The 141,196-nt window shown below is 45.5% G+C and overlaps 12 protein-coding genes across 14 annotated transcripts; 7 read left to right on the top strand and 5 right to left on the bottom strand.

Annotated features, from left to right (window-relative positions):
- Positions 1-5,566: 5,566 nt before the first annotated feature.
- Positions 5,567-27,532, top strand: LOC117834189 (putative callose synthase 8). Of its 3 annotated transcripts, XM_034713817.2 has the most exons (42): positions 5,570-6,066; positions 7,129-7,229; positions 7,502-7,572; positions 7,691-7,775; positions 7,855-7,962; positions 8,465-8,581; positions 8,714-8,806; positions 8,877-8,968; positions 9,068-9,194; positions 10,197-10,334; positions 10,421-10,497; positions 10,566-10,650; positions 11,796-11,975; positions 12,383-12,505; positions 12,606-12,723; positions 12,869-13,197; positions 13,422-13,474; positions 13,554-13,614; positions 13,731-13,812; positions 13,930-13,979; positions 14,076-14,162; positions 14,242-14,376; positions 17,615-17,712; positions 17,786-17,870; positions 18,588-18,748; positions 18,873-18,996; positions 19,963-20,057; positions 20,130-20,274; positions 20,356-20,507; positions 21,267-21,373; positions 21,523-21,621; positions 21,712-21,780; positions 22,013-22,199; positions 22,282-22,393; positions 22,612-22,731; positions 22,813-22,928; positions 23,007-23,090; positions 24,496-24,608; positions 24,693-24,922; positions 25,750-26,598; positions 26,722-26,907; positions 26,992-27,532. In XM_034713817.2, the coding sequence occupies exons 1-42, from the start codon at positions 5,778-5,780 to the stop codon at positions 27,217-27,219; spliced, it is 5,961 nt and encodes a 1,986-aa protein (XP_034569708.1). In that variant the 5' UTR covers positions 5,570-5,777; the 3' UTR covers positions 27,220-27,532. The 3 variants fall into 3 exon arrangements, with proteins under 3 accessions (XP_034569716.1, XP_034569708.1, XP_034569721.1); XM_034713825.2 differs by lacking the exon at positions 23,007-23,090 and having other exon boundaries at positions 5,567-6,066; XM_034713830.2 differs by lacking the exons at positions 5,570-6,066; positions 7,129-7,229; positions 7,502-7,572; positions 7,691-7,775 and having other exon boundaries at positions 8,881-8,968.
- A 7,462-nt stretch (positions 27,533-34,994) lies between these two features.
- On the top strand, positions 34,995-36,948 carry LOC117836013 (basic leucine zipper 19). Its single transcript, XM_034715394.2, has 4 exons — positions 34,995-35,547; positions 36,014-36,104; positions 36,301-36,427; positions 36,513-36,948. The coding sequence occupies exons 1-4, from the start codon at positions 35,165-35,167 to the stop codon at positions 36,668-36,670; spliced, it is 759 nt and encodes a 252-aa protein (XP_034571285.1). The 5' UTR covers positions 34,995-35,164; the 3' UTR covers positions 36,671-36,948.
- A 1,554-nt stretch (positions 36,949-38,502) lies between these two features.
- On the top strand, positions 38,503-42,842 carry LOC117841596 (sodium/calcium exchanger NCL2). Its single transcript, XM_034722019.2, has 7 exons — positions 38,503-39,041; positions 39,640-39,828; positions 40,616-40,797; positions 41,290-41,435; positions 41,516-41,783; positions 41,865-42,167; positions 42,330-42,842. Exons 1-7 carry the CDS (start codon positions 38,660-38,662, stop codon positions 42,576-42,578), a joined length of 1,719 nt encoding a protein of 572 aa, XP_034577910.1. The 5' UTR covers positions 38,503-38,659; the 3' UTR covers positions 42,579-42,842.
- A 12,245-nt stretch (positions 42,843-55,087) lies between these two features.
- Positions 55,088-57,532, top strand: LOC117845200 (cytochrome P450 93G1). The gene is made up of 2 exons (XM_034726159.2): positions 55,088-56,594; positions 56,680-57,532. The coding sequence occupies exons 1-2, from the start codon at positions 55,611-55,613 to the stop codon at positions 57,325-57,327; spliced, it is 1,632 nt and encodes a 543-aa protein (XP_034582050.1). The 5' UTR covers positions 55,088-55,610; the 3' UTR covers positions 57,328-57,532.
- A 16,518-nt stretch (positions 57,533-74,050) lies between these two features.
- LOC140221291 (uncharacterized) lies at positions 74,051-75,071 on the bottom strand. The gene is made up of 2 exons (XM_072290708.1): positions 74,659-75,071; positions 74,051-74,578 (listed from the first exon to the last, which is right to left on the bottom strand). The coding sequence occupies exons 1-2, from the start codon at positions 74,992-74,994 to the stop codon at positions 74,051-74,053; spliced, it is 864 nt and encodes a 287-aa protein (XP_072146809.1). The 5' UTR covers positions 74,995-75,071.
- Positions 75,072-75,346: 275 nt separating this feature from the next.
- LOC140221317 (protein ALP1-like) lies at positions 75,347-76,695 on the bottom strand. The gene is made up of 3 exons (XM_072290792.1): positions 76,186-76,695; positions 75,874-76,099; positions 75,347-75,792 (listed from the first exon to the last, which is right to left on the bottom strand). The coding sequence occupies exons 1-3, from the start codon at positions 76,693-76,695 to the stop codon at positions 75,347-75,349; spliced, it is 1,182 nt and encodes a 393-aa protein (XP_072146893.1).
- An 8,891-nt stretch (positions 76,696-85,586) lies between these two features.
- Positions 85,587-89,566, top strand: LOC117867093 (DEAD-box ATP-dependent RNA helicase 58, chloroplastic). Its single transcript, XM_034751431.2, has 10 exons — positions 85,587-86,185; positions 86,283-86,376; positions 86,484-86,597; positions 86,689-86,784; positions 87,076-87,180; positions 87,294-87,452; positions 87,551-87,619; positions 88,033-88,122; positions 88,861-89,001; positions 89,088-89,566. The coding sequence occupies exons 1-10, from the start codon at positions 85,971-85,973 to the stop codon at positions 89,373-89,375; spliced, it is 1,371 nt and encodes a 456-aa protein (XP_034607322.1). The 5' UTR covers positions 85,587-85,970; the 3' UTR covers positions 89,376-89,566.
- LOC117867099 (transcription initiation factor IIA subunit 2) lies at positions 89,535-93,686 on the bottom strand. The gene is made up of 4 exons (XM_034751443.2): positions 93,371-93,686; positions 92,852-92,983; positions 92,710-92,760; positions 89,535-89,968 (listed from the first exon to the last, which is right to left on the bottom strand). The coding sequence occupies exons 2-4, from the start codon at positions 92,978-92,980 to the stop codon at positions 89,819-89,821; spliced, it is 330 nt and encodes a 109-aa protein (XP_034607334.1). The 5' UTR covers positions 92,981-92,983; positions 93,371-93,686; the 3' UTR covers positions 89,535-89,818.
- Positions 93,687-96,209: 2,523 nt separating this feature from the next.
- On the top strand, positions 96,210-98,906 carry LOC117864354 (uncharacterized). Its single transcript, XM_034748429.2, has 3 exons — positions 96,210-96,616; positions 96,848-96,923; positions 97,054-98,906. The coding sequence occupies exons 1-3, from the start codon at positions 96,587-96,589 to the stop codon at positions 98,463-98,465; spliced, it is 1,518 nt and encodes a 505-aa protein (XP_034604320.1). The 5' UTR covers positions 96,210-96,586; the 3' UTR covers positions 98,466-98,906.
- A 19,061-nt stretch (positions 98,907-117,967) lies between these two features.
- On the top strand, positions 117,968-118,763 carry LOC117846403 (uncharacterized). The gene has a single exon (XM_034727565.2). It carries the CDS (start codon positions 118,083-118,085, stop codon positions 118,761-118,763), a length of 681 nt encoding a protein of 226 aa, XP_034583456.1. The 5' UTR covers positions 117,968-118,082.
- Positions 118,764-123,724: 4,961 nt separating this feature from the next.
- Positions 123,725-126,654, bottom strand: LOC117847097 (uncharacterized). The gene has a single exon (XM_034728259.2). The coding sequence runs from the start codon at positions 126,130-126,132 to the stop codon at positions 123,784-123,786; it is 2,349 nt and encodes a 782-aa protein (XP_034584150.2). The 5' UTR covers positions 126,133-126,654; the 3' UTR covers positions 123,725-123,783.
- Positions 126,655-134,948: 8,294 nt separating this feature from the next.
- LOC117867014 (RING-H2 finger protein ATL34) lies at positions 134,949-136,046 on the bottom strand. Its single transcript, XM_034751327.2, has one exon. The coding sequence runs from the start codon at positions 135,848-135,850 to the stop codon at positions 135,134-135,136; it is 717 nt and encodes a 238-aa protein (XP_034607218.1). The 5' UTR covers positions 135,851-136,046; the 3' UTR covers positions 134,949-135,133.
- Between the last annotated feature and the right edge of the window lie 5,150 nt (positions 136,047-141,196).

Here is a 141,196-nt window from a genome sequence, read left to right as displayed (position 1 = left end):
AAAGCAAATCATGTTCGAGGAAAGCAGCAAGGGCCCGATCTGTCTGGATTGCTTCTTATTGGGCTTCAAACAGCATGGGAGCCCGATAATTGTAACGTCCGTGGCCCGGAGACGAAGTGTTGTTGCCGGCTTGCCGCGCATCTCATGCATCATCTTGCTGACCATGCGTGGCACCATTTGATTTTCCGAAGGTCTAAGATCGTCCATAAACTTTGCACTGAAGGTCAAATTCGTAATGGCCAATCTACTCCTTCAACTTTTATTTTCGATCAAACATATCCTTGTGCTGATCGGAGGCTCCATATTAGCATAAAACTAATGCGAAAAGTTATTTTTGTCCTTGGCTCATTCTTCCCCTCCTCAATTTCCGCTGTTATGAGCATATATATGTTTATCGAGAGTATAAATACATACATAGAGCATGTATACCATACCACGAGTATATGAGCACATGTCAATTTTAGAGCATGTGTACATATAATAAGTTGTGTATATCATGAAAAAGTACGAATATATACATTTTGCATATCAAAATTTAATTCGTATGAGCACATGCATGATTTTAAAGAGCATGAGTGCATACATTTTTTAGAAACTGTATTTTATTTTATATCATTTAAAAAAAATATATTGTTATGCGTATGTATCAAGGGAGTTTGAGCATATACATGTTTGACCTACATGAGCTAAGGGTAAAATTGACCATTAGTCTCGTACTAAAATATAGCACCACATCAACATAAGGATGAGTTTGACAAAAACAAAAATTGATGGACTAAATTAACCTATCTGAAAGTTGAGGAACGAACTTGACCCATGGTGTAAAGTACTGGGACCAAAATATCTATTTTACCTTGATTAAAGTTTACAACCCCGAAAACAAAAGATAAACATTCCGTTAGTTCAGTTTTCGAACCAATGCGTGTCTTAGTTACCGTCCAGCACAATACCTACCGCCGTTTATTACTGATTAGTTTGTTTAAAAACTGTTTATTACTAATTCAGCAAATACATGGAGAGATTCGTATTTGAAAAAGCAAACCAACCAAGCATGACTAGTCCTTTCAACAGTTTTACCACCACCAGGATTTTCCAAGAAGCTGCACATAGAAGTGATGGAACTGAGCTGAAAGCCGCATGCTACCGCGCTCTGCCAGCTGAAAATGACGAGGACGTCTCCTCCATGAATACAACCACACCTGCGGCACAACAAGGTTCGAGCTCGAGCATGATAACTTAATTATCAAGTAAAGTCATTCCTAGTTGTTCATACAAACTCATCTCAGAATTGAGTGCTACTAAATCATGGTGATGATTGTCTTATTCTTAAAAACGTGTGACATGAACAAGATAGGAGTAGGAGCAACCACAATAACCAAGAACGTCTGCAAGCACCCCGTTTGGAGATGTTCAGCCCTTCCAGCGTAAACGCCTCGAATCACTCTGTTTGGATGCGTTCGGACAACCAGGCAACACGAAATTGATTTGGCCATAATTCTTAGCTCCGGATGTTGTTTGAGGCCCATGAGCACTTGTTGGAAAACTCTTGATGCCTATTTTCATATGGGTTCAGAAACACTGCCAGATTCCTTCAGAGCCGCCCAAAAATTGCAGAATGACATTCAGATTTTCATCCTGCGTTTTGGTTCTTGTTTCCAGTTGAGCCCATTAGGGGAGCGTCTTGGCTAGGGTTTTCCACGCCTCCTACTATCTTCCATGTATAAAAGGCAACAGCAGCCGCCAGGAAGAACTAGGGTTTTGTTTTGTTGTAAGTTTAGCTTCTGCTACTTCCTTGTGAGTGCGTGTGTCGATTAGATCACCCGTTTGCTTGATTCAAGACCCCAACTTGAGATTCAGATTCACCTTTGTATCATCCATCCGTGAGTTATTTGCTTGTTCATCTTGTTCTTATTTGTTCTCGGTTGCTAGCAGGTTCTTGCTTGTTCTCGGTTGCTAGAAGGTTCAGAGGTGTTCTTGGCACGGTAAGGACATCCCAGTCGAAGACGGTGCACCTGTTGCTAAGGCACAACCTTTATGGTGTTGTAGTCGGGGCAACGTCGAATCCACCCTAAATTGAAGTTATCCCCAACTTTCACCCAAGCTATGGAAGAAACTCTAGTGGGTTCCATCCGAAAAGCTTCTCACTGCAGCAGCAGCAGCGCACAAGTGGCGCTCGTCTCCTGACCAGGCAGCTTTTTCGCCTTTCGCTAGTGGATCATCAGACCGTACATGTAGGCACGGACGTGATGACGAAAGTTACACGGCCCGGTCGGTCTAAAAGCAACGCACGCAGATCATCAGCCTGTGCTTTGTGTCGTTTAATTTAATTCTTCGGTGATATGTTAAACAACGAATTGTTTCGTTTTGTTGTATAGTAGTAGTACATACGTAGATATGGATCTGTATACAGTCTTAAAGCAGAGCAGACACAATGGGCAGATGCAGTGAGGTGTGCATGTACGTGGAGGTGACGTTTTCGCCTTGCACCTGACCTGTTTCACCCTGCATACACTTTTTTTTTTTGAAGGAGAAGTTCTCTGCTTTTATAGAAAGCAAAACCTGCATACACATTTCGGTCACACTCTGCACCTATACGGTGGCCAAAGCGAAGACAAATAGACAATGGAGGTGACTGTCGACTGAAGTAGAGCTCGCGAATTCAGTTGGCTTAATTAGGAAATGCGCCTAATAAAGCCATAAGATCAATTGACATAAATCTTTTCACACTTCATTTAATTTTTTGCGCTAGACAAAATGTGCAACAACTACATGTGGATGGGCGACTGAGATGTCTTCCTTTTTTTCCCCTTAAAAAATGACGATAAAAATCTGACGTGCTGGCCGGCGGTGTCAACCCCAACTGATTGAGCGCGTTTCTGATGCTTCCTCCCCTCGTTCCAAATTATTAGTTGTTTTGACTTTTCTAAACACTTAGATATAGTGATGCTTACTCTCTCCTCATTACAAATTGTAGGTCGTTCTGACTTTTCTAAGCACTTAGATACAGTGCAGGTCTAAATGCACAATAATATTAATGAATCTAGAAAAATCAAAATGACCTATAATTTGAAATAGAACTATTTAGAACTGATTGTTATGGAAAGCTACCTGCACGCACTCATCTAGGCTACAGGTAGCACTTTGCTCACGACTCGGGAAATTGTAAGGCAAGTTTGGAGGTTGGTCGACGACGACCTTGGCCTCGGATATGACTGGGCGCGCAATACTTGGGCGCTAAGTATTTCCACGTACTGCAATGCACAGTAATGCTCGCTCAATGATACGATTTGTCTGGTGCGACGGCAAGTGGCTTTACAAAGGTCGAGCTCCTTTTCGTTGCCTTTTTTTTTTCCACCGTGGTCCACTCACTCGAGTAACTCGATCGACGATCGTCGTCAAGTACAAAAAAATGTGGCCCATGGAGTGATAACACAATCATCCGCCCATTGTTACCATGCATCTAGCTCAGTAGCTCGCGTTTAAAAGTGCCTCGGAAGAGTTGAAAGGAAAACGCTGTGACAAGGAGGAAAAATAGCCCCCAGCACTTTTGGTCGTATTTTGTCCTTGTTTTATCTCGAATTTGTGTCCTGGGCACAAAAGGAATCAATATATGCAACTACGACAACGAGACCTTTCTACAACAAATAAACATGTAAATGCGTCGCAGTATATTCAACAATCATATGCAGAATTACCATGGCGCTTTTACCTGTAAAATCTCGTCAAGGTGTGCAGTGAAAACCCATGGAAGTAGTAGTAGACCAGTGCACTCTAGACACCATGACAGATCTAAGTTAGCTGGAGTGTGTGCTGATCTCCTCCTTTTTCCTTTGGAAACAAATTTAAAGCAACTGATGATCATCGGAAAACTCAGCATTCGTCCCGAAACTCAGTACCAGTTACGTTTTGGCCCGATACTAATGTGAGCATTAGTACCGGATCTAACGACTAATTCCCGAGAAGCCCCTCGTGGCCCCCTTTAGTAGCGGTGGAGGTTTCACCCAATACTAAAGGTCACAAATTAGTATCAGTTGAAGCCTCCAACCGGTACTAATGTGCCTGAGAGCCTTTAGTACCGGGTGGAGGCGTCACCCGATACTAAATCGCAACCTCCCCTCACGCGTCAGCCTCCCTTCTCTCTCACCCCACGCTCACCCCCTCCCCACACTTATCCGCTCGTCCCCTCATCCTCTCACCCGTGCCTCTCTCTTCTTCTCCCCGCTGAATCCCCTCCCTCCCCCCCCCCCACAGATCCCATCGCCACCCCTCTCCTGCCCCCTCCACTCTCCCCTCACCTTGGTGAGGAGCGGCAGCATGGCAAGGAGCGGTAGAGGCAAGAAGGGAGGGCGTGACGAGACGGTAGAGCGTCGGCAGGGCGTGGCGAAGCAAGGAGCGGCGGAGCTTCGGCTGGAGGGCGCGGTAGCGGAGCGTCGGCAGGGCGTGGCGGAGCAAGGAGCGTGTGGATCTTGGAGTAGCGGCCACCTCTCCCTCAGATCCGGTGGTGGCGGCAACTGGTGGCGGTGGCTGAGCAGCGTAAGTACGCCGCCTCCCTCCCTCCCTCCCTTTCTCTCTCTCCAGGGTTCCGGTGCTCGGGCGGATGGCGGCGGGGTGCGGCCGAGGCTCCGGTCGGTGGATTTTTTTTTATTTTTTATTTTTTAATACCCCTTTATTACCAATTATTTGACTTGGTACTAAAGGGGAACCTTTAGTACTGAAATAGCAATACCGGTTGCACAAACGGTACTAAGGGGGTTTGGACTCGGTACTGAAGGCGCATTCCCCAGCAGTGGATCTTGGTCAAGGTGAACAGCTCATATATAAGAACTAGGCTTCTTGTGTGCTGCTGCTATTCAGATTTTCCTTTTTATCACCTAGTAATAGTGCAGTTGTGTTTTAACCAATGTTATTAAATCGTATTATCGAACCTAGTCGCCGTGGCACCGATAAGTCCCTGATGGAGCGTTTAATTGTGACTAATCGGGACTAATCGAATGATAAGTCCGACTAATCGTGACTTGAAAACATTGGTTTTAACAAACACTAAACAATGCTTCTTATAGCAAAACAAATAAACAAAATAATGAAGTCACCCTACACCTACATTCCTCCAAAGCAATGATCACCCGCTTTATTACCACCCCTGTGATGAGAAAGTAGGCCAGTAATTCAAATGCAGCATTGCTTAGTGCTCCTAAAGTAAATTAAAGCACCCTACCCACCTAAAGCCGCAGCACACAGTCATGCATCATCACACCACCCAAGCAAGCAAGCACACAAGATAATAAAGAAAAGGAGAAAAGATGGCCATGCCATCTAAAGAGAGAAAGAGAAGGGAAGGCTAATCCCTAATCTCTGTTTCACTTGCCAGTTGCCAGTCACTCACACCCCACTCCACACAACAGTAAACCAAGCAAAGCGGCCGTTGCCAATCCCCCACCCCCGAACGTTCAAAAAGCCGCCTCCCTTCCCTTTTCCCGCACTCGCCTTGGCCTTGCTTCGCCTCCTCCCCTTCCTGGCTTCCTCCCCCCACCAATCCCCAGCACCCTCGAACGCCAAGTCGATCGATCGCCAAAAAGCAAAAGCTAGCCGCCCGCCGGCCCGCCTCGATCTGCGCCCGCCGCGGAAAAGCGGAAAAGCTTAGCGGCGAAGGCCAAAGCCAAAGCGAGAGCTCCCGATAAAAGCCGCGCGATCGCGATGGCGCTACTGGCTCTGCCGCCGCCGCAGCAGTGGCCTCGCTCCTCCTCCACCTCCACCTCCACCTTCCGCGGCGCGGGAGGATGGAGATCGAGATCGTCGAGGTGGGCCCGTCCAGCCGCCCGCTGCGCTACGTCCAGCCCCCGCTGGAGCAGTGGCACGCTCCTCCTCCTCCACCTCCACCTCCTCCTCCGCCTCCGCCTCCGCCTCATCATCATCAGCAGCAGGGGGGAGGGGCCGGGGACGCGGGGGAGCCCGTGGCGCAGCAGTTCGACAGCGAGAAGCTCCCGCAGACGCTCGTCTCCGAGATCCGCCCCTTCCTGCGCGCCGCCAACCAGGTCGAGGCCGAGAACCCGCGCGTCGCCTACCTATGTGAGTGCCCGCGCGCGCAATCGCGCCCCGCTTGCATACTTCCCGACCGTACCTTTTTCTTCTCCCGTTCTTACCGTGGGGTGGAGGAGGCGAGAGCTTCCGCGCCGCCGCGCGCCACCTGTTCGTGGAAATGCCCGGCGAGGAAGCTAGCAACCGACCCCCTGACCTTGGCGCGAGGTGGACGTCCAGGTCCTGCATGTGTATGCGCGATGGTTTGGATGCTTGCGTTGGTGGCACGTCTGTATGCATGCGCGCTTGTCTGATTCTGATTCTGATCCATACGGAGCTGGTGCCTCGACTATTGGATCACAGAGAAGATTCCTGGTGGTTTTGGACCTTTTGGTTCCATACCGATACTACTATCTGTCTCCGTTTCAGAATATTCTGCCTTGTACTGGATTCTCTGACGCTGGAAGATGCTCGTTGGTCACCGTGAGTTTCTCCTTGCTTAACTCAACAACCGCGGCCGCTTTGTGCTTGATGGTCCACCTTGCCTTCGGCGACAGAGATGCTGTTTCAGTCACAAGTAGTGCCCTGGTCCTTGAAGATTCTGCTAGGGGGAAGCGTGTGTTTGGAGGTTTGAGAGCACATCATCATCACCTGGGATATTCCGTGCTTTTGCGGTTGGGAATTAGATTTAAGATGCTATATTCGGAAGGCTGGATATTCTCTGAAGAGAATCATGTGCCAATTATCTACCTTCAGTGGCTCAACTGAAGTTTCACCTGCAGAGAATATTCCTCTGGTGGACTCTGCTCCATGTAAATCTCACTTGCTTAGCAGAGCAGTCTGAGGGAGGCCTTGAAAGTAGAGTTTGTTACATCAGCATGCAAGGCACAACTCCTCAATTTGTGCTGCAGTGGATCAATTATCCCCATCGGGTGGTGCAACGAGTTTGAAAAGATAACTGGGAACTCTTACCTCATGAAGTGCCAGTCACCTCTTTCTTCACTCTGTTGGAACACATAAACACAGTGGTCGACTGGAAACCAACTTGAGTGTCGCTTAGAATAGTTACGTTCATAATTGTATGGATCTTTAATGCAGGTTTTCTTTTGCCAGGTCGGTTCCACGCGTTTGAAAAGGCTCATACAATGGATCGACTTTCCACAGGGAGGGGTGTTCGGCAATTTAAAACTGCACTTCTTCAGAGACTTGAGCAGGTGCAGACATTATAGGGAGGGATGACAGTTTTATAATATAATTACATTCTCTTAGGTTTTGGATGGTGTACTTTGAAAACATCACATGTGTTTTTTTTCTCGAACACACAGGAGAACTGCGTATCATTATATTAAGAAGAATATGTATATAACATATTCGAGAACTTGTCTAGGCAAATTTCTTGTGCACTCAGAATCTCTGATATATGCTGTTAGTCAAAGAGCTTTGTTGAATAAGGATGCCCCTAATATTGGATGTGATTGTAAAACAGGATGAGAGAAGCACCAAATCGAAGATGACACAAAGAGGTGATGCCCGAGAAATGAAGTTATTCTATGAGAGGTAAGATTATTTCTCAAATAAACACCATCACTGTAGACCACTTTATCAATCACATTTTCAAACCCTATTCCCAATACTAAATATGTAACTCTCATTCTGTTTTTTGCATTTTTTATAGGAAAAGGAAAGCTAATGCACTTGATGAACTCTTACCTGTCCTGCAAGAAGTGCTGAAGGCTCTTCTCAGTGGGACCGGCTTGGAGGTTTTGATTTTTTTTTGGAAAAATGAGATTATTACTTATGATATACTGTTTCCTATTTATCACTTCCATAAAATTGCAGAACCTTGTTGCTGGTGAAGATTTTACAGACAAGTCAGGCTTATTAAGATATAATATTCTTCCACTCCATCCTAAATTCAGTCAAAGACCAATTATGCTTCTCCCTGAGGTTCGCCAGTTTTTCTACTCAAAATTCTCAAAAGTAATATTGTCCTGCACTCTACTATATGTGAAAGTGCAACTATAGTATTTTTTGATAATAGGGCTGTACATCTTCACTTTTTGGTATGACATGATGGCTCATGGCTCTGGATTCTTTTACATATTTTTTTGAGCAAAAACAATAGGGGAGACCTCTACTGTGATTCTTTTACACAGTGGGGAGGACATGATCTGATTGGTATTTGCAAAGGCAATGACCAATACGTTTTGCCTAATATCCTTGCTGTGCAATAATAGTGGTGACTGGGTTTTCTGTAATTCTAACAGCTCATGTTGTTCTCCTTCAGAAAAGGAATATACAACAGTAATCCTTCCTTTAAAAATAAATTCCCATTAATTTGTTTGTGAATTAGTAAGATTGCATTATGCATAGCAAGCGATACTTATATTTTTAACTATATAATGTAAATCAGTTTGCATAAAGTTAGCTATGATATTCTCTTATACAGATCAAAGTTGCGGTCTCTGCGGTGTTTAATGTTCGCAGTCTTCCATCAGCCAACATCAAAGATGACAAAACTCATACAGATATTTTTAGATGGCTGCAAAGTTGGTTTGGATTCCAGGTAATGGGTTATTTTTTATTTGCGAATCAGGTAATGGTTTATTTAGTTTCATGTGGAATGCTTCGGTTAGTATGGCTGGTATTTTCCCTTGTACTACAGCTAGATAATTTGGCTTGTTTTTTCTTTGATTAGACAGGAAATGTGGCCAACCAAAGGGAGCATCTAATTCTATTGCTTGCAAATATGCATGCTCGATTGAATCCCAAGTCATCCTCTGCTCAACTGGTACCCAAACATGACTAGTTTTCTTTATGTATCTTTAATGAGAATGCCATTTTCATATATCTCCTTTCAGCTAGATGACAGAGCAGTAGATGAATTGTTGGCAAAAACATTTGAGAACTATCTGACCTGGTGCAAGTTTTTGGGGCGAAAAAGCAACATATGGTAAATAAGTACCTTAGCTTGCACTTCTTAGACTTGGCTACAGATAATTGAAAATAAGTACCATCGCTTGCACTTCACCTGTTTGTGTTGCAACTTCAGGTTGCCCTCTGTGAAGCAGGAAATTCAGCAACATAAACTTCTATACATAGCTCTTTACCTCCTGATATGGGGAGAAGCGTCAAACTTACGACTGATGCCAGAATGCTTATGCTTCATTTTTCATCATGTAAGTAAAAATATTTATGCCACTGATACTTTTGTTGTGGTTCTACTGTGTTAAGGATTTAAACCGTTTATGTTTCTCTGTTTCTCTTGGTATCATTTTGGGAATTTATTATTTTACTATAGTTTTTCTGGTCACATAAATTTGCATTGCCGGGAAATAGAAGATACCCAATAAATGCTTCTTCCAGAATAATCTATTGCGGAATTGCTTCTTTTTTACCAGTATCCTTTCACATTAGTTAGTTTGATTTTTTTACAAGAATAAAACTTGTGTATTTCATTACAAGCGGTTTTCTGTTAGTTCAACAAAAAATGTTGATTCTTTTGCTTGAATCCTTACTATAAAAACTATTCAAAATCTTATGAAGCATTGACTCCAACGTAGGAAGGCATAGTTATAACAAGTTGTAGTTTGTGCTTGCTCTGTTTCTGGTACTGCAATAGAATCAATGTTCCATATGCATTTCCTCTTTTTTTTTTGGCCCCCGTTCGAAATAAATGAGATGGAAGGTTCTTTAATATTGTACTTCATTTTGAAACAAGTACAGACATGCAAGTTATCCCTAATCTCATTTCATGTTAACTCCCCATAGCTAGCTGCTTTAGTTACCAGGGAATAAAAATATTCTGAAGTGATTTGACATAAAGTCTAAAACAAGACAAAATAATGGGTCCAGAGGAGATATCGGAAGTCATCAGTGGATTGTGCTAAATTTAAGGTCCAAAACAAAATATGAACGGTATTGGAATGGATTGTGCTATAACAATCAAAATCTAAGTCAAAGGCTGGCAGATGCTGATGGGCAGGATTTCTGCATTTTTCCTAGTAAAATATGAATATTTGTTAAGTTTTGCATTTCTAAGTGATATTATCAAAACATGAAGTTGATTAACTTGTTTATATGTTTCTCCAAATAGCATATCCGGGTATGGCAATTTTTTTCTTTGCTAAATTCTTTGGCCCTAAGTAAAACCCACTCTGAGTATACTATTTTTGTTTCAGATGTCATATGAGCTATATGGAGTGCTCTCTGGAGCTGTAAGCTTAATTACTGGGGAAAAAGTTCGACCTGCATATGGAGGAGATGATGAATCATTTCTTAACGATGTAGTGAGGCCAATATACAACGTTGTATTTAAGGTCCACATTATCTTCTTTTGAACCTTTAATGCACAGAGCTTTAAAGTTTGTATGTACAAATGAATGCCTTTCCCTTTTTAATGAAGGAAGCACAAAAGAACAAGGATGGAGCAGCTGATCACTCAACATGGAGAAACTATGATGACCTCAATGAATTCTTCTGGTCAGATACCATGCTTCTTGTTGTATAACTTTTGATTAAAAACTGTACTTAATATTTTTCTGTTGCAGGTCTACTGATTGCTTTAAGCTTGGTTGGCCCATGCGCCCTAACAATGATTTCTTTTTCATATCAAGTGAATCTGATAACTCTCAGGTGTCCTTTGACAAACAGTTATTTTATTTGTGCCCTCATGCATGCTCTTGTTTTCTATTTTATCCTTTTATGGCCAGTTTGTATCTTCTATTTCTTTCTTGAAGTGTTACTTCATTTTGTTCAAATGATAAATAGATATTCTGATCAAAACGGAAGCCATCTGAAAAAAAAAAACGCTAAGAAATGAAGTTTGTCAGTGGCGGCAATAAAGCTTTCAGATCAGCTCATTTGGAATCAAGCAAGAATAAACCCAATACTAAAGATATCTCACTGTTAGATATGTGTTTGTGCTATGTGCGTGTAGGCCCTCAGGCGTATATGACGCTAGGGCTAGGGCCGGCTCTCTGCCGTGGCCTGTTGGTTAGGATAGGCATGATACCCCTGAGATTGGTTCTGATTCTATAAACCTCTCTCAGGGCTGCCTATATATACTTTTACCTTTGTATACCCTAATCAATCTATTATCCACGCAATCTCAATTGCTCTCAATCACGCCTCACTCTGTTTCTCTCTGCCAAAGCCTCCTTTGCTCTTCCTTTGATCCCATCTTCTGCTACTCCCCTTCCTACTCCAGCTACTTTCTTCCTAAGACCGATCCACAACTACTGAAATGTAAGCACATTTTTCAGCTTCAATCAAGGCCTCATAAAAATCCACAGCTAACCAGATCACATGGAAGAACCACAAATGTATAGTCAAACGGAAATGGAATTCTGAAGTATTTTTCAGATAACCTGATGCTTACCTTAGTTGGTTATTCAGCTAAAATCATTAATGCATAGATTATATTTCTCAAAGGCTTCTTGAAACTTGGCTCATATTGTGGATGCTCGAGTGGGCCATCTGTGCTGGTAGTCCATATTGTGATTTAAGTTGAGGCTGAGTAGTATATAAACCTAAGGGAGCCAAGTAGCAACTTCCATTTAACCCTTTCAAATGAAGCTTCGATTTAAAGCTTGAGTTGCAGGGACAGGTTGTAGCACACTTGCATGCTAGGGCATTATCTATAACATGAACCTGATTGAAACTTACAACTCAGATGTATAGCTATAATAATGCATGGATTTTAGAGACATTCAGCATTTCCCTTAGTGATGGAGTTCTTTCTCTTATCCGTGCTGTTGCTGACTTCTTATATTGTTTAGATTCTTTGTGGGTCAACATTATCAAGGGTGCCGCATGGCTTTGAAAATTGTGCTAGCTGTGTTCCGCTAGTGTCTGTTGACAAACCTCAGCAAACTGAGCAGCAAAATCCCCAAGTGCCTCATGAGTCCTCATCAACAGAAAACTGTCTTAATTCAGAAGCAGCTGAACAAAGACAACAGGTAACTCTTATTTCAAAAATGACCATCCTAAAAAAAATGTAATATTTGAAGAATATAACCAGGCTTATTACTTATTTATGTACAAATCAGTTTTATTCACTGAAATTGAGAAAAAAGGGCTTAGTAGTTATGTATACACCAATACTCCGTGATGCTGATTGCTTCACATGCCCACTGCATTGCTTGCATATTATCACACTGTATACAGCACTTATCTGAACTCTCAAGGTTCAAGGAGTCTGAGCAACTTGTTTCTTATGTGCTTTGACATAACTTACTGTGTTGTAATATCTATGATGCTTGGTTTTTCATGTACATGCATGACTAAGAGGATGCTTGGGTTAGGGTACATTTGTTCGATTTTGTGGCTTAGTTCTCTTCATTTTTTTTGGTGGTACCGCATATAGCAAACTACGAGTCCCAGTTCTGAACAGTGGTTGGGAAAGACTAATTTTGTTGAGGTCCGTTCCTTTTGGCATCTCTTCAGAAGCTTCGATAGGATGTGGACACTTCTTGTGCTTGGGCTTCAGGTTTAGTTTTCTATCATTAATTATTGAGTGGATGCATTTGGGATTATTTTCAGAATTCTGTCAGACCTTTTGACACATTTCTTGTTTATATTACCTTCAGGTTCTGATAATAATGGCATGGCATGGATTAGGGAGCCCTACTCAATTACTTGATCCAATCATTTTTGAGGATATTCTGAGTATTTTCATTACCAATGCAGTACTTCGAGTTATTCAAGGTTGACGTGAATCTTTGTATCGTGTAAATATACATTATCAGTTATTACATTATGACTAAATAATGCTGAATCTATTGAAATACCTACTTTTATTTCCTTTCTCTCTCCATATATCTTCATTCATGGTTGACGTACCTACTTGCAGTTATCCTTGACATTGCTTTCTCATGGAGAACCAAGCGAACAATGAGATTTGATCAGATACTACGATTTACTCTAAAACTTTCTCTTGCGGTGGCATGGGCGATCATTCTTCCTATATTTTATGCAAGTTCTCAAAATTATAAGGCCTGTTCAGCTAAACAATCTAAAACCTTTCTGGGAATGTTCTGCTTGTCAAAATATATGGTGGTTGTTGCATTGTACCTTGCAAGCAATGTGATTGGGATGGCACTATTTTTTGTCCCAGCTGTCACTAACTACATAGAAACATCTACTTGGCGAATTTGCAGTATGCTGTCATGGTGGTGTCAGGTATGTTCTTCTCGTTGCATTTTTTAAGTTTGTAATTTAATATAACAAATTATATTGTCATAAAACTAAATTAGATGTGTCGTCATGATATTTTATATCAAATAACTTCAGCACATGTAAAGTTCTAAAAGAATCTATTTTTTAACATACGTACTACCTCTTCGCACTTCACCTCATGGCTTGCATATCTTGTTATTATGCCCTAATGACAATTACTTGTGCAGCCACAATTGTATGTTGGACGGGGAATGCAAGAAGGACTAGTACCTTTACTGAAGTAATGCATTTGTTTACAATTGCGTTACTTTGTTTGGATCATTTATTATGAGCTAAATCATTCTTTGCATACCTCACAGGTACACAGCTTTTTGGATGATTCTCTTGTCAAGTAAATTTTTATTCAGCTACTACTTTGAGGTAAGGTTCTCTCTCAAACATTCACTGCACATGATCATAGTCACAACCGGAAAAGTTCTGTTTATTGTTCTTACACTGCCTCGTGATGCTTCGCTTTTTTACCAAAATATATACAGATTAAGCCTCTTGTGGGACCTACAAAAGAAATTATGAAGATCAATGTGAACAAATATGAGTGGCATGAGTTCTTCCCACAAGGTCCTCCATATGCTATCTTGGCTTTTAGTGTTTTTCCTTACTTTTTAATATTAGGTTTGCACTGTCAAATTACAGTCAAACAAAAATAATGATTCCATACGTCTGATTTTGCACCAGTCAAGAGTAATGCTGGCGCTATTCTTGCTGTATGGACCCCTATAATTCTTGTGAGGATTCTATATACTTACAGTAATTACAGTTTTAATTGTGCATATGCCTCTGGAACTGGGATTACCTAATACTTTTCTTTTAATTCTCAACAGGTCTATTTCATGGACACACAGATATGGTATTCTGTATTCTGTACTATTTTCGGTGGTATGTGTGGTATTATCCATCATCTTGGTGAGGTGAGATCAGGCATCACTTAACATGGGACTCATTTCAGATGTCTACCCTAGCAGATTCTTACCTCTGATACTCATCTAGATTCGGACAATGGGAATGGTGAGAAGTCGGTTTTCTACCTTACCAGAAGCCTTCAATATGTCTCTTGTTCCTCCTGCAATGCCAAAAGAGAAAAAGGGAGTGTTTTCTAGTTTCTTGGAGAAGAAAATATTCAAGGTGCGAAATGTTCATGCCATTTTTGAACTACCTGAAGGTGCCTTTTTGTTGTGGACAACTTCTTCGGCAAGAAGTTCCACCGCAGGAATAAGGGCCCGCCTCCTCCAGGAGAGGCTAATTAGTTTAGATTCAGATTAGAGATAGAGTCCTAGTTAGTTGGGATTTTGTAACCCGGCTCATTATATAAGAGCCATAGGCGCAATAGATTAGTTCAAGCAGAAGATAAACCTCAAAGCTCAGAGCCTCCTAGGGAGGGCGAGCAGGTTGTTTATCAATCTGCCCTTGTGTTCTTAGCCAATCAACTAGCCATATCATCTCTGGTATCAGCCTTCCACCGTTCCTGTTTCCTGTTCTCCCTGGCCATCACCCTTCCGCTGAAGTTTCTATCGCCAAACCCACCGCTCCACCGCAACCATGGGTGACCCCTTCGTCACCCAGTCTGTTTTCGAGGACGCCATCGCCAAGATGATTGCCAAGATGAACGACATCAGCCAGAAGTTGGATCGGGAGCTTGGCAGCGTCCGCCAGGAACAGGGCTGCCTCTCCTCGTCCATCAGCAACGTCCAGACACAAGTGCTGGAGAAGCACGGCCGCTTCGACGCCTCTGGTTCCTCATCACCCGGCGATGGCAAGCATGGGCTGCCGCCACAGCCCGTCCACAAGCTTCGCTTCCCCAAGTACGACGGCATCGAGGATCCCCTGGGCTAGCTTCACAAGTGCGAGCAGTTCTTTCGCTCGCAGGGCACGCCGGAGGACCAGAAGGTCTGGACGGCGACATTCTACTTGGAGGACGCCGCCGGCCAATGGTACTACCGCCTGGAGAAGAATCGCGGTGTCCCCACTTGGCCCGCTTTCGTCGAAGGCGTTAACAAGCGGTTTGGCCCCCTGGTGCGCAGCAATCCCCTCGGCGAGCTGACCCATCTACGTCGCACGGGCTCCGTCGACAGCTACCAGGAGCAATTCCTCAAGCTCCCAGCGCGATGCGAGGGCGTCACCGAGCAACAACAGATCGATATCTTCACCACCGGCCTCCTCCAACCAATGAGCATCGACGTGGAGCTGCATAAGCCCGAGACCCTAGAGGACGCCATGGCACTCGCCCGGGCCTACGAGCGCCGCACCCAGGTGGTTGATGACGGCTGTTGTTCCTTGGTGTGTTCGACGCGTTCATCATCACGCCACCCTGGCGCGGTCTCCATTGACACCGCCAGCATACAGTGCTTCGTCTACGACGCCAGGCGCGCCAGTCAAGCCGGCTGCTCCGCCAGGTGTGCGCTTCATGCGCCTCATGCCAGAGGAGATGGTGCAGCGCCGCCTCGCCGGCCTGTGTTTTAATTGCCCGGAGAAGTTCTCGCGCGAGCACTCCAAGCAATGTTCCATGAAGGGCATCTACTGGATGGAACTAGAGGGCAACGACGACTCTGATGGCGCGGCCAAGGACGAGCTGACAATATCTGTCAATGCCACCACTAGCATCCAAACGAGTTCCACCTTACAGCTTACCACCGTCGTCCACGCCGTCAGCCTCACCGCCTTGGTGGATTCAGAATCCACCCATTCGTTCATCGCCGCAGACACCGCCGCCCGGCTTGGGCTCACGCCCGAGGCACGACTGGGCCTCACCGTCGGTGTTGCCAATGGCGACCGCGTGCCATCCGCCGGCGTCTGCCGGAACGTTGTCGTCCACATCGGCCAGGAGGAGTTCTGCATCAACCTGTTCGTCATCCCACTCGACGGCTACGAGCTCGTTCTGGGTTGCGAGTGGCTACGCACCCTGCGACCCATCCTTTGGGACTTCAATCGGTTGTCCATGGCATTCTGGCACCAGGACCACCGCGTCAAGTGGTTCGGGGTCAACGCTCGACCTTCTCCACGGCTGGCCCTCACTTAGTCCACCAACCTGCTGGAGCTGCTCCTCCAGGATTTCGCCGATTTGTTTGCCACGCCGTCGGGCCTTCCCCCGCCGCGGGCTTTCAACCACCACATACACCTCCTGCCGGCGACTCCTCCAGTGGCGGTGCGGCCCTACCGCTACCCGCAGCTGCTGAAAGATGAGATTGAGGCCCAATGCCAGGCGATGTTGGAGCAAGGGATCATCGCGGGCGTCAAGTGGCGCCTCAGCTCCGCCTTTCGCCCGCAGACAGATGGTCAATCAGAGGTGACAAATCGCGTGCTGGGGGTGTATCTTCGCTGCTTGGTGGGCGACCGTCCTCGCAGCTGGCTGCGCTGGTTGCCTTGGGGGCAGAATACTGCTACAACACATCCTACCAGTCCGCCTTGTAGTGCACGCCATTTCGGGTGGTGTTTGGCCGGGATCCTCCCTCCCTGTTGTCCTACCAGCCGAGCCTGGCACGTGTGGTGGCGTTGGACAGGCAGCTTGTGCAGCGGGATGAGTTTCTGGCAGAAATCCGGAAACGTCTTCTTCAGGCGCAGGACTACATGAAGGCAACGCATGACAAAGCTCACCGAGCGCTGGAGTTTGTGGTGGGCGAATGGGCATGGCTGCGCCTGCATCAACACTCAGCCATGGCCATCACTGACAAGTCCAACGCCAAGCTTGCTCCCCGCTTCTATGGGCCTTTTCAAGTGGTCAAACGCATGGGTCGGTGGCATACCGTCTTTGCCTACCCCCAAAGGCTCAGATCCATGATGTCTTTCATGTGGTCTTTCTGAAGAAGCACCAGGGTCCTGTGCCTGAGCACATCGTCGCCTTGCCGCCTGTGGTTCATGGTCGCGCAGTGCCTACTCCGGCGAAGGTGGTGCGTGCCAAGCTGACAGCCACCTCCTGGGATCTTCTGGTGCAATGGGTAGGTCGTGGAGCTGCTGATGCTACTTGGGAGCCGCTTCACACTTTCAAAGAGAGCTACCCAGATTTCAAGCTCGAGGACGAGCTTTTCTGTCAGGTGGGCGGAAGTGTTGTGGACAACTTCTTCGGCAAGAAGTTTCACCGCAGGAACAAGGGCCCGCCTCCTCCAGGAGAGGCTAATTAGTTTAGGTTCAGATTAGAGATAGAGTCCTAGTTAGTTGGGATTTTGTAAGCCGGCTCATTATATAAGAGCCATAGGCGCAATAGATTAGTTCAAGCAGAAGATAAACCTCAAAGCTTAGAGCCTCCTAGGGAAGGCGAGCAGGTTGTTTATCAATCTGCCATTGTGTTCTTAGCCAATCAACTAGCCATATCACTTTTTCTCCTTATGCGAACTCTATTTTTTTTTTTCAAATGATTCCCTGTTTTCAGAAAGTAGGTAAAGCTGAAAGACTCGACCCGACGAAGTTTGCTTTGGTTTGGAACCAGATAATACTCAGCTTCCGTTCAGAGGACTTAATAAGCAATAGGTACACTTTGATTACTCTGCTCTGCTGCAACTTAGGTTTCATCAGCCCTGTAAAGAAAAACAATGTTTTCCAGAGAGATGGATTTGATGACGATGCCCATGTCACTAGAGCATAGTCCTGGTTCTATTCGTTGGCCATTGTTTCTACTTGCTAAAAAGGTAAGCTGATCTATTCTATGGTACATGACATCTTGTGGTTTCGTTAAAATGTACTCTATTTTGCAACACCTTCATAGTGCTGAAGTTGGTATAATCTATTTATTTTTATAAATTATTTTTCCTGTTTCCACAGACCTTTGACAGAATATAATGTGTCTCTCACAACTAGCACATTATTATGCAAATGCAGCTTTCTTAAATATAATATTATTTGGAATTATGCAGAATAAAGCCTGGTGATGATAGACCTTAATCACTTAAAAAGTTATTAATTTTAAAGTTAGAAAACATTACTTTATGAGGACACATGTTTTCAGTAACGCTAGCTGCATGCTTGTAAGAAGCATCACTAAAGTTTTCCTTTACCTTATATGGGGATATGTCTATTGCAAACTGTCATTTACACACACACACCACAAAATGAAAAAAAAGGAAACAGTCTACGGATCATAAACAAATCTTTACAATTTGAAGTTATAAACACAGAACAAGTTAGGGGAAACAAAAAAAAATCATCAAAAACTGACTTTCTTTTTGAGTCCTTGAATAGTATTAGAATAGTTATTCTTTCTTCTCCCTTTCCAAGACATTCTTTTAAGCTGTACTTCAGTAACGGATTTTTCGTGACTTCTGCAGTCTGGCATATGTCTGTACCCTTTCTATCTCTGCCAGCATATATTTATCTATATTCTCATATTTGTTTCTATTACATTCTAGTTTTCAGAAGCAGTAGATATGGTAGCAAATTTTACTGGAAAAAGTGCTCAACTATTCTGGAAAATTAAGAAGGATGGCTACATGTTTTGCTCTATCAACGATTTCTACCAATTGACAAAAACTATTTTCAAATTTCTCATCATTGGTGAGACAGAGAAGAGGTACTCCAATTTATTCCAAGATTACCTCCATAACTAGTTATGATTTCTCATCATAACTATGCTTGCAGTTTTTGTAGTATATGTTCCTGTGAATATTATTATGATGTCTACAGATTGTGTTCAGGGTGGTAGCTGCCATATTCGATGAAATAGAAAAGAGTATTCTGAAGTCAAGCCTTCTGACTGATTTTAAGATGGATCATTTGCCTTCACTGTTCAGCAAATTTGATCGGTTGGCTGAACTTCTGGTAATCACTGTGCTAGAACTATCTACGACCCCTCTTCTATTTCTTGTGGTCTACTTCGCTGTTTTGTTGCTATGTCCTTGTCATATGCATGGTGATTCTAGATTCTATTTTTGTAGAGCAATTCTATGCTCTGCTTTGACAATCTACCTGCTCAACAGTGTATCCTTTTTTACTGCAACCTAGGCATATCCTTCTTTCCTTGTTTTGCAATTGTTACATGTTAAGGTGAGGCTCCATTATATAAGAAGGAAGGCCATGTGACCTAGCATGCCGTGTAGGAGGGCAAGCAGCCAAACCATCCTCAGAAACTGCTCATGTCAACCAGCCCTAAGAAGCTGAGTTGTGAGGGGCTTGATAAGATAAAATCCTCAAGTGCTTGAAGATAATCATCTTCGATGCCCATGCTCCCCGACCCCCACCCCGCTCTCAACCCCACCTCGTTCTCCCTGTACTACAGGTGCACCCATCATTGGGCAGTTTGTCACCGAGGAGCTCACCTTCCCTCCGAAACCCAAACCATGACAGTAGGATTGTTGCTTACTCTGTATTCTCATATGTCATGCCAGTCACTGGCCAGGACTAAGGCAAAGATTTACATCAGAGAAAGTAAGGTTCTGTATTATTAGTTTAAGTGGAAGTGGATAGCTATAGTTGAATTATGGAGGATGTATATATAATGGAGTGTCAAGCTGTATTTAGACAGGTCAAACATGCAAGAGTTTTTTTTAAGTGTCACCTTGTATTTATTATTGCTAGATGTAATTAGAAATGCAGCATCAAATTTGGAGAACTTCAAAGCGAGGATAGATTATTTCCTCTTGAGCTCTTTATATTGATGGACTGCTGATACAGTCTTTTCTTATATCTTGAACTCTATTAAGATAGTGCAGACAGCCTTTCCTTCTCTTTTAAATCCTCAGCACGCACCAACCAATATAATGAAATTTTCTTGCATGTGTTACCTAGTTTATAAACAAACAAGAACATCGATATGAGGTGACAATTCTGCTTCAAGATATTGTTGATATTCTAATTCAAGATATGATTGTGGATTCTCAAAGGTAAGAATTTATTAATAAATTTTTTACTTCTTATTTATGTTGTACCAGTATAATAACCTCCTATTTGTACAGTATATTGGATGTGATTAATTCTTCCGAGAGACTGATCTCCGATGATGATGGCGCATTTGGGTACTATCAACCAGAGCTCTTTGCATCAGTCAGCTCAATTACAAACATCCGGTATCCATTTCTTGATGGTCAGCAAAAAGAACAGGTCTGAGCTAACATTTGATTACCTAAGGACAATCGAACAGATTATAACTCTTTGAGTGATGAAATGCTCTTGTATATTCAGGTTAAACGCCTTTACCTTTTGCTTAATACAAAAGAAAAGGTTGTAGAAATACCATCAAATTCAGAGGCTAGGCGACGCATTTCGTTCTTTGCCACATCTCTATTTATGGATATGCCTGCAGCTCCAAAAGTTCGCAGTATGTTATCATTTAGGTAATACTTGAATAACTCCAAATTTATTGAGTGCTTTATTTATTTTTTGTTCTGATCTGTGTGACTGTGTCTGACAAAGTGATCGTTGTCGATCTGCTGCCAGAAGAATATAGGATTATTTGAATATTGATGGAATGCACTGCCAAATAAAAGTAGCATAATTTGCACACATGATCTATCTCAGAGATTAACCAAATCCAGATTACCTGATGATGCTAAAAGTCTAAATAATTCACACTATATCCCTGAATAATCTCCATTGAATATATTCTTTCGCTTTTCATCTATTGGAGTAGCTACCTGTTGTAACATACTGTCTCCTAATAAGTCCATCTCAAGGTTCAGTTATAACCTATAGGAGTACCTTCAGTAACATTGATTACCAAGAACCCTCGAATACAACCATAAGCAACCAGTTTATGATCTTGGGCGTTTTCCTGCTAATCTCCTCAAGAAGATGATAACCAATAAGAGTTGCTATAAATAGAAGCAAGCTGTTATGTTGATTGTAGTTCTTTGTTCAATAATTCTGATATCTGCATCCATCTCAATGGAAAGCAACTGTGATTTACTCCCTCCGTCCCAAATTGTAGATCGTTTTGGCATTTCTAGGTGCATAGTTTTTGCTATACACCTAAATATAGTGTACGTCTAGATGCATACAAACATCTATGAACCTAGAAAAGCCAAAACGACCTACAATTTGAAACAGAGGGAGTATGTGTTACAGTGTATTCTGACATTACATACTTTATCCAGCATAGTAACTCCATATTTCATGGAAGAAGTGAAGTTTTCAGATGAAGAACTCCATTCAAATCAAGATGAAGCATCCATCCTTTCCTACATGCAAAAGATTTATCCAGGTCACCTATATAGCAAAACCTTCTTTTGACTTCTACTGCAACTGCTTGCATTGATTTATACGAAGACATACTGGATTACCATGTGTCACTAAGGTATATCAAGCTGAGACATCCATATTTACATTACTGAGGTATTCTTGTGATTTTAGATCAATGGAAAAACTTTTTGGAACGCCTTGGTTCAAAGGCTACAAATGAAGAAATTAGATACTGGGCTTCCTACCGTGGTCAAACACTGAGCCGAACTGGTAATCCAGAGTATCATTCTCATTTGCTGTATTATGATTTAAGCTCATGGCTCCCCCATCTCACTCCTATTTTTATTATAAACTATCTAGTGCGGGGAATGATGTACTACAGGAGGGCATTGAGACTACAGGCTTTCCTAGACAGGACAAGTGATCAAGGTGCGTATGGAAGTCTTGTCCTAACGAAATTCAGTAATGACTTCCTATTTCTGCATGAATGGAAATTTATAACCACTAGAATGACAATACTTGTATAAAGTTCTGGTAGCAGTTCTTGTGATTTCATAATATTCAGCTCTATGTTTCCTGTTTAAGGAAAAAAACATTCAGCTCTATGTTTCTTTGGAAACGGTTATATTTCCACTAATTCAATTCAGAAAAACTTATGCAGAATTATATAAAGGACCTTTGGCTACTGAGCAAGGAAAAAATAAAAGAAACATCCACCAATCATTATCCACTGAAATAGAAGCACTTGCAGATATGAAATTTTCATATGTCATTTCATGTCAGAAGTTTGGGGAACAGAAAATCAAAGGTGATCCCCATGCTCAAGACATCATAGATCTGATGACGAGGTATGCATTGGAACATATATAATTGTAGAAAAATGATGGTCACTAGAGTCATCCTGATCTTTTTCACTTGTGCCCAATAAAGGTACCCTACTCTGCGGGTTGCTTATATTGAAGAGAAGGAAGTCATACTACATAGCTCTCCTCATAAGGTTTATTCCTCTGTGTTAATAAAAGCAGAAAATAATTTTGACCAGGTAATGATCTCAGATTAAGACTAAAAGTACGAAGTATTGTATTGATTACACCTAAGATTTCTTGAAAGTACCTCTCCTATTTAGTCATCATGACTATCTCTCATTATCATTAAACATAATTATCATCCCCATTAACAATCTTGCTTGCAAAAACATATGGTTCATTTTTAGTCACCGTAATCCCTTGGCCTTTGCTGACTTGTTGGTTATGTCCATAGGAGATTTACCGTATAAAGCTGCCTGGTCCGCCCATCATTGGAGAAGGGAAGCCAGAAAATCAAAACCATGCCATTATCTTCACTCGTGGAGAAGCTCTACAAACAATTGATATGAATCAAGTAATGAATTGCACATGCTTCTATAATCATGTTCTCTCTTTGTTTGTAGTTTTTATGTTCATGTATGTAACTTGGTATCAGGACAACTATCTGGAAGAAGCTTACAAAATGAGGAATGTCCTTCAAGAGTTTGTAAGGCATCCTAGGGACCAAGCTCCAACCATCCTTGGGCTTAGAGAGCATATCTTCACTGGAAGGTCTGTAATCTTACAACATATTTCTTTGAAATTTGTTTTGTCTCTAGCAGGATAATTATTCTACTATTGTTTGTACAGTGTTTCATCTCTTGCTGGCTTCATGTCATATCAAGAGACAAGCTTTGTTACAATTGGACAAAGATTTCTTGCTGATCCCCTTAGGTGAAAACACACTTCTTATTTTATGTCTTATAATATGGGCAACAATGGCACAAACTAAATTCTTCTTTTAAGGTCTAATTTCTGATGAGATCATGCCCCTTGTTTTCAACATTTCTTCTCAAAATGCTACTTTTACCTTTTGGAACTGAGCCTAGCTCACCCAGGTTCGAGTCCTCTAATACTCGAATTTGGGTGTCTCTTGCATCTTATTTACATTGTCACCTAGTTCCTCCTAGGTGGTTGAGTTTTTTCTTTCAGAATGTTACTTCTACACTTCCAGACTTTTAACTTTTTCAAGTGATTCGATGGATCATTCATAGACTGTAGCTAATGCATTGGATGAGGGATGGTGAATATGGTTGCGTTTACTGGCAGAGATTAGTTAGACCAATCAGGGCTATGCCCTCCCTACCCCTTTTTTTCTTGTTTGTGTATTAAATATTAGGTAGTTGTGGTGATTTTTTCATAATGGTCACCTTTGTTAGGAGTAATCCTGTGCGTGCTGTCCAGGTTCAAAATGTCTAGGTGCAGAACCTGTCCAGATTCAGAGTGTCTAGGTGCAGAGTCTATTTACTTAGCATATTTCCAGCTGCTAGTTAGTGAGAATAATAAGCCAATCAAGGTAGTGATGGCTGTAGTTATTATCTTTCATTTACAGGCCCTATTGTAGCTCTCGGCTGTGTATAAGTAGAGAAGAAAACAGAAAAGGCAGCAAGCAATTGCAGCACCAAAAAGAGACTGCTGTGTACGTGTGTGTTCTGTGCGTGAGCACCTGGGCTACCTGTGAGGCTTTAGGCCTTTCAACCTTTTGTGATGGAATTAATTCTTCTTTGGATTTCTGTGTCCCCTATTATTTTATTGCTTTGGTGTTGATGCATGGATTTGGGCCACAATGTAGCAAGATGTGACTTGTGTCTGCAAGTTCCTGTATAGATGGTTCAGCAGTGGTCTCAAATGAGGCAGCAGTAGTAACACAGGTGTGGCATGAAAACATATTGGCGTATAGTACTAAAGCTACGGTGGCTGTGAGAAGGAAGCACTACATAAAGACGGAGGATGAAGGTGGTTGGAACAATTTATAGTCACATAAAAGAAATTAATCAGATATAGTGCCATTTCTAGTTATAAATGGCATTTGCAGCATTTTAGAGTTCATGGATGACATTTTAAATCTTTTACCTTTTGTTAATAGCTATATATTTTGATTTCTCATAGATTGATAGTACCAAGGTCAAGAGTCCCACCTTTTTAGCTCCAGCTATAGTCCAGACACTGTAAAAATTGGGTGCGGGGTAGTGAGGACAACACACAGTTATTCATAAATTTCTACTTAGAATATGCATATGTAAGAAGCCCATTCTGAAGCCAATTTTATTATTTATATGGATTTTTTCCTTCACTGTAGGGTGCGGTTTCACTATGGCCATCCAGACATTTTTGATCGGATATTCCATTTAACAAGAGGTGGAATAAGTAAAGCATCTAAAACTATAAACTTAAGTGAGGATGTGTTTGCTGGTAAGTTCTAGTTTTCCTTTTGTTGAAATTGAAATTATCATATAATTTTCTAAACTAATTGCTGCTTTCAAATTCTTTTTACAGGGTATAATTCTATATTGCGTCGTGGGAATATAATTTACAATGAGTACATTCAAGTTGGTAAAGGCCGTGATGTTGGTCTTAATCAGATATCAAAATTTGAAGCTAAAGTAGCAAATGGCAATAGTGAGCAGACAATAAGTCGTGATATTCACCGGCTAGGTCGGAGATTTGATTTCTTCAGGATGCTTTCATGCTATTTTACGACCGTGGGATTTTACTTCAATAGCCTAGTATGCTCTCTCTCTCTCTCTCTCTCTCTCTCTCTCTCTCTCTCTCTCTCTCTCTGGGTTTCTTTCTTTATAAAATAAAAAATAATCTCAAACAATTATGTAAAAATGTTAATAAGGTAGAATTTAAATGTTCAGGCTTATCTTATTCGTCAAAATCTAAAATATTGTCTGGCAGAAATTAAATTTCTTTTTAGTATGCGATTTATTATTACTCCTTGTTAATTTTCTTAAACCTTTTGGATTCCTGGAGTAGTTTCTTATGTTCAAAATCTATATAATGTCAAAAATATTTTGGATTTCACAATATCATAGAAGATATGCATTCTCTACTTTTTGTTGTTGGCGTCATTTTTACCAACATATTTATGGAGCTGCACATTGAGGACGGAAGGATTATTCTTTCACCTTTTATTCATAATATGTCTAGTGAGTTCTTGTAGATTTATGCTGTCATGAAAAATCAGATTAATTAATTATTTTTGTGTTTTTCGTGTATTTTTAGTTCCTACTTTTTTTATTTCTTATTACGCTTTCGTCCAGCTGGAGTTCCTTGGAAAATATTACCTTTAACTACCCATGAAAGATCATCAAACCTATATTGATTTAATCAAATTCTGAAGGTTATGGATATAATTCTATATTTTATTCTTTTTCTTGATACATGATTGGAGGGGTTCTACGAAAACTATTTCTCTTCTTATATTTCCTTTGTTTGGGATTGTTTTTTAGAAGGCCCAGGGCAGGGGGCAAAGTTCCTGTTACAATAATAATGGACCTCAGCACCACCTATCACTCTAATTGTTTCCCTTGATCCATATGTTGTGCAGATATCAGTTGTTGGGGTTTATGTTTTTCTCTATGGGCAGTTATACTTGGTTCTCAGTGGCCTGCAGAGGGCTCTGTTACATGATGCTCAGACTCAGAATATAAAGTCCTTAGAAACGGCTCTTGCATCTCAGTCTTTTCTCCAGCTGGGACTGCTTACAGGATTGCCTATGGTGATGGAGCTTGGTTTGGAGAAGGGTTTCCGTTCAGCTCTGAGTGATTTTATCCTCATGCAATTGCAGTTCGCTTCAGTTTTCTTCACATTCTCTCTTGGAACAAAAGCACACTACTATGGCCGTACTATTCTCCATGGGGGTGCTAAATACCGGCCCACAGGGCGTAAATTTGTAGTTTTCCACGCAAGCTTCACAGAAAACTATCAGTTGTATTCCAGAAGTCACTTTGTCAAAGGATTTGAGTTGGTCTTCCTTTTGATAGTCTACCACATCTTTAGGAGGTCTTATGTGAGCAGTGTGGTGCACGTAATGATCACATATTCAACATGGTTTATGGCAGTGACTTGGCTGTTTACTCCTTTCCTTTTTAACCCAGCTGGTTTTGCTTGGCAAAAAATTGTTGATGACTGGGCTGACTGGAACAGGTGGATGAGGAATCAAGGGGGCATAGGAGTGCAACCAGAAAAGAGCTGGGAGTCATGGTGGAATGCTGAGAATGCACATCTACGTCACTCAGTGTTGAGTTCTAGAATTCTTGAAGTGTTGCTCTCGCTACGCTTCTTTATATATCAATACGGACTTGTCTATCACCTGAATATCTCTCAAGACAACAAGAACTTCCTTGTCTATTTACTTTCCTGGGTTGTGATAATTGCCGTTATTGGTTTAGTTAAGGTACCAGCAGACCAGCTTCATCTCTAAAATTATATCTCGTTTCATGCAACTGAGATTCATTATCCTTATGCTGATTTCCCTTTCCAACTATAATATTCTTATGTTTATTTGAATCTGCTCCAGCTTGTTAATTGTGCTAGCCGTCGGCTGAGCTCAAAGCACCAACTCATCTTCAGGGTCATAAAACTTTTGATATTCCTGGCGGTCGTTACTTCCTTAATTCTTCTCTATTGTCTCTGCCAACTATCCATCATGGATTTGATCATCTGTTGCCTCGCATTCATACCAACTGGTTGGGGTCTTCTCCTTGTAAGTATCAACTGGCAGCTCACCATTGATGTTAAGATAATTTCTTTTTCCTCTAGTCCACTAACCTCCCTCCTTTTCTTACAGATTGTTCAAGTTTTGAGACCAAAAATAGAGTACTATGCGATATGGGAGCCTATTCAGGTCATAGCTCATGCTTACGACTATGGAATGGGATTTCTGCTCTTCTCCCCAATTGCTGTGCTTGCATGGATGCCTGTTATCTCTGCCATCCAAACTCGGGTTCTTTTCAACAGAGCATTTTCCCGGCAAGAGATCCAACCTTTTATTGTTGGCAAAACTAAAAGGAGATAGCTTAACTGATAGTTTCATATGGCTGCACAATGGGGATGTGAATACTATCAATTGGTCGGTCGTCACGGCAATAAGTTTCTGTATTCTAGTAGTGTAAATATTATGCGGTGCGATCCATCATTCTTTGGTCTACACCTCTGACGGATCTAACATAGTAACAACTTGGTTTCGGTTTCTGTTGTTCTGGAACTTCTCATACCATTTCTGTTACAAGAAACAGATATACCATTGCTCTTAGACGAGTCATGAATAATCTCATCATGATAGTGATACCTATACAGTAATAAAGATACTATCTTCTTTCCATGTAAAATACGACCACTCATCGTACTTGTCCATTATGCTTAACGTGTGGTAGTGTGGATGATACCAATTGTTCGCCTGCTTGTACCTGTGAATAAGGTTGTTGGAGATAAAATATAGTTCTTCCTGGAATCTATTAGGTAGCTATTCTCTCTCTCTCTCTCTCTCTCTCTCTTTTTTTTTTTGCATGTTCTCATGTGCTGTGGACTGTGCGAGCAAGTTTGTTCCAGACCAAATGGGTCTGTTACCTGAAGAGTCTTGGCACATGAAAACGTTATGGTTTTCTCTCTCCGGCCTTGAACGATAATATATTATTGCGAGCAACAGATGAGTCGCGCTTCAGGTACAAGAAGCCTGACAAAGAATTCGTATGCCTGAACTGCTGCCTGCTGACTCTTGAAGTGCATTCTGGACACGCTTCCGAACCAAAAGGAGGAGGAGGAGGAGGAGGAGTTCAGCGGACGTGCCATTTCACAACTGAATATATGGTCGTGTGCGTTTCTTTATGTTTGGTCAGTTTGAATCGCCCAAGCAGTGTCACAGTTCATTACAGAATGGTTGGTCCCAGTAGGATTAAGGGGGGCCACGTACGGTAGCTGAGCAGCTACCCGATTTTGCGATCTGTGTCGATAACTCCGCACAAATGGACCCCTGGAGTGTGGTGTCAATATGATATTACTTTGGCCATCTCGTAATGTATCCCGGCACTAATGCTACAAAAAAAAATCCCTTACAATTTTTTATGTCATATCAAGAGACACAGCACCAGATGCAAAAAAAAAACAAAAAACAAAAACTGTCGTCCATAAATAAAAATAAAGGGGACGACAGGAGCTACCGGCAGATAAAAGAAAGCACTGGTCCACGCCATCTTCACCACCCTAACCCTCACTCGCTCGGCATAATCTGCAAGGTGATGGGCGATTTAACATCACGAGAGAGGAGAGACGAGACCGATCGAGCTGGGGGGGCCGCCGTGCATGTGCCGCTGGCTGTGGCTGGCTGGCAAAAGGAAACAAGCTCACGGGTCCTACTTACCAGTTACCACTGCCCTCTACTTGCATTGAAAAAGAAAAACCCAGCAAGGAGAGAGGCCTGCCGCCTGCATCTGCAGGCTGCAGCCTGCAGGGACAGCCGTAGGACAGCGTCAAGGAGATCGACGCGCATTGGCTGGCGAACACGAAGGGATAGAGATAGAAAGATAGGAAATGGTAGACGAATATTTTTTTTATATGGTTACATGTGTGTGTGCAATGCAAGGAAGGCACCGTACCGTATGCATATGCATATATGCGAGAAGCACAAAGCAGGGCAGGGATGCGAGTAGCTAGCTAGCTAGCTGGTGGTGAGCACACGTTGGCAGGAAGCAAGCGAGAGCAAGCAAGCAAAGCGGAGGCCGGCGCATGTGACGCGCATGTGGAGCGATCGGGGCCCTGTTCGTGGGAATGTCCTACGGCCAGCGGGCACATGGCCATGGGGGGCACCGCATTATTTTGTGCCCCCGCTTTGAGTCCGCGCAACTTGCTCCCCACGCCTTACTGCCGCCCTCTCTTTCTTCTCCTACTCTAACCACCGCCAGTAATGCCCTTTTTTTTAATTTTTATTATGATTTATGAACCGCCGCCGCGGTAATGGTTTAATTATTTATTTTTACTTATGAACTAATAAGAAGATGTTATGACTTACGAGTGCGGGAATTTCATGGCAAACGGTTCGAATATGAGTTGGTACAATTCACTGGTTCCAAACAGATCCAAGCTAAACGCTGAGATCGAAGACGGTGGACTTTGGTGGAGTCAAAATAACTTATATATATGCAACGTATATGTTCTCCTAATGCTAATTAACTAACTACTCCACAAGCAGGCAACTATAAGCTACACCAAGGTGGTGCGTCCTTTGATCAGCCACGTTGGGTAATGCTCTCATGTGCCGCCCCCGGCTGCTACATATGCTTCGTGTTTGGGTCCTGGTAACAGACAGCGCATGACAGAGGAGAAGAATATAAAGCATCCATCGAAGATCATGCAGCGTGCCCGCCGCCCCGCCGTATCAGCCTCCAAGCTGAGCTGCTCCGATCCATGGCATGCAGTCAGATAAACTATACTCTATATAGTCTCAAATGATATATTCCATTATTCCCAAGCAACTTAGGACCTGTTTAGCTCTAGGGTGTTAAAAGTTTAACACCCGTCACATCGGATGTTTGGATGCTAATTATAAGTATTAAACATAGGCTAATTACAAAACTAATTGCACAGATGGAGTGTAATTCGCTAGACGAATCTATTAAGCCTAATTAGTCCATGATTTGACAATGTGTTGCCACAGTAACCATTTACTAATGATAAATTAATTAGGCTTAATAGATTCGTCTCGCGAATTAACCCAAAGTTCTGCAATTAATTTTATAATTACTTATATTTAATTTTCCTAATTAGCATCCGAACATCCGATGTGATACTGTTAAAGTTTAGCACATCGTATCAAACACATGCTAGCATGTAGGAGTAACTGTTAACCTCACCATCATGGTCGTTCGGCATTGTCCTTCGTTCGACAGCGATGTTTCATCCTTATCTCCGCGCTAGAATCTCTGGATCTGGGATGTAAAATCCACGCCGAATTTTTGAACTGCTCGTAGCATGCATAGCAGAGCAGAGGAGCAGCAGCAAGTGACCACACCTCTGGTCTCCAGCACGTGGTTGAGCTGCTCGGCAGCTGCAGCTGCCAGCCAGCTGACGGCCGGGCTCCCAAGTCTGAAACCCAGAACCAGAGAAGCCAGTAGTCCCTGCAGCTCCATGATTAATTAATTAATAAACTTATGGGAGAGAAAAAAAATTAAAAAGTACTCCACTGCTGCTGCTACCAGTCTATCTCTCTATTCTACCCATGTATGTGTGTGATTGCCATGCATCTTCCTCCACAGTCTCTCACTTAGCTGTTGCTAGCTGTCTCCTTCCCCCCATCATGTGGCCTCCCTCCATCCATCCTTGCTCTCGTGCTACTTGCCACCCTTTTCCCCTCCCATCAAAGAAGCAAATAGATCCTAACTAACTTTGCCCTACCTAGCTAATATAATTACTGTACCTTTGGATAACTAACCACAGGCTGCATCAAGTCATCCATAACACAAGCTCTCTCTACAAAACCACCAACAGCTCACATATATAGTAGCATCAACATTAATACACTTTCTTGCTTGCTTAAAAGGTAATGTAAATCAAAACAATGCTATAAGGTTAGCTTTTTTTTTGGCATTGACAAGAAGATGAAATTATTGCCCTGGGTAGTAGACTGCCCCTAACCACCTAACCTACCACATCCCTTGGATCTTGATATGCATAGCCCTAACACACATGCATGATGCTGCAACAAACCACCTCTAAAGTACATAGCGCCAGATGGGCCGCCGACACTAGCCCGATTTGGCCCGACCTCGAATAGGCCCGGCACTATTAGGCTCGATGGCTTTTTCGTGCCGTGCCAGGTCAGACCGGCACTGCGTGCCGAACTGCTAGCCCAGGTCCGGCACGATGGCCTTTTTATCGTGCCGGGCTGACCTGCTAGTATAGTTGGTACTACTGTGTTAGTGTCGGGCCAGCATCGCCCCGTGAACGGCTGGCACTATAGGTCAGGCACCACTCAACTAAAACTCCAAGTTAAGGAGATGCAAAAATTTTCATCAAAATTACAGAATTCACATCATCGCACATTTAGACCACAGTCCAATCCACAACCAGAGATAGGAGAAACAATTTCAAAAGTTTGAGCTGGTGCAATGGCTGCCTCATTGAAAACCTATCTAGGTAAAACTCACACCTCGTGAGAAATCCTAGATAGGAAAAAAGAGTGCAGCCTAGCTCAATCAAATAAACATTAAAGTAGTTCAAAATTATTACAGGCCAAGTTTGAGTTACACATCTGAATCACCGGGAACATCTAGATACAAATTAGTAAAACTATCTTCAAGTTCCTTATCCTCCACCAGGTTCTGAATTCTTGCTTCTGCAGCCTCCCAGTCCTTGATGCAAAGAGATCATCTCCACCATCTCAGAGCTCAATCGACGCCGCCTTTCCTCGATGATCCTGCCAGATGTACTAAAAGCAAACTCTGATGATACTGTAGAGACAGGCACAGTTAGAACATCTTTAGCTAAGATTGACAGAACTGGATAAGTTCGTTTATGCTCATGCCACCAATTCAAGATGTTGAAGCTATCATCAAAATGGGTGATAGTGTCACTATCCAAGTAGATAGAGAGTTCAGAGCCAATACCCATACTAGTTGCACCAGTGCTTGCTCAAAGCACTTGCAAATGATTTTCTAGACAAAGTGGGAGGCAAAGCGGGAGGAGGGGTGGAGAAAGAAGTACCAGGGACATCACCAAGTCCAAAAGCAGATACATCAGCATCACCACCACTTGAAAACATGTCATCACAAGTATTATTTTTCTTATCAGAACTGGATGGCAGTGGAGACCTTTGTAATTTAACTGCACCAAACTTGTCATCATACAGCTTAAATGCAGTAGAAAGTTCAACTCTTACATCAGTGAAGTAAGTAGAATAATTAGTACCAATAAGACTAGATAACAACCCGAGCACATTTTGAAAACCTTTCAATTTAGCTCTAGGGTCCAAGATGAATGCAACAGAATAAAGCATTGAAATATCCCTCCAATACTTAAGATAGTAATCTTTCATAGGAACAACCACATACCTAAGCAATTCATCATTTTCATAATATTTCAGATGCTTAGCAATCAAAATAAGCTGATGCAACATAAGTGGAGATGTAGGATAATAAACACCAGAAAGTGCAACAGTAGAATCATAAAACAGTTCAAGGAATGATAATATACTCTCCGCAACAGTCCAGTGATCTTCTGTCAAAAGTAAAGGATATTTTTCACCCCGGGATAGTTAGTCTCAATAAAAACATTAAATGTCTGCCTGTAAGGGATCAGATGCTTAAGAATGAGGTATGTGGAGTTCCACCTGACATCCATGTCCAAACCAAACTTTCTAGGACGAACATTCATAGCAAGGCAGAATATCTTAAATGCAGTAATGCGCTGGTTAGAAGAATTGTTGAAAGAAATTGCATCTCTAAATGCTTCAAGATATTGCTTAATCTGATGCAAGGCGGATTTAACCATAAGATTAATGATATGACAAGCACAATGCTGATGCAAGAACACTTTACCAACATAAGCAGACAATTTAGGACTCAGTTTCTCATTAGCATTGGTATTAGCATAGACATTATCCAAAGTAACAGAAAACACATTTGAAATCAAACCATACTCCTCAAGCACAACAGTCACATGATCAGCAATGTTCTAGCCATTGTGAGATTCATCAATGAGCCTAAAACCAAATATCCTCTTCTCTAATTGCCAATCAAAGTAATGAGCAACCACACTAAGGTAATCTTCCTTAGCATTATCAGACCAGATATCAGAAGAGATTGGCACATATGAAACACTAGTTAATGATTCAATAGCTTAGGCAATCATTAAAGTACTTGCTGAAATCTCTAGTGGTCGTTTGCCTAGAGATAGTAGAGAATCTAGGATTATGAGCAAGCTTAATGTACTCTTCAAATGCAGTAGATTCACCAAAGCTAAGAGGAAGATCAAGTCTAGCAATCATTCGACATAGCTGAGTACGAGCTACCTTAGAACTATAATCCCAGTGATGGACACTTCCGTCCAAATTGAACTGGATCAAATATTGGAAAACACAAAGCTTTGACTTCCTCGCTGGGCATTTCTCAACATGCCGGTTTAGATGGCCAGTGCCAATAGAAGATCGAGCAGCGTATAAAGTGCCACAATGAATGCACTTGGCAGAGACCCTTACCCCCTTACCATCAATGTCCTTGAATATCTTTTCGAAGTCCTTCCAGCATTCAGAGGTGGTGGAACGACTCCTCTTGGTGTCGCTGCTCACCATGTCTCGATCAGCAACTGCTGCTGCTGCTAATCCAGCACTGTCATCGCTGCCATCAGCGACGTCGATTGGTTCGGTAGCGCTGCCACCAAAGACATCTTCCCGCTCTGCCTCTACGTCACTCTCGTCATCTGGATGTTGGCCCAGCATCTGAAGCTCATTGTTGTAGGTGTGCCCCCTGGAACTCCTCCTCGTCATCTATCGCCGGTGCTTTGGTCCCTCAACGGACTGCCCTGCAAACTGAGACGACAAGACGTAGTCAAGTAGCGAAGAAGACAACTAGACAAGAAGCAGAGAAGAGAGAAGCAGAGAAGGCAAGATCAAGCAGTGCGGCAAAAAGAGACAGCAAGATCAAGATCGATGGCTTACTAGCGAATTCGGAGCACCAGAGCGACCAACGAGGTCAATGAACAACGGATCTAGCAAGGAGATGACGAGAGCGGCCGGAGAGTGGATCTAGTGATCTAGATCTAGAGAGGTGCGAGAGGATGAGAGTCGAGAGAAAGAGGTGGAGAGCGAGCGACGGGAGTCGAGGGAGGTGGCGACAGGAGAGAGCAGTGGGCAGGGGAAGAAAACAACTAGACAAGCAGCGAAGAAGACAACTAGATAAAAAGTAGAGAAGGCAAGATCAAGTAGAGTGGCGAAAAGAGACGGCAATATCAAGATCAATGGCTTACCAGCGAATCCAGAGCCTCAGAACGGCCAGTGAGGTTGACGCGATTGATTCACCGGAGCTCTGGTCCCTCAACGGCTTCGCGACCGGCGGCGGTTCCGGAGCACCAAAGCGACCAGCGAGGTCGGAGCTCTTACTGACGGTTCCGGAGCACCAGAGCGACCAGCGAGGTCGTCGAACAATGGATCTAGTAAGGAGATGACGAGAGTGGCCGGAGAGTGTCTAGATCTAGAGAGGTGCGAGAGGACGAGAGAGAGAGAGGTGGAGAGCGACGAGGATTCGAGGGAGGCAGCGACAGGAGAGAGGAGTGGGCGAGGGAGCCGGGAGGCTAGGGTTTCTAGCCGGGGTAGCGGCCGACGTCAGCTTCCCGTCGCCGTAGAGGGAGGAGATGAGAGGGCGAGAAAGAGTCGAGGGAGCCAGAGTGAAGGCCGACGGGAGAAAGGAATGAGCCAGGCTAGGATTTCTGGCCGGGGAGGCGCCGACGCCGGCTTATATACACCCTCCCCCAACGGTCGGGACGACCTAATCCGCTGATCCAACGACTGGGGAGGGAGGTGGCTGGGGTATCAGGCCGGCCCAAAAACTGTGCCGGGCTCGGGCTGGCCCAGCATGTCGGGGAGGCAGCCTAGGCACGGCATGGCGCATCGTGCCGGGCCGGCCCAGGCACTATCCACTACGGGCCATGCTACGGGCCGCCCAGCGGGCCTAGCTAGCCCACGTGACCATCTATACTCTAAAGGCTACCGGCTTGTAGCATGCACACACACTAATGCAAATGCAAATCCAGTGTGACGTGCCCCCACCATCACCCCTGCATGTGCCCTCACACGCCACGATATATACACAGCATATATGCCTCCACCTACTCTTGCAACCGATAACCATATACATACACACTATACGTCTCAACACGGCAAAGCATTGAGCAACAGTCTAGGAGAGAGGAGACTAGGCACTCTCTAGCTAAAGCCAAGCGGTGCCAGGAGGAAGAAGAAGAGGAGCTCGGGGGAGATGGCGCAGCTGCCACCGAGGGCGCCGAGCGCCGCGGCGCAGGACCACTGGTCGGCGGCGGGCGAGTTCCTCGGGTTCGCCGCGGCCAGGCGCGGCGCGCACCGCCGCTCGGCCAGCGACCCGGCCGCGTTCCTCGAGGCCGTGCCCATGGACGACGTCATCGCCGGCGACGACTTCGACCGCCTCGACGACGAGCAGCTCATGTCCATGTTCTCCGACGTCGACGCGCCGGCCGTCTCCGACGGCGGCGGCGGCGCGGAGAGGGCCGGGGACGCGCAGCTGATGGACTTGGGGGACGCGGAGGACGGAATGGCGGCGGCCTCGTCGCCGGCCAGCGCGCGGGCGGCCGCCGACGGCGTCGCTGACCCCAAGAGGGTCAAGAGGTTAGTTGCAACTTGCAGTCTGGTAAATTGTGTCAGTACATTTTGAGTAGAGTCTTCTTTTCATCTTCCAAATCTACCATGGTAAAACAGTAGATTGTGATCTCAGTAGTGACTCTGTCACTTTGTTGCTCATCCCGTAGACTAAAATTTCGAATTAGAATTTAGAAGTTACCAACGATAATTACTTTTGAGCAGTAATAATTAAAGTCAACTTTGAACCTCTGATTTTCACCAAATGAAAGAGGAAAAAAAGAGAGAAACTATAAAAATTTCTGGCACTTAAAATTTGCATTTTTACCCACATAGTCGACATATTATTCCTGAACTACACAACATTGCACATATTAATCTTCTTAAGAAAATTCTGGATTTCTGGCACTAACTCTTTCAAGAAGGAACAAACACATTTTGTCAGTCTTGTTTACTGAAATACGTAGTCTTTGTTCCTTGGGTGATTTTGTTTCAGGATATTGGCAAACAGGCAGTCAGCTCAGAGGTCACGAGTTAGGAAGCTGCAGTACATCTCCGAGCTCGAACGCAGTGTCACCAGTCTCCAGGTGACCACTTCTCTCTCAGACATAGTACATTGAACACTACTCCATCTGATGCTTAGATTCAGATATTGCCAAAATCAGTGGTTCTCTGTTTCGCTAATTCAACTCTACCATGGGTTACTATTCAGCTAAAGTAGTATTCACTATTTGCTTGAGCTATTTTGAGATCCATTTGTTTGATCATTCATCGTTGCTGCAGATGGAGGTGTCAGCACTGTCCCCTCGCGTGGCCTTCCTGGATCACCAGCGATCATTGCTCACCGTCGGTAACAGCCATCTCAAGCAAAGAATTGCGGCGCTTGCCCAAGACAAGATCTTCAAAGATGGTATCAGCAGATCCTTCTGTTCAGTTTAGACAGAATTTATTTGGTCTCCAACACACAAGTTTCAAGCTAATATGATGTAATGCAGCTCATCAAGAGGCACTGAAGAAGGAGATCGAGCGGCTACGCCAACTATTCCACCAGCAGCAGATCAAGGCCACAACCGGCGGCGCCGACATCGCCGCTGCCGCCTCGATGCAGGCGAGGCAAGAGCTGCTCGCGTGCGAGGGCGCTGCCATTCGATAGCGGAGGTGATCGTCGGTCGGCGCGACGCGCGCCAGCTTGTGCTGGGTTTTTTTGGAGGGGCAGTTCATCGTGTGGAAAGACACACCTGTTAGTAGTTCAAAAATTTGTGCAGTCTGATCGATATGCTGGCTTTGTTTGTTACTTCTTAATTCGTATGTGATGTAATTGCTCATCCTAGCTAAAAATTGGGCTGGGATGGGGGAATCGTTGTGAATGTATTGTTTGGACGGCCTCACATTTGTGTTGGTAAAGATCTTTCAAGGTGATTCGTTTCTTCAGTTGTTTGTTACGTCATCATTGCAAACTTCAGATATAGGGTTTTAATTGTAAGATAAGATAGGACCTATGTGAAACAGGGACGTAACATTATGATCTCCGGTGTCTACCAAAATATTCTGAGCGCACATATATTTTGCACGAATTTAAGTCACGGTACGATGAGATGTCTTCCCAGTTTGCTGAGGAATAATATGTTTATTTTTCTTTTGAGGTGAGGCATTTTTCTGTGCAATGAAACGAAATTTCTAAAAGACGACGATGAGATGGCGGCATTTCTCTCTTTCTTTCCGCGTGGTATAGTCGGTTAAATGTTTGTGTGTGTGTTTCCCTGTTTCGGTCTTTGGATCCAGTTTGTTTTACATAGTCTTTGTTTTCTTTTTGGCTCATAATCGCTTTGTTAATTTTATTAGGTTTGCTCAACATCCTATTTTGCCTATCCATCCGCTTTGTGAATGTTCAACCTCAAGAAAAAGAATATTCTGCTCAAGAAAATAATTTTCTAGGTCAAATAAAAAATATTATACAAGTTGACCTAGATAGTTATGTGCATCAATTGCAAGATAGGCGTGTTTTAGATGTGCTCATAGGAATATGGTATGAGTCCCTATATTCATAGGGTTGAGTGTGTATGTAGATGTGAGCTTTTTGTGTCTTAGAAAAAAACTGCATGATGAGTGTAGACAAGAACATACCCTCTTACAACTTAAAAATATTTAACAATGCTGTTTTTTGTGTGCACTAGTCACATGCATTATTCTGTCTAAACTTATGACACGGGTATTGTTTGTAGTACCAAGAGATAAAAGAAATAAAGCGATTTTTTTTAAAAAAAATACAAGATACGATGGCATATCATCCTACAAAAAAATTAAATGATAACTGTAGACAAGAACATACCTTTTTTAGGGGCATGGCCGCATGGGTGGGGGAGCAGAGAAAATGAATGATAAAGGGCTTGCGGAAGTGAGGAAGGCCTAGAACTAGAGATGGGCCACTGTTGAGCCATTTCTGGGCTTTGTGTGGTAGCTCGTGAACGCATATGGGCTCCCCCATCATGATGAATTCGGGAATGGGCTGGACCCTAAATTCCGATGCACACAAGTGGGGAAACCGGCTTTTCCGTGAACCCGCCGTCGTTGACGATGGTGTCAGTCGTCGGCGGCAGCCCTTGCCGTGTGAGCGCCGCCGGCAGCGAGGAGTGCCCGGGTAGGAAGGAAGTGAACACGACCGTCAATGAGAGACGACGGGACACGTGTGCCTTCATATTCGCTGGCCGCTGGCCGGCACTGTGCAGTGACGTCCACATGCGGACACGGGATACCCGTGTCATTTTCACACCGTTAGACACCTGTCCTGCCTTCTCTTCTTCTTTACGTGTGTCGTGTCGGCTCCTAAATCTGCCGGCCTTGCATGGACTTTTTCTTTAGCATGCTCGTGGCCGTGCCGTCACCGCTCGTCATGCCTGCCGCTTTTGACCTGCCTTCTTCCTTTCGTCGTGTCGCGGCGTCGGAGGCCACGCGAGACGTGGCAGATCTCTCGATGCCCGCCCGGCGGACGACGACGATGAGTCGACGACCCCACGCGCACCCCTCAATCGCGGCACCCGGGCCCTCCGCTCCACGCTCCTGCTGCGCTCGCTGCGCCAATTAATCCATCCGCTCGTATCCCGCAGCCTTCCCTTCTCCACTCGCTGCTGCTGCCACGCGCACCATGATGACCGTGCCGACGCGCCTCCTATCCCCTCTCCTCCTCCTACTCCTCCTCGCGGTCGCCGGCGCCGCCGTGCTCGCCGATGGGCGCCCCGTCTCCGGCGGCTGGAGCCTCCTCCCGGAGGACGCCGGCGCGACGGTCCTCCGGCTCCCGTCGGAGGCGGCGGCGGAGGGGTGCGAGATGACGTACGGGTTCCTGCCGTGCACCGACACGGCGCTCGGGAACCTCTTCCTCGTCCTGGCGTACGGCTTCCTCATGTTCAAGGCCGCCACCTACCTCTCCGCCGGCAGCGAGCTGCTGCTCGAGATCCTCGGCCCCGGCATCGTCGGGGGCCTCTTCCTCCCCATCCTCGGCGCGCTGCCCGACGCCATGCTCATCCTCGGTTCGTTTCTTTCACCCTTCATATATCTCCACTTCCGCGCCGCCGCCGGCCGCCCTCGTGGTTACTGCGAACGTTTCTCACTAGTAGTTAATTAAGCGCTTCGTAGCTGCATATTTGGTATTGGTACAGTACTCTGCTCAGATGGAAAAAAAAGGTCACATTTGTCCGTTTCGAAAATCCAAAAGGCCATATCCGCACTCTTTTGCTAGGGGTAACAGTGAAACCTTGCACGTGCTTCAGTTACACTATCAGCGTCATCAAAAAATTGTTGAGAATCAATCAGTCAGGACCAAGCTTTGTTAGTGTCCCAATCAATCAGTGATTAGTACACTTCTTCGAAACTTCAACATGGCCATGGCTTGTGTATGTTGACAACAACATCATCCACTAGTGAGATTTTGAGGTGCTATGAGACGCAAATTTGTGCCAAAGGTGCTACTCCACTAGCAACTAGTTTAGCCATTATCGTGCTCTCCATCTTATTTTTGTGCTTATAGTTGTAGATAGTTCATTTGCTCCCCTTTTATGTCACACTTGTGCACCGACTTGAGTTTGACTGTACATGCGAAATCCTTAACCTGTTCTTTTTATGCTTCAGTTTCCGGGCTCTCTGGCTCTAAAGAGGTTGCGCAAAGCCAGGTTTTGATTGGAATGGGCCTGCTCGCGGGGTCAACAGTCATGCTTTTGACCCTACTCTGGGGATCTTGTGTTGTTGTTGGCAAATGTGATTTGTGGGAGAATTCAACTGCAACTGATTCTCAGGATACAAAACGCTTCAGTCTTTTTGGTATGTCGTTGGATACTGACCGTGTTCTTTCCCGTTTCCGTTCTAATATTTGAAAGGAGCATCATTCATTATAGACCTATACTTAGGAACATCTCCATTTTAACTGAAGATGGAAACTATATATTAATCAGACAACGGCAGAAGGTGAGGCTACTCAGGGTGTAACCTGAAAACATGAAATTTAGTTCATCTTGACGCGCTTTACCAGTAAACTTAAGCTTGAGGCCATGCAAATTGTTAACTTTCTGAGAGGGTCCTTTTCTCAAAATGGGTTCTTGAATGTGATGCCCCACATCAGTAGATTAGTTTAGATTGTTACTGTTGGCATTCAGTCTGAATTCAACGAATTGTGAGAACATTGTTCATGACACTTATGTCTTTTACCAGACATTTAGCATTTGAGGATTTAGGTCCTTTATTCGGTTGGTAAAATGGGAATTTTGGGGGCATGCATGGGAGTTGTTGTTTAGTGCAATATACCTACATCGATGCCCTTTATTATAACTTTGTAATGAAACTCTGAAGCTACAGAATTATTCTTCTCATTCCATCCTGCCAAATTGGGCATTTAAACTAAATGGCAATTCTCCTGTGCAATCCAGTGCCCGCATTAGAGGCATTTCTTGAATCATGCAAGCTAAAAGAGAATCTACATTTTATTCTGTTCTGACTGTCCTTGAAACTTGGGATTTCTTCAACTGTTGACGCTGCTTCATTGGAATAATCTAATTTACATTACTTGAATTTGTGTTCTAATATTTGCTAAATAACCTCTGTATTTTTGCAGGCTCTGGTGTTTCTACTGATGTGCAGACCAGCTATGCAGCAAGAATCATGGCGATGTCTGTTCTCCCCTTTATCATTGTTCAGATCCCCAAAATTTTTAAGCTCCATTCCGGTCATCGTTTAACAGTCCTGGTTGGACTTATTGTTGCAGTTCTACTTGTGCTTGCTTATTGCCTATATCAGGTATTGTACTGACCTCAGGAAAATTTGAACTCTACATCTTGACACTTGATTTAATTCAACATTTCCCTATAGAATTAAGTTGAATATTTTTCAAGTGCTTGAAACCAACTTATTTTTTCACACTATACTAGGCCCTTGGATCAACATCAGCTACCTCAAACCATAAGTAGTTGGATGTTATCTAATGGCCTAGGATGGTGGCTGAAAATCAGGTTGGATTCAAACACTTGAGAATAACAAAACCAATGGAACTATCACCTATGGAACTTTGCTGGAAAAAATAAGAATATTTTCTCATCAAAACACTTGATGAAACCTTGAAATCGTCAATTTGAACCAGGAGAAACGTGGCTCTGTTCCATCCAAATCCAACTTTTCTTGGTTGAAGTGTCCTTTGTTATCTGCATGCCATTGTGCATTACTCTTACTTGATTAAATAATATTTTACCTTTCTTGCCCCATTAAACAACGTTTGTATCTTTCCACAAACAGATCTTTCAGCCATGGATCCAGAGGAGAAGATTAGAGTATGCAAGACTAAAGCACGTAATGTCTGGACTTCTAAGACATGCTCAGATGCATGTGTTTGGCCGCCTTCTTGATGAAGATGGAAGACCGAATGTTCCTGTAATCGAGAAGTATGCCTCTGCACCTCACCTCCTCTTTTAGCTGTTTTTGCAGATGCTAGTCTTTCTAACTGAGAGCCAAAAAATGGCAGGTTGTTCCATAAGATTGATCAGGACAATGATGGTAAACTAGAACGTGGCGAACTACAAGCTTTCATTATTGGTGTTAAGTTTGAAGATATTGACTTGGATAGTAGCCTAGCTGCAGAGCAAGTCATGGCAGACTTTGATACATCACAGAATTATGCCATTGAAAAGGCCGAGTTTGTTGACGGGATCTTGAGATGGCTCAAAGAAGCTAAACGTTCTGTTGATTCCTCTGGTGCCTACTCAAAAAAGTTTTTGCAAGATTTTCATACGGTATATTTTTCAGTTCACAAGTTATGAAGCTATTTTATCGTACATGCGTAACAAGTTGCATCAACATCCTGTATATTGCAGAGAACTAGGGATGAACACAATCTGCTGCTTGGCAAGGATGATGAAGATGGTGAGGCCATTGAATATCCAACCTGGACATGCTTCAAGGCCATTTCACTGCTGCTGCTGGGAACTGCAATGGCAGCAGCATTTGCTGATCCACTTGTGGACGCTGTGCACAATTTTTCAAATGCGACTAGTATTCCTTCGTTCTTCGTTTCCTTCATTGCAATGCCCTTCGCAACTAACTCCAGCGAGGCTGTCTCTGCAATTATATTTGCTAGCCGAAAGAAGCAGAGGACTCTGTCACTTACATTCTCTGAGGTATGTCTACTGAATACCTCTTATCTCGTTAGACTGCCTAGAAAATACAAAATACCATCGTTGTGATTCGATCCAATACTTGTGCTGTACAAAAAATAACTTTCTGCATCCACCTTAAGTTTCGGATACTCCCCGTGTTATGCCATGTTTTCTTAACTGTAGGTCTACGGTGGGGTGACCATGAACAACACGCTCTGCTTGGCCGTGTTCCTGGCCCTCGTTTACGTTCGGGGTTTGACCTGGGATTTCTCCGCGGAGGTCCTCGTCATCTTCCTTGTCTGCACCATAATGGGGCTCTTCACCAGCTTCCGGACCAATTTCCCGCTCTGGACGTGTTTCGTGGCTTATCTGCTGTATCCGTTGTCGCTCATCATCGTCTACGTCCTCGACTTCAAGTTTGGCTGGTCCTAGGCCTGGGGTCTGTCAGGTGTCAAGTAACCAACACGTATAGGTATAACGTACAATGTACAACGTAGACGATGGGAAACTCGTACTGATCTGGTTCTCCTTGCGTATTATGGCTTTACTACGTGTAGAACCGTTGCAAATTTGTAGGACGGCATGGTCTGAACAAAATTATGGACGGGCACTAATTAGACTTGTGAGGAGTTCCATGTTATTGCTGAAAGCATCGAATAATTTTGAGAGAAAAAAGGTGATGCGGCTTCTGTGATTTGTCTTTTTGTTTGGTCCAAAGAGAGAAATATGTTGTCAGTATCCTGGCAAGTCATGCTACCAGTTGGAATTTGTCAAAAAAAATTATCTTAGTACATGGGCAATAAAAAGGCCTCTGCGCTAAAGTACACCATTATGGTTTCTAGGCCTGGTAAAAAAATTGTATCTAGGGCCGGTTTCTACAGCCGGTGATACGTAATAGTTCTAGAAATGTGTCATTTCTAAGCACCGGTTCTTCGACCAGTTAAAATGGCCTCTGCGCTAAGCTACACTGGTTTTCAGGACCGGTTTCTGCAGTCGGTGCTACGTGATCGGTTTTAGAAATGTGTTATTTCTAGCACTTGTTCTTGGATGGATCAGTGCGTTTTGAGGGATGTGCACCTTGCATGACCGGTTAATTCATCTTGCATCGTCTCTGTACATTTGTCCGGTGTAAAGTCGGACGCCTCTTTTTTACCGTCAGCTCTTCATGTGATACTTGATCAGCTCCATCCTTGCCAACATTGCCTCCGAACATCTATCCAATGATTTTGTCCGACGCTCACTTCTTAACACCGTCGGATATTCGGGTGGTTTAGGGTTTTGCAAACACCGAGTCCAGAAAGCTCCGTCGCTCACAAATATAGCATCTCGTCGGATATTCCGGTGCTCATGAGATTCTGCATTGTGTACCAATAGCTCTAATGGTTCATCCGATGCCCAAGCAAAACTCAGTGATATATATTTTCTTTCTTTAGACGCGTCATTTGGATCACTTCAATACCATGACCTTGACTCTCGTTTAAGCACTGTTATTTAGATACCATGAAATGGATACCGTGACTTGGATACAATAGAATAATTCAAGATTCTTCATTTTATCATGTGTCACTTTAATACCATAATTTGGATTGCATCTTTAGGACCTATAAAGCTACAAATTAAGCACGTACTGGACAAATCATTAGTTCCAATAACTATGTTGCCACTCAATCACCAAAATCACAAACTATGCCTAATGAAACTATATTTCCTAAAAGCCCGCTGGGGCGATGCCCGTCATTATGTTCCTGCGTACTTAACATGCATGAGGTTCTCGTGGTTAAATTGCGAGGAAGTTTACATCACTTTTAGGTTTAGAACACAAACTTCTCTCTTTACTTTATCCTTCAAAGATGGTCTTTTAGAGCTCCAAAGGCTGTATCATTTTTTTTTTGCAGATGCTATAAAACCATGTGCAACCCATTTTATTTGGATCCGGCATCGTAGCTACTACAGTTTGAAAATCAAATTATCTTCAAATTGTTATATTTGGGCTTTTGGCTAAGATGTTTAGCCTTAAGAAGGTCTCCTAAAATCCCGAAAAATCACCTACATTCATGTTTTGAAAAGCTGTATCTTACCAAATTAATTCCTCTCATACGTACTATCGGGAAAAATGCAAAGTTCTTCACAAAATCATGTGTATAGATTAAGTTTTAAATTTGAATTAAATTCAAATGTATGCGAAAAATGCTAAAAAAATAGATAGGCTGTGTTAGATGCACATGTATGCTTAATGATATGTTCAGGATTTTTGGGTGTTACAATTTGGATCCTACACAGTACACACCAATCAATCTTCCCTTATACCTTTTCATTTTCTCAAAAAGAAAAGAAAAGAAAAGAAAAGAAAAGAATGAAATCCGGCTTTGGTCCTGATTGCTACGCTCTGTGGTCTACTACACCCCACGTTAATGCGAGAGTGGATTTGGGTAGCTAGCTGTCCCGCTCTGCCCTGATCATAAGCAATAGGTATGGACACATAGGAGTATATGACAACTTTTTTTATTCTATTGGAACATTATTCACTTAACTAATTAATTTGACTTGATGGGCAGCTAACAGTGTGTTTGGTTGCATGCACCAAATGATGCATGCATGGATGATCCTGGATGGGGTGGTTCAACCAATTTGCTTGTACCGTATGGTTCACTCTAATTAGTAGAATAATATATTAAGTGGGATGACCTCATCCTGGATAAGTTGGTACAATTCACCCAACCAAATAAAATGATCATTATTATTTTGAATCATTTCATACATGAATCAAATGATACAACCAACCAAACACACCCTAAAAGCCTAAAACTGATCTGGGTAGCTGTCCTGATCTGCCCTGATCATTGGAGATGGCCACATACAACAAATGTTTTTTTTTTCCTATCGGAACGTCGTTATTCTTTTGTCAGACTTGGTGCGCAGCCAAAATGGATCCGCTCTGCCCTGATCGTTGGAGATGGAGACTATTTGTAAACAACAGTTGTGGTCACATAGACACATACGACAGTATCATTTTCTGAGTTTTATTCAGTCCACGAGACATGGTGTGCACAGTAAAATCGTCGCCATAGGGTACTGATTCATGACAAAGGCTGGGAGACATAGGGCCTGAATTAGTCTGTTGCCACGATTTGCCGCATCAAATGTTAGCCACAAACCTTTAGGCCATCGTCCGATCGATTTGTCTCCTTACATTAGGTTTTGACAAAGAAACTTTGGGTGGTGAGAGGGATTGGCAACAAAGGCACAAAGCTGCTAGAGATGACAATTAGAGTCGACGCCCTATTAACAGTGGAAGGTCGGGTGGTAGCAGGCGAAGCTAGTGTGCGCGGCACATTTAGGACTAGAGGAGGCAAGAGTTTACAAGAAGAAAATATAAGTTGTTGGATCAGATACACGGATGGCTCCAGATTGGAGTGTGTTTGAATTGATTGAAAAAATGTTCAAGTTGGTTCTAGACTAAGTTTAGAAGGAAATAAAAATCTGGTGTTAGCAAATAATGCGAAAACAAGATCGATTGCGAGACACGATTTTTATGTGGAAAACCTTTGCGGGAAAAAATCACGGGCGCCAATCGGCGATCTTCACTATAATTAGAGAGTTACAACGCAGGGAATACAATAAGCCGTCGTTTTCTTCCCGTGTGGCTTACAAGATGTATATATACGGTGGACTAAACTGACTGCAGCCAAGTACGGAAACAAATTAGCTAATCACACAACCCGAACCATGGGCCCTCCAGGCATCCCCACAAGACTCACGTTATAATTCAGATCATATCCAACAAACTCCACCTTGAGATGAATTCCATCTTGTAGCAAATGAAGTATCATCAATGAACTTACTTCAATAATAAATAATCACCGACGTCAAAAGTCACTAGGACTTAAACTTTAACACCAACCAAGCTTGAGCATAGCTCAAACTTAGCTGTAGGAACAGGCTTAGTCATCATATCAATGGGATTGTCATGAGTATTTATCTTGCATACTTTAACATCACCTTCAGCAATAACGCCTTGAATAAAATGATATCTCACATCAATGTACTTTGTTCTTTAGTAAGGCAAATAGCACTTTGACTATCACAATGTATAGTAATGCAAGAAGAAATCCCGCAAAGTTTAGAGTATAAACTCTCAACTAAATAAATTCTTTACAAGCTTCAGAAATAGCCATATATATGTAGCTTCAGTAGTGGACAAAGTAACAGTAGCCTGTAAACTTGCTTTCCAACTAATAGCACAACCACCAATGATAAAAACATAACCTGTGAGAGACCTCCTCTTATCCAAATCACCAACATAATCAAAATCAACATAACCAACAAATCCATCTCTAGATTTCCCAAACTGCAAACAAGCATTAGCAGTACCATGCAAATATCTGAAAATCCAATGAACTGCATTCTAATGCTCTCTGCCAAGATTAGCCATGTATCTACTGACAACACTCAATGCATGAGATAAATCAGGACGAGAACAGATCATAGCATGCATAAGTGAACCAACTCCACTGGAATATGGAACTCTAGACATGTACTCCATATCATCATCTGACACTGGACATAAAGCTGAAGATAATTTGAAATGTGCAGCTAACAGAGTACTCACTAGTTTTGCATCATGCATATTAAAAGACGAAGAACCTTTTCAATATAACCTCGCTGACTGAGGTATAACATACCAGATTTTCTATGTCTGATAATTTTCATACCAAGAATTTTCTTAGCTGCACCTAGATCCTTCATCTCAAATTTTAAATTCAATTGTGCTTTCAACTTAGCTATTTCTGATTTATCCTTTGCAACAATCAACATATCATCAACATAAAGAAGCAAATAAATAGTTGAACTATTAACTGTCTTCAAATAGGCACAACTATCATAATCAGACCGCTTAAAACCATGAGAGAGCATAAATGAGTCAAATCTCTTATACCATTGCCTAGGAGATTGTTTCAAGTCATAAAAAGATTTTCTTTAATCTACACATAAGGTTTTTTTTTCCAGAAATAATAAAACTTTCAGGTTGGTCCATATAAATAACCTCTTCTAACTCCCCATGTAAGAATGCAATTTTAACATCTAACTGCTCCAACTCATAATCATGCATAGCAACAATACTCAACAAAGTACGAATGGAACTATGCTTCACAACTGGGAAAAAGACATCAATAAAATCAATACCTGGAATTTGACTATAGCCTTTAGCAACCAACCTTGCTTTATACCTTGTTGGCTCACTTGGAGAAATAGCTTCCTTTCTTTTGAAAATCCATTTGCAACAGACAGGCTTTTTATCCTTGGGCAATTTTACTAAATTCCAACTACCATTCTTTTCAAGTAACTCCATCTCATCTTGCATAGTGGTCTTCCAATTACTGCCATCAGCAGAAGTAATAGCCTCAGAATAATTAGAAGGTTCAGCACCTTCAATCTCTTCTGCAACACTCAGAGCATAAGCAATATTGCATTCTTCAATCAACCTTTTAGTTGGCTTAGGTGCCCTCTAGCCCTATCAGTATCAATAGATTGTTATGGAGGCTGCACAACTGGAGAAGAATGCTCAACACTAGATGAATCATCAACAATTGGTGAATTATCAACAATAGATGCACCTTGGATAGCAACATTATCATTATCTAGTGTATTCTCAACATCAATAAAATGCTCCACCCGCACACTTGATTTTTGCTAAATAGGAGCACTACTAGATAGGTCGTTGTCAGGTAACATAGCAGATTCATTAAAGATAACATTCCTGCTAATTACAACCTTTTGAGTTTGTGGATTCCACAACTTATAACCTTTAACACCAAGTTGATAACTAAGAAAGATGCACTTAATAGCTCTAGGCTCTAATTTACCATTATCAACATGAGCATAAGCAATACAACAAAAAACTCTCAATTGCGAATAATCAGCTAGAGAACCAGACCAACCTCAATTGGAGTTTTCTTATCAAAAGCAATATGGGGTGAATGATTAATAAGATAGTAAGCAGTGGAAGCAGCTTCAGCCCAAAAATATCTATTCAAACCAGAATTAGACAACATGCAACAGGCCTTGGAGATGATAGTACTGTACATACGCTCAGCTACACCATTCTGTTGAGGTGTATAAGGAACATTGTAGTGCCTAACAATGCCTTCAGATTTGCAATATGACTTCAATTTATTAGAACAGAATTCCATCCCATTATCAGTGCGAAGCTTTTTAACCTTTTTTTCAGTTTGGTTTTCAACTTCTTTAAATGCTGAAAAAGCTTCTAGTTTATCTTTCAAGAAATAAGGCCATACCTTTTCTAGAATAATCATCAATAATGGTCAGCATATAATGAGCACCACCAAGAGAAGGCTTGTGAGATGATCCCCATAAATCAGAATGCACATAATTAAAGAATACCTTTATTGGTATGACTCGAGGTATTAAATTTCATCCTCTTGTATTTGCCAAACACACAATGCTCACAGAAATCCAACTTGTTGATGCTATGCCCATCGAGAAGTCCTCTCTTACTCAGCACTGCCAAGCCAAGCTCACTCATATGCCCAAGACACATATACCAAAGATTAGTAGCATCATAAGTTGATAATGAATTAGAAATAATAGCGGCATCACCTGTAATTATAGTACCATGAAGACGGTACAAATTGGCAGATTTCAAGTCACCTTTTATAATAATAAGAGAACATTTTGACACCTTCAAAACTCCGACTCCACTAGAGTACTTGCACCCTTTGCCATCAAGAGTACTTAAAGAAATAAGATTCTTGCTCATATCTGGAATATGCCTCACATTTGTCAAAGTTCCAGTAGTACCATCATGCATCTTAATCTGGAAGGATCCAATGCCAATAACCTAATGTGATCTATCATCACCCATTCTAATAGAACCACCTTGGATAGAATCATAAGTGATGAAGAAATCTCTATTAATGCATATATGAAAGGAAGCAGCAGAATCAAGAATCCATTCATCACCATTATTTGCATATCTAGCAAAAGCAACAAGAACCTTAGAACCATGTGAACTACCATCAGTAGCAGCAACAGAAGCATTACCTTCGTCAGATTTACCTTTTGGTCTATATGTGCCAGTTCTCTTTTCCTTGTTCTTCAACTTATAGCACTGAGATATAAAATGAGTCTTTTTCTTGCAATAATTGTAGAATTTCTCATCCTTATCTCTACACTTTGAACGGCTCCTATAATCATTCGAGCTCTTGCCTCTATAATCATTATCTGCTTTCTTTTGTGTCCTAACATGAACAGACAAAGCTTCTCCATTGGAAGCTGAACCTTCAGTAGACACCATCTATTTCATCTTTTCCTTGGCTGTTGCAATACCTCATAAACTTCATTCATGGTTAGAGTATCACGACTATACAATATGGTATCTCTGAAGTTTGCAAAAGAACTAGAACTAGGCAGTGAGCACAAAAGAATAAGATCCAAGTCCTCATCATCATATTTTACCTCCATAGACTGTAGGTCAGCAACAATCTCCTTAAAGACCGAAAGATGGTTAGGCATGTTAGGAATAGCACTTGTATTCATAACAGGGGCACTATGCCCATATATATACAGGTACATGGAGGGATAAATATACACAAAATCCCCTAATAGAAAAGGTAAAATATCAACAGTACATATACATCTAACAAGGCACAGAACCACCTTCTTGCAACCTGTGCGTATATAACTTCATCTTCATATGCATCTTGCTTGTCAAATCTTTAGACATGCAGATTTACTCCAATTTGAGCCATAAAGCAGCAACGGTTTTCTCTTGCAAAACCTCTTGCAAAATATTATTTGAAAGATGAAGATGAATATGAGACAAGGCCTTACAATCTTTCCTCTTCTCATCATCAGACCAAGACTTTGAATCCTTGTTTCCAAATCAGTTTGCGCTAAAACAGCTTGCATCTTGACTTGCTATAGAGCGAACCTTGTATCTCGATCAAGCAGAGGAATATCATACTTCATCAAAGCCATTGCGAAGAAATAATCAGAAGAAAAAATAATCTGCAGTAATAATCTAGGTATATGTAACCCTAGCAGAACCTGCAGCCTGTGTACACTTCCGTGTACCTTCAGCAGAAAACTGAAGAACTCCTGGTAGCTTCCCGTGTGAGCGTAGCAGATTTTGCGAATTTCTTTTCACGCACAGAAACGGCGGAGGTGCTGGTCTTCCCTCGATCCGCGTGCAACAGCTACCCGGAAACAGCGGCAGCAAATTCTCCTCCGCCCTGACGCAGCGGTTTGATTTTCCCGGCGACAGCAACTGCAGGATACAGACTTTGTAGATGGATGAAGCTGTACCGGCGACGTCGGCCGAGGAACTCGGCCAATCACGGAATCCTATTCCGTCTTGAACGCCGGGTCGCGGAGTAATCAAATCGACGAGTAACAGATTGGCTCAGCCGGCGGCGCGACGAACAGGATAAAACCCTAATTTTTTTCAATCTAATCTCGTAACCAGCTCTGGTACTACTCGTTAGTGAATAATGCGAAAATAAGATCGAACACGAGACACGATTTTTACGTGGAAAATCTTTACGGCAAAAAATCACGGACACCAATCAGTGATCGAGAGTTACAATGCAGGGAATACAATGAGCCGTCGTTTTCTTTCCATGTTACTTACAAGATGTATATATAGGGTGAACTAAACTGATTTTGTGCAAATACGAAAATAACTCCGCTAATTACACAACACAAACCGTGTGCCCACCAGGTATCCCCATAAGACTCACATTATAATTTAGATCATATCTAACATCTATGGGGGAGGATAGGGTAGAGTCGTGGCTCTAGGCGTCAGCCTGATTTTTCCAACTATAGTGCATTGTTGGCATGCGTGTGCCCACCAGGTATCCCCATAAGACTCACATTATAATTCAGATCATATCTAACATCTATGGGGGAGGATAGGGTAGAGTCGTGGCTCTAGGCGTCAGCCTGATTTTTCCAACTATAGTGCATTGTTGGCATGCTTGGCTCACGACCACAGCTCGTCACGCCACAACCTGTGGTGACTGAGCGAGAAATCGGCGCCACAGCTTGTGGCGTGGCGTGGCGTGATCAGGGACCAAACAGGCCTTGTAGCATGAAGGTCCATCCTAGCAAGAGTAGTTGGTCCATGGAGTGGTCCAAGGTATTGGGGTAGTCCAGCTCCGCCCCTGGTAAAAACGACATAAAATAGATTTATGGTGATGATTTATATAACATTTTTATTTACTATGTTGGTTCTTGTGCAGTTAACCAATAATTAGGCAATAAAGATATCATAAGATCCTGGTATCAACTTTGTGAAAAGCAGCCAATCATTATTGGCAGCATCGACGGAGTCACATTGTGAAAGTAACCAAACAACCCCGGACTGCATCAACAGAGACACAGCGTGTGAAAGCAACTAATCAACCTTGGCTGCATGCCTGCATTAGTGGGGAACCTGGTGTTGCTTTTTTAAAAACTTCAATATGGCCTCACCCGCCAAAAGTCTACTGCAAGTTAAAAAGCTTTGCAGGATGAAGCCGGCCGCGGATTGCAAGAGAGAGTGGAAAATTGAAAGACGGTTGATATACATATACTTTTGATATATATATACTTTTTATTTTATAATGGAAGATAAAATTCCGGCTTCAGACATCCTCTTTCGAGAATGCATTAGACCACAAACAATACAGAGAGGCACATGTTCCAACTAAACACGTAGCCAAGATATCAGAAGATCTGATGTAGTAAAGAAACGTCACAAAAATAAACAAAAAGGTGAAACTCAAAATCTTCAACAAGCTACTCCAGTAACCTCCCTTAGTGGCATGTTCCGTAAAGTCACCTTCAAATGAACTTCTCCACATCATGTGAAAGCAGAACCAAAGCATGAGCCAAATTCAACAACAGGGAAGAGAAACAACTCCATGTGCTGATTGATGCTCCGACCACCAAACTAAGATCGCAGCAAAACCATCCCCACTTGCACAATGGGGATAAGTAAGATACTATAGCCGTTGAAGAATCCGAGTTGGGTAACCACAGTGCCCACATGAAGTGCACCACCACTCAAAAAGCCTCCAAAATATCGCCTCCACCGAGGAAATGACGATAGTCGTCACCGCTGCTGCCCACTGGGATAAAGTTTTCACCTGAAGACCTAGTGATGGGGTGGATTCAGGACACATAGGTGGCGCCTCCAAGAAGGAAAATGACGCCCACAGGCATCATCGCCGTGGCTTTCGCCAGTGCACCCTAGCCCACCACAACACAGCCCCAAGGGTCGACGAGACACATCCTATACCGCACCATCGCCAACCACACGAGGTCAAAGCACCTAAGACCCAACGTCAACGAATTGTGTCCCATACCACACTCGTCGCACAACGAGTTCCTGAGCACCTCCGTTGCAAGCACGACATTTGTGACCGTAGTCACCAACCATCCTCTCCGGGAATAGGTTCGTCGGACCGGTCCCCAAAGCCGAAGGGTGCCGGATCCAGGTAAGATGGATCTGGACGCTACCATCCCGGGGGCGAAGGCTGCCGCCGTGAGATGCTACAGCCCCGATAGGAGAGGATGGGGGTGGGAACCAGCGGCATGGCCGCCTAATCGCCCTGGCGCTGCCTCCCAGCCACTAGGCGTTGGATCTGACCCCGGGAGAGGTAGATCAGGCTAGGGCATAATGAATTTGGCACCGAGTAGCAAAATCTGGCCAGCCGGCCGCCAGATGCCGTGGCCGCGAAAAACCTCTGGCATGAGGAAAGATGACCTTGCCACCGCCTTCTTTGTAGCCGAACGGGCTTCTGCTGGCCTGCTCGGGCGACGATGAGGGAGAGGGACGGAGGGAGGAGGTGGCGGCGCTTGGATCTCCCATCCGCCCGAGTTGCCCTAGGAGGAGCAGCGCGGGCGTCCCTCGTATGAGTCAGCTCACACAGGAGTTTCCAGTCTTATCAAGGTTTACAGCCGATGACATTTTTTCACAATTTCAAAGATAGTTAAGAGTGCAGCTACAGTTTATGTTCGGTGTTGGCCAATGGAAAATCGAAATACCATCTGTTATCACAAATCCACTGTAGAGCTAGCATGCGTGTGTTGTCACTCATCAATTGAAATAGTGTTACGCTGGAATGTCCAAGGGATTCTACTAAACAATCTGCACGGTCCTCAGTGTTAATTTGGCTGCGAACAATGTGCAAAATAAAAAAAATAATGCTTAACTTCACAATCAAATAATCTCCATCGTCAGCCCTACCACCATGTGCCTGCAACCGAAATATATGACATAATCATGGTCATGTGTGCCATCAGTGTGTCTCCTGTCGCCATCGTACGTTACTATTCAACAATCTATAGCTGATATTTTGAATAATTGCCCTATCGCCTTCTTCGCATTATCATCTTGTGCTACACAACAACAAATCGATCTCTTGTGTGTTTTTAAAGTCTCTAAAATTATAATTTAGGCGCTACATCTCCTTGTTAGCCTACTGTTCTGATAATGATATGTACGACCATTAAGTCATAGAAAATTAACTAACGAAACACACTTATATAAACTAACTTACCGTCAGAGTGAGCCACACATGCAAATCATCTATCTTTCAATTATGTTCTCTTTTCGTGTAAAATGGCTTACCCGAAAGTGTATTGTTTAGAGAAAAAGTCTTACAAGATTGTCCAACAACCTATCTAAGGTCTTGTTTGTTTCAGCTAGAGATATTGAGAAAAGCATCTTGTACGTACTTGAAATGAGGAACGATGAATGTGTAAAGCTGAGGGTCCAAAGCTTGTGGCTGCCTGGTAACATGGATTCTATCTTACAGCCTCTTTCTCTGTTTCTCTACACACACATGGTAGAGAGTGGATTATAAATTCTAGACAAGTTGGCTCGTGGAATTTGAGATCAAAAGTTTTTGTAGCTAGGAATTATAAAAAGCTAGAATGCACAATCCTCTGGTTAAAACAAACAGCGCCTAAACTAACAAAGCATAACTAATCACATCGTATCAGAACACTTGAGCCACAAGAAGCCAAACCAGAACATTTCCTCTCTAATATTTAATCACATCGAGCATCTCCAGCAATCTCCCAATTAACTCACAATAACTAGTTAATGAGGATATCCCAATATCCATTTTATTGTTATTGGGAGAGTTATTTTTGCAGTCTTTCAAAACCTCATCCCAATCCAACTATCGTATTGGGAGAGTCACAACTCCTCCACCTTTGTTAAGGGAGAGTTGGGGTGAATTATTGGGTTGTCCCAATAATTATTGGAAAAAGGAGAAAGTAAAGAAAGTTTGCTGGAGCATTAATTTTTTACCAACCCTCCCAATACGGTAGTTGATCAGGAATTGGAGAACTGCTGGAGATGCTCACCGCTATCAAATACAAAAATTCACCTTTTAGTAATCACTCGAACTGCCGAATAATCCAAAAGATCACCTTTTAAGCTCAAAATCTAGGGTGCCACATTCCCTCCCTAGACATGAGTTGGATCGGATATAAAACAAAAATCATATCATGGAATCGGATTCGAGTACACATTTCCCATCCCTGCAGCATTAATTACCCTCAACCTCGAGCGGACAGCTTCCTCCCTACCGCCACAAACCATTATATTGCCATCACCATGCTGATCACCAACAAAGCCCATCCTATTTCCATAGGCTCGAATCAACCCATGCCGTTGGTGCTAGGCCCTGTCTGGAATGGAGGAAAATCACAGGAAAGATAGAGGAATCGATTCCAGAGGAAAGGTTTGGAGATTTGCTGTCTGAAATGGAGGAACGAGCTTCCCAGTTCCGCAGGAAAGGAAAGCTCTCCTTCACAAAACGTAGGAAATAAAACATCCACGCTGAGCTCTGGTTTCGCGTAAGCCCGAGGCAATGAAAGGGAAAGAAACAATCATCTCTGCCTAAAGAACGATGAGGACAAGAGAGAATCAGAAAAATAAAAAGGAAAACAGATCTCAGCTCCTTGACCCACCGCAGCCATCCTGGGTTCTTTCAAGCGCTTGGCCGCGGAGCTCCTTGCAAGTTGCGAGCCGGGATGCTGCTGTAGACGCAGGCTTGCGCAGCTTGCCGCCGCCATGGAAACCTCGTGCAGCTTGCCGTCGCCATGGAAACCTCGTGCAGCTTGCCCGTCGCCATGGAAACCTCGTGCAGCTTGCTGCCGGTTGCCACCACGCATCTGCTCATGTTATTTTCTGTCTTGAGGAAGAACGACGTGCACAAGAAATGGACACGAATGGACCAGAGAGTGCCATATACATATGTGGGCCACCGGTTTTAATTTGGGCTGTATGGAAACGTGTGTATCTTAAATTGTTATATAATTCATGGAAAGCATACCTCTTGTTAAGTGTTTAACTTCGGTTGCAGCAATTTTCTAGCTGTGACAAAACTAAAAACCTGCACCGTTAGACTAGTAGACTGAGAGAGGAGTTGAGCTGAGCTAGCGATGGCCATGGAGACGGAGCAGCCACTGCCCATACTCCTGTCCGCCGATTCAGTAGCCGTCCTGGCCGTGGGCACCCTTCTTGCTCTTGCCCTGAACCACTTGGTCTCGTCATGGCGATCTGCTCGTCGTCTTCCCCCGAGCCCGCCGGGCCTCCCGGTGATCGGCCACCTCCACCTGCTGCGGCCGCCGGCGCACCGCACCTTCCACGAGCTCGCGGGAAAGCTCGGGCCCCTCATGCACATCCGCCTCGGCTCCACGCACTGCGTCGTGGCCGGCTCGGCCGACGTCGCTAGGGAGCTCATCCACCGCCACGACGCCGTCATCTCGGGGCGGCCGGTCACGGCGCTGGCCCGGCTCTTCTCCTACAGCTCCGCCGGCTTCGCCTTCACCCCCTACAGCCCACGGTGGCGCTTCCTGCGGCGGCTGTGCGTGTCCGAGGTGCTCAGTCCGCGCACCGTCGAGCAGCTGCGCCCCGTCCGCCGCGCCGCCCTGGCGCCGCTGCTGCGGGCCGTGCTGGCGGCGTCGGAGCGCGGCGAGGCGGCGGACGTCACCGGCGAGCTCGTCCGGTTCGCCAACGCGTCCATCATCCGGATGGTCGCCAGCGACGCGCCGGGGAGCGTCGCCGACGAGGCGCAGGGCCTCGTGAAGGCGGTGACGGAGCTGATCGGCGCCTTCAACGTGGAGGACTACGTCCCCCTGTGCCGCGGCTGGGACCTCCAGGGCCTCCGCAGTACGGCCGCCGGCGTCCACCGGCGATTTGACGCCTTGCTGGAGCAGATGATCAGGCACAAGGAGGAGGCCAGGGAGCGTGGCCGCAGCTGCGGCGCGATTTATGAGCTTGAGCACGAGCAGGAGGACGAGAAAGGGTTGGCGCCGGCGACACGCAAGCGCAACAAGGACCTGCTGGACATCCTGCTGGAGAAGGCGGAGGACGAGGCGGCGGAGGTGAAGCTCACCAGGGAGAACATCAAAGCCTTCATCACTGTAAGCTAGCTATATCTTAATTACCTTCATCGTGCGACATGGTCTATCGGAAAGTTTCATTAATAAACGGCGCGGCGCGGTGCAGGACGTGGTGACCGCGGGGTCCGACTCGTCGGCGGCCACGGTGGAGTGGATGCTGGCAGAGCTGGTGAACCACCCGGAGGTCATGCGCAAGGTGCGGGAGGAGATCGACGCGGTGGTCACCGGGGACTGCAGGATCGTCGGCGAGGCCGACCTGCCGAGGCTGCCCTACCTGCAGGCGGCGTTCAAGGAGACGCTGCGGCTGCACCCGGGGGCGCCGATCGCGCACCGGGTGTCGACGGCGGAGATCTCCGTCCGTGGGTTCATGGTACCGCCGCGGACGGCGGTTTTCATCAACGTGTGGGCCATCGGCCGCGACCCGGCCTTCTGGGAGGACCCGACGGCGTTCAGGCCCGAGCGCTTCATGCCCGGCGGCGCCGCAGCGGGGTTGGAGCCCCAGCCCCGCGGCCACCACTTCCAGTTCATGCCGTTCGGCGGCGGCCGCAGGGGGTGCCCCGGCGTGGGGCTCGCGCAGCAGTCCGTGCCGGCGGTGCTCGCGGCGCTCGTGCAGTGCTTCGACTGGGCGGTTGCAGATGGCGAGACGGGGTTGGTCGACATGGAGGAGTCCGACGTCGGGCTGGTGTGCGCTCGCAAGCACCCGCTTCTGCTCCGTCCCACCCCTCGCCTCAACCCGTTCCCGTCAGTCGTCTAGGCTAGCTCGAGTTGCCTCTTGCCGAACATGGATATTTCGCATATGCATACCACCACATGGACTACCCGAGCCATTCATCTTTGAATTAATAGTGAAATGGATCCTGTGTAGATAAATAAACACATTGGTAGGCATTGAATCAACGTTGAATGGAATAAAACCAACTGAGATAAACCATACGGTCGCATGTACATGTGATTTTGCATTTTCCGCCTCTTGTCTGCATGCTGGCTGGCTTGCTGATCTATCTTCTATACAATGCTATCGTATGCATGCTCCTGTAAATCTGTAATGTATATAGGGGTATTTTACGACGCAATACCCATTAAGCGCAAAAAAAAAGAAGATACCATTTACCATCCTTCATTAGTGCTTCCTGCGCTTCTGATTATGGAGCTGTACGACCTTCCGAGTTAACAAATGAAATGAAACAACATATAGGTGGTAGGTTGATAGTTTCGATAGGTTCCTAACCTACTCATACCATCAAGTTGGTTCAGCAAAGGATGAACGCAGTAATTACTCGAAGTAAACAATTCTACTCCTACCACTAGCCATACAAACCGAAATACCAGAAGATAAACTTTTTAATTGTAAGATAGCCCTCCTAAGGTCCCAGCCATGGCTTCACTTGCCCATCAACCACCCTCATCATACAGTACCTTCCCCGGAGATGCCATCTTATTCGTTAGGGACTTTATCTTGCAAAATGTATTTGTTAATGTTCAGGTTGCCCTTCTTGACTGTAGACAACACGAGCACGTATTGATCGCTCAAGCACGGGACTAAGCAACAAGCATAGCCTCAATGGCGTTCCACATGGCAACAACAGTGGTCATGGACAACAAGAAGGTAAGAAGCTTAAGGTAGCTCAGGACTTATTGCTCCTGAGCTGCCCACTGAATGTACGCAAGATTGGTGACATTCTCGATTCGACCTTTTCCACCTCTTATCATTTTCAGTGGGATGGTGATGGTGCGACATCAAGGAAATTGGCAAGTTGGACGCCACAATGTGGTGAGGACCCGCACTTTCCACAGCGCATGGTTGGTCTTCATGAGTTCCGTGGTATGGTCAAGCCAAGGAGAGAAGGCGTGGACGAGGAGTACGCATTGGAATGGGAGTAGTTGGGATTTTTTTTGGACAAGAATAGATTGGATCAGCTGGAGGGGTTTAGGCTCTGGTTGCCATGTGAAATGTTGAGGAACTGCTGAACCCTAGTTAGGGGCGCATCGTTCATCTATTCAGCCAAGGAAAGCCCTTGCCATGGTAAGTACATGTTAGGTATGGTGTACAAGTCAAAAAGATACACAACTATCTCTATGATTTGTTACAAGATATTTATCTAACCTTATCTCTAACATGTTAGCATTGCATCTCCTAGGATCCTTTTTCCTATTCCTACTCTCTTTTAATTTATAAATACAATGGATGGCACTATAGAGCGCTAAGTGTGTCCATCCAATTTTCTCTCTATTCCTTCTTTTATGTGAGTTTATCTCTACCAACAAGAAGATTCAATTTTAGGATTGAAATATACACTAAGTATGTTAGTAATTTCTTGCTCCTTCATTCGAAAATGTAAATTTTCACGCTCCTAGTGAATGGCGTCACTAGTGCAAAACTACTTCCTACATATTAGAAGATAGATATGACGGAAGATGGTAATAGATTGGTAACTCAATAGTAATACAAACAAATTGATTGACCAAGGATGATGGTTGGAAGTTATGTAGGCATGCTATCTTTTACCATTATTATATGTTCTTTGTTTTTTTACAGAAATAGTTTTCTAATACTTCTCTTTAGATGACAAAGTTAATCAAATATTACAATTCTAGGACAATTTATTTTTTTGGTAAAATCGCTATTTCAAAATTGTACTAAGGTGAAAATTTGTTCATTGTTTGTTATTTGTTTTTCTCATTAAGTTAGTCCAAACAATTGAGTAGTTTTAACTCACAAAAAGCACAAATCAAATATGTTGATTGAGGTTATTATAGGGCAAATAAACAGTGATGGATTGAGAGTGTAAAAAACAAGTTTTGGAAGAATAAGCATAAACTACAAAAATTTTCTCGAATATGCAAGAGAACTTCATATCATTGCATTAAGATAGAAGAAAGGCCAAAATAGTCATACAACACACAGACCCTTGCCCCTAGCGGGTTCTTATATCACATTCGTGCTAGGGAAAACTCAGAAATGACCATTAGCCTTTAACCAACTCTATCCACCGACAGGACCAGCAGCGGCCAAGGCGTTCAGCCCTTTAGCACCTGTGAGCATCCAGGGTCCAGCTCCTCCTCCGTGAGCAGGACAGACTGATCAACCCTAGGGGAGACATTATTGAACACAACCTCATTCCGTGCCTTCCAGATTATCCAAGCCACCAATACGACCTTCGTAGCTCTTGATGCAACCGTGTTACTAGCTTGCTGCCACCGATGGAAGAAATCATCTGTCTTGTGGTGTGACCTCGTGTAGCTCAATAACGCTTAAAAGACGGTGCCAAAATTTACGTGCAAAGACGCTACAGGTGGGGCATCGCATGACGGGTGAGCCTATCAGCTATTGTTGGTGTACGATGGCCCCAAGGTGGACTCCTTCACAATAGTCCCAAGTAGACTGACCGAAGGGTGAGTGGGTCTACCCCTCGGTCTGTTGCTTCACTTCTTCTCCCCTACTCACGCCTGCTTCTACCTCTACCTCCACAGCTACTTCTTTTGCTCCGAAATAAAGATAAGAGAGTAAATGCGCAACTATATAAAAGCTTTCCTTAACTTCGGACCAGCCATCCCATCAATTACAGTTACCCCTCTATTTATAGGAAGGCAAACCACCTTAATTACGCTTTGCTGTTATACAATGATTAGATTCCGGAAATATTCCAGAGTAGAATAGCGATTACACCCTCGGTATGGACTCCTACTTTCCAGGTCATCAGTACGGCCTCCACCTCATCCTGGAACATCTTTGCCCTTCGTAGAGAAGACCCTCAGATCTACATTCTGAAGTTTTCTCCAGATGTCAAGCCTTGCCTTTCTTTGGCTACGTTGCTGATTTGCAATGCTCCATGATTCGAGGTTCACATCGCCATCGAGCACGGGCCTTCCGAAGGGGCCTTTGTTCACCTGCGCCATAGAGTTAGGTTTCCGAAAGTAATTTGAATGTCAGGGCGAACGTTGGACACATGTCTTGTTTCGAAGGTGATTTCCTCAATAGCCGTCTAGCAACGATTGTGAGCAACCAACCAAAGAAAAACTTGCACTTCCTTAGAGCCCAAGTGTCCCAGATCACTTTGCTTGGGGCAAAGTGGACTGAACAAGTAAAGAAGGCCAAGTAGGCTGATCTGGTTGAGAACTGACTAGATTCTTCCAATCTCCATTTATGCACAACTTCCACTTCATGCTGAAGCACTATTGACGCTCGTTATTGACACACTTTTAGTACCATTTAAGTGGTGTTTTCATATATATTCTTATACTAACCCGCCACTTGACACTTGAAATAACCCCATTATTGCATACGTGTTGTATATGGAGGATATTCTATTTTTGCAAGAAATTGGACTAAATGGAGCATAATTGGATAAAGCCCTGAACAAGCGACAACCTAGAGAAAGACGAAGGCCAACGGGCTCAAAAAGGGCTTAGGGGGATCGGTCTATAGAGGCCCAGGCCGATCGGCCTACAATCCTTCGGGCTCCTCTGATGCTCATTTTTGGCAATCACTCCTCCAAGATTACTTAAGAGCTAAGTTTGCGAAGATATGGCAAGATGAGTTCGAGATCAAGGAGGATTAATCAGTGAATTGGAAAGATATCAAGAGACATCCTTATCCCCAAACTATCGACGTACCAGGCCCACATGCAAGTGAAAATAAGACTCCAGGACACCTGAGAAGACTTGTGGATGAAGGAGGGTGCGAGAGGCCACAAGGAAGGGCCAGGCCGATCAGCCTGGAAGCCCCCTCCCCTTGGGGCGATCAGCTTGGGGCTTTCCTTACTCCCCTCGCCTTCCAATTTTCACCACGCGCTCTTCAGACTATAAATACCTCGAAAATACACCGAGCCTCGGAATCCGTCCACCAGAACTCGACGAAACCAAGGATATCTACCAGAGGGAGATGAGGGTCGCTGCAAGTCTTTGAAGTTGTCTAGGAGATGGTTTAGGCCGACCCTAGCCGCCATTGCCCCTACGCGGTTGTGTCATGGTGGAGTTCAGGAGCTAGTTGTGATCATCAATGGTATGTATTCGGAGGTGATGATCTAAATACATCTATTATATGAGCAATGTTCTTCATGTCATCCGATTTGTTAGCGACTCAATGCCTCCTTTTATGCTCTTCTATCTATCATGAATATGCTTATTCCTTAGTCTAATACATGATTAGACTACATAGCATGCTTTATGTAATCATGGTGATTAGATCTAGTATGTTAATCCTTCTTGATAGCTAGACATGTTCACCTGTGTTCGTGCCCTTAAACTACCTGCACTAATAGAGAGGATCGTGACAGGATCTGGCTTGTGTAAGGTGGGGGTTTTCGGGAGGTTGACTGGAGGTAGTTGTGGGGACCTCCCTTTGGGAGTCCTGTTAATCACTTGTATTAGTCCCTGGATCAGTAGGGTAATACAGTTACCATCACAGTTCAGTATTTTAAGCAATAAAAAATGTATAATTTGATAAAGGAAAGGTTTTCACCTTAGTATAGTGAAGGGAAGCGCAGGTGCCCATCCACTAACAAGATGGTCAAAACACCTGAAAACCTGTATGATGAAAGCAAGGCTGAGTACACTTATGGTTGGTACTCAGCAAACCCCAACCTTAACTAGTATATTAAATGCAATATGGGAGGTGGTCAAGGAATATGGTTGAGAGGCAAAACCTATGCCTAAAGCATCTCACATATGCAAAGTGGATTTAAAAAGGTGAGTTTTGTAAAGACTCTCTAAAAGGTTATTATTATATTATAAGTGAAAGTTGTGGTCCTAGAGGGGGAAACTACCTCCCCTACCAGTCCCCAGGTTTTAATTCTGGAATCCGGTCTACGACCTTCATTTGGCAATTCCAACATGCTAATTTCCCACCCAAAGACTAATCATGGGGGCTTTAACAAACTGGGCTCATAACCGTGAGCCTCGCTATCGATAGATCAAAACTCTGCGTAGAGGTGTACACATCCATACGTTCGATCAGCCCATACCTTGTTCCTATGCGGTACTGACCTACGAGACCCATACCTGCCCATGTCTATCTCTAGACAACATTCCCTAGGTCCATCCACGGATATATTCGGGTCTAAACAGGGGACACTAACATCTGCCTTGCGAATCCTCTCCCGGGAAATGTGCACAAAAAAATAAACAGGGCCTCCGGCCCTCAAGGTCTCCGATCCTCCAAACAGTCAACCCGTGCTGACCGGACGTGGGACTCTGCGAAGGTCCTACTCCAGCATATCTGTTGCCCACCTTGGCCCCTTGGGATGGATGACTAGGTTCAGCTAGCGGGGTTCGAATCAAGGCCTCGCGTGAACAGGCACTCCCGAAGGTTGTACCTTTTTGGCACGTAAGGCTATACGTGTCACAAGAAAGACTCTCCCAATGAACCAGTCCTTACATGACCAGGATAAGCGTCAGGGCAGTATATTCCCCCACGGGGGCTGTACTTTTACCTGTAGGTCCAAAATACACCATAGTGGTTCAGTTACTATCATTTTATAATTAACTCATGCTTTTCCAAAAAGGGAAACCCTTCCTAAGTCTTTTATGGAAATACAAATTCATGGTGCGCGTGGATGGCGTGGCCGGGGCGCAGGGCGGTGAGGCGTTGGCGCGGCGCAGCGGCAGGCGTGCGCGGTGAGCGCGACTAGGCACTAGGGGCGAGCAGTGTCGCGCGGGGCCATGTGGCGCGATGACTGCGAGCCAAGGGCACGCGGCGTCACGGTCTGGCACAGGGCGAGCGCTCGGGAGCGTGGCCAGGCAGGAGGCGTGCGGGGCCAGCACAAGTAGGGGCGGGTGTGGATGCGCGCTGGAGAGGTTAGGCGTGCGGCGAGCGGCGTGCACTAGGCGGGAGGCATGCGCGGGGCCGCGGTGCGCAGGGGCGTGCGCGTGCAAGGGGGCTAGCGCGAGGGCGCTGCACGGCGTGGGCTAAGGGGGCGCAGCTTGGGGCCAGGCGCCAGGTGCGGCAGAAGGAGGCATGCGCACGGCCAGGAAAAGGAAGAGGAGAAGGAAGAAAAAGAAAAAAGGAAGGGAGAAGGAAAAAGAAAAGGAGAAAAGGGAAAGGGAAAAGGAGAAGAAGAAAAGAGGGAGATGGCGGTGATTGCGGGAAACAGTCATGAGCACACGCGGCGGTCTTCCGTCCGATGCGTGGCGTGACTCGCGGGGAGAAAAAGGAAAAAGGAATGAACGGCGGTCGGCTTCGGTGCTGGGATGGTGAATTTATCAGGAAGTTGGAATTTTGGGAGCTCAAACGGTGAAAGATTTTGAAAATGAATTTTAGCGCGTGATTTGGTTTGATGAATTTTTACGGGCATTACAGGTTGCCAGCTGGGCCTGCGAGTTCTTTGATGGTGTCATCAAGAACAAGCGCTGCCCCAAGGCGTACTCCCTCGTGAGGCCGGCCGATCCGGTAAATTTTTGTTTCAGTTGTTGATATTCCTAGTTTAGTTTGTGTTGCGCTTACCTGATCTGATCCCGTTGATTGACTAGAGCCACGAGTGCGAATTCTTCTATCCGGCGCCGCTCCTCGGAAGCACTAAGCAATAGCAACCCAAGCTCTGTCCATCCGCCGAGGCTGACCAACCGCTTGCTGCCCTTGGCTTGGAGTTGGACTCCTCCTTCGATGGCTCCAACGAGGATGTGCCAGTCCAAGGTAGCGGGATGGAGGCGGGGAGCGTTGCTCCTATTTGGCGGTGGACGCGCCAAGCCATGAGGAAGGTGACGGAGTCCAAGGCATCGGAGGCGGAGAAGAAGCGGAAGAAGAAGAAGGCCACAAAGATCGAGGCCCCGGCTGTGGCATCTGCCTCTATTACTGAGTCCTCATATGGGGTGGTAAGCGACGACTCCAACTCACCCACCCCCACCGTGAAAAAGAAGAAGGCCGAGCTCCTTGAGACAACAGTCGCTGATGTGGAAAAGGTCAAGGAGCGGCTGAAGACGGAAATCCGCGGGGGAAAGCAGAAGGAGCTGACCCTGCCATCGCTAGCGCCTCTCCGCCCAAAGTTCCATGTGAAGAAGAGCACGATGTAAGTATCTTCACGATGTTGTTTGTTGTTGAAAGCTTGTCTGTATGCTGCGTCACTTTATCTCTGTGTCCTGCCGTCCAAACACGAAGGCTATGATGGAGGACGAGCCAAACCCGCAGGATGCTGGCGTCGAGACCCAAGCAGAGGGTTGGACGTCTGATGCACCCTAAGGGGCTGCATCATCATCTGCTACTGAGGTCAGTGGCGAAAGTGGCCTAGTGATGGAGCCTGAGAGGCCCAAGCAGCAGTCGCCCCTGCGCCAAGACAGTGACGGAGATGCTGTAGTTGTTGCGCCCAGTGACACGGATGCCAACATCGAGGTCCAGATGGAGGAAGACCCCAAGGAGGTGTCGGTTGATGCTGGGGTGGCGGGCCATGAGGCCAACATCAACGCCCACGAAAAGATGATCCCTCCATGCTGGACTTCTCCGGGACGGTTCTGGCGTAGGAGGTTGCCGAGGACAAGAGAGACCTTGTCAAGCTGAAGAAAGCTTCCGGCAAGGTCGCGGAGCTGTTATACGTAAGTTAGCTGACTTGATTTGATGTTAATCATCATTCCTGGTTTCCTTCTCTGATTAGTTGGGATTATTCTTGCCCAGAACCTGGCCAAGCGCGCGCACAAGAGGGCGAACACTATCCATCGCGCCGAGGAGTATCGTCCCAAGGTCGAGCACAGGAAGGCCAAAGAGGACGTCGTAGAGCAGATCCGATCAAAAGATCAGAACATTGTGGACCAGAAATAGATAACCAAGGACGTCCTGAGGGACCTCAACGCGATGCTGAATGGTAACGGCTTCGATCGTTGTTGTGATTCCAGATCCTCTAGATGCGACTAGTGCTTGTTCTTGAAGCTCATTGCGCTGCAGATGCCCAGAAGAAAGAAGTGAGCCTCAAGAGAGACCTCAAAGAGTGCAAAGCAGCCAACGCCCAACTCCAACAAGATCATGATATTGCCATGCACCGTGAGTATGCTGTGTCACAAAAACTTGCCTATGAGGCCAACTTACGCAAGGATATGGACTGGTGCTTGATTACGGCGATGCATAATCTTCAACATGATCAGGTGGTGATTGCAGGGTTGGAGGTGGAGCTGGAAGACTTGAGGTCGGCCGCGGGCTACGTGATGGACATGATCCAGCCCGAGGCCAACCCTGACGAGTCAATGCCGTTACTGGACCGCCTGAAGAGTACGCCAAGTCAACTGAAGGCCTTGATGAAGGAGACCACCGTGGAGTGTGCCAAGAATGTCATGGTGCTTCTAAAGACGCACTTCCCCCGCTGGCCGTGTAGCGCGTCGGAACGAGCGTTGCCAAGGACTTTGATGCTAATAACCTCCCGGAACTAGCCAAGCAATACCTACAAGCCACAGACGATGTAGTTAAGGAACTGGACCTCTAATGAAGAAACTGTAAAATGTATCAACTTGTGCTGTGGGGCAAGAAAACTTGTTGATTAACTTATGTAAAGGAAAAACTCCTTCCCTCCCTTGGTATGTTTGACAGGACACCATGTGGCCTAGGCCTGTAGCCACTAAGCGCTTAGCCTTGCCTAGCCAGCACTCTGCTGAGAGCGGATCTCAAGCTTGTAGAGGGGGCAAATGTAAGGTTGTCTAGGTTTCACATGCTAGGATGCCTTCCACACAAGTTAGTCGCATAACCTTGAGAGGGGTAGGAGAAAAGTTGGGACCCGGAGGTTGGCGCATAGCGGGGGAAGCCCCTGAGCGTAAAGGCGAGGGTGTGGTTTTTCAAACAGGTCAGACAGCCCTCGAGCGTGATTAAGAGCTCGGCTAAGAAAGTGAGAAGGTAGTAGGTACGCAAAGAACCTCTGGGATTTTATTTATTCAATATGAGAAAGTTCAAAGAGCACATAGCTTTTATATCCTAAGGGTAGAAGCGTCGTAGGTGCTTGATGTTCCATGGGTTGGGGACGCTTGAGCCGTCCACCCACTGCAGCCAGTATGTACCGGGTTGAATGACCTCTTTGACAATGAAGGGCCCCTCCCAGGAGGCTGACAGCTTGTGCATATCTTTGGTGGACTGGATCCAGTGGAGCACCAAGTTGCCGACGTTGAACGAGCATTCCTGGATGTTCTTGTCGTGGTAGCATTGAGTCTGTTGTTCATGCCATGTGTGCTGGATGAGAGCTACCACGCGGTGTTCTTCTAGGCTGTCGATGTCGGCCTGCCGACTCTTTTCTGCTACATCTGTTGGCAGTATAGCCTCTGAGCAGTATAGCATTGAATTCGCGGGGCACCAAAGGCAACATCTGCTGGCAGTATAGCCTCTGTTGGCAGTATAGACTCTTTTCTACTACATCTGTTGGTAGTATAGACTCTTTTCTGCTACATCTATTGGCAATATAGCATTGAATCCGCGAAGCACCAAAGGCTTCATCTATTTGAAGTATAGCCTCTGAGCCGTAGATGAGGAAGAATGGGGTGTAGCCGGTGGCCCGACTCTTTTGGGTGCGGAGACCCCAAACAACATGGGGTAGCTCGCGGAGCCATTTGGTAGCATACTGGATGCATCGTGAAAGATGCGAGACTTGAGGGATAGGAGGACCATCCCATTCGCACGTTCAACCTGGCCGTTGCATCATGGGTGAGCTATTGAGGAGTAGTATACGTCGATGAGGTTGTCCTGGCAAAAATCCTAGAACTCGGATCATGTGAATTGTTTGCCCAGGTCGGTGATAATCCTATTGGGGACTCCGAAGCGGTGTGTGTGCTCTTTGACAAATTGAGGGGCTTTGGCCGACTCTATGCTAATTACAGCCTTGACTTCGATCCACCTGGTGAATTTGTCAACTACTACGAAGATATGAGTGTATCTGCCCGGAGCAGTCTTGAAAGGGCCGGCCATATCCAGCCCCCAGCATGCGAAGGGCTAGGATGGTGGGATGGTATGCAGGGCCTGCGCTGGAGGTGCTACTGCTTGGAGAAAAATTAGCACCCTTTACACCTCTGGACGAGCTCTTTTGCGTCGGTGATAGCAATTGGCTTGTAAAAGCTAGAGCAGAATGCTTTCCTTACCAAATTGCCCGAGGCGGCAGAGTTCCCGCACGAACCCGAGTGGATTTTGTGGAGGAGTTTGAGGCCTTCGTTGCGGAAGATGCACTTCATCAGAATGCTAGTAGATGCGACCTTCCTGTACAACTCCTTACTGATCACAACATAGTTGGTGCTGCGTCGTGCGAGCTTTTCGTGCTCAACTTTGTTCTCTGGGAACATGTTGTCGGTGATGATTGAGATGAAAGGTGCGCACCAGTCTTCCTCCGCCTTGATCATTAGGACATTGGTGGATGTTGGGTCGGCCTAAGCCTAGGCATTGTTGTCAGCTTGATCTGGGTCCAGGATCTTAATGGATGGTTTTCTCAAATCCTGGACGAACACGCCGACCGGGACTTGGGCGCGTTTTGAGCCAAGCTTGGATAGGACATCAGCGGTGATGTTGTGTTCCCTAGGGACATGATGGAACTTGAGACCATCAAAGTGAGCCTCGAGTTTGCAGACCTCAGCGTAGTAGGCGTCCATGGTTTCCTTGGTGCACTCCCAGGACTTGTTGACCTGCTCGATGACAACCTTGGAGTCGTTGAACGCGAGGATGAGCTTAATGCGAGCAAGGCGGTGATGTGGAGCCCGTGTATGAGGGCCTTGTACTTAGCGCCATTGTTGGTGGCCTTGTAGTGGATCTGGAGGACATACTTGAGCTTCTCTCCTTTCGGGGATATGAAGAGGACCCTCGCGCCAGCTTCTTCGAGGTTGAGGGCGTCATCGAAGTACATCGTCCAGTACTCCAGCCTCTCCAGGGAGGACGACTCTTGGATCTCAGTCCATTCATCAATGAAGTCGGCTGGGATCTAGGATTTGATCACATAATGTGGGTAGAAGTCGATGTTGAATTCGCCAAGTTTCACGGACCATTTGACGACTCAATCGTGGACATCCTTGTTGTGCAAAATTTCACCGATTGGGTAGGAGGAGACCACTCAGATGTTATGCGTTTGGAAGTAGTAATGTAGTTTATGGGAGGTGATCACGATTGCATAGAGCAATTTCTAGACCTGCGTGTAGCAAACTTTGGAGTCGCTCAAGACCTCGCTGATGTAATATATCGGCCTTTGCACCATGTGGGCGTGGCCGGGTTCCTCACATTCTACGACCACCACCATGCTCATGACATGTGTTGTCGCGGAGATGTACAGCTGCAGCATTTCTTGGTTGGCCGGAGCCGTCAAGATGGGAGGGGTGGAGAGGAATGTTTTGAGTTCCTTGAGGGCTTTGCAGGTCTCGTCATCCCACTTGAACTTGTCCACCTTCTTGATTAGCTTGAAGAAGGGGAGTCCCTTTTCACCAAGCTTACTGATGAAGTGGATAAGGACCGCTATCATGTCTATGAGCTTCATGACATCCTTCTAGCGGGCCGGCTGCATCATGTTCCTAATGGCATCCACTTTGATAGGGTTGGCTTCGATGCCACGTAGGCTGACCATGAAGCCTAGGAGCTTTCCGGACGGGACACCGAAGACACATTTGCCCAGGTTGAGTTTCCATCGATAGGCCCAAAGGCTGTCAAAGGTTTGGGCAAGGTCAGCGATGAAGTTCTCTTCGTCTTTGGTCTTGAAGACTATGTTGTCGACGTAGGCCACTACGTTTTTGCCGAGTTGTTTCTTGAGGCAATCCTAGATTACCTTCTGGTAGGTGGCGCCAGCATTTTTTAATCCAAAGGTCATGGTGTTGTAGTAGTAGATGTCATAGGGCGTTATGAATGCGGTCCTATCTTGGTTGGCGGGGTTGAGGGCGATCTGGTGATAGCCCGAGTAGCAATCAAGGAAGCACAGCATGGTGCAGCCGACCGTGGGGTCCACGACATGGTCGATGCGAGGAAGAGGGAAGCAGTGTTTAGGGTAGTGCCTGTTGAGATCGGTGTAGTCGATACACATTCTCCATTCACCGGTTTTCTTCTTTACAAAGACTAGATTTGCTAACTAGTGGGGTGCTTACATTCACGAATGAAACCGGCAGCTAACAGCTTATTTATTTCTACCCTAATGGCCTCCTTGTGATCTTGAGCAAAACAGCGAAGCTTCTGCTTAACCGGCCTTGTTGTCTTGCTCAGCTCCAAGGAGTGCTCAGCCAACTCCCGTGAGACACCAGGCATATCGGATGGTTTCCATGCGAATATGTCTAAATTGTCCCGGAGGAAGCTGGTGAGCGCGTGTTCCTATCTGGGGGTGAGGCCGGCCCCGATGAGGGCCATCTTGGAGGGGCCTTCCAGGCTGAGGCTGATCTTCTTGACTTGTGGGTTAGGCTACATCACCATGGGCATCGCGTCTGCCTCTAGGAATGTCAGCTGACTCTAGTCCACCTTCTTGGACTCGATGAACATCATGGTGGCGTTGGCCAAGTATCGTAGTTGTAGAATGTTTCCGTGTCGTAGCTATAGGATGTTTCAACATCCCCGAAGATGGAGAGGATGCCATTTGGAGCCGGCATCTTGAGGACAAGGTAGGCATGGTTGGGAATCACCATGAACCTTGCCAGCATTGGCCTGCTAAAGATGGCATGGTAGGAGGTCTTGAAGTTGGCAACCTTGAAGGTGAGGTGCTCAGTGCAGTAGTTGTCAGGGGTGCCGAACGTGACCGGCAGGACGACTCGCCCAATAGGATAGGATCCTTTGCTGGGTACTATGCTGTAGAAAGGGTCTTCATGCGGGAGGAGCCGCTCAAAGTTGATGTCCATGCACTTCAGGGTATTGGTGAAGATGAAGTTGGAGTCGTTGCCGCCATCGATCGGCACCTTGGAGAGGAGGACTCTATCTATGGTGGGGCACACCACCAGCGGGTAAAGACCCAAGATTTGGGATGTGCACCCTGTGATCTTCCCTGGAGAAGGTTATGGGTATCTTCGACCAGCACAGATACTGGACTGGTGTGACGGAAATGAAGTGCATTTCCCGCCTTTGCAATTGGTGCTTGCGATTGCTGCAGAAAGCCTTAGGGCTGCTGATGATGATGTTCACCTCCTGCTCGATGCGCTGGAACTCGCCATTGTTGTTGCTGGCGCCCAGGTTGTTGTTGGGGTTACGCTGGTCATGGTGCTCTTCTCTGCATTGGTCATCACGGTCGTCACGGCGACGGTTGTCACGTCGGTTATCTTCCTTGCGGTAGTCACTCTGATGAGGCCGCTTGTATTCCACTGGGGCACCGAGCTCTTTCTTGAGGATCGTGTAGTCCCGAAGATTGTGGCGTGCGTCCTTGTGGAAGGGGCACAGAGCGTTCATCGTATCATCAAATTCCTCCTGGAGGAAGGTTGTTTGCCTCGCAGGGTTGGCTTCAGTAGCGAGGACCTCAGGGGTCCTCTTCTGAGGTTGGGAGAGCTCCGGCCTGGGCTGGGGCTGGTGGCCTTGATGGGTCGGCAGTTCATCATCATCGTTGTAGCGATTCTTGCCATCCTAGAATTGGACGTGCTCGGCCTTATCTGTGTCGGTGTGAAGGTTGATGATCTGCATCATGTGTCCGACCATATTGGGAGTGGCCTGGAACATGGTGCAGAACATTGAGCGGTTCTTGAGGCCGGTGCGGAAGTACCAGATGACGTTGCGGTCTTCAACGCCAGCAAGCGTATTGCGATTGTCGAAGAAGCGGTTAACGTACACGCGGAGAGTTTCGTTCTTCCGCTGGCTTACTTGGCTGAGGTTTTTCGTGTTTCCAGGTTGAGTGTATGTAGCCTAATAGTTCTGGGTGAAGGCTCTGGCGAGCTATGCCCATGTGTCGGTGCAGCCTCGCGAGAGGTTTTCGAGCCATATGAGAGCTGTGCTTCCCATCACCACCGGAAAGTAAGCGGCCATCTGGTCGTAGGTGCCGTGCGCAGCCTTGACCGCGGTGCAATATGTCTTCAACCAAATCTTCGGGTTGGAGCGACTATCGTACTTCTCGTTGATGGCTGGCTTGAAGGTGGGTGGCCACTGGACAACCCTAAGACAGGGGTGAACGCGGTGAACCCGTCGATGTCCATGTCGTTGTCTTCCATGAGGCAATAGTGTACCGTCGAGGCCCTGGAGCGTGCACCATTGTCATGCTGGGGTGGATTGTAGGCATCGCCAGGGGTGCCGTAGCGACGGTCGTAATCATCACGGCGGCGTAGCTCCTCCTCCCGACGGTTGTGGGCCTCCTCCTCCATGACGCGGTTTGGCTAGTTGCCGACCCCTGGAGCACCAAAGTCGCGATCATACTGGGCACGCTGGTGGAGCTCCACCTCATCCCGCTCTTGGTGACGGTTGTTGAGTTCGCCATAGAGGTCGCGCTGGTCGCAGAGATGGTCGCGGAGATCGCGATCAGGTCGACGACCAGGCCGATCGTGGCATTCGCCATCTCCTCATTCGTCACGACGACGATTGTCATGGTGATGGTTGTCTAGTCGGTGATCGTCGTCGTTGGGATGGTGGTCATTTCTTTGGGACTGGTCCACCTCCTCCTCTTAAATGGGTTCCAGCCGACCTCCCCTACGGTGGTTGTGATTGGTTCGGCTACGATCGGATCTACTCTGAGTAGATCGGATTCGGGAGTGCCGGGTAGATGTAGATCTGGGTGAGACGATCAGCTTCATGAGCGCGTTGGGACCTAGGCCTTTTTCTTGATCTAGGCGTTAGCAACATGGAGACGCACCCAGAACCTCTGCAGTTGCTCTGAATCCGGAAAGTTTTCTAGACTGGCAAAGACAACCCCCAGGTTGGCTTGGGGTGTAGCGAAAACGTCGTGGTCGGCTTGTTCTAAGTCGGCCTGTAGATTACAAGCACGCAGGGGGTTAGGGCACCTCTGCCGACCTCCTGCGTCGTCCTGGCCACCATTGTTGCCGTTGTTTGGTGCCGACGGGACGGGCGGTGCGCCGGCCACTGCGGGGGTGGCAGGCGGCTGACGAACTTGCTCGGCTCGTTCCTGTTGGCGGTGCCTGCCGTGGTCTCACCCCTCGTCGTGCCTTTCCTCCTAGGAGGAAGTTTTGCCATCACGAGGAGGTTCATCGGCGGAGATAGTGAATACTTCCTGATCTAGTGACGTAGAGGTTTCATCGTCACCCTGACTGTAAGGGTTTGGAGTTAGGGCAAAGCGAGGGACCTGGAACTTGCCGTAGTCCAGAAACTAGGTGGGTTTAGGTGGGTCGTCAGATTGGATCTGGAAAGACTGCACGAGTTTTTCAGAAAACAGGGCAGCCGAATTCTTGATGCCAAAAGGGGCGCAGGAAGAGCCCTGTGCCGACCTTCGGGGCGTGGTGCTGCCTCGGAGAGGTTGATGCACTCAGCAATGGTATTGCTAATGTGATCTAGCCCCACGATTAGATCAGAGGGTGTGGGTAGGCGGGTTGCCGCGAGGTTGCGCGGGATCCTCTCCGAGAGAAAGAGAGATAGAGAGAGATCGCTGACCTGCTGGCAAGCGGCGTGATGATTCTAGGGTGAAGACCTTGCTCCGTTGATGCAGGTCCAACGGATGCTGAGCTGGTGGCGGATACCGAGTCGGTGATGGAGGTGTTGGAGTCGGAGTCCACCGGTATGCTTTCAAAGCGGAGCTAGATCGGATTGGTGAGGAAGTCCTTCATGCTCTCGGGGAAGATGACGCCGGGGCGGGATGCCATCGAGCTCGCTGGGGAGGATCTCACAATCACCCCTACCTGGTGCACCAACTGTTGGATTTAGGGTGTGTTTGGTTTTGGAACCATGCGGGTTGGGTCAGAGCCGACCCAGTTTTCTGGGTTGGGTTCGACCTAGCTCTTGTTTGGTTGCAGGGATGAGTTGGACCCAGTTTTTTGTTTGATTGGGGGGATAAAGTGGGTTGGAGTAGTTCCATCTCTTGTTTGGTTGGAGAATGCGAGTTGGACAGTGAATATGCTCACCTATCTGGTGAGATTACCACATACATAACTGCCACACCAATTCATCAACAATATCACATTCTAGCACTGTTATTTACTGTAAAAAATTATTGACTACTGTTTAATTTAGAAAATAATACAGAATCATCAACTTCTTAACTTCTTAACCGATCTACAGAATATATCAAAATAGGCTATTGAAATCCAAGCTTTTCTCCAGACTTTCATGTTTGTAGCAATTGTGTCATCTTTGTAAAAATAGGATTTGATGCTCCTTTTCTTTCTAGTTATAAACACATAGGATATAAATCATCCTAAAAGAACAGAACATTCACTAGGAGGGATGGGAATAACACCATGCAGTTGCCGAGTAGAAAATCACGTGCCAAGGCAATTAACCAATTGAACAGAGGCAGCAAGCAGGCACACCAATTCATCAATCTTGAGCAACATTAATCAAGTTCAAGCCTTACTTACATCTAGCAAGTTCAAGGCAATACAACAAGTTACACCAAATTCAAGCCTTACACACTAATATAAGTTCAAGACTTACACACTAATATAAGATTCAAGTTATAACAAAAGAAACATCCCACTCATCAAAATCAACCTTACATTCCAGGGAACTTCTCAGCGATGAACATTGTGATCCAATTTAACTTGTGCTCGAATGGCAGATTATAGAAAGCTTTGCCAATGTGAGGATTGGCCACCAAATGAGCATAGTAGAAAGATATGTGTGCTGAAGTAAAACCAGGAAGTTGGTTCAAGATGTCAAATAGGTCAGCTGGCAGCTCATTATCAGGTTTAGCAACCAATTTTATGGCAGCGGCAAGGTTCTCACCTACACTTTTGAAAGCGGCAACCAGCCCATCCTCCTCCATTTCAGCTACCTTGGCCTTCTTACTTGGTCTACTAGCACAAGATGTTACCCCTTGATTGGTAGGCCCATCACTTAGACCATGACCAGTAACCTCATCCCCCTCTTCCTGACTTTCACCCTCATCCTCCTCTCTACCTAGAGGTGCACTTGTGTCTTTTGCAAAGTTTCCAGTAGCCATGCTATTACCAAATATTGCATCCATCTCTCTATAGTGCAAGAGGGGCTTGTTCAAGAACTCAGCATCAGACTTGTGATCCTAGATATGGAGGACAAATAAGTTAATATAATTTAACACTGGTCAATCAATCAAGAACTAAGCAAAGATAGTAAGTTTACATGGACATGACCGTTGTAGTGCTCCTCATCTAGTGTAATCATGTAGTTTTCTTCATCAAAGAGGGCAGCACTCAACTTCTTCAATCTATTTATCTTTGCATACCTTTTCTGCCATGTTTTCAAATGATTCTTGACTTGCTCACTAGTGATCCTTGTGTTGAACTTCTCATTGATAGCCCTAGCACAACCATTGAAAAGGTGTTTCTTAAAGCCCTTTGATGTCTTCAAACCAGTAGCCACCAAGTCATTGAGGTGAGAGAGCATTAAAGCAGACATTGCTGATGTCCATGTAGCATGCCCACTAGTTCCCCCACGCCCTTCACCTACTTCCTCCATTGTTCTGCCAGACAAAAACACAATCAGTAATAGTACTAGTACAGAATTAGCACCAAAATATAGTCAAAATATAGATTATCACCAATACAAAATCAGCACCAAAATATAGCTAAAATATAGATTATCACCAATACAAAATCAGCACCAATACATAGCCAAAATATAGATTACACCAATATAGAATCAGTACCAATACGTAGACAAAATGTACATTATCACCACAAATTACATAAAATTCAGCAAGCAACATGTTCGTAAAAATATTATTCAACATCAAACATGTCCTTACAAATAGCAATACATCAGCCAAGATGTTATACAACTGAAAAAAAATTTATTTTTGAAACAAATATTAGTTAACATTATTGTTTTGATGGTCTGCCCACATCTGATCTGCTAGCTGTTGCCTGAAATTAACCATAGCAGCATGCTCATTTTCTTGGCCAGTGCGTGTGGAAGCATGGTTGTAGCTTGGCCAATTAGTATCCTCTGCAAAGAACTCATCACGCCCATCTTGTATGACCCAATTGTGAATAATGCAGCAAGCACAAATAATATCTACTTGTGTTGGAAAAGGGAAGAATGGAGTAGCATCATCAAGAATTTTGAATCTCCTCTTTAGTGCCCCAAATGCCCGCTCTATAGTGACACGTACTGATGAGTGTCTAAGGTTGAACAATTCCTTCTCATTTTGAACTGGATTACTTCCCCATTCATTTAAGTGGTACCGAACACCACGAAAGGGGGGCAAAAATCCTGGTTTGGCTCCATATCCAGCATCGACTAGGTAGAATTTGCCTATCATTTGATAGATAGATTGGTTATAATACTATAAACTGATATTTGTATGTAAAAGTTGAGAGTTTACTACTCTATTACCTTGTGGAACACGAAGGCCATTCTCACGTTCTAAAGCATCACGTAAAATTAGAGCATCATGTGCAGCCCCTTCCCAACCAGCCAACACATAGGTGAATCGTAGATCAAAATCTACAGCTGCCATTACATTTTGTGTACAAACGGATTTCCTACCATGAAAGGCATGCTCAATGTTCTTAGGAACAGATGCTCTTACATGAGTACCATCAATAGCTCCAATACAATCCTAATTTTTTCAAAAAGTAATAATTAGGGACCATATGAGGTAAGATTAATACAAAACTCAAAACAAAAGAGGGATAAGCCTCACACCTTAAAGTAAGGATCCCATCTGTTGTTTCCTGCAATTTTGCTTGGAGTGTCCAAAGACGGGGGCCTAATTAGTTCCCCTCGCAGCTCCCCAATAGCATGGAGTACTTTGTTGAAATAGCGGCTAACTGTTTCTCCCGATCTATCAAAATTAGTTCCTACTAACCTATTCGTAAGGTTATGCCCCACTGTATTTAGAAACATACCCACTTGTTGCTCAACACACAAGTTACATGTATCTTGAAGCAACCCACGCTCTCTAAAAAGATTGCAAAACCGAAAGAACTTGCCTCTATTAAATCTTAACATGTTCAAGCAAGTTGTGTCATCCTTCCAAATTTTGTTATTTAGATAATCTACTCTCATCCTATCTCTTGCCTCCATAGGTCCATAGGTAATACCAACTCTTCTTGTACATCGTTTACGTTTCCTAGACTGAATAATCACCGCCATCATTGACAACAGCATGTATGCAGCAGCAGCACAACTTACAATCTTGGTCCTCTTATCCATCTACAATACAAGAATGAAAAAAACACCTATTCTTAGAGACCATTGAACCAGGATGTCCTGCTACTGGATTATTTGTTCAATTTAACTCCCACAATACTATCAACCAGGAGCATCCGAAGCCAATACAGTTCAAATATCAACCAAGTCAAGCATGGTGTAGACTTTCCTTACCTTGGAGAGCAAGGGACACGGCAGCGGCGGATGGCAGGGGTGGCACTTGGCAGGGGAGGTGGAGCTTTGCAGGGGCGATGCTTGGCAGGGGCGGCGGCAGATGGCAGGGGTGGCACTTGGTAGGGGCGGCGGCAGATGGCAGGGGCGGCACTTGGCAGGGGCGGCGGCAGATGGCAGGGGCGGCACTTGGCAGGGGCGGCGGCAGATGGCAGGGGCGGCGGCAGCGGTCAGGGGCGGCGGCAGATGGCAGGAGCGGTGGCAGCGGTCAGGGGCGGCGGATGGCAGGGGCGGCACTGGATGTCAGGGATGGCGGAGGGCAAGGGAGGCGGCGGATGGCAGAGGCGGCGACGGATGTTAGGGGTGGCGGATGGCAGGGGGGCCGCGGATGTCAGGGGCGGCGGAGGTCAGGAGCGGCGGAGGGTAGGGGTAGCGGAGGATGTCAGGGATGGCGGAATGTAGGGGAGGCGGCGAAGGAGGAGGTGAGATCCAGCTGGTGGAAGGTCCGGCGGCGGCGAGATCCAGCCGGTGGAAGGTCCGGCCAGTAGAGATGGCAGGGGAGAAGGTGCGGCCGGGAGATGGTGCGCCGGGAGAGGGACGGCGGATGGGGGGAAGGAGGCGGCGGCGGAGGCGAGATCCAGCCGGTGGAAGGTCCGGCGGCGGCGAGATCCAACCGGTGGAAGGTTCGGCCGGGAGAGATGGCAGGAGAGAAGGTGCGGCCAGGAGATGGTGCGACGAGAGAGGGGTGGCGGATGGGGGGAAGGGGGCGGCGGCGGATGGCACGGGCAGCGGCGGATGGCACAGGCGGCGGTGGCGATGGCAAGGCAGGCGGCGCTGCGCCGGGCGTCGGGGGGTGAGAGAGGTGAGGATAGGGTTGGAGCAGTGACTGCTGCCCCCAGCTGGATTCACGGGACGCGCGAGGGAGAACTGGGTCAGAGCGGTCCGTCCATTTTGGAGGAATCCGCTTGACCCGAATCAAGTGGGAATATTCCCATCTGGGTCGAACCCGTTCCCCATCGTTTTTCAACCAAACGCGGGATGAAGGGGGTCGAACCCGTTCCAACCCAGTTCAACCCGGTAACCAAACACACCCTTAGTGATTGGCAGTCTACCAGGGGGTTACCCAGGTGATAGATTTGTAGGCGGGGGAGATCGTAAGATGTAACACCCTGTTCTCCAAAGCCGCACTACCCAGCCCTTCCGAGGGGTGAGCACACATACACATAGCACCCTGCTTACACTTTCATTCTCGCTTCATGTACAATGGTTAACCCGAAGTTGCTATGGCTAGTGTACAAAGGCTTATAAGTTGGCTCCACCCTTACTCAACTAGCAATGTGGTACTAAACATGCGCACCTGTGCTCATGGGCCACTACTGGGCCATCCAAATTTGGGCCGGATGTCACATACACCCCCCTTAAAGAACTCGACGTCCTCGTCGGTCCAAGTCACTCACACATAGACAAATATCCAGGAACGTTCCCTCTTAGCGCACGACCGTACATCCAGCGCCGACGCCATATGTCATGCCGTGTGTCCCATCCAAAGCCCACACACGTCGTGCGCCATATGCCCGCACATTGACCCGTACGCGCAACCGCGAGGGTCGGCTCTAATACCATTTGTAACACCCCATCCTCCAAAGCCGGACTACCCAGCCCTTCCGAGGGGCGGGCACACGTACACATAGCACTCTTCTTACGCTTTCATCCTCGCTTCGTGTAAAAGGCTTAACCCGAAGTTGCTATGGCTAGTGGACAAAGGCTTATAAGTTGGTTCCACCTTTGCTCAATTAGCAATGTGGTACTAAACATGCGCACCTGCGCTCATGGGCCACTACTGGGCCAACCAAATTTGGGCTGGATATCACATACACCCCCCTCAAAGAACCCGACATCCTCGTCGGTCCAAGTCACCCACACATGGGCAACTGTATAGGAACGTTCCCTCTTAGCACATGACCGTATGTCCTCTACCGGCGCCATATACCATACCGTGTGTCCCATCCAAAGCCCACATGTGTCATGCGCCATATGCCCGCACATTGACCCGTACGCACAACCGCGAGGGTCAGCTTTGATACCATTTGTAACACCCCATCCTCCGAAGCCGTACTGCCCAGCCCTTCCGAGGGGCGGGCACACGTACACATAGCACTCTGCTTACACTTTTATCCTCACTTTGTGTAAAAGGGTTAATCCGAACGTGCTATTGCTAGTGGACAAAGGCTTATAAGTTGGCTCCACCCTTGCTCAACTAGCAATGTGGTACTAAACATGCGCACCTACGCTCATGCGCCAGTACTGGGCCATCCAAATTTGGGTCGGATGTCACATAAGACCAAGAACTCGAATGGTAATACAGGGACGCAAGGTTAAGATAGGTTTGGGTCTCCGGAGAGAAATACCCTACGTCCTGTGTTCTGGTGGATTGTATTGTTGATCGCAGGTGCAAAGAGTTAACGTGCCCTCGGGGGACGCCCCTGGCCACCTTATGTAGGCTGACGACCTAGGGTTACAATTAGATATGATCTAATCCTAGTCGGTTGTTACATGGAAAGCAATGTGAGTCCGTTTACAACAAATGTCCCGTGATATCTGGGCAGAATCCGTTCACCCGACCTCCGGACTAGTGCTCCACGTATCTACATGCCTTGGCCCGCACGGCGTGGTCGAGCGGGCCCACTTGTCAGGGCCGACTAGTATCCTTGTTGGTGGGGACCCATGGTACCCTTATCCCTCACTAAGCTTCTTAGCCAACTTGTTGGCCAGTAGCTTTGTAATAAGTTTAACAATAATGCTATGTATGAGGCTAATTAATCGACCGATAATCCTTGACCATGGTAGCATCTTCCTTTTTTGGTATAAGTGTCGATAATCCTTTGATTTGCTTACAACATTAAAAGAGGTACTTTGAGGTCATTTACTTTCTACGAAAATATGTTGCTCACTAGATATTGAAAAAGACACTACAGAGATAGTAGATGTAGATTTCTATTGGTACCATAATACTACCTTTTGCTAGCGATGGTGAAAGATAGTCGGCTAGGTATCCAACCAAAAGAACAGCCATGGTTTCAACCACTGCTAGAATAGAGGGTAGAAGGTACCAGATCTTGTCACATAAATAGAAGTAAGATTTCGAAGAAGTTGCACTTCTTAGCATTGAATAATACCACCAGATGTTTAGCATGTGTTTGGTTTGGGAACATGTGAATTAAAATGGATTTGTCCCTAAATTTTGGGATGGGATGAATCCATCTCATGTTTGGTTGAGAGGGATGGATCCATTCAAGTTATTTATTTGGTTGGAGGGGTTGAGGTGGGTGCCATTTTTACACCGTTAGCAACAGTCATCTATGGGTCCCATCTGCCATCCTTTTTTTGTGTGCACCTCATATTCTTCCTCGAGATTGAGTTGCACGGATACCTCACAGCTAAGGCCTCCACACAGCCGCCACTCTTACCCCGACACCACACTGCACTACCGACCGCTCGACCCTGCCCAGGCCATCATGATCCCTGGCCCACCTCGCGTCTTACCGCCACTTACCCTTGCCCCTACCATGCGACACTGGCAGTCCATCCCTACCCCTACCCCGCGTCATTGGCCACCCGTGCCTACCCTGCATCGCGTTGCCACCCACCCTTGCCCCACTAAGTGTCTCCACTGGGCCACGCCGGACACTGAAGACTTCCCTCTTGCTGAGAAGGAGGTCTGCAGATCCTGTGCTCGCACCTTTGCTCTGTGAAGCTCGGTAGCTCTAGTTTCTACTCACCTCCTGATGTGATTGCCTCCAAGCAGTATAGATGGACTCGAGACGACATCAAAGGGGGTTGACCTGTTCGCTCGTTTCAAGGGAATGAGATGGAACATGCATCTCAACAGCATATTCCCTTGTAGATTTATCCCAACCCACATGAACCTCCATCAAAACACTTATGAAAGGGCCAGCAAAAACTAAAACACAAACACCTTGAACCTGCCAAACCCCAAACCAAACCTCATTTGGTTATCGTCGCCATCAGCGTGATGGAGAACTCAAAAGACCTTGCTACAAAGCGAACTTGTCATCACCACCTCACTAATCTGGCAATCTCGCTATAGGAAAACCAAAGCCACAATACATCTTCACTTTCACCGAAGATGAGAAGGCACCACGCCAAAACACCAACACCAAAAAAACTCAACATGAAGAACCTCTCAACTCAAGATGGATGGAGAAAATGGTAAACTGATCAATGGTGGTATTTGTCTAACGTGATCTTGTAACGAATATGTCAAATTATTAAATTTTCACTAGCTTTCTTTGTTTTCTAGCTTTTTAGTATAATTTCATCCCTCTATTTACTTAAACATTATCATGGAATATGTCCCTCAGATTTTGTTTAATAGATATACATTTACTCCTCCAACCGGGAGAATTTTTGATATTTGGCATTGAATCCGCATGCCTCACGCGTTATAACCCTCAATTTACAAGCATTTCAAAAATATAACCCTCCGCCTGCGAATTCTTTCAATTTGGAGGACTTCATCCCCTTTTCTCGATTTTGCAAATTTATTTTCCTTTTCCTTTTCCAGACCAACAGAACATACAACGTTTCCCCTGACCATATCTTCTTTGCATTTAGGATCGAATCGATTAAACTGACCGACACCTCTAGTGTCATTGTCCTCCCTCCCCTCCACCTCCCTAAGCACTCCCCCCTCTGTCTCCCTCTGCTACCCCCCTCCCTCCCACCACATTCTTTGCCCTCCCCTCTGCCGCATTAGCCTCCTATGTCGCAAGGGTCCTCATCCGCACGACCGTGGCTGTACGGCATCTAGGGTTTGTTGAGGCTCGTCAGAACCACAATTGGAGCAGCGACGTGACTAGAGGTTGTGCCTCCACCGATGGTTGATGAGGTGACTGGTTTGCCATTGATAATGTGCTCGAACTGCAAGCATTTGAGGCTCACCGCATTCACCTGCAAGTGGACTAAAAATCGGGGCAAGAGATTTTTCAAGTGCCCAAAGAATGATGATTGGGTGAGTGGTTCCTTCAAATTTGTGTTCATAAGTCTCGATTTCGCGCAATGTGAGTTGGATCGATTTTTACAGGTGGTGATAGATGTGGCATTATCATGGTTTAGAATCAGTATGAGCAGTACCTTGAGAGTAAGGGTTATTTGCAGCTGACCTCGATCATGGATGCCATCCCTAGAATGCTTATGGAAGAAATCGAACAAGTCAAGTTGGCATTCAATAAAATGAAGGAGGAGTTGACCATGGTGAAGATGGGAATGGATGAGATGAAGAACAAATAACTAAGAAAGAAAATTCCATGTGTTCCAGTAGTGTTTGTGGTGATATGCATAGTTTGGATTGTGTTGAAGTAGACTGCAGTTGTATTTCTTGTTATGCAATGAATTGGAGCTTCTACCAATAAAAATTGTGACCTTGTGATCTGTTCTATTAATTTGCAAAATTTTGGCAGCATGTCCCCATAACAAGTGCTTTGAGGGATGAAGCAAATTACCAAACATAAATTGGCATACATAAGCAAATTACCATACATAAATTGGCACACATAAAAAGAAGTTTGATGTTCACAGTTTCATTCACTGCATAGTCGCATGTTGCATACAAAAGAAAATTAAGTCTTCGGTTCACAAATTCAGCAAAGAGAGATTACAAAAACATCCATGACAGGTTAGGTTCATAGTTTCCTTGCAACACAACAAATTCAGTTTACAAAATAAACCATGGCAGGCACAACATTTTCATTTATTTCAGTTATTTACCTTACTTGGAGCGAGTTTCTTCTTCAGGGCCTTCTTTTTCTTTGTTGGGGGAGTACTTGGTGTAGCAGTGGTGGTCAAGGCAAGTTGGCTAAAAAGATAAAAACTTTACATTGTCAGGTTTTATAATGAATGGATGAAATCAATTTGATGAATATTTTATCTTCTTGTGATGGGCACGGAACTAGTGTTGACTAAACTTTCCTACTCAGGAACTATGGGCAATGCAAGTTGGCTAAAAAAATAAACTTTACATTGTCAAGTCACTGAAAATTAGAAGACATACATGCAATTCAATTTGATGCAATATCTTACTTCTTGTGGTAGGTCCTAGACTAGCGTTGAATGAACTTTCCTGCTGAACAACTTTTTGCCTTTTGGGTGTACTTGCGGCACCTTTGCTAGAACCAGGTGGCCTTCCTAGCGGTCCTTTTTTTGGCATTACTCTTTCTACAAGAGTTCATAATAGAGAAAGTTGGACACAACGAAATAGGAAATAAGTATGAATCAAGTAGCATAATAGCATAATGTTTTACCTCTTCTTAGTTCCATTGAGAGGGCACTTTGGTGACATTATCCTATATCCATGACCAAAGCAATTCTTACACTACACCTGCCACATGCCTTTGGTTCTAGGCTTCTTTCCCTTAGGAACTCTATTCTTCCTTTCTCTCCAAATTGCTCTCTTAGTCAAAGGTGGCAACAGTTGAACCCAATATCAACATGTGGCCACTAAGACTTGTTAGGTAATGGTTTAATGACATTTAAATATACTAGCCTAAAATGATATACTGGATAGTAAGGATGCATATAATTGCCCATTGGATTTCTTTCAATGGTTATGAGTGCCAAAGCATGTGGGCATGGTTTCCTTGAGACTTGCCACTACATGTTTTTCAGATTCACCACATGTCGAATGATCCTGTGCTTTGGAGTGATCTTTTTGACCTCTACGTCATCCTTTCCACCTTCTCTGATATTCAAGTGATCCAATTGTCTACTTAATGCATTTAGTTGGTGAACTACAATGGGTAGCATCACATGATCTTCAAGTTTTTCACCTATTTTTCTCCTTTTTGCATACAACTCCATGAATTAATCTCTAAAAGTGTCTACACAATCAGCTATAGGAAGGCCTTTAATGTCCTTCACCCACTTATCCCAAACCTCTGCAACATTGTTGGTAATATGATCACACTTTATTTCTTCTAAAAATGAGCTCCTCATCCATTTTAAATTGTGAAGCTCTATCAAAAAAGGATCCACCTTTTAACTTTCTGCATAAATCTTGTCCATATGGTACTTGTGATATTCAGGCTAGAAAGTCCTAGCTACAGCATACATTCTCCCGTATGTAGGACTTTGAAACCTCTTGACAAAATTCTTCATCAAGTGGGAAAAACAATCTCTATTCTTTGCCCAAGGATACACATCCTTCGTAGCATTTGCTATGGCGTTGGAAGCATTTGAACTTATAGCTAGGTAAGGTGGATTGCCAGTTGCCTTTTACAGCTACTGCATGAACCAAGTCCAATTGGAGGATCTTTGATCATAAATAATTGGATGCTCACCAGGAATAAGATCACCAACTAGCAACTCCACACCCTCTAGGTCCATATTAGTTCCTTCTCCTTTTTAGATGCAAGTCTTGCTTTCTCTGCTCTCTCATCCTCCATTCTTGGACCAACAAATTCATACATTGCATCTTCATCCATCACAAAGAAAACAACACCTATCTAGTCATTTGCAATTGGAGCTATTTTTATATTGTCCCAATCAATAACATGTGCAATAGCTGGCTCATTGCTTGATACTATTGTTACACTAGCATTAGCATTATCTATGACCATATTGCTCATGACTTCCGTAACAACTGATTTCAAAAGCAATTCTGCAAGTTTATTCTCCACATCAACAAATAAAAACATCTTCTTGTCATTCTATCTATTAGAGAAACAAAATGTCAAAGCCTTATCATCTACCAATCTCCTTTCCCCACCACTGCCCATGTCATATTCAGATATTACAACCTATTGGTTGCTTCCCCAATTCACCTTAGCTGCTATGTCCTTTTCTAACTCCTCCAAAGTATAACATTGAGAGCGAACTACCCGTTCATCATATTTACGTGGCACATCAACATAGCTACCATCATCGAGATTCGAGAATGGCTTTGAACTGAGACACCTGAACACACAATCTAAATGTTGCATCCGGATCTGCCCTATCGAATATCTATCCATACATCCTTCTTCCCCAATCGACCTTAGATAGAATATGAGAGGGATTAATGGACGAATGAGAAGGCTTACCTGGGAGGGACCTCAAATGGGATCATGGAGTCCGTTCATGCGGTTTCAGGCACCTGAATCCGCCGATAGCCAAAACCCTAGCGAGCGGTGGCGCTTCTATTCTAGATAGTGAGAGGGGGTGCATGAAAATGGTAGAGATGGCTCAATCCAATTGGAATAAAAGTTATCCGTTCAGTTGGTCTCGAGAACGAAAAGAAAAAAGAAATTCAGAATTTGAGAAAAGGGGACGAAATTCTCCAAATCAAAATAATTCACGAACGGAGGGTTATACTCCCTCCATCCTAAATTATAAGTCGTTTTGCTTTTTACGATTCGTAGATTTTGCTATGCACCTAAATATGTACTCACCTTCGTTCCAAATTGTAGGTTGTTTTGATTTTTATAGGTTCATAGATATTATTATGTACCTAGATATACATTATATCTATATAATAATATTTATAAACTAAAAAATTAAAATGAATTATAATTTGGAAGGGTCCAGTATTTTGAAAGGATCCTGAGTTGAGGGTTACGACGTGTGACTGTGTGAGGCGTGCGGATTAGATGTCAGTGGCAGGTTGAGCTGAGCAATTTAAAGCGGATTACTTTTTAAACCGCGGTGGCGCCGTCCGATCGTTGCCCCTGCCATCTGATGCCCGCCACGAGCACAGCCAGAGACCGTCCTCCTCACATCCCCATCCCCATCCCCATTGACGCCTGCTCCGGCCGCAGCTCCGGCCGCAGCACACCTGTGGTCCCCGGACCGCCCGCCCCAAATTCCCCATACCTCCCGCTTCCATCCCTCAGATAACCCTAGCATTCAGTGGGGCGGCGCGGGACGCGGCGGCGAGCACGTGCGAGGCTGCGACGGCGAGGAGCTGTCCGGCGGGGTTGTGCGCGAGGCGAGACACGCACGGGACGCGGCGGCGGCGTCAGCGTCGGCGTCGGCAGCGAGCACGTGCGAGGCTGCGCACAACTGCATCCTCCTCCCCCCTGGTGGAGCAGGCGAAAGGGGTTGAGTTCTCTCTCATGGCCGTCGCGGCAGCCATGGCAGCGGCCTTTCCCCCCTCCGGCTACGCGCCTCCGCTCCCTACTACCACCTTCAACCCTACCCCCGGCACCCACCTCGCCCCATTCACTCTGCATCTCCGCGTCGGCCCACGTCGCGCCGCTGCTGTTACCGCCGCCGCCGCCACCCTCCGCGAGGTCTGCGCCGGCCGCGTCCCGGACCACGTCCTACAGAGGTGAACGCACAACCGCACAGCTTTCCATTATCATGCCATGAAATTGGTCCCTTCCCCTTCTCGGTGGAGGCAGCAATTGAAATTTATTCGTTTTCAGGGCTGAGGAGGTTGGGTATGTCGTGCCCACCGAGGTGCAGGAGCAATCCCTGCCGCTTCTGCTGTCCGGCCAGGATTGCATTCTCCATGCGCAGGTGGTCCTCTCCTCGATAGGCTTCTTGCCCAACTGTTTCCTATACCAAATAGTTCATGTTCTGAGATATTCTTGTTATCTCATTTCACGATTGCAAGCTTATTGTAGACAGGCTCCGGGAAGACACTGGCGTATCTCTTGTCTGTCTTCTCCGCCATCGATTTCAGAAGGTCCTCTGTGCAAGCACTGGTTGTCGTTCCCACAAGGGAGCTTGGCATACAGGTGAGTGCTGATTGCTGCTCCTTGCCATGGAATTTGCTTGTCCACCACATTCTATCTGACAGAGTTGCTTCCATAATTGTACTGCTCCAAGGTCACCAAGGTTGCTAGACTGCTTGCAGCCAAGGCCTGCACCGTCATGGCTTTGCTTGATGGTGGCATGCTCAAGAGGCAAAAGAGCTGGGTCAAGGTAATACTCTTCATATTTTTGTGCGTTTGTGTCTATGTCGATGCTTGGTTAGTTAGGACCATTTTATTTCGGATAATAAGGGATATTCAATCGTTAGGTCCCAATCCATCTTTGATATTCGACGTATGCTTTTGTGGCTCTAGTGTTGGTAGTAATAGCATAACATTAAAAGGAAACTCTCTAATACAACCCTCTAATACTGGAATGTAAAGGATCGTTCTATTTAAGTTTTCCTTTTCTCTGCTGTGATGTACTGATGCGGTCATGCTGATAATATTGGTAAATTTCCAGGCAGAGCCCCCTGCAATAATTGTAGCTACAGTGCCAAGCTTGTGTCAAATGGTTGAGAGGCGCGCTTTCTCCCTTCAATCCATGAGAGTGTTAGTTATTGATGAGGTGAGGTCATCACTCCATTTTCTTCAGTCTTCAACCAAATTAAATGCAGAGTTTGCTCCATTCACTGATTAAGTGTCAGTATATTCGCCTAGCGGCTAACCTTGTCTTTATAGGTTGATTTTATTTTTGGATCATCAAAGCAAGTGAGCTCTCTTCGCAAAATATTAACCTCTTATTCAGCAGCCTCCAGTCGTCAAACCATATTCGCAAGCGCATCAATCCCTCAGCACAATCGCTTTCTGCATGACTGCGTGCAGCATAAGTGGACCAAGGTGTTGTATTAACTTTCACTGAACAGAACTTCGGGAAGTTTTTGTACTTCAAAGAAGGCTAATGTTCTTTTTGTGTATTCTATTTTATCATGGTGCAGAGTGATGTGGTTCATGTTCATGTCAACCCTGTACAGCCCATGCCTTCGCACCTATGTCACAAATATGTGGTGAGCATGTCGAATTCTTTGTGCATTGTTTAATGACTGTGCTTTCAATTCCTCTTTTAGCTCATGTAAGAAACCTTTCAATCTTCTCCCCCTTACCCACAAAATGTAGGCACTTACCGTAGGCATGCCCACCCACAGGCTCATTGTTGTAAAATATAGTACAGTAATATTATTGTCAAGATCTACTTCTTGGTTGGTACTTTCCTGTAGGAACCTACCCACAGCCATGGCACATTTCTTCTAATTTTCAACTAATCCAATGGATAGAAGCAGCCTCTCTGTTCCTTTTTTTTTTCATTCCCACAATTTAGTGCCTACTGGCCAACTAGGTCCACAACTAACCTCCTTGCTCCAGAGATCTGTTTTCAATCTGTCTGAAATGTAGTGACTATAACAACACAATCAATGTGCAGATCTGCACTAAGAAGGAAAGGGTGCATGTTTTACTATCATTGCTTGAGAGGGATGCACCAAAGTCTGCAATCATATTTGTTGCTGAACAGGTAACCGTGCACATGAAGTTCTTTTGATAACATGCCACATGTTGTTTATCAAATTTCTCTAGTATATTGGGATTTTGTCATCTATTGGGTGCTTCCTTAGTAGAGGTGCCAATTGGCCTTGTGATCGCAAGATGGGCCAGCAATATTATCTCAGATGCGAATACAAAGTAGTCATTGGACAAGTAACCGGCTGTATCTGATGATATGGAATGATATAGAACAATGCATGCTGCAGTTATGGGCCATGATGCTGTTCTGCCATGACCCAATTTGACATCTGCACTTTAGCAAACTTGTTTCTTGCCTTTTCACTTGCTAATGGCTGGGCAAGTGCCCAGTTCAAATCTATAATATTTCTGCAAATCAATACCCCAGCTACCATTCATCATTGGAAACACCAACATCTGGCCCTGTGATGGCTTTTAGCATTGTCTGAGGTAGAGGCAGGGTCCACCAAATACAGCGAGACATCCATAATTTCAGTTCCCACGATTGTTGTGCACTAACCGATGCCCAATTCATAGGCTTTTAGATCCCTTAAAAACTAAATCTGTGTACCAGCTTTTAAATATAAACCTTTGGCATTTTATAACAATTATAAGTAACAAGTCCGGTTTGTTTACTAACAAAGAAGTATCTATTTTTCACCCAGTCCTAAGCAGTTTTGTTGATGATGAAGTATTGTATCAGCGTCATCTTTGCTTTCTGTTTTTGTAACTGCTGAACCTATTTTCTTAGTCTGAGAGATCAAAGAAGGCTGGAAATCCTCCTTCAACAGCCGTCGTCGTTGAATTCCTGAGAAATTCATACAAGGGAAGTCTAGATGTGCTTCTTCTGGAAGAAGATATGAATTTCAATGCTCGAGCTGCCTCATTCTCTGTAAGCGCCCTCTGAGTTCATTTTCTGAAGGGCCCAGCATCTTTGTTGTCCGTACTGGCTGACTATGGCATTTGTGTCGTCCGCAGGAAGTGATGGGAAGAGGTTTCATGCTAGTTTCAACGGACATAGCAAGCAGAGGGTTTGACCTTCCTCAAACCAGCCACATATACAACTTTGACCTTCCTAAGACCGCGACTGACTATCTGCACCGTGCTGGAAGAACTGGGAGAGAACCATTCTCCAGGTTGGAATGCAGTGTGACAACCTTGATAACAGAGGACGAGCACTTCGTGTTACAGAGATTTCAGAATGAGCTCAAATTCCACTGTGAAGAGCTGCCCCTGGAGTCCATGTTCACGTTTAACTCGTCATAGTTTGTCATAACAAATTTGGTCCTGATTTGTCATTAACATCTCGTGCAGCGTAGTTCACTGGATTGTAAGTAATAGATTATGAAACGACAGCTGGGGGTTGTCTATTGGTCGCATACCCAAAGCACGATTATATTAGACTGAAGCATTTGTGCCAAATCATCAACATAAAGCATGACTATATTAGACCTGAATCATCCATGCCAAATTAACAACAGAAACGAGGGAAACCATATTCCATAAGCGGTATGGATAACAAGTTGGCAGCCATGGTACTCTAGTCTGGTGCCACGGGCGGTTGTTTAGGTTCACACAAACAACTTTCAGAGGGGGGCAAATTCCCGAGAACTAGGAAAGTTTGGGTGGCGCCAAGAATAGCGTCAAGAAGGCGACTGAGCTAAGCTGGACGGGGATCAATTGACATGATGGAGCAGGCGGCTGTCAATTTATGGTTGAGGAGGCTGCAGCAACTTGGAATCGCAGGCCACGATCTTCACCTTGCTCAGTGTTTCTGAAATCTCCTCGCTCTTGAAGGTTGCATCTGTTAGAAGGAAGGTCCAGACGTTGTCGCAGAACCTGTAGGTGTGCAGATGGCCCTGTACAGCGACAAGTCATTACATATATCATCTCATGCCAAAATGAAACGAAGTGCTAAACAGAGGGAATCTGCCAGTCTGAAACCACTTATATATAAGACAATTTAGAAACTCATTTTAATCGATTTTGGAACATTTAAGCCCCAACTTACTGATTGTAGAGTATTAAGCAATCAAACGCAAGCACATACACTGTACTCATATGGCAGGCATGTGCAAAGCCACAAAGGCATACAACCCCTACTCATATGCAGTAAGGCACTTGTCTTTGCAGGGTAATATTTTGAAGTTGAGTGAATAATAGAAAGAGTTCAATATGCGAAGCTATTGGCAAGGACATCGCCTTCAACGAAGAAAGATATCACCTAGGTTCATGCTAGATCATACAAAAAAGTCGTTTTGCCTCAAAAAAACTGTCTCATGGTTTAAAACAAAGAGAATACTAGTTTTCATATTAATGACAGTTACGTGTTACAATTGGAAGTAAAATATGTTCTATAAGGTTTGCAATGGCTAAGAGGGTGCAAATTAACAAACTGCAAGATAAACCTGCAATATGGCAGGCAGCTACCTAGAATTTTCATGTACACACAGCATTATTAAAACGAAAAAACTGTGTTAAATTCCACACGTTAAATTGGGTAAGGAAAGTTCAGTTTTGCAGTTATTTACAGCCTCAGTTATAAGTCTACAGAAAGTTCAACCAAATGCCAAATTTGGAAATTAATCAAGTCGAGGTTTGCTTCCACAAGAAAAAAAAATTTGTTCATACAAGAACACTGAGCAGTACTATTGGCTTAGATAAATGACAAGCCATAGTAACTTGAACTGTGGACTGCATTACCTGAACTTGTTTTATGACAAAATAGAGGCAGTGTGCACACATGCACAAGATATTATGGCAAGGCTATAATGATGATGTTGGTGATACTATATATGTATAGTAAATATTATTAAGGGGGTGTTTGGGAACACCGTGCTAAACTTTAGCACATGTCGTATCGGATGTTTGGATATTAATTAGGAGTATTAAACATAGTCTAATTATAAAACTAATTGTACAGATGGAGTCTGATTCGTGAGACGAATCTATTAAGCCTAATTAGTCCATGATTTGACAATGTGGTGCTACAGTAACCATTTGCTAATGATGGATTAATTAACCTTAATAAATTCATCTCACGAATTAGACTCCATTTGTGCAATTAGTTTTGTAATTACCTCATGTTTAATCCTTCTAATTAGCATCCGAACATCCGATGTGACCCTGCTAAAGTTTAGCACCTCGTATCCAAACACCCCATAAAGCACGCTTGAACAATTCTTGCAAGCATATATGCTAGTTGACAACTAGGTCATGGTACAATATAGTGCATGTAACAATCACAATCTGAAGGAGAGAATTATTAAATAATAAATGCTAAATTCAGAGCCACAGTTTAACACATATCAGAGCAATGGAAAATAAAAGGGATAACAGTAAAGGAATGCGAGGCCTGCATGCAAGTGTATCTGTGTATTTCACACTACAAGTAAACACCAACACACTTGCTTCCATATTTTGAGCAGCATACTAAAATGTAGTCCACATATGGAGTGGGAACAGTTTTTTAGACCCATTATTTTCCTTTATCGGTTCTGAATGGATGGATCTAATAAATTTGCAGTGCATAACATGATTTCTTGCAAAAATAAAACACAAGCAAAGACACATTGTAGTAGCAAGATAATTAGTTAAACAGGAATTTTCACAGTTGTCTACCTTATCTAAGTGCTTATCATAAAGTACAAGACATAAGAAGTCTGAAACTGCACCCCATATGCGTTCTGCTAGTTTATAAAAAGAGATAAGAAAAAAAAACACCTGTTTGTTTGGCTAGAACAGTTTTATTTGAAGTGGCTTATAACTAACAGATTTGTATCGTTACAGCTATATTGGCAGGTAACGAAAAGGAATCTCAACATCCCTTCAAAACTCTAGACCTATGATTTCTTTAGCAGTAACAACACCAAACATAGCACCCAAAGGGGGAAGGGAAGGTTGCACTGTTATACTCCCTCCGTTCTCTTTTGATAGGCGTATTTCTAAATCTGAAAAGTTCTCTTTTGATAGTCTTGCTTCCACTGACTTATTTTTAGCACCCATCACATCGAATGTTTAGATACTAATTAGGAGTATTAAATGTAGACTATTTACAAAACCCATTACATAAGTGGAGGCTAAACGGCGAGACGAATCTATTAAGCCTAATTAGTTCATGATTTGACAATGTGTTGCTACAGTAAACATTTGCTAATGATGAATTAATTAGGCTTAATAGATTCGTCTGGCCGTTTAGCCTCCACTTATGTAATGGGTTTTCTAAATAGTCTACGTTTAATACTCCTAATTAGTATCTAAACATTCGATGTAACACGTGCTAAAAATAAGTCAGTGGAAGCAAACACCCCCTTATTTAGTCCAACTATCCATCTGTTTAATGGTTGTCTTGGGTCTGATGCGTGACTCTTCATTCTTCCAAACTCTTCATTCTTCCAACCAAGATTGGCTACATGGTATCCAGAAGTCTATGCCTTAATGAATTGTTTATTTACGAGGACTAGTTAATGACATGATTAAATGGATGATAAGTAAGATGATAGGTAGGATTGTTTTCCTTGGTCATTGTGCCAAGAGGAAATAGTACTATCAAATATAGAATGGAGGGAATATCAACCAACAGGACATATTGAATATCTACCTTGATGTTAACCTTGCTCTTGACCTGACTGTCCAGCGCGTCAGTCATGGACTAAAGACATAGAAGAGAAGGATCAAGACCAACTCAACTAAGCAGCAACTGACAGCAGGACGTGATAATTTCAAGACCATCATTGCCAAACCTTGTCGAACTGCACAAGAACTTGAATGGCGAGCTCGGGGCTGACGGCCCCGCTGGAGACGAGCTCGTCCAGCGTATCGGTGAGGCAGGTGCCGATGGTGGACCTCCGGTACAGCTCGAAGGTGGCCATCCCCTGCAACGCCTCAACATCATCAGAATACGCCGCGGAGAATCGTATTAGAAGTTTTTAGGCTATCAGATTAATGAATGATCACGATTATGTGATTAGGATGGCTATGGGGTGGCACATCCAGGATGAAAATCCCATCTCCTGATCGAACAACACTAGCACGCATTTCACGGGCGCAGACCAAATAACCGAAATCCCCCCACTCAGCTCAACCTCGCAATCGTCCCCCCAAACCACGAACCGCGAGACGCCCCAAGCAAACCCTAACTGAAATTCGGTGGCGCTCACCAGCGGCCGCGCGCGGATCGGAGGCCGGATTAGCAATCCGGCCGTGGCGCCCAGCAAAGGCCGCCTAGAAAACTCAGGAATCGAAACCTGAGAGGTTCTTACCAACGAGGATCGGGACGGGGACGGATCGGACGAGGGCGAAGACGAAGGGCCCCTTGGGATCTGCCTTAACAGCGGCGTCGACGCGGAGCGGGGAGCCTTGGGGGGGAGGGATCGCGCCGACGAGAGGTGGTGAGGGAGGAGAGGGAGCAGGGGAGTTGGAATTCGAAATCTGGATTCTTATATACGAACGGAGGAGAAGTGGTGGAGGGGAATAGGATGCTTATATAGGCTCCGTTCCGCAACAGGGGTCGGGGGGGAGGAGAACCAGAAGCCACGCTTCTCTTCCATCCGGCCGCGATGGCGGTGCCAATTCCCGATTCTACCCCTCCGTTCCTCTGTACAGCTGTAGCCCGTACAAGGACAATCGTAGACATCCTAACTTTTTTATTTTATTTTCATAAAAGACAACAAAATTCTTATATTTACCCTTGGTTTACTTAATTATGAGTATTAAACGTAGACTATTTACAAAACCCATTACATAAGTCGAGGCTAAACGGCGAGACGAATCTATTAAGCCTAATTAGTCCATGATTTGACAATGTATTCCTACAGTAAACATTTGCTAATGATGGATTAATTAGGCTTAATTAGGCTTAATAGATTTGTCTCGCCGTTTAGCCTCCACTTATGTAATGAGTTTTGTAAATAGTCTATGTTTAATACTCCTAATTAGTATCTAAACATTCGATGTGACACGTGCTAAAAATAAGTCACCGGAAGAAAACACCCCCTTATTCGTTATTTTTACCACGGTACTAGTAATATAGATATTTATGAAAATATTTGTTAAAATGTATCATCAACAGTCTTACTCGTCGCGGTAGCAAATGACGGAGCTAACCAAGTGTCATGAAAAAGGATTGACTTTGGTAGCTTAAAAGTATGCAGTCATTGTGAAAATACGATTATTAATCAGGGAAAATCATACTGAAAGTATATTTTTTGGTTTGATATCATGAATTATTTGGAGGCAAAGCAGCGATCTAATTAAAATTACTAAGGAAAAAGTCATACGATCATTCTTTATCTGAAAAGAAATTAAAGTCCATTTCATCATTTGTTTATACATGCATTTTCTAGCTGCACTGTAAATTGAATCATTAACTATTAATATAAGCCACACTTAAATATGCGACCTACCTTTTTGTAGTTGATGTGACCTTATTTGGCCACCATCCTTTATAATTCTCTATTTATCTTAAACTTGACAAGTGCAAATTGATTTTATTTGGGACAAAGACACTATATGTTACTGTAGTTGGCAAGGCCAAGACTGAGACAAATAATCTCGAGTCAAACATGATTTTGGTGTTTTGCACGTCAACGGCGAGTGTTCAGAACATATATATCCAGCCTCATAAGTCATAAATATCTTGTTAAATCAAATATGCATTGTGCTCTTTTTGCATGGCAGGGCCAGGTTAGGTGCTTCAGAGTGTACCATACATTTCTTCAACCAGCTTTGAACGTATGGTGCTTGGTGCCTATGTGTAAAGTAACAGAACTGTGTATGTTCTGAAATTGCAAAAGATAGGTGCCAAAAGAAAAGGCAACTTTACCAATTTTCCAACGACTGGTCCAGCAACTTTGGACTCATGCCGTCTGTTACTGCAATCATCTTGGTGTGATGATTATGGACTAATTGCTTTAGACGGAGTGTTTAGATACTAGGTGCTAAACTTTAGCAGTGCCACATCGGAGGTTCGGGTGCTAATTAGGAGGACTAAATATGAGCTAATTATAAAACTAATTGCAGAACCCCTGTGCTAATTCGCGAGATGAATCTATTAAGCCTATATAATCCATCATTAGCAATGGTTACTGTAGCACCACATTGTCAAATCATGAACTAATTAGGCTTAATAGATTCGTCTCACGGATTAGACTCTATCTGTGCAATTAGTTTTGTAATTAGTCTATGTTTAATACTCCTAATTAGCATCAAACATCCGATGTGACAGGTGCTAAATTTTAGCATGGTGTATCCAAACACCCCGAACTTGTAACTTGTGTTATTAACGAATCTTTGATTTTTACATGCATTTAACTCTCGTGGGATCTTAGGTTTGAATTATCTGTTACATAGATGGACGTAGAAAACCATAAAACGAACGATGGCGTTGTTTTTCTAATGTTTACGGATCTTTGTAACAAGTTTTTTCAAATACTAAATTTTATTAGTTATTTTTTTCGTTTTCTAACTTTTTACGAGGAACTAATATTCCTTTCAGCTTACCATATTGGCGTTTTATATCTTGGCCCAATCCGCATTGGTGGGCTAGGAATCTGGGACTAAATTCCCGGCCCACCGACGTCGAAGGGCCCGCAGTTGGGCCTGAATATCCTCTTAATCATCTCCAAATAAACGCTGAAGAGAAGATAATTTCACCACTGGCACGTGCCGTGCAATCTTCTTTATTTCCTTTACACATGTAGCCGGAAAAAAAAATGTACCAGAGTTTACGCTCGAACCTTCCTTTATCTTTTTTCCCCCTTCCCTCCTCGCGTTGCAGAATATACTTTAGATCTGCTGGCGAATTTGTCTACGTTCAAAGGCACCAGAGTAGGAGGAGGAATGAACTTTCCTGAGGAAAAAAAAGAGAAGGAAATGGGCAGAAGAAGGAAGGAACGTGTACTCCTATCGAGGAGTTACCGCCGCGTAGAAACGCGTTTACCGCGCGGGGCGTTTCAGGCGGTGCAGGGCGGCAGCGGCAGGCTGGTGCTCGTGGCTCAGGGGACAAGGGTCACATGGCATCTGCCTAGGGTGGCCCCCTCACATGCAATTTTGGCTGCGAGCCCATGCGGCCATGCCATGCCATGCCGCTGTACTGCGCCGCGCCACCTCTCTCCCCTCCCTCTGCGCCGCTGCGGCCGGCCACAGCCCACAGCAACAGTCTCCCACACTCCTCTCCTCTCTTGAGCTCTCGCTCTCTGCTCCCTGCGACTGTGTGTGTGTGTGTGTGTGTGTGTTAGTGCGAGGGGAGTGAGCGAGATATTATTGCGCCCTCCAACCCCATTAAGCAACCCGCCTACATCACTCACCCTCCCCGCTGCTTCCTTCCTCTGGGAGAGAGAACAGAAATGCTCCACAGCTGCTCCCTCCTCGCTCGTCGTCTTCCCCTGGCTTGTTGAGCGCTCCCGGGCACCAGATCTGAGTTACAGAGACTGTCTCCCGTTCCTTCGGCGTAGCGTTTGGGAGGTGGTGTTTCCAGGATGAGCAAGGAGGATGTGCTCAAGGTGCAGGTGCGTGACCTTGCTTCGCCCCAACTCAACCCACCAAACCAACCAACCATTCTTCTTGTTCTTGCCGCCATTTTCTCCGGCCAGGCAGGCGGAGGGCGGCTTTGCTTGCTTGTGTTTGCAGCATGTGTCCCCCCTTCCCTTCTTTGTCCCCCCGTGTGTTTTTTCGTTTCTTGGAATCGCTTTTGTTTTGTTTTGCTGTTGCGGTGACGTTTCTGATTCCCAAATTCTTAGACTCTGGTGCTGAGGGTCAACATACACTGTGATGGGTGCGAGAAGAAGGTCAAGAAGACCCTCCACAAGATCGATGGTAAGAAAGAAAAATACTGGTTTCTTTTAACAGCGGATTGCTTGCGTTTTTCTTGTTGGTGCGTATTTTGTTTGTCAGCGCGTGCTCTGCGTTTTCTGACGAGAATGTGTGATGGAATTGGTCTGTGTAGGCGTGTACCAGAGCAGCATCGACGCGGAGCAGGGGAAGGTGACGGTGTCCGGCTTGCTGGATCCGGACACCATCATCCGGAAGCTCAACAAGGCCGGCAAGCCCGCCCAGCTGTGGGGCGCCAAGCCCGGCGCCCCTCAGAACGGCCACCATGGCGGCGGCGGCGGCAAGGGCCAGACCAAGGACGTCGGCGGCAAGGGCCATTCCAAGGACGCCGGCGGCGGCAAGGGCCAGAAGGGCGGAGGGGGCGTTGGCAGCCACAACAAGGGCGGAGGTGGCGGCGGCGGGGGGAAGGATGCGAAGATGATGCTGCCGCAATCCATGCCGCAGCCCACGCCGCAGCAGCTCCAGCAGCTGCAGCAGCAGATGCAGATGAAGGGGCTGAAGCTCCCGCCGGAGCTGTTGGGCGGCAAGATGCCAGCGTTCGCAGCGGCCGCGCCGCTCAAGGACCCCAAGTCCGTCAAGTTCGCCATCCCCGAGGACAACTTCGACGACGAGGGCAGCGAGTTCGACGACGAATTCGACGACTACGACGACGAGGACGATTACGACGACGACGGCCTAGACGACGACTTCTACGACGACCCCAAGATGATGATGAAGCCCATGGCCATGCCGCCTGGCGCCGGCGGGGGCGACAAGAAGGGTGGTAACGGTGGCGGCGGCGGAAAGAAGGGTGGCGGTGGGAACGAGATCCCCGTGCACATCAAGGGGAACGGCCAGGCCAACCACGGCGGCGGTAAGAACGGGGGCGGTGGTCAGCCGCACAATGCGAAGGGTGGCGCCCCGGGCGGCGGGAACCAGCCGGGCCCGGGGAAGAAGGGCGGCGGCGCCGTCGGTGTCGGTGGGCCGATGGGCGGCATGCTGCCTCAACAGGCCATGATGAGGCCTAACATGATGGGTGGTGCCGGCTTCCCCGGCGCGGGGCAGATGGGCGGCGGACCCATGACCATGAGCATGCCGATGGGCCACCACCCGCACATGGGTATCATGCAGCAGGGTGGCGGTGGCGGTGGCGGTGGTGCCGTACAGGGCATGCCAGCGCCGGGGTTCTACCAGGGAGGCGCCAACGCAGGTGGTGGCGGTGGCATGCCGTCGGGAGCAGAGATGCTGCAGGCCGCCGCGGCGGCCGGGAACCCCATGGCTCAGCAGCAGTACATGTTGATGCAGCAACAGCAGCAGCAGATGCAGCAACAGCAGCAGCAGCAGCAGCAGATGATGATGATGAATGGCCATGGGCACGGGCCGCACGGCCATGGCCACCACCACCACGGCCACGGCGGCGCCGGTTACTACGGCTACGGCCGCCCACCGATGCATTACCCGATGGCCTACCCAATGCCGCCGCACTCGCACACCGACAATTACAACATCTTCAGCGATGAGAACCCCAACAGCTGCTCAGTGATGTGAGGTGGGGGAAGAGATCCAGGCCTGTTGCTTCATCTTGCTGCTCTGATCAAAGTGAATCAAGTGAAGGAACTGAAGGATCAGCATCACCAATTCACCATGGTTGAAACTCCTTGGATGGATGAATTAGTATACATGAGAAATGAGTCCCCAGCTAGAACCTATCCTCCTTTCCCTTTTCTCTTTCTCTTTTGTTCTTATCTTATTTTCCGCCTTTCTTTGGAGAAAAGGAACTTCCTTGAATGCGAAGGTAGGTATAGTAATTATGGATAGTTGTCATAAGAGAGGAGATGATGATGATGATGATTGCCTTTATAGCCACCACTCAATAGGGGCGGTGCTTGTGGCTTCATCCCTTCTTGCTTCATAAGGTGGGCTGATGGTAGATCAATATTGTCAATCTCAGTAACTCAGTGTGCATATATGTTGTGGTTTCCATTCTAACTATATAATGGTCATGGAAGTTCTACAATAACGGTGCTTGGTTTGGTCCTGTGGCGCTGTCACTGAACCTAAAACCTTTTGATGCTGTACATGCTCATTTCTTGATCTGAGCTTGCATTTTTCCGTGCATTTTGCAGCACCAAAGGTGCAGTTCTTTTATTTTGGTACAAGGCCAGCTGCAATTGCTTTCGGTCTGGATATCTACCGATTCAAAATTGTAGATCCATCTGCTCTGTAGTTGCAATCTCAACTCATTTGTGCATTTAAATTCATCCCATATCGTTTTTTCTCCATAAGAACCTGATCAATTCTGTTAGTGACACACTGACAATGTGTGGCCAAATTTGACCTTATGGTGGGCCCTGAATAAATTGTTGTTGAAATTTTAAACAATGTGCTCTTATGAGAACTTGAAAGTTTGCTCAGGAGGGATATGAAATTGCGTGCTCCTTTTCCACTGCCCTCACCTGCGCCTACATATGCTCAGGAGGCATGTTAACTTTTTTTTTATATAAATTTATGTTTGCAAAATACAGCTCGCTTTGAACAAAAGGCTTGCTTCCACAGAAGTAAATTCCAGTTGTGCCAAAAATAAAAGGGATTAAAGCCTTTTCCATTTTATGGGTGTATACCCTTTGTGTGTTTGTCATTGAACTTGTTCCTTCCAGCCAGCCACCTCAACTTATGTTGGGCTCATTGTTTCAGTACTTATGAAATTTATACACCGATCTTGCGAGCAAAATAAAAGATTGTTTGATACGCCCTACATAATTCAACCAGGACTTCTTTCTGTGCAAACTTTGCTGCCTGATCAAGCCTAACGAACAGGATTTGGCTTTACATTTCCGGGGGGGAAAAAAACTCTGTTTACATGCTACAGGGATTTCTTTCAATGCAATGGATGAACTTGCTGATGCGCTACCTACCGCATGCAAGAACACGGTCGACGGATGAAGGGGATGAGGAATTGCATTGCTAATTCTCGGGACAGGTTTCGATTTCCCTGGGGAAAGGTCTTTTCGATGTCAGAAACGGTTGAAACCGGCGCACTGAATCGTAATTTCCGGATATTCCTTCGTCGCACCTCAAATTTCCATGAGTTTGACTTGCTATAGACTGCCAAATGAAGAGTTATGTGTATGCTGTCAACAAAATTTTGGTGTCAGGCCAGACAAATTTTGGATTGTCACACCTGCTCCTGCACCTGAGCAGTATACTAACAGTAACAGGTTACCATTTCTTTTGGTGTCTGTCTGAAACGAATGCAGCCTAGTGGAGTTAGAAAAAAGAAGGTACTAACAGTGTGAGAAAACTATTTCATGGTGGGATAAGTTTATTCGCATGGTATTTGTATATTCGGCGGTAGCTGTTGCTGAGTGGCGGATCCGTCTCCTCTGGATTTCGTGGCGCTTTCTTTGCTCCGTACCAGGGCGCCGAATTCTATTTGCTGGGGACCGGCACTCCGGCAGGCATGAACGAGCAGCAATGATGGTCGCGCTAGGGTTCAGAATTTTTTTTTTTGAAAAGGAGGGATTAGATTATTTGCGCCATGGATTACCATCATTAAGCACGCCTCCAACTGGGGCTTAAACTACAGAGGTTTGCCATGATGAGGCTTACAGTACCTTGGAACGTTACTCTGTGCTTTCTCTGTTGTTTCCTTTCTACTTTCGTAGGCCCGATCCCGTTTACCAGGGTTCCGGATTCTTCAGTTTTTAGTTTAGTTCTAAGCAACATTTATGTGGTGAAAAGAAACCCCCTTTATGCAATCGCTCGGCTAGTTCAGTGGATCCAGATTTCTGGAACTGGTGTATGTGAATATGTGAGGAGGCCATTCTAATGAGAGACAATTTTGGTAACTGTCATGGTTCTAAACAAAACAAAAACATTTTGTTTATGTTTCTTGCAAGAAGCATCAATCAAACTACATGTTTTGCAGGGTTTCATCTGATTCAGCTAATGAATTTTAAAACCGTATTGTGCTTGATTATTACCATGTTCTCCAACGGTGCTAGGTTAGTTAGATCTCAGAGTGCCAACATTATCGATGGGAGAAACAAACCATCTCTCGTTGAAGAGCTATGCTAGATCTAAAAACGAGACGATTATCACCACATTTTTAACAACGGTCCTGTTTGGGAAGCTTTTAGAAGCTTTTGCTTCTCCAGGAAGCTCCAAAAGCCAAAAGCTCCCCAAACAGGGTTGCTTCTCTAAGCGGTTAAAAGCACCGGTTTTTGGTACTAAAATTGGGAAAGCTTTTTTTTTTTGAAACTTTAAATTGGAAAAGCTCCCTCCGCGTCGCTTCCCGAGCTTTTCATCCCCGTGACGGATCTTGCGTCCGCCCCCTCTCCACTTCGTCCTCACGTCGCCTCATCCCGACCTCGCCACTCCATCTGAAGACCGCCGGGCGCCGTCCGTCCTCCGAGCTTGAGATCCGCGGATACCCCCTGCTGGACGGCCGCCGCCGAGCTCTCTCCCCTCACGACCGAAGGCAGCTGCCCTGAGCTCCCTTGCCTCTACGGCCGCCGCCGCCCTCGAGTTCCCCTCCTGCTGTCACCGCCCAAGTCACCCTCCTTCAACAGCTTCCCTCGATGTCCGCCGGCGCCCCGACCTCCCTTTTCGTCGGCATCCGCCGTCACCCCGGCCTCTCTTTCCTCGACGGCGGCTGCTGGTCTGACCTCCCCTCCCTCCATTTTCTCGACTCCCACGCTCTCTGGCTCCCCCTCGTTGCCGCGCCGTCGCCCGGAGCTCGTCTTCCTCAATCCTCACATCGACAGCGGCGAAAAGCAAGGTTGCCAAACAGATCACTTTCGCTTCTCCAGGAAGCGCTTCCTGGGCCACCAAGAAGAGCTTTTCCAGGAAGTAGCTTCTGGAAAAGCTACCGCTACCCCAGACAGGGCCTAAGAGAGAAGCTTATAGATGGAAGCTAGCTTTAGTGCTATTTTTACATGACCTGTACACTCTTATAGCTGATACTATCTCTGTTCTTATACACATGACATTTAACATCTACTATATTATTAGAGAGGTGATCTATTATCAACCTATAAAAGATTAGCTTCACCCTTGGAGACTTCTCCTAGTGGCAAGTGGCAACGCAAGTGGCAACGTAAGCAAAGCGTAGGTCAAAAGAATTGGCTGCCGGCGAACGAGTTCTCCGGGGGCCATGTTTCGAGGGTGCACTGAATCATTGCATCGCAAAAGGACCCGGACCTGCTGTGCTAGCATAGGCTGTGTAGTAGTAGTAGGATAGCAGCTGTCCATGTTGCCGAATGAAATGAAGCACTCAAGCTCCGGTGTGGGCGGTAGGCCAGGAGGATGGTGCAGAGTGCCGCGTCCCAATTATAGCGGCTTTAACCTTTGGGCCCCGATCTCCATCCATCCATCGACCGCAATGATCCCTGCCATGCCCTTGACAGGAATAATGGGTTGGTGCTGCTGGTGTCTCGCGCGGCAGCGGCAGAGAGGACACGAGAGGTGTGCCAAAATAATGCAACCGAGCCTCTTGAACAGAGAGGGTGGTAGACTGGTAGGATGGGATTTCTTATTAAGTTATTAGTGAAGTTTTGTAGTTTTAAAGGACCAGTCCATCAACCCACGTTCCCGCACGGGCTAATTAAAATATATTGTATTTGAAAATTATTTAGAAATTAAACTTGTAGCTAACAATTAAAATTAGTTACCTACTACTCTCTCATTTTTTTCAATATTTCAACATAATGCTTCTATAGATGTGTACTTATCTTTGTTCAATTGTGGTTGATTTTTAATTAGTAATTACTCTATACACTTTTTCATCCACATTTACACTCTTTTCATTTTGTATCGCACCTCCATACATTGTGTTTAGCATAAAAATCAATAATTTTTCATCACTTCCTCACATACATATATAAATGGTCTACATGGTGACACTCATCATGTGTATACACATTAACCATGACATAAATATGCAATTTAGAATCATATATTAGTTTACTTTTTGATATTTTTGTATGATGCACATGAAGATAATTAGATTAAGATTTACGCGTTTACTTTATGTTATTTTTAATAACGACATACTAATATTAGGGGGTTACTTTAATTTATTTTATATTATGGCAGGTGGGTAATTTAGATATAGATTTAGGGGGTTACTTTAGGCTATTTTTATAATGGCACAGGTGGGTAACTTTTTAGAAAATATAATAGATCCAATCGCTATGATGATTTGAGTCTACTGATTGATGGCGAGATGTTTTGCTTTTTTGTAAGAATTTCTAGAATTTCTCTCTTTTTATATAGTGTCCACCTAGGATCCTAGGTGGCTTCATCTGGAGGCTCCAAAAGAAGCCTCCAATTAGTAATAGTAAGATTGCTTTGTTTTTTTCCTCCCAGTATATGAATGAAACCTTTGGAATAGAGGGTCTTGTACCTTGACATACAAATTTTCTAGAAATTGTGCATACACTCCAACCTTGTGGATTTTTTTTTATTTTAGGGGAAAAGTCGTTTTTATCTTTGAACTATCTACCAAGACTCAGTTTAGTCCCTGAACTACCAAAACAGCCGTTTCAGTCCTCGAACTCTTTCGCACAGCTCAATTTCGTCCTTCATCCTACATATTGCACCACATTGGCGTGCCATGTCAGCCGGTTCCATGTGTGTTAGGGTCAAGATGAGAGCCCCTTTCTCCCTCCCCAATTGAGTTATGGATTGTACTGTAGTAAAAGGACCAATGCATCCTATTTAGTAAATTGTTTCGAACAATTCAACCACTTTTTTACACACCGGCAAAAAGAGAATGTATACTTCAGCAAGTAATTCCAAACCAACTTTTTTACAAGTTCAGCAGTAAGAGGAGAATGGTATCTTACAAACCTCGAGCGAATAAGGACGTCAAACATTTATGGATATATGCAGCATATAGAGGATAGAAAGGGTATTTTAAAACCTTAGCCGACTGGATGCTGACATGGCATTGCCAACATGGCACAACACATGGGATGAATGACGAAATTGAGCTATTCAAGAGAGTTCGAGAACTGAAATGACTGTCTTGGTAGTTCAGGGACTAAGTTGAGCATTGGTCAATAGTTCAAGGATGAAATGACTATTCCACCTTTTATTTTGTACTGTGTTTACATGTCTGAGACCAAATATCTATGCCTTTTCACGTTCCTCCCTGAAACGGCTCAACTTAGCTCAGATCGGTCCACCTGGATTGGATACGAACTTGATCGGCTCGACTCGTTAACGGAACGAGCAAAAAAAATGTAGCTCGGCTCGACTTGTTTGGAGTTGAAGCCAGCTCGTTAGCCCCGTGAGCTAGCTCGAGCTGCTGCTCATTATAGGTAACGAGAACTTCAGCTCGGCAACTTCGAAGCATTGGAATGATACTAAGTTGCAGAATATACTAAATTCAAAAAAGATCGAAAGAAACCAAAGCAATGCCACAATATATTTTTGAGTGCACACAAGTCTCTGGAAATTAAGGTGCCAATAGTAGCTCTATCAATTCAGGCACGGGTTGATTTGACGTGCTAGGTTTTGTTTTCTCCCCAACTATTCGTTGAGTTAAAACCTGAGTTCATGACAACACGCCTAGTCACCGCAGCTTTCAGCCAGTATAACGTTTGGGTTTGTTGATGTCACGTTATGCATAATGTGCAAGCTAGTACATGGGTACACTAATTTGTTTTTCCTAGCTTTTTACCATGCTTATCATGGCTAGGAGTTTCTTAGCAACACCGTTTTTTTCGGCAAGTGGTAACTCAATTTCTGAAGCCAATTGTTGGTGCCAACTCGCAGCATGGGCTCCGATCCCAGAAAGGCAGAAAGTCCATCGCCGACAGAGGTCAACACCATTCTCCAGATGGCTTCTCTTCAAACGAATCACGAGAGACGAGATCAATCGGAGCAGCCAGCAGCGGATGAAGACGTGATCTGGACCTTGATTGACAGGGACCATGGGGGCCCAGTCCTTGCCTCATTGGCGCCAGTAGCCAGACGAGATGCCATCGCAGATTCGCAGGCATTCATGGACAACGCCGTGGCAACGAGCAATCTTTCTCCGGCGCTGATAGTTGATTCGTCCGTTCGGCGGCCACGAGTAGCCGCGGGCACTGACCACCGAGCCACCGATGCCCGGCATGCTCTGTTCACTAGTCATACCTGTTAGGGCATGTTCAACCATTTAGATAGTTGATGTCTGCAAGTTTTGCCATGTCATATAAAGATAGCAACACAGACATCTTGTACAATGACTTGTCTACTAGACTGTCTACATATAATTAAATTCATGCATGAACTTGTAAACAATAGTGATCGAGTATAAATTTATCTATGTATCTCATATGTGACGATGCATTTAGTTATCACTTATCAGTACAAAGTCCTATTCACAATTTTAGAAAAAAGAATAATATCGCTTACCTGTTAACATTCAGTTATCACATATCAGTAGAGGAGATTCAAATTCTAACCCAGAGATTGAAAATGAAGCTCAGTTCCATATTTATCAAAATGACATCTGCAGTGGTATTGAAGGCATATATTTCACTTTAAGTTAAATAAGCACAATATGAGTACAGAACCAATGCATGTGTTATGTAAATTCATGACATAGAGCTTGCTGCAAAGAAAGCTAACTGTTTGTACCCAAACGAAAACTCTAAATTGTTCCCATCATCTCAATTCAGAATTGCTAACTAAAATATATAATTAAAAATTCAGAAAGTGCAAGAAGTTGTGTATAGTTAGAATTCAGAATTGTTAACTAAAGAAAATATGTACTCAAGTTCAGAACTGTAGTCTAATCTCCGTAAACACTACACAACGCTAACATATATCAATTTTGTAAGTTTCCTCATCATTCTACCTACAGTACAAAACACTGAAACAAAGCTATAGAATACTCCATGCAATCTCGCTGGCTTTTTATGTTCATGTGTGCGTATTGCCGAGCTTTCAGGTAATAATTTTGTGCAATTTGATGTTTTTACAATATGATAAATTGGCATTGAACTTACAAGGCTACAGGATCTGAAGATGGGGTGGAGAAATTGAGATTCCATTGGCCACCGTGACTCTCCATGCCGCCACCGTGGAAGAAGTCAACACTGTGTCACGACTGAGGAGGCGTAGCACCAGAAGACAGAAGAGGCGGGAGTCTTTAATCTAAAAGAGGCGTATTTTGTAACTTCACATTTTCTAGCAGTGAGTTTGCACTTTGTAAACAGTGGCAGCGAACCAGGGTTAAAGGCCTGGGTAGGGTGTTGAGTTGAACTCATCTTGTTATTCATTCAGCAATAGAACAACAAAGGGTAAAGGGGCTCGTTGCTCCTCCCTGATCTCGAAAATTCAATCCTCTCGTGTGTACTCACGTCGATGGAGATCGCCGGTGGCCATGGGGCATTTCAAGTGGTATCAGATTCAGTTATCCCCGGTGCGCGTCCGTATTCAAATTGCAGTATTCCACCGGTGTTGAACTGGTGAACTGAGTTGGTTTTGGGCGATTGATTAGTGTACCGCGCAGAACCGATTGCAATTCGAGATCCCCGTGTAATTCCTTCTCGCAACTGGTTCCACTTGCGGGCGATTTGACTCGGATTCATTGTGTGGGCGGCGGATCGAGAAGTTTGGGAAGCGGCTCTGGCGGCGCAGGCGGCGGCGAGTTGGAGAAGCAGGAGGCAGTGACCAAGTGCGAAACTAGGGCGCAAAGGCGAACATCTCGTCACATGTTCGAGGAATCGATGAGTCACTGCTATTCTCCTTCGGCTTTGAGCGACTCGGTGCGTGCCTCGTGTAGAGGGGTTCGATGTTTCATCAAATCACGATGTAGTTCGCTTGGCTTGAGGTGTAGTCACCACGGCTCCTACTAAGCCCTCGGTACAGACCAAACTGCTGTTGAGCAAGATGGATGAACGTGACCAGAAGGATGATGTGCGGTGGGAACATGTTATGGAACATCTGGATCTGTTGTTTGCTCAGGTTGAGGACATCAATATTAATCAACAGAAAATTAGCAGCGCAGTTCAACATGAGCGCAAAAGTTGTAAAACAAATGCTTTTGGATTAGCAGTTGTTATCCAAGTAGATAGAGGCCATATGACAGGCAGTGGCTAAACTGACACTTAATCAAGCAAGGGCTCAAGACACACAACCTGTCAGTCCAACCTCTTCTGAAACATCTCAAGATGAGCAGCAATTCTAGAGGCGCAGGCATTTTACTTCTTATGTGCCTCATCCTCATCGTGTTGGCAATCATGAGCGTCGTCAACATTCAGAGAGATTTAATCAGTACAAGGTGCAAGTGCCCAAACTAGCTTTTCCTATCTTTGATAGCAAAAATCAAAGGATATGGAAGGACAAATGTGAAAACTACTTTGAGATCCTGAACACACCAGACTTCATGAAATCAGTGATTACTTCAATGCATATGGATGGAAACTCTGCTAGATGGCTGCAGGTGTACAAGTTGAAAAATAGACTTGGTAGTTGGGAACAGTTCATCAAAGTAGTAGAGGAGAAGTTTGGTGCAAATGAGTACAGGACAGCCTTGGGAGAGTTGATGGAGTTGAAACAGACAGCTTCTGTAGAAGAATACATTTCTGCATTTGAAGATTTGCAGTATCAGTTGACCATGTTGAATACAGGGTTGGGAGATATATTTTTCCTCACAACTTTCGTGAAGGGGCTAGTTCCTAAACTCAGAACAATAGTACAATCTTTGGTCCCTGAGACCTTGGAAAGAGCCTTGCTAGTAGCCAAGATTTAGTACCAGGTTTTGGAGAAAGGCAAATACAAAGCTTAGAAATCTCAGAATTTCTCTAAACCTCGAGGGAATATGTCAAAGGGAGATAACAAGAACAATTCTGCAAGTACTAATCTGTGGAAAGAAAGGCAGGTCATGAACTACAAAAGAGCCACCAACTTGTGTTTCTATTGTGTGAAACCTTACGCTCCAGCCTATGTTGATGTTTGTACAAAGAGAACCAAAGCTCAAGTGAATGCACTGGTGGTGAATGACTTGGATATGCCCTTAACTGAGGAAGTATTGGTTCAGCTTGCTATAGAGGATTCCTTGTCAGCAGAATTTTTCCATTTGTCTCTCAATGCAATTTCTGGGATAGAGGAAGGGAAACTATGAAGGTCAGAGCCTTAGTGAAAAATCAGGTGATGCTTACACTAGTGGATAGTGGTAGCGGTCACAGTTTTGTCAGTAATGAAAATCTGAGAAGAATTGGGGTCGTTCCACTACCTACTACACCCAAGCAAGTCAAAGTAGCAAATGGGGATATACTGATCTCTAACAAATGGGTTCCCAACCTATCTTGGTGGTGTAGTGGTTATACACTTGAAACAAATATGAGAGTTCTGGAGTTAAATTCTTTTGATGCAATTCTAGGATATGATTGGCTTAAACCACACGGTCCTATGACATGCCATTGGGAGAACAAAACTGTGGAGTTTGAAAAGGGTGGAAGGAAGGTTGTGTTGCAAGGGGTTCAATAGCAAGCAAGGCTGATCAAGGAACTATCTGTTGAACAATTGGTGAAATGGTACAAGGGCAATGACATATGGGCCATGGTCATTCTATCTCAAGAGCAAGGAAAAGAAGTTGCTTCTACACCACCAGATATATTGTCCATCTTAGACCAGCATGAAGATGCCTTCTCTAACCCCAAGACATTACCTCTAGAGAGAGTGTATGATCATACAATTCCATTGATTCCTGGAATAGTTCCAATGAATTCCAAGCCCTACAGGTATTCTCCTCAACATAAAGATGAAATTGAAAAGCAAGTGAAAGAAATGCTAGCTGCTGGTCTTATTGTTCCTAGCACAAGTCCCTTTGCTTCTCCTGTTTTACTCATTAAAAAACGAATGGCAGTTGGAAGAAAGTTAAATGATTCGACTATCAAGAATAGGTTTCCCATACCTATTATGAAGGAGATTCTGGAAGAGTTAGAGATTCTGGAAGAGTTGGTTGGTAGCAAATATTTCACTAAACTTGATTTGAAGTCAGGGTATCATCAAGTGAGAATGAAGCTTCAAGACGAGCATAAGAAAGTATTCAAGACTCACCAAGGGCACTATCATTTTAAGGTCATGCCATTCGGTTTGACTAATGCACTAGCAACTTTCAGTGTGTCATGAATGAGGTGCTTTCTCCCTTTCTCAAGAAGTTTGTGATGGTATTTCTTACTGATATTCTTATATATATAGCCTATCTTTAAAAACCCATATAGTACATCTGCAACAAGTGTTTTGACATGCAAAGAAAATCTATGACAAGACTAATGGACTTGCAATTAGGGGTGGTGTATAGAAAAGGGATGGACAATGTGGCTGTTAATGCTCTATCTAGAATGAAGCACCTAATGGTTATTCATGTTGTATCTACAATACAACCATTGTGGCTGCAAGAAGTGGAAAATTCTTATATCACTGATGACCAGGCTCAGAAGTTGTTGGCCAGGCTAGCAGGCTAGCAGTACACAGTCCAAATGATCAAGGATACACACTTCATCAAGGTGTAATCAAATTCAGAAATAGAGTGTGGCTGAAAAGTAATTCTGGGCTACAAACTAAAACTATCGCAGCTCTTCATTCTAGTGCTGTGGGAGGTCATTCAGGGCAGCAGGCTACTTATCAACGTATTAAGAAGATGTTTTACTGGAAAGGCATGAAGCAATATGTGGAGTCATTCATCTCTCAATGTGCTATTTGCCAACAAGCTAAACATCAACATTCTCGACCAGCTCATCTTCTACAACCTTTGCCAATTTCGGAGGGAGTGTGGAAGGATATATCTCTGGATTTCATAGAAAGTCTTCCTAAGCATGATGGCTTCAGTGTCATTCTGATGGTGGTCGACCGTTTGACCAAGTATATTCATTTCTTCCCATTAAAACATCCTTATACTGCTATTTTTGTGGCTCGGGTCATATATGATGGGGTGGTTAAATTGCACGGTTTTCCCAAATCAGTGGTCTCAGATAGAGATAAGGTTTTTACCAGCGCAATATGGACTGAGCTCTTTAAGTTGATGGGGGTCAAGCTGTTATGTAGTACTGCTTATCATCCACAAACAGATGGTCAAACAGAACATGTGAATCAATGTTTGGAGATGTACTTGCATTGTGTTGTTGGTGATTCTCCTAGGCAGTGACATTCTTGGCTTGGTCAGGCCGAACTGTGGTATAATACCAGCTTTCACTCTTCCCTAGGGTGTTCACCTTTTAAAGCATTATATGGCTATGATCCTGATCTGGGAGTCAGACCTTCTATTCTACTTGATGCTCATGCTCTAGTATCGGATTTTATTGGGGACAGAGAAGTACAACTGACTATGTTGAAGGAACAATTGTTAAGGGCACAAACAAAAATGAAACTTGCAGTTGACAAGCATAGAACTGATGTTCAATTTTAGGTTGGAGACAAAGTACTCTTGAAGCTACAACCTTATGCTCAATCCTTTTTAGTTAATGGACCATTTCCCAAGTTGTCTATGAAATACTTTGGACCTTATTCAGTGGTAGAAAAGATTGGGCAGGCAGCTTATAAACTGGATCTGCCTCCATCAAGTCAGATACATTCAACATTCCATGTTTCACAACTCAAAAGCTTTGTTCCTGATCATACTCCATTGTTTTCTAAGCTGCCAAAGCAGGTGCCATTGGATACTACTGATGTGGTTCCTGAAGTAATTTTGGAGAGAAGACTGGTGAAGAAAGGCAACAATGCAATACCTCAGGTGTTGATCAAGTGAAAGCACATTCCAGCTGAATTTGCTACATGGGAGGACTTCTATGTGCTCAAGACTTGTTTTCCTGATGCAATTGCTTGGGGACAAGCAAGTATTCCAACGGGGGAAGATGTCACGGCTGAGGAGGCGTAGTACCAGAAGACAAAAGAGGCGGGAGAGTCTTTAATCTACAAGAGGTGTATTTTGTAGCTTTACATTTTCTAGCTGTGAGTTCGGGAGAGTCTTTAATCTACAAGAGGCGTATTCTATAGCTTTACATTTTCTAACTGTGAGTTTGCATTTTATAAACGATGGCGGTGAACCAGGGTTGAAGGCATGGGTAGGGTGTCGTGTTGAACTCGTCTTTATTCATTCAGCAATAGAACAGTGAAAGGTAAAGGGACCCGTTGCTCCTCCCTAATCTCACGAATTCGATCTTCTCGTGTGTACTCACGTTGACGGCGATCGCTGGCGGCCAAGGGGCATTACACACTGATTGTAGACGGAGGTGTTGGCTGCCGTCGGCTGAGGGGGCATTGTCCGGCTGTGAGCAATCTGCCGCCGTGCCGCCTCCTCTGCTTTCTATCTTGCTGGGCCCATCAGTGAGGAAGCAATAGAGCCGGAGACTGCCCTTCCACTTCCTAGCCGCTGCCGCACTCTTCTTCCGCTCTAATGACGTAACCAAGACACGGTCAGCCGCTGCATTGACGTGCCCTTCTACTTCCTAACAACCGTTGCCGCCGTGCCCTTCTGCTTCCTAACAACCGTTGCCGCCGTGCCTGTCATCTGGCATCTAGTGGGGAAGGGAATGTATGGTGGTGGACTGGTGCGGAAGGGGATTTGGCGCACGCAGCGCCTTCGATTTCTCACATGTCGCAGTTGATCCGGAGGAGCAGTCCTTGAACGGCGACGAGGTCGCACAACACGCGCCGACCCGTCGACTCGTCCTCGGAGCACGGGCTATACAGATAGTTATTACTTGTCTATGGGTTGTACATGCCCTTAGTTGTTACTTGTATTGTTGAGGTGATAGGGTTTGGATTTTATGCTCAAGATTGATGTTTGTTATGTTGTTCATGAACTCTCTTTCTACTGCCGGCACCGATATCAATACCGGAATCTTGTTTGACTCAGGCTTGCACCGGCCCACTACTGCCTTGTACTACAAGTGGTAGTGGAATAATGATTTTAGCTCTTTTAAAAAAATATATTTTAGCTAGCCACAATCTTTTTTTAGGTGTGACTATGGGTGGTAAAGGGTCCTTTAATTTAGCCTAGTAAATTTAAGAATCTGGGCCATAATAATATAAGATTTTGAGCTAAAAATTAGAAGAGGCTGAGGCTGAGTTAGATTGCTAAGAAAATATAAGAGCCACGATGACACGGCGTGCGCGTCTACTGTTGGGCAACAACCAATAATACGTGCTGATTGCAGAAGCATTTGCAGCACCTCCAAATGTGGTTGTCGGACGGTGGAATATACATTTTGCCCCGTTTTTCTTTTCCCACTTCCGGTTTTGTCCCTCGTCAGTCGCCACCCATGCTGTGTTGGGTCCATTCGTGTGCAAAATCACCGGTATTTCCGCGATGATGTACCTGCCTCGTCCATTTCAGAGTGGTCGATCACTAGTGTCCAAGCTTCGACCGAGAATATTTGCTCAAGTAAGTATTCATCAGTTTTGTGGATACTAGGTGCTAAATTTTAGCAGTGTCACATTGGATGTTCGGATACAAATTAGAAGGACTAAACATGAAAACTAATTGCAGAACCCTATGCTATTTCGCGAGATGAATCTATTAAGCCTAATTAATCCATCATTAGCAAATGGTTACTGTAGCACTACATTGTCAAATCATGGACTAATTAGGCTTAATAGATTCATCTCGCGAATTAGACTCCATCTGTGTAATTAGTTTTGTAATTAGTCTATATTTAATACTCCTAATTAGTATCCAAACATCCGATGTGACATGTGATAAACTTTAGCATGGGTATCCAAACACCGCCTAAGTGAAGTGATCCCACTAGAAAAAAATTATGGAAAGGGCAAAGAGGTAAAAAGTCCACGCGTCCTGCCCTGCACCGCTAAAAGGCCCGTACAGGGCTGTCTCCCTCCGCACCTCCAGTGCTGGTCGAGGCTGCCCAGCATCGGAATGCTCTCCATCTCCATCTCCCAGGACAAGGCTGCCTGACCCTGACCGCGAGATTGATATATACAGTACGTATATACCGTGGACAGCATCAACTATTCAGCAGTCTGGCTCTGGCATGGCCGCACGGCAGCCGGCCGGGGCCATGTGACTCGCCACGGGAAGCCGCCAGTGGCCGCGCATACCCGGCCACCACCCGGCGGCTGCGCTCGCCCGCCTCACCACTTTTTCTTCCTCCCGTCCGGCGGCCGGGGACAATGTCCTGTGGCCGCGCCTACCTGTGACGCGAGATTCCTCCGCGCGCGAGAGGGGCCGGGCCGCAAAGTGACGGACGTGGCCGGCCACCGGTCGTGCCCCACTGCCCCCGGTTGCTTTGACAAGACGCGTGAGCACAGAGAGTCCACAGGGAGCAGGGTACAGACGCACAGTGCGAAGCCGCAGTAGGTCCCGTCCGGCACCCAGGAACAGGCGAACGGCATGCATGGTGATGATGCACGGCACGACGAACTACTGCAGAAATGAGAAAGAAGACCCGGCTGGTGCAGGCGAGGTACGTTACGGACTCGACCCCTCTCGCCGTCGTCTACAGGCCAGCCACAGATGCACTATTGATCGAGTTTGTCTGACAGGCCACTTTGACGGGCCGTACCGTAGGCCATGTTGGGGTTTTGACCCGTCACGTGAAAAAGTGCCTGCATTCTGACCCTTTTCTGCAGAGAGCATGACTGCATGAGGTATGACCATAGTCCATGTTCGTTCGTTCGTCGATGCCTTTGAAAAAGGGTGACGAGGCAGACAAGGCGAGCTGCTAGGGGCAGGGCAGGCGGCAGCCGGCAGCCAGCAGAGGCCGAAGAATATGGGATGGATTGCGGGCGGTGGGTGTGGCGACTTTCGCTCGATCGCGGCTGGGGCTGGCGGCCCTGCCCTTTACCACCTTTCTTTGACGTCTGCACCCTCTCCTCGATCTCCGCGCGGTTGGCCATTCCGCCTACATCCTTGTCACCCAGAGTTGTTGGTTGTTGCATGCTGCTTCTTTCGTGCTGGGCGAGCTTCTTGTCATCCAAAGTAGGCGTGCAACTGTGCAAGGGCATTTTCTGTAGCCTCGATTGTCTATCAGTTGTCTCACGGCCGTCACGGGCTTCGTAATCATCTTTATCATGGGGTAACCTACTCTATTGTTTCAGGCGGCAGAGAGGACAGGAGGGATGGATGCCAACCATATAGTCTCGTGAACAGTCGGCCAGTCCTTTGGACACAAGGATCTATGAGAAGGTAGGGGTCACATGCATGGTGGATCCAAAGAAGACAACTTGGTCATGCACTTTTGTGATTTCTGTTTTTTCATTGAACTTCTTAGCTTGGCTAGATGAGACGTATGATGTTTGGCGCATTAACAATTGGATTATAGAACGATAGTATATAACTTCCACCACGAGTTATTATGTATCGAATGGTAATAAAACTTTATAGTAATAACATTTTTCACAACAAATCTAATGATACTTTCTCGGGCAACAATTAATGTTAATGTTAGTGAGTACTCCCTCCATCTATGTTTATAAGGTATGGTATGACTCAACACGGTCTTCCAAACACTTTAACCATTCATTTATATTATATTATATTATTTATGGTTATAAAATTATAATCATTGTACCAAGCATATAAAGTTTACATTATAAAAATAAAAAAATTAATAGTCAAATTATTGGTTAGATTGTAAAGTTTTAATCTTAATATGCATGTGCACCTTGTAAATAAATTGTAAATAAAAAGGGAGTATTTGAGTGCAAGCCGATATACTCCTACGGTCGACGATGGTGGTAATGATTATGACTTGTTGCCAAATTTAATTACCTGTGTAAGTGATCATCTTGTTGTGCTAGCATCAATGAGCGGAGGCTGTCTAGTGGAGGAAGTTTCCAAAGCCAGGAGAATGTCTGTCTTTAGAAAAAAGCAAAAGAAAAGCCAGGGCAGCTAGTATAGGTGCCCTATAAAGAAAGATAGGGCACCCGGTGACTTTATTTAGCACAAGAGGAGGTCACGCCATAGACCTAGACAAAAGACAAGCACATGCATGACTGTGTGGTTAAGTAAGCGAGGTGTTAAAGTTTAACAGAGTCACGTAGGATATTCGGATGCTAATTAGGAGAACTAAACATGAGCTAATTATAAAACTAATTGCAGAACCCTGTGCTAATTCGCGAGATGAATCTATTAAGCCTAATTAATCCATCATTAGCAAATGGTTACTGTAGCACCACATTGTCAAATCATGGACTAATTAGGCTTAATAGATTCGTCTCGCGAATTACACTCCATCTGTACAATTAGTTTTGTAATTAGCCTATATTTAATACTCCTAATTAGCATCAAACATCTGATGTGACGGGTGTTAAATTTTAACACCCTGTTGCCAAACAACCCCTAAATCAGGAGGAATGAAAGGGCACCGGGTTTACAGTTTACTTAGAGCAAGCAGTAGAGATCATTTAGAGTTGCATGCTCAGGAGCTAGAGTAGGTGCATCTCGGAAATCTGCGGCCTGTTCGCTTCAGCTTATTCAGCTGGCTTATCAGCCACCAAACAGTATTTTCCTCTCACAACAAATCAGCCGTTTCAGCTTTTCAGCCGGCTTATAAGCTGAAGCGAACAGACCCTGATCGGAACGAATTGAAAAAAAACAAGAGACAGACTTGGATTTGTAGTTTCTCTAGAATTATGGAGAAAACAGTCCCATGCTCCAAGATTCTTCTGGGGAAGTTGTACACTTGCAAACAACATCGCACACACTAATGTTCATTCCCTTCAAATTAAGATACCGCCATTTTTTTCTGAAAAGAAATATACCGCCATTTCCCTCCAAGTTACCTTTTGGTACACAGGGGCCCTGCCATGCCATGCAGATGCGGCCCAAAGCGCTCAACCGGGTCAACCCACTGGGCATTGTCAGTGGCGCAGCGATCTGTTCCTTGCGGCGTGTGAGATGATCGTTCGTTCATCGGTTCATGTGCAGGCGGCCACGAGAAGCCGCACCGAGATCTTTCGGCCAACGCAGCGCCAGCGCTCGAAAAGCTGGGAATACCATCGCCATGAAATGAAACCAACCAAACCGGGGCAGAGCCTCTGCCTCTGCCTGCCTGCCGGTCACAAGATCATCTCTCTCACGCGACGGAGATTGGCCGGAGAAGCAGAGGTCGGCAGTGCCCGTGCCACTCGTCCGTTTGACTGATCCATCGGCCATGGCCCATGGCTCGGGATCCAATCCAAGAGGGACCGACCTTGCTATCGGCCGGCGCGGGGGCTCTGCTCCGCGCGATTCCATTCTCCGGCGACGAGACGCCGGACGTGACCTGCACGTCCACCCCGAATTTACAGCGCCCAGTCAAGGCATCCGCAAAGGTCAGCGGCACGCATCAGCTTCACCTGCCTCTGCAAGTCTGCATGCTGCCGTTGGCCACGACTGCAACCTCATCGCCCAGTATAAAAAAATGCTGCTGCAGCAGGCAGCAGCGGGTGCAGGCAGCACCAGTAGTCAACTCCACTACCAAGGCAAGAACGGCTGACGCACGCACGGATCGACGATCGAGTTTTTGTCCTGCTGATGACCCGCCCTTTTTATGGAGGAGTACGTTGCGAACGCACGCGACGTCCATCGTTTCCTCTGTCCGGCCGGCCGGGAGGGAGGACGGCCGCAGTTTTGACCTGGTGTGGATCCTGTCGTCGCCTCGTCGGTACTTGGATGCCCCCAGCGGCCCAGCGCGAGCGACATGTACGGGGTACCAAATACCAATCCGTTCGTCTCCACGAGAACACTGGCATGCTGGTCCAAATTGCAAGTTTGCAACAGTCGCGGCTTTGGAAAGAGAGGCAGACAAACTGGGGCAGGAGGGAGCCCAAGGATTGGACGTTGCACCTGCATCCGGAGTGGAGTGGTGCTGCCAGAATGACGGCATGGCACGGACCGAGCTAGTATCTGTTTCAATCGAGTGTGGTGTGGAGTGCGTGCTCGCATCAGCATGCTGTGCGCTTGTGCTGGGTGGGGCAGTGCTTTTAGGCTTGCGTTTGCGTACTTGGGTTTGACAAGACTCCTGAGTTCCCCGGCTTCATCTCCCCCTCGCGATCTCAACGTCTTTCCTACGGGGAAAAGTTACCAAATGCTCGTTTAGCTCCTGTGGTTTCTGCGGTTAACTGCAGTAGAAGAACACTGGGCTACTATGGCGAACCAAATGATACTTCTGCTTAACCAAATGATACTTCTGCTTATCTTTTTCCGGTCACGCTCGACAATCTCCCAACCGGAGAGGTCGGGTCAGGTCACATGCGAGTGGAATGTGGACGCATTTGTCGAGAAATATCCCTTGATTAAGGAGGCGTGCATAGTGACTGCCCACGTCACATCCATGCAGGCTACTCCAGAGACCAGGAGAATCTCCCTGGACATCCGGTACCCATTCAAAGCAGGACACCTTATGCACGGTTAGGATGGTGACATGATGCAAAGGTCCACAAAAACTGCAGCTCCTGGCCTCCGGGTGCTGCCATACAGTTTAGACCTTTTTTTTCAATCCTCTTTGATTTTTTTTTTGGCGAAAACAATCCTCTTTGATTTGGCTTAACAGAGCAGCCGGTTTAAACTTGGAACACCTGAAAAGCGCCAGACCAGCAGGCTGGGAATGAGCAGCTCGCGTTGGGCATTTGGGCCAGATCTCCAAGAGTATTGGGCCGGAAGGACTTACAGACTAGCTCAATCCGGCCTGGTTTTCTTTCTGTTCACATTCCGGCCCACGCCAAAGCCTTGTGGCTCACACAACAGTAGTAGTATGCTGTACTCCTACATTGGTTAAAAAAAAAAGCCTTTTCAAACATTACAGTCGACGGATCGTCTTTAAGTACTCGCAATCATAGCCAGTTAATTACTAGTAGAAACAAGTGAGAGCAAGGTATACAATTCCAAAACGATGATACATGCTATGAAAGTGAAACCATCCAAAAACAAAGACAAGAAAACACGCAGTTGACGCGCAGAAACTCATCGTTTGCATCTCCACAATGACCTCAACTAAGCGCGCGGCGTGCTGCCCACATTTTGCAGCGACGGACACAGAGATGCGCTCCGTCCAAGACGCCCAATTTTTTTACTGCGAATGCCACCAATTAACTCACGTAATCTCCGTTCCGTGCAATGCTAAATACGAAGGTATCTAGCCGTCCGTCCGTACAGCTAAAGTTTTCTCCGTACCGGTCACGCACGCGGCCGCGTCAGTCTCGACGGGCTGCGGCGCTCGGGCCATGTCCGCCGACGAGCCGGACACCTGCTGCCGGTGGAGCCGCGACTTCGTCGTGGCGCACGCCGTCTTCGCGAGCGGCTTCGTCACGGCGCCGGTGGCCGTCCTCCTCCTGGTCCACCGCCCGCGCGAGGGCCGCGCCATCTTCTTCGCCGCGTTCGCCGCCTTATGCACCGCCGCCAGCCTCATCCTCTGCCTCCACTTCTACGCCGAGCTCAGGCGCCCGCCCTGGCCGCGCTGGCGCTCCGCGTCCGGAGGCGGCCAGCAGCTAGCGGACGGCGAGTCCTTCGTCGGCGTCGACCAAGAAACGACGGCGCGGGAGACGTCGCACGCCCTCCGCCACCCCGAGCACGAGCAGCCGATGACGCGCCGCGTGGAGATGCAGGCCGCCCTCGCCTCGGGTCGCATCCCGAGCTACGAGTACCTGGGCGACGTCGACGTCGATGGCGGCGCGGCCGAAGACTGCGCGGTGTGCCTTGGCGAGGTGGAGAAGGGGGAGACGGTGCGGCGGCTGCCGGCGTGCCGGCACGTGTTCCACAGGGAGTGCATCGACCTGTGGCTGCGCGGGCACGTGACGTGCCCGGTCTGCCGGTCTGGCGTGCTGCCGGCGGCGCCCGAACGGGCGGTGGAGGAGCTCGTGGTGAACATTGGAGTAGTTCATGGGCGGCCCACGGCGACGATCTGAGCCCCGTCTGGCATTTATCTTCTCGGGCCGGCCTAGCAGCCCAGGGTAAATATATCTCATGCGGCGCGCGCTGTTAGGCAAAGTGGCCAAGGCTTAATTTTCTCTGCACGTAAATTGTTGGATACTGAATTACTGAGTGTACGGCAGTTCACAAGAACTGTATCACCCCTAAAAAAACAAGAACTGTATCACTGTGCAACGGATGTATAAGCCTTTAGACGCGTCAAAGCCTTTTTCCTTTTGCAGACATGATTCATGAGATGCCGAGAGAGGAGGGCGCTTCTAGATATTGCCGAAGGCGACAAATCCACAGCTATCGCCTTCAGTGGCCCAATAATAAGCTCACAAGCTTCTCGTCTTCCTCTCCGCCCACAAGTTGCTTGCCGTCGTGCCCTTGCGGCGCTGATGTTCCTCGGACATCCGCCAACAAGCTGCTTGCCATCGTGCCCCAACGGCGCCGATGTTCCTCGTGTCCGGCAGCTCCTGCCGCCGAATCAGCTGCTTCTATCTGACACCGTCTCTCCTCTCCTCGCACCCGCACCGTCCTTCTCCATCAACTCCGGCGGCCGGAGCTGCTGAATCTGCCACCACCGTCCGCCACCGACCCTTAATTGTGTTCCATTGAGAAGCTCACCGTGACGCCCCTGCCTCCTCTGTACCTGTGAACTCGCTGGAGAAGACCACACCCACCCCCGGCAACCCTAAACCCTAACTTGCAGAGCTCGCGTGCGGGAGATGCGGAGGCGAACGGAGGAAGAAGAAAGGAGGAAGAAGAAAGCTGGGCGGCCAAAATTACCCTTCGCACATGGACCCACTTGTCAGCTAGTGTCGTGCGCCAGTAGTAAATCTATGCCGTGAGGCGACACACTTGGCAATGTACGTGGGCTTCCCGCTTTCTCCTAGCCATCACGGTTGCTGCTCCTGGGTCACCACACATGTTGGGCGCTAAATACCATGCGCATCTTCCTCTCGTCAATGTGTTGTGCGGTGCCTAGTGTCATGGGTATTATTAACATACACCTATTCGTCTCCAACAATGCGCCACCATCGAATTTAATTTTTTTTTAAAGTAGCTGGGGTTAGGGTTTAAGGGTTACCGAGTGCGAGGACATAATAATAATAACTAACCTCATAGGCAGGAAGAAAAAGGAGCCTCCCAGGCCATCAAGTTACTGTTCAAGACTAAAAAATTAACTCTTCGTTTAACTTTTTTTTTGAGAGGGAACTCTTCGTTTAACTGTATTGCTCTCTGACGGGTGCACCCTTTGTGTGCCTGGCTTTTTTTTTTTTACCATTTCCAGCCTCCCGTTTCAACGGACATCCTGGCCCATGTGTCGTCTTGGCCCATCGCAATCTGCTTCCGTCGTCTAGGCCTCCTGTTATTGGGCTTCGCCTGCCGTGCGCGTCGTCAATGCCTCCTCAATATTTCGCCCTCCTATCGTTTGGCCGAAACGGACACCGCCCGCTCCGCCGATGCTTGCCGTCGCCGAGGCGGTCGAGCCATGCGGTCGTCGGCTTCATCGGCGGTGCTCACCGCGATGGATGCTCCGAGCCTCTTCAGATCCCCTCCCAGCTGGTGCTAAGGCTCCTCGATTTGGATTCCCTCTGTTCCTACGCTGCAGCACCTCAGCGGCTGGACGGATCAACGGGACGAGCCTGGGTTAACGCCGGTAGCCGGCGGCTCCTTCGAGCCTAATCCGGTGAGAATTCCTGCTGTCCCTGTCTTCCTCTTTTGTGCTCCAGATATATCCAAGCTTCTTCTACATTTCATATTTCCTGCCTTTCTTTTTTTTTCCTTCTACAGAAAGCACGACCATATCCAAAAGTTATATGCTTGGCTCAACAAGACTACAAAACATTATGTTCACAAAATAATTTTATTCCTCCGAGAGCTACATCGCTAAGTGATCTATACATTTGTCTAGGATTAAAATGACCCCTTGGCAGGGCCGGTCCTAAGATTCGGGAAGTCCGATGCGAAAGTAAAACTCGGAGCCTTTTTAATATAAACATTATAACAAATATATATGAAATGTTACCAATAAATATATATGAAATGTTACCAATAAATAATTAAATGTATCTAAAAATAATATTCATATCAAATTATTTATACATATTATATTATTTTGTAATATTCCTCGATGCAAAGTCACTTAGGAAATTCGATATTTTCTTCTCTTATAGGCCTTTTCTCGACTAATATGTCTCTTGCTTTATTATCAAGATTATCCTAATTTCTTAGATCATAAATATCTAAAGTATAAACTGGTTGCTCATCAACACTAGCAGATTGTGCATGTACACATGATGCATTTACTGTGTTCTCAGATTCACTTACATTGTTATCATCAACGTTGATGTTAACATTTTCTTCCTGATTCCCATTAGTTGGTTCATCCACAACAACTATTGCTAACTTATCTGGGTTTGTCAAAGCGCCCGTATTACTCTCAGAACCCTGATTACTCTTGCAAAATTTACCCATAGCTCATCTCTGTGATTCTATCAACTCATCCACACGTCCTTTTCTTTTCCTTTTCTCGTTACTTGATTCATATTTTGTAGACGACATGATATCCCATAGTACTGAAATTATTATAAATATACAATAGTTATAAATCAGTTAAGATTAAATAACTTATGATAGTGAATTAATAATTAATGGTATGGAGAATTAGGGAATTAGCAATCGAATCACCTAATCACATAAGCGAATTGACGATCTCCTATCTGATTTCCGTCCGTCCGCCGTTCCGCCAAGGGGCGGCGGGCGCGCGATGCGAGCGGGAGAGAGGACCAGCAGTAGGATGAGGTGATAGGGATGAGGGGGTGCGGTAGATGAATTGGACCCTTTTTTAACCACGAAGTGGGTCCACACCTTAATATACTTTTATTGTGAACCATTGTGGACGGGGCAGTAACAAAGACTACCTTTTTCTGGACCCCACCTTAATACTATTTGGAACATAAGCATTACCGTTTTCCTAAAGATTATGTTACCGTTACCGTACCTCTGGGATTTGGGAGCCTTGGAATTTAAGGGTCCGGAGCGGTCGCACACCCTGCACCCCCCTCCCCCCGGCCGGCCCTGCCTCTTAGCCTGGCAAGAATTGCTAAGATAATGTGATAAATATTTTCGTATCTTCGTAGGGGCTAATTCATAAGCCTAACTAGCAACCTTTAGAGTTGGCTGCCTCTTATTAGCTACTGTGGCAGCAACTTAAGTCAGGTTAGCTCCTCTTTATATTTGCTTATGGCCCAAAACACCTACGAATACTCCTGTTTCCATCCAATTTAGTTGCTCTGTATGAATAAAGCTCATCGTTGCGTTTTGATTCTTATTGTTACTTATGACCTGTGTGGCTGTGTCCCTAAACCAAATGAGCTATCTCCATGGACATGCAATTTCCAAACTAGTGAAACTGTAGCTGTATGGAAACAAATCCTACCTGTGATGCACACAGGACACTAAGGGATTGGTGGCTTTTGATCAAGCTTTGAACACCCTAATCACATATCGATACGTGGGATCCGGTAAACTGATGTACTTCTGAGGCGCCAAAGTTTGAACTGTGGCTAGCCGCGCTTGACGTGGACCGGTGGGCGGGGTTGTGGGCATTAACTCACGTGACCTTTGCTCGGATAATGATGTACACGAGGACACAACCCCGGTTTATGCGAGCTCATCAACATGCTTTTGTAGACTACGATGACCATAGTCTTGCGCGGTACACCGTACACCCCATGAACCCGATCTTAAGACCAACCGATAGTAAGTCGAGAACGGACTATCTAACCTAGTTATATCTGATTTAGGAGCTGAAAATCACTGCTGTAATTTTTTTCTTCTTCCGGGCAGACTGTTCGCGTCAAATGGCCATGATGAGGCCTGCACGCGAGCTGGACCAGTTCATTAGTTCTATCGATGGGGGGTGACAAATTGAGGATGCTACTGTTTTCCGCCCATTACCAGTGCTCGAAAGAAACATGGAAACGGCAAGCACAGACGCAGGGAAGCTGTCACACACTCGCTCACACCATCTCACCCGCCGACGGTGCGAAGACGCCGCACCGGCAGACCGGGCACGTCGAGTGGCCGCGCAGCCACACGTCGATGCACATCCCGTGGAACACGTGCAGGCACACCGGCAGCCGCTTCACGAGCTCCCCATCCTCCACCTCGCCCAGGCACACCGCGCACTCTGCCACGAAGCCGTCGACCTCGCCGCCGTGCTCGTACGAACGCGCGACGACGGCCCGAACCCCTTCCACCCGGGCGCTCGCCGTGCACTGCCGCGCCGGCTGCACCTTGGGGAGCGACTCATCGTCGTCGGTGACGCGAGGCACCTGACCGTCAACCAGCGGAAGGACGGCCGCGTCGCCCTCGCCGTCGTCACCCCCGGGCCGCGGCCCGACGATGTGCTCCGGGCAAAATACCATCTGCGCCATGGTGGCGAGGAAAATGGCTGCGAGCAGCACCTCGACGACTTCGACGATGACGACGAGGCCCGGCGTGTTCGGCGCCCTGAGGAGAGCATAGAGGGCCCAGGCGGCGAGGCTGAGCCATATCGCCCTGAAGCGTGCGACCCTGCTGCCGTCGTTCCACCTCAACACCATTTCTGACCATACACAACTAGAACTTGGTATCGTTGAAGCTGGTGCTATGCAGTGCAGCATTATAAATGGGATGTCCGGCCTAGTGCAGCACGCCGTTTTGTGTTTTTCTATCTAACAACCACACCGTTGTTTTGTTCGCTGCAAACGAAGAACGAGGATTTCCTTTTCTCTATTTTTAAAGTGTGTGGAATTGTAAGGCTGGGATTTGGCTAGTTGTTGTTATTGTTGTTGCTTGTGTCTAAGATCCCTTCTACCTCTTGGAGTTTACAGATGCGAGGAAATTGTCACGCTCTCACCGTCTCGGCCAACAATGCGAAGCCCTTACACCGGCAGGTGATTAATTTGCATAAGAAACCATTTACTACTTACCATTTACCGTTGGCTGGATCTCAAAGAACGTCTATCCGAACAGCTGAAAAAACGCAGCAGGCACAAAAACAATTCGAGCAACCGACAGCACGGTGATGCAGAGAATCCCCTCCAAAACCGGCTTCACCAGCTCGTCCCACGGCTGGTCACGGTACACGACGGGCACCGTGCGGAGCTCGGACCTGGCGAAGTGCAGCGGGTCGTCTTCCTCCCTCGTGCTGGCGACGGAGACCTTCGCCGTCTGGCCGATCGGCAGCCACCGCGTCGTTGTCGGCGGGTACTCCACCGTCACCTCTATGGAGCAGTCCATCCCGTCTTCAAGGTCGTCTCTTCTCTCCGACAAGACTCGCCATGGCGCGTGGACGTTCCGGCAGCCGATCAGGTACATTCGCCCATCCACGGGGTTGTACACGCCCTCCACCGACATCACCGGAATCGGACTGAGTAAGTTCCTGGATGCCGTGAACCCCGCGGACACGTTCAGTATCTGCTGATTTTCCACGGCACGGACTCTACGAAGTAGTTCGATCCACGTACTAGACCTGCTACCCTGAAATTGGGGAGAGTAGCTTCCGACGAGGGTGCCGACAGAGAGTATCTCTAGTTCGAAGCAGGGCTCCTCGATCCATTCCGGCACAAACGGCAGCTTCCCCACGCACTGAAATCGGAGACCAAGGTTGTCGGCGAGGTTGGAGAGGCTCACCATGTCATCGACATCGCCGGCGATGTTCGGATAGCTGAGCAGCGACTTGGCAACGAAGCTGTCACGAAATCCAGACGGTACGCTGCGCCGAAGGAGGAGCTCCCGAGCCTGCTCGACTTTGGTGTAGCTGTACGACATGCGCAGCGACGCCGGCGACGCCCCGTAGCGACCAAACCGGGGGTCCACGCGCTGTTGGAACGACAGCGGCGCGTGGCTCCCGTCCATGGCGGTCATCCGTCCGACGAGGAAGCCGCGGCGAGTCATGGAGAACGCCGTCCGGACGGACAGGGTCACGCGGTAGCGGCACGCTTCCTCGCCGACGCCGAGGCAGCCCACCATGCAAGCCCGCCCCGTGGACGCGTTCCACACTCCCTCGCTCGACAGGGTCGCGCCGCTCAGGCCGGTACGCCACGCCGCCGTGGGCTGGTGCTCCCATGGCGGCACGTAGCGGAACACGGCCGCCACCCTCGCCGCCGCCGCCGTGCCGCCAACGCTGGACGTCCACTCGCACTTGAGGCCCTGCATCGCGACGGTGGCGGAACGGGTGAACGCCGTGTCCTCCGTAGCGCTCGTGCCGGGGCGGCCGGTGGTCTCGAACGGCCCGACACGGCTGCAGAACGCGTCGGTCCCCTTGCAGTCCCGGTTTGGAATCACTTCCATCACCAGGTTCAGGCGGTCGGGACCGGATTGGTAGATGACGTCGCAGAGAGAGGCGCCGCTGTTCAGGCTCTCCATGTCCATGGCGTCGCCGTCATGGAAGAGCGGGTCGTCGCTGCACCCAGCGACAGCGACGGTATAGAGCTCCGCATCTTCTGGCTGGAATCGGTAATCGGAGCCGTACCCTAAGGCGAGCTGCGACACCAAGCGGACGGTGTCGAAGTAGGCAGCATCGGACTTGGCGCTCGTGCTCCTCATCTCGCCGCGCACGGCGCGAGTTGTCAGCGTGGCCGCCTTCGGGTACCGTAGCACGAGCAGGATGTTGCCGCTGCCACGGTTCTTGGTCCACTCCCACAGGTCCGTGCAGTTGCTGTCGCAGACGGGGAGGACAGTGTCTCCGACCATGCAGAGCACCCTCTCGCCGCCGGCGCTGCCGTCGTCACCAATCCCCGACGACTTCGTCTCGGTATACACACCTTGGAAATGTATGAGGAGCCTGGCGACCCCTGGCAAAAGCTGGAACTCCGGCGACGCTTGTAGTTCCATGTGCGATGAGCCGTTGTTGCGGGTGATGGTGAGGCTAAGGACCCCGCTGGCGTTGAGGGCGGTCCGGGCCCCTCGCCGTGGCACCATGTCGCTCATCTCCAAGAGCATGAAGGACGCGAGGGGAACCGCTTCAGGCAACTCAGGACCAGCCGCAGCGGCGTCGGCAGAGCTTCCATGTGACGGAAGCAGGGGAGCTTGGCCGGCGTCCTGGCACCAGTCGCCATTTATGAATGATATCCTGTACTTCAGGCTGCCGTCACTGTCAGCGCCATACCTGAGCTCCGCGGCTGAGGAGAGCACGGGCTGGCAGTGCCGCTCGTCGGCGAAGACGGATTTGTCACGATGGATGGGTCCTTTCGACATGCTTGCTTGGAACGACTGGTTGGACGAGACGGCGGCAGAGAGACATGGCAAGAACAAGAAGGCAAGATTCAGCAGCAAGCTGGGGAATATCTTGCTGCTGGCGGCTTCCATGGATGTGGCCTTAGAAGAAACTGTACAATTCAGCAAGGAAATTCCCAGCAGCAATTGCCCATTTTGTGATCCAATTAAGGTGCAGAGTGTTCAAGGAGGCACCATGAGTCCAAAATGTTGAACTGCAGGAGCTACGGATTTCGGCGGTGTTAGTGTTGTGGGGTCGGAGATAGTTGAATGGATGAAAGTCTATAGTTGACCGAGGAGCCTGCCCACATGGGCTCATGTGCTTCAGTATCTGCAGGATCAAACATACTACGCAAAAGGAGCCAGATCGAGATGCTACGGAGGAGACCAGGCACCTACCAGATGGATCGCATGTGCCAAGTTGAATCATGGGGCTAGTGCGAAAGGGCAACTTGTTCCTGATTGTAAAACACTAGTCCATCAACTTGTTCTCGCACGGGCTAATAATTTTAAGAGCGATTGTATTAAAAATTATTTAACAATTAGATCCCTAATTAATAGTTAAAATTGTTTATCTACATCTCTCATTTATTTAATATTTAACATAGATGTATACTTATCTTTATCCAGTTGTGATAGACTTTTAATTAGTAATTACTTTATATATTTTTTCATCCACATTCATACATTTTTCACTTTACATCGCACCTCCATACATTATATTTAATATGAAAATAAAATTAGTATTTTTCATCGCTTCCTCGAATTCATGTATAAACGGTCCACATAGTGACACCTATTATGCATATATACCTCAGCTTAGTATTCCTATATTAACAATAATAGAAATAGATAATTTAGTATCATATATTGATTTGCTTTTTAACATTTTTACGTAATGAACATGCAGATAATTAGATTAAGATTTAGGTATTTACTTTAGGTTATTTTTATTAACGGTATACCTGGGTAATTTAGATACAAATTTAGAAAGATATTTTAAGTTATTTTTAGAAAGATATGTATGGATAATTTAAATAAAAACTATATAGTTACTTTAGATTAATTTTTATAAGGCATATGTAGGTAATTTAGATATAGATTTAGGAGTTTACTTTAGAATATTTTTTAAAATGGTAATGGTGAGTAAGTTTTATAAACTATAATAGACAAATAGCTATGATTATTAGAGTCTACAGATTGGATGTCCGGATGTTTCTGATTTTTGTGAGAATTTCTATTTATCTTTTTACCTAGCGTGTCTCGTGATAATTAATTCGGAGTCTCCAATAAAAAAAATTAGAACACATAGCTAAAAATGAAAATTGTTACATTGAGCTCTCTCTTATTTATTAAATTTTCTAACATAATACTTATATAGATACATACTTATTATCTTCATTGATTATAATAAACTTTCGTTAGTAATTATTCTATAACCTTTTCATCCACAATTATATTTTTTTATTTTGCATCTTAGGTATGCATTTGAATTTGTTTAATGGATCCTAAATTTTAGCTATATTTTTAATATGTAAATATATAATCTTATCATCACTTCCTCTATATATTTATAAATGGTGACACACATCATAGTATATACCTTAATCATTATTTTCTATACTAACAATGTAAGAAATAGACAATAAAGAAACATATATTGATGTACCTTAGGGTATATTTTTAATGAAGGTGAGTTTACATTATATTATTTTCAATAATGTCATACGTGGATAGTTTAGATGCAAATTTAAGGGGTTATTTTGAGTTATTTTTATTAGTGGGGCAATTTAGATTCAAACTATGGGGGTTATTCTAAACTATATTTTTATAATGGCATTAGTGGGTAATTTATATGAAGATTAGAGATTACTTTAATTTATTCTTATAATGGCTGAGGTGGGTAATTTACATAGGGGGTTATTTTTCAGCTATTTTCATAACAACAGAGGTTGGTAATTTTTTAGAAAAAATATAATGAATCTAATGGCTATGATGATTTGAGTCTTTGAATTGATAGCTAAATATTTAGCTTTTTTGAGAGAATTTCTAAGATTTCTCTCTCTTTTTAGAGTGTCCACGTAGGATCCTATATGGCTTCATGTGGAGGCTTCAAAAGAAGCCTCCAATTATTAGCAATCGTAAGATTGAAGAACGAGATAACAGGTGATTTTACTTAAATAGAGACAAATGTGCCCTTCTATGGATTTTTTTTCTTCTGCGGGAAAGGAAAATTCATAATTTTGGGCTGTTGTTTAGTGTGAGAGAATGTTTAATTATCAACAGTGAAATCTCAATGGGTGTTTACAACTAGGAGGAGCTTTGTAAAGGTCTTCTAGTGGGTCCCCAGTTAGCTGAGCTTTGTAAAGGTCTTCTAGTGGGTCCCCAGTTAGCTGACCATCTCAGAAAGTATGATGCGCAACGGAAACACGATTCATGGGTGAAATGTGCAAACTCTGTACAGTAAGAAAACTAGTATATTAGCTGTGATTATGGACTCATGGCTAAGAGCAGGCTTAGACTTATTCATGATTAGTAGGGCTATGGTGTTAGCCGGACTATGGTATGGTTTGGCAACTAGATTGACTCCAGTGGTTGATCTCGGTTGTTTGAATGGAATCCGAGGAGCTGTTGGTCATGGTGTTGGAGCAATCAAATTTAGTAAATGTGTCGCTTTGTGGCTGAGTATAAAAAGGATTTTTTCCATAGAAGGCTTACTCTATACAGTAAGAAAACTAGTATATGGAAGGTTTACTCGGATCCAGGGACGGAGCTAGAAAATATTGTCACTGATATCAGCGGAGAGTACTGACTCCGATAAATTTCATGGATTATATTAATAAAAAATAAATGATGACATAGGCTCTGCTCGCTCCTGGTTTTTGGATGGCTGCAGCTGCGGCTTGCAGGCTTAAACACTCCCTTCCCATCCTATTCAGCTGGTTGGCTGCATTTTTCTGTAGTTCTGTTGTTGGCCATCGCAGCTGAGCTGTAGCGTAGCCCAAAAAATCACTATCAAACATGCAGATATTGTAAGATTACAAGGGCTTATAATAGTGTTTACCTTTTACAATGGAAAAATCTACCGGACGATAGGTCACACCAACGTGTGAGTGCGTGACCTATGCAGCGTACTGCAGCTCAGACGGGAGGGAGGTAGGCTTCGGTAGCCGCACTCCTTTTTTAAGTTTCACCATTAAAAAAGTGTGATAACTTTGTTATGGAGTGTCCGTTTTCAATTCCGTTTGCACCACTACATTTTTTATGATGAGATATATAAAACAAGGTACATGATGCATATGTTTTGGAATACCTTTTTTACTACGGCAACTTATATGAATGTGCGGTAGTTACTTATTTATCAAGTGCGTAGCAACTTATGTAGTTTTTGCTCCAAACAACCCACCTCAAAAGTTGTATCTCGCGACATTTCTTGTGATGTTCTTATTTGATCAAGCAGCAACCCTGTGTAACCACCCTCTGGTGGCATGAACATGTTGTTTACAGATTTGTCCCAATCAACAGAAACAGCAGCCTCCATTGCATTTGCATTGTCAAACACTCCTGTACCATCTGTTGTTGGGGCACAAATGTAGTCGCCATACATTTGAAACTCACCAAGTGACATTGATTGAATAGGGAACCTGCCACCCCTACCCTGCTGCCCCACCTGAAACATGTATTTGTTTTTCACCAAAAACATCAGGGATGCATTCAATCTTCTTGTGGTAACTATGTAGCAAACCACAATTCCTTTTTCGCTGATTTTCTGGATCTGTTTTTTTGGACTTTGTATTCTTCAACAACATATCATGAAGTACTGTTTTTCTGCTACAGTTTTGTGTTTTCAATTTTTAATTTCACACATTAGATAACAGGATAGAGTTTCTTCCTTTTCTATCATATATCATTTTACAGAATAACAGTAAATAAAATAGCAGGAAAGAAATTTTACAATAGATCTGCCACTCAGTTTTTGTTTACAATAGCAGGAAAGAGAAATTACATAGCAGGAATAACCTGAAACAATACTGGTACTCTATACATGTTCAAAAGCGAAATCTGCTATTTTATATCAACTTTTTCTAATAACCAGAAATTGTAGTTTCATGTTGATTTCTAGTACTGGTACTCTATACATGTTCAAAACTGAAATCTGCTGTTTCATATCAACGTTTTCTAATCACCAGAAATTGTAGTTTCATGTTGATTTCATATAGAAATTTTGATTTCCCCACACATTTTCTCAAACTAGGTTCTGCATCCAGAATGGAACACTAATCTACAGTTGTGATTTTGGTTTTCAACAGGAAAAGGAAAGAGAATTGGATCTCGCACACAAAGGAAATAAACTGGATCAACAAGAAGCAGAATCTGGTTTTTTGTGATTAAAGGGGGGAAGCAGGATAAACTGACCTGGGGAAGCAACTGGATCTCATCAGCACCATGCTGCTCTCTCCAGGTCGCCTCTAGCCAAAGCCTCCGCTTCGTTTTTTTGATGCCTTCTTCCATCACGCGATCGTTTCTTTCTTTTTCCTCTTTTCTTGCTTGGTTTGTACCCTGGACTCTGGCTGCCTATTTAAATAGGCAGAGCTGAAACCGTGAGGGGTGGGCAGGAATCTAAAAACTGTTGTTTTTGGCGGGCTAACATCTGTAGTTCCCACTACCTCTGATCATCTGGGCTTTTTTTTTGTTTTAAAGGCCCATCCAAGTTATTTTCTAAAAAAAACTCGGCCCAAAAAAAAGATGGCCCAAAAAGTTGAAAAAATGCAACGGTTCCTGTGTTTTAGAAAAGTGATTCAGGGCATGTTTGGTTCCCACCTGTTAAAGTTTAACATCCATACATCGGATGTTTGGATGCTAATTAGAAGTATTAAATATAGACTAATTATAAAACTAATTGCACAGTTGGAGTGTAATTCGCGAGACGAATCTATTAAGCCTAATTAGTCCATGATTTGATAATGTGGTGCTACAGTAACCATTTGCTAATGGTGGATTAATTAGGCTTAATAGATTCGTCTCGTGAATTAGCACATGGTTCTGCAATTAATTTTATAATTAGCTCATGTTTAGTTCTCCTAATTAGCATCCGAACATATGATGTGACACTGTTAAAGTTTAGCACCTCGTATCCAAACACCCCTTAGAAGAAAGTAAATCTCAATCAATTCTAGTCAGTACAACATCTTAACGGGTCTTCTTTTGAAAAGTGATTGAGAAAGTAATTCTCAATCAATTTCGATGAGCAGACAAAATAGAATAGCTGACTTCCCACCAGCCGTTGGATTTAGCATCCACGGCTAAAAAAAAGTGATTGACAGATTCACAAAAATCAATCGTTTGAGCAATAGACATACACGTAGCATAGGTAAGATCTAACGTTCATTATTATGGATAGTTTAATACTTATTATATTATAAAAATTGTTATTTTAAATGGAATGTTTTTTAAACTTTACGCTAGTGTTAAAAATAAAATTATAGTGATGTTATTTATATATTTTTTAGCATGATACCCTTATGCTACGTATACTACGGGGTGTTTGGATACGAAGCGCTAAACTTTAGCAGGGTCACATCAGATGTTCGGATGCTAATTAGGAGGACAAAATATGAGCTAATTACAAAACTAATTGCACAGATGGAGTCTAATTCGTGAGATGAATCTATTACGGTTAATTAATCCATCAGGGTTACTCATGGACTAATTAGGCTTAATAGATTTGTCTCGCGAATTAGACTCCATCTGTGCAATTAGTTTTGTAATTATCCTATGTTTAATACTTATAATTAGCATCAAACATCTTATGTGACTTTTTTAATTAGCCTATGTTTAATATTTCTAATTAGCATTCAAATATTCGATGTGACAGGTGCTAAACTTTAGCAGGAGTATCCAAACGGGATCTACTTATGTATGCTACTCATACCACATGCGAAGTTTAGCATACAATTAATTTTGACCGTCGGATATTTTTATACTAATTCTTTTCGAACTAGTCTCGTATCGTATATCTCGTAGAAGAGCTCATCTAGTAACGCAGCAACTACTACAGTTTAGGATGTTGTCACGGAGTTCAGAAGGTTGTCAACCCGAACCATCTGGCCCCGGAGGCGGCGCGAAGGCGCTGCACCGGCAGACCGGGCACGTCGGGTGGCCGTGGAGCCACAGGTTGATGCAATGCTGGTGGAACAGATGCCGGCACGCCGGCAGCCGCTTCACCGGCTCCCCGTCCCCCACCTCGCCGAGGCACACCACGCACCGCACCGCCGTGCTGCTGGCGGCAGCGTCGCCGTGCTCGTGTGACCGGACGACCTGATTATCACCAGCGGCGGCGTCCGTCGCCCGTGCGCTCGCCCCGCGGTATCCGGCGAGGCGAGGACGACAACGGCCGGCCGCGGCCGCACTAGCGTGTGCGTCGGCGGGCAGGGAAGGCCGGCACGTCACCAGCAGTAGCCGGCCGGCTGCCGCGGCCAGCACCACGAGGAGCTCAAGTGTGGTGTTGCATGGTGCCTCCGGCGACGCGGCGAGAAGAAGACTGTAGACGGCCCAGGCCGTGAGGGTCATCCACACGGCGCTGATGTAGGCGAGGGCGGCTGGACTACAGTCCATTTCACCACGGCTTGTTTTCGAACAATTTCGACACAAATTGCATCTATCAGCAGCCTTGCTGCAGACCTTCGTAACATTAATAGATTGTTCGTCCTAGTGCAATTCACCGTTTTAATTTGTTCTTGGGCGCTACAAACGAAATAGCATTATTTTGAAGATATTTAGACACCTATTGAGTGGGTATATGCCGTGTGTGTACTTTTAGATGTCCTTCCTTGGAGACAGTTAGCCTTGTTTCTCCCGCTCCCGGTACAACGTATGCTGCTTGGCCCTTCAATTCGGCACTCCCAGTCCCTGTGGCCATTGGACGTGATGATGCTACTAGCTGTCTCGCTCGTTCGGGGCATCCGATATTTACGCTCGTTTGTAGCATGAACCTTGTTGTTCTTGCTTAATTCATCACCTCGTTGCTTTGAGAAATTCGTGTTCCCCTTTCGCTTCCTTTAATTGACATGAAGTTTTGTGGTTTTTTGGGGTGATTTTCATAGCTAATTTCTTTTGTTCACCACATGATGGAGAAAAATTATATATAATCTCTCCGTTTTACAGATCAGTGGAGAACGGAAAAGACTTCACTGCCCCTACTAATTTTAGTTTTCTTATTAATAACATGTGTATGCCGCACCTACACTTTACTAGTATATGAATAGGAGATGACCTTTTCTTCTTCTTTACTAGTATTTTCCACCTCCCCGTCACTTGTTCACACAACTTTTATGCATAACTTATCCATACAATTTCTAAATACAACTTCTCACTGGCAACTTTTTCCGCATATATAACTTATATCAGAAAGATGTCAGTATAGTTTTTCCAAGAGAGGAGCGACTTTGATCATCTCCATGAAGCACGAACTGTTCTTGCAAATTGGCGTATCAATATAAATCCTAAATAAGGTTGCCTCGGCGTCCTATTGGAGGCAACAGGCTTTAGTCAAAAGCAAAGGTAATCAACATTCAACACTTGAGAATAACACATCGTAACATGGCTCCTTAAGGTCAGTCTCAGCGCAAAATTTCTTTTTTTTAAAAAAAATTACTCAGCGCAATTTTGTGCCTGCTAGGTTTCATGGTGATGGAACTTCTCTCACATATGATGAACTATCCTTTTTCCTCATAATGATTTTGCTATATCAACAAAATTACTGATGTGGCATGTTATTTAATGATCATGAAACTCCTTTTTTCTTCACTGAGACTAGCCTACCCTGGAAAGCATGAATGCATTTATAGGGTGCCTTTGGTTAGATTTTTCGAAGTGCTTTGGCTTAAAAAAAAATAAAAGTCAACTAAAAGGGTAACCCCATATCAAGTAACTACAACAAAAGCAGCTTTTCCTCTATACAAATCTCACAGCACATCCTCCCTTGCTTTTATCGGCTGTGAGGGGCAACTTTTCCACGAAATTACCCGCCTGCCATCGGTTACGAGCGTACCCCTTCGATTTCCTTTTCTTTTCTCATCACCTCTCGCTCGCGCCCCTCCGCCGCGCCCAGCCATGCCCCTCCCCTCCCCCGCGCCTGGCCAGCGCCCCTCCCCGGACCCCTCCTTTCCCGGTGTTGGCGCCCCTCCTCGGCCCCCCTCCTCTCCCGGCCAACGGGAGCAACGCCCCTCTCCGGGCCCCTCCTCTTCTCTGACCAGTGACGGTTGCGCCCCTCCTCGGGCCCCTCCTCCTCCTCCTCCACTAGCGATTTGAACACCCAGTTGCACCGGCCGCCATCGCCGAGAAAGCTTGAGCTGATCTGCTCCACGATGGATGGCAACGACCTCCGCAAGCACACACCGAGCACGGGAGAGCTCAAGGAGCGGGCACCTTGATGCGGCGCTCCTGGTGGCCCCAATCCTCTCCAAGGCGGCACCCAAGATCGAGCGAGGGAGACACGAATGGGAAAGAGGGAGATAAGAGCATCTCCAACCGGGGCTTTGAGTTTTTGCGTGCTCGATTTTTGCCTGCGAGAGTGAGATTGGTGCTGCTTGCTCGTCGGCAGATGGGAGTTTGCGGCTTGCTGTGAGTAATTGTTTTTTTCAATGCCAATTGTTATTTGGTTTGATTTTCCAATACAGGAAAATGTGTGGATATTAGAATCTGAAAAATAAACATTAAAAATAGATGTGAAAAAAAGAGAAAATGAGATAGAAACACCTTAACTGGACCATATATTAACGGAGGATGCAAAACGAAAAAAAATTAAGTTTTTCTTTCTAAACTGATCATTTATATGCGAATTTGTAAACAACGTAATGTTTTATGATGAATTTGCATATCATCTCAGACCTTCAGGGGTATCACAGACATTTCATACCAAACCTACAGTTCTATTTCAACCAAATAACTTTCAGCTTTTCCACAACACACAGTTCACAACAGCTTTTCTACAACTCACAGCTCACAACAATTTTTTCACGAGTTAGAGACTAACCAAACAGACTCATAGTTTACACCTCTCAATCTCGTACATCCGTATGTGATCCACAAGCTCTTAATTCAGGCGTGACGCCGGCCCAAACCATAGCCCGATACCGGGTTGTTGGCCCGGGAGCATAATGTTGGCCCGTGCTGGGATCACCAGCCCGGGCTGCACATGGACTGCTTCGACGCTCACCAAGAACTCCGGCGGCCGTTCCGGCAGAACGCCGCTCCGGCAGACCGGGCACGTGGCATGCGCGCGCAGCCACTGGTCGACGCACTCGCGGTGGAACACGTGGTGGCACGCCGGCAGCCGCCGCACCGTCTCCCCCTTCTCGACATCACCCAGGCACACCGCGCAGTCCACGGCGCCGTCTCCGTGCTCGTAGCTCGGGATCCGGTCCGTCGCCAGGGCGGCCTGCATCTCCAGGCGGACCATCACCGGCAGCTCGGGTTGCCGGAGATCGTTCGATAACTCCCTCGTCGACTCTAAGCCACCGCCGCCGCCGCTGTCGTCCTGCTGCTGGCCGCCGGACGCCGTTGCCGAGAACCAGCGCGGCCAGGGCGGGCGGTTGAGGTCGGCGTAGAAGCGGCAGCAGAGGATGGAGCTGACGGTGGCGCAGAAGACGGCGAACATGGCGAAGAACGTGGCGGCGCCGGAGTGCGGGCGCCTAAGGAGGTGGACGACGGCCACGGGCGCGGTGACGAACCCCGTGACCAAGACGGCGTGCGCGACGATGAAGTTGCAGCTCCACCGGTAGCAGGTGTCCGGCTCGTCGGACTCGGACATGCCCGCGCGCCGCCGCGCCGCGCCGCGCCGGTGCCGTGCCGAAGCGTCAAGCTTGGCGCAGCTCAAACGGTGGGAGCGGCCTCAGGTGAGTCGAAAACTTGTTAGCTCTTCACCCGTACGGACGGGCGGATACGTGGATAATTTTGTTATAAAGGTGCGCGCGGCAAATAATTGATGGAGTTGTTTGCATTGGTAGGTGGATGTGGCATCTGAATATCCGATGCACGTCCTTTAGTTCCCCTTGCTCTTTTTAATCATTCTGGATGCAGGAAGTAGCTGTCGCAATGGCCTGTTGCTCGACGTTTAAATTTTAAAAGGCCGTGTACTTATCAAGTTTAGTTTGTTTATACAGAAGGCACACAAACTGCTTACGTCTGTGATTGATTGTACGTGGCTTCTATGTTTAGTAGTCCGTCGTTGACCTTCACGTACACATAACTTGTACGGGTGATCTATTGTCAAGAGAGCTGAAGAGTGAGATTTGTATACTCGCCAATGGTTGTAGAAGTTACCGCATCTTGGCTGCCATGCTACCATGGTTCGAGAACATTAATATCGTTGCAATGGTTTGAGAATATTAACATGACAGATGATGCGGCACTATTGCATAGCACCTCATCTATATGCCGGCGCGAAAACCTCCTTCACATCGGTTGATAGACCGGCACCACGAAGCTGATACAAATGAGGCTGATTATTCGTGACGGCGTTGAAGCCGGTACGAATGACGAATTATACGTGTCAGTGTGATATCCCACCGGCACGGATATTAAAAGTAGACACATCACTCGGACACATAATCTCTTTCAAGTTCCAATGTCTGAGCAGGCTATTAGTCAATTTCGCTGAGTGAGTGATATCCTGGATAACCTACATATGGCTACATCTGAATGCTGGGACCATAAAGACACTTGGTCGTACATTTGGGTCTTTCAATTCTTCTCTTGAGCAAAAGTTTATAAGGTTATGGCAGGACACTCAAATGTCCCTCAGCCATCCAAGCAGACAAGTAAATCTTCATATGCCTACAACACTAAACCTAGTATTCTTTTGCCATTCTTCATGCATGGAGGTTATTATTCTATCTACTAGCCTGGAGCATTTGAACTACCCAGAATAACTTCATCTAATCATCTTCAACAATCAAACAGCAAACCTAATGGCTGTGTGAAATCCAAGTTCAACCATGAATTTGCCTTTCTTAAGCATACTAGAGCAAATAAGAGCTACTTTCCCTTTTTTGGGAGATTGGCTAAACAGCTTACAGTGAGTCTTTTCTGTTTCTTCGTTTTGTTTTTGCTGTAAGTAACTTTCTTTTTACCTTTAATATTTTATAACCAGCAGGGGCTTTTGCCCTTCCATTCTTTCAAAGAAAAAAAAAAGTGCGCACGCTCGCGACACAAGTAGTTTTGGAGGCTGACGAAGTGACGATACATGGCCCACTTGGGGGCAGTACGCTACTGAAACATGAAAGCATATACCTTTGACACATGGTTTTGGTAAAGAAAAATGATTAATACTTCAAATCGATATTTTTGAGAGGCAACTTGTAATGATCATTAATATTATCTGCACATCGATTTCATATACTTATATAAGAGATAAGAGGATAATGACTGACTGTCAGGACTCAGGAAGAGTTTATTTAAGCTCTTGGAGCTTGCAAGTAGTTGGAAACTTGGAATATTTGTCGAATTCTGAATGTTTGTTTTTGCGATAAACAAGATGTTTGAATCATAAAAAAAGATTCCTACATCGTGCATTAGGATACTCTTACGGTCGTACCTTCATTCCCGGTTCTTTAGAATAAGCTCTCCCCTGATATCATCTGAGGGATTAACATGGCATGATGTTCAAAACAAATCCTTTTGTATATTTGTTGACTTCCATGTCACTTCACTAATTCCAAATATAATCACAGGGTCTGAATTTTCGTTCACTTTTCCTAAAGTTATCCAAACAATGTAGTTTTCATCAGTTTGTCAATGTTTTCTTTCTAAAAAAATGTGTTATATATTATGTTCTAGTACAATTCTTTTGAGTAGTTAGCCATGTCATTCAACATGGTGTTATCTAGTAGCAAAACCTTAAAATAGAAAGAGTATAATGCAATTTGACAAGCCAAGTATCATGCGTTCGGCGAGGTCTGATGATGATGGTGCTGGACTGAACATAAGGTTAGCAGTAAGATGAAAGCTTCCAAGAACGTGAAAGAACGTGGAACAGTTGATCAGTGTTCTTTGAAACATTTGTTACATCATGCATCATTCACATTTCATTTTGCCAGGTTTGTTACCCTGTGCATCAGTTCTTTTTCAGGAGTCAGCATATGCGCATATGGTACCACTTCTTTGAATATCTGATCAATACCAACTGCACATTTCATGATACAAGTAATACAACATTTGGCCATAATGCTTCTCAAAAAGATAACCTTATACACACAGTTGCACTGGCGGATCACCAGTTGCACTTAGATCTAATTACTTTTGAACTGCGGTAGGATTAGATGCAAAAACTAGAAAAGGAAAGGGGCTCTTAAGCAAAACCGACATGGCTAACCAGCAGTTGACCGGTACGCTGACCGGTTGACTTCAGTCAGATCCAATCCGAGCTGTTGGCTCTCGATTGGTGGCTGGCGGCTGCGGTGGTGCTCGAGCGGCGGCGCTCAAGGAATCGAGCGTAACTCAAGCAGCGATACACGATTTTCAATGGGGTTGGCTCGAGGCAGAGCTGGGGGCCCGGCGAACTGATCTAGGTCTTTGGAGCGGCGGTTGGAGCAGTGACGGAGGTGCGCGGCACAGCGAAGCAGCTCGGCGATGGACTGACAACTCCGCCGAGCTCTAGCGGGCAAAGACGGGCACCAGAGCGCGCAGGAAGACCACCGGCAGGTTCCCTACCTCCTTACCAAGCTTCAGGTGTTGCTCTTGTCGATGAGAAGGCGGTGGCGGAAGAGATCGAGCGCGGCAGCCTGGCAGCTAGGGTTGAGCTCTAGTGGCAGCGCTGGGGCTTGAAGGCGATAGGCGCTAGGGTTTTGGTGAAGTTGGGGGGTGCAGCAGCTTGGGTTTATAGGCCGCAAGATTGGCCTTGGCATGCGGGCCCAAGGCTGGAGGCGGGTGGACACGGAGCGGGGGTGGCACGGACTCGACCTCGAGTCCGGCTCGGGTGCAACGCAAGGACGGGGATGACAGGCAAGACCCGGCGGTCAGCGGGTGCGGCGGAAGGTGTAGAGCGGTGGGGCACCTTCAGCTGGCAGGCTAGCGCGGGAAGATGGGTCGACTGCTGGGCCGCTACGCTATTAAGAAGCTGGGTCGAAACAAGGAGCGGGCCAAAAGGAGAAAGAAGAAAGAAGAAAGAGAAAAAGATTTCCTATTATTTAAAAGACAACAAACATAATTCAAACTTGAGTTCAAACACAAATTCGAACTCAACACTCCAAGAGAAAATGAACAAGCATGAATGCAGCAATGAATTCAAAAAGACTTAAATGCCTAATAAATTAAATGCAACCTTAGAAAATCCTTAAGTCCTTATACACAAGCAATTAAATTCTAGAAATTTCTTACAAATTTTATGAATTTGCAAAAGTTGAAAAATTAGGGTGTTACACTTCTATCCTCGCATCAGCTCTCTGCTCCATAGGAATCGATAGGCCAGTGTTGTTGGAGAGGCTTAGTGCATCAGATTCAATATCTTATGCAAACAGAGTTCTCATCCTGCATCATCATGCTATGTAATAGATCTTGTAATAAGGTAGTGTTAGGAAATGAGGCAATAATTGACGAAAGTATTCGCCTAAACGCATGTAGATTGTAAAACAGAGGGTATGTCTGTAGTTTAGGGCCTAGTCTCTCAATTAAACCTAACATCATAAAAAAGGTAGAAGCAGTGAATTCAAACTGAAGTTAAAACATGTTTACATACTTAAACACACGTTAAGACGGTGATGTAGGCAATAAGAGACATGCTTATGTGGGATATTTAGGCGTGGGCAGGAAAATATTGGGCCACAAACACGTGTTGGGGGAAAAAATATGAGTCTAGAGTATTAGGTATACGGTTGTTATGTGTTCCGTGAGAATATTATCATCACGAGATGTCTACCTTGCACCTGAGTATTTTGCCTCCCTCCTGCACTCGAAGTTTGGACCATTGGCTCTTCATCAAACTCCCATCCAAAGGTTCCCCTTCTTTCTTCTTCCTCCAGTCTTGTTCTTCCTCCATCCTTCTTCTACCTCCAACCATGGTGCCAAAGACAAGCTCTAGCCATCCAGCGCCCTTGCCCCATCCTCCTCCTCCCATCTCCGGTGGCTCCCACCGCCGGAGCCGCTGCCACTCCCCACCGCTACTCTAACATGTCGAAGTGACTTCCCCTACCCCAACCCTTCCCACCGGTTATCCTCCACCACCCCAGCCAACAGCGCCATTGCCACCTTGCCGGCCCGCCCACAAACCGCCACCATCGCCAGGCCGACCTTCCTCCCTTGAACTTCCTTCTAAACCTCCAAATCTCTGAATTCCCAACCCCAATCCCAAACCCTAACCCCAAAATCCCCAAATCCCCTAACCATACCCCGTCGGTGAGATTCACCGGAGTTGGAGAACAGAGTGAAGATGGAGGAAGAAAAAATTCGAGTGTGAGAGAGGGAAGAAATGCTCGGGCACAATATAGCTTTTCCCTATCATTATGTGTTATGCTTCTTTCCAGCTGTGCCTCTAAATTGCCATTTTGGGACACGGAGAGGGGACGATCTCAGAAGTTCCCAGAGGAATTCAGCATCTGAAGACTGGAGAGCACAGACGAGCCACCGTGCGGCGGCAACCATGGACAGGTGTGTTGCTGCTTGTTCAACGTGATCATGCTAGACGTCGTCAACGTGGTGGTGTTGTTCATCAGCACTGGCGATACGAGCTTCGCGTAGGCCTCCTAATTGGAAATTAATCCAACTCTAACCCACACCAATCCACATCAAGTTAATTTATTTTTTCAACCTACCTCGCCTCATATTTATATCATCTAAACCCAAGCCAATCCACCCTACTAGTTGATAGAACCCATGGATTTGCTATATAAGCCTATGGGCTCATATAAAAATTGCGTACATATTTGAAATAAAAGTTAAACCAACATGTGGATCCTACATCAAGAGCCGGACCCTTGAACTAAAATGTCACTTTCGCACCTTAAAATTTATCGAAATTGATCGAAATTTATTGGAGATGACTCAGTCTGACTATCCGTTACTTTGTGCAAAATAGTATGGCTAAACATACATGTGGACCTAGTGTCGAGAGCCGAACCCTGGAATTAAAACCTCAGTTCACACCTTAAAATTTTAGCGAAAT

The sequence above is a fragment of the Setaria viridis genome, chromosome 1 (genome assembly GCF_005286985.2).
Source record: "Setaria viridis chromosome 1, Setaria_viridis_v4.0, whole genome shotgun sequence".
Taxonomy (NCBI): Eukaryota; Viridiplantae; Streptophyta; class Magnoliopsida; order Poales; family Poaceae; genus Setaria; species Setaria viridis.
This window is presented reverse-complemented; position numbering and strand designations above follow the sequence as displayed.

Coding starts and splice junctions, on each gene's coding strand:
- LOC117841596 (XM_034722019.2), top strand. CDS start 38,660: ATGATGACCGTGCCGACGCGCCTCCTATCCCCTCTCCTCCTCCTACTC. Junction 41,436..41,515: donor AATGTTCCTGTAATCGAGAA/GTATGCCTCTGC, acceptor AAAAAATGGCAG/GTTGTTCCATAAGATTGATC. Junction 42,168..42,329: donor TGTCACTTACATTCTCTGAG/GTATGTCTACTG, acceptor TCTTAACTGTAG/GTCTACGGTGGGGTGACCAT.
- LOC117845200 (XM_034726159.2), top strand. CDS start 55,611: ATGGCCATGGAGACGGAGCAGCCACTGCCCATACTCCTGTCCGCCGAT. Junction 56,595..56,679: donor ACATCAAAGCCTTCATCACT/GTAAGCTAGCTA, acceptor GGCGCGGTGCAG/GACGTGGTGACCGCGGGGTC.
- LOC117836013 (XM_034715394.2), top strand. CDS start 35,165: ATGGCGCAGCTGCCACCGAGGGCGCCGAGCGCCGCGGCGCAGGACCAC. Junction 35,548..36,013: donor GACCCCAAGAGGGTCAAGAG/GTTAGTTGCAAC, acceptor ATTTTGTTTCAG/GATATTGGCAAACAGGCAGT. Junction 36,105..36,300: donor GCAGTGTCACCAGTCTCCAG/GTGACCACTTCT, acceptor TCGTTGCTGCAG/ATGGAGGTGTCAGCACTGTC.
- LOC117834189 (XM_034713817.2), top strand. CDS start 5,778: ATGGAGATCGAGATCGTCGAGGTGGGCCCGTCCAGCCGCCCGCTGCGC. Junction 10,335..10,420: donor TATACAACGTTGTATTTAAG/GTCCACATTATC, acceptor TTTTTAATGAAG/GAAGCACAAAAGAACAAGGA. Junction 22,200..22,281: donor ATCATAGATCTGATGACGAG/GTATGCATTGGA, acceptor TGCCCAATAAAG/GTACCCTACTCTGCGGGTTG.
- LOC117867099 (XM_034751443.2), bottom strand. CDS start 92,980: ATGGCCACCTTCGAGCTGTACCGGAGGTCCACCATCGGCACCTGCCTC. Junction 92,761..92,851: donor TTCTTGTGCAGTTCGACAAG/GTTTGGCAATGA, acceptor CTATGTCTTTAG/TCCATGACTGACGCGCTGGA. Junction 89,969..92,709: donor AGAGCAAGGTTAACATCAAG/GTAGATATTCAA, acceptor GTCGCTGTACAG/GGCCATCTGCACACCTACAG.
- LOC117867014 (XM_034751327.2), bottom strand. CDS start 135,850: ATGTCCGAGTCCGACGAGCCGGACACCTGCTACCGGTGGAGCTGCAAC.
- LOC140221317 (XM_072290792.1), bottom strand. CDS start 76,695: ATGGATAAGAGGACCAAGATTGTAAGTTGTGCTGCTGCTGCATACATG. Junction 76,100..76,185: donor GATGGGATCCTTACTTTAAG/GTGTGAGGCTTA, acceptor TGAAAAAATTAG/GATTGTATTGGAGCTATTGA. Junction 75,793..75,873: donor TGGCCTTCGTGTTCCACAAG/GTAATAGAGTAG, acceptor ATCAAATGATAG/GCAAATTCTACCTAGTCGAT.
- LOC117846403 (XM_034727565.2), top strand. CDS start 118,083: ATGTCCGCCGACGAGCCGGACACCTGCTGCCGGTGGAGCCGCGACTTC.
- LOC117847097 (XM_034728259.2), bottom strand. CDS start 126,132: ATGGAAGCCGCCAGCAGCAAGATATTCCCCAGCTTGCTGCTGAATCTT.
- LOC117867093 (XM_034751431.2), top strand. CDS start 85,971: ATGGCCGTCGCGGCAGCCATGGCAGCGGCCTTTCCCCCCTCCGGCTAC. Junction 86,186..86,282: donor CCGGACCACGTCCTACAGAG/GTGAACGCACAA, acceptor ATTCGTTTTCAG/GGCTGAGGAGGTTGGGTATG. Junction 87,181..87,293: donor GAGTGTTAGTTATTGATGAG/GTGAGGTCATCA, acceptor TTGTCTTTATAG/GTTGATTTTATTTTTGGATC.
- LOC140221291 (XM_072290708.1), bottom strand. CDS start 74,994: ATGGAGGAAGTAGGTGAAGGGCGTGGGGGAACTAGTGGGCATGCTACA. Junction 74,579..74,658: donor ACTACAACGGTCATGTCCAT/GTAAACTTACTA, acceptor CTCCATATCTAG/GATCACAAGTCTGATGCTGA.
- LOC117864354 (XM_034748429.2), top strand. CDS start 96,587: ATGAGCAAGGAGGATGTGCTCAAGGTGCAG. Junction 96,617..96,847: donor AGGATGTGCTCAAGGTGCAG/GTGCGTGACCTT, acceptor CCAAATTCTTAG/ACTCTGGTGCTGAGGGTCAA. Junction 96,924..97,053: donor GACCCTCCACAAGATCGATG/GTAAGAAAGAAA, acceptor TGGTCTGTGTAG/GCGTGTACCAGAGCAGCATC.